General features: G+C 39.4%; 12 protein-coding genes and 1 pseudogene across 12 annotated transcripts; 3 read left to right on the top strand and 10 right to left on the bottom strand.

Annotated features, from left to right (window-relative positions):
• Window positions 1-2845: 2845 nt before the first annotated feature.
• On the bottom strand, window positions 2846-3775 carry LOC121172266 (olfactory receptor 5W2-like). The gene has a single exon (XM_041004119.1). It carries the CDS (start codon window positions 3773-3775, stop codon window positions 2846-2848), a length of 930 nt encoding a protein of 309 aa, XP_040860053.1.
• Window positions 3776-11450: 7675 nt separating this feature from the next.
• On the top strand, window positions 11451-12386 carry LOC121172267 (olfactory receptor 5W2-like). The gene has a single exon (XM_041004120.1). It carries the CDS (start codon window positions 11451-11453, stop codon window positions 12384-12386), a length of 936 nt encoding a protein of 311 aa, XP_040860054.1.
• Window positions 12387-16137: 3751 nt separating this feature from the next.
• Window positions 16138-17088, bottom strand: LOC121172268 (olfactory receptor 5I1-like). Its single transcript, XM_041004121.1, has one exon. The coding sequence runs from the start codon at window positions 17068-17070 to the stop codon at window positions 16138-16140; it is 933 nt and encodes a 310-aa protein (XP_040860055.1). The 5' UTR covers window positions 17071-17088.
• A 7704-nt stretch (window positions 17089-24792) lies between these two features.
• LOC121172352 (olfactory receptor 1013-like) lies at window positions 24793-25710 on the bottom strand. The gene has a single exon (XM_041004214.1). The coding sequence runs from the start codon at window positions 25708-25710 to the stop codon at window positions 24793-24795; it is 918 nt and encodes a 305-aa protein (XP_040860148.1).
• Window positions 25711-34365: 8655 nt separating this feature from the next.
• On the bottom strand, window positions 34366-35316 carry LOC121172269 (olfactory receptor 9G4-like). Its single transcript, XM_041004122.1, has one exon. The coding sequence runs from the start codon at window positions 35296-35298 to the stop codon at window positions 34366-34368; it is 933 nt and encodes a 310-aa protein (XP_040860056.1). The 5' UTR covers window positions 35299-35316.
• Window positions 35317-45336: 10020 nt separating this feature from the next.
• On the bottom strand, window positions 45337-50854 carry LOC121172270 (olfactory receptor 1013-like). Its single transcript, XM_041004123.1, has 2 exons — window positions 50851-50854; window positions 45337-46289 (listed from the first exon to the last, which is right to left on the bottom strand). Exons 1-2 carry the CDS (start codon window positions 50852-50854, stop codon window positions 45337-45339), a joined length of 957 nt encoding a protein of 318 aa, XP_040860057.1.
• A 230-nt stretch (window positions 50855-51084) lies between these two features.
• LOC121172343 (olfactory receptor 1013-like) lies at window positions 51085-52020 on the top strand. Its single transcript, XM_041004203.1, has one exon. The coding sequence runs from the start codon at window positions 51085-51087 to the stop codon at window positions 52018-52020; it is 936 nt and encodes a 311-aa protein (XP_040860137.1).
• A 3298-nt stretch (window positions 52021-55318) lies between these two features.
• LOC121172359 (olfactory receptor 9G4) lies at window positions 55319-56251 on the bottom strand. The gene has a single exon (XM_041004221.1). It carries the CDS (start codon window positions 56249-56251, stop codon window positions 55319-55321), a length of 933 nt encoding a protein of 310 aa, XP_040860155.1.
• An 8982-nt stretch (window positions 56252-65233) lies between these two features.
• LOC121172271 (olfactory receptor 1013-like) lies at window positions 65234-66184 on the bottom strand. Its single transcript, XM_041004124.1, has one exon. The coding sequence runs from the start codon at window positions 66182-66184 to the stop codon at window positions 65234-65236; it is 951 nt and encodes a 316-aa protein (XP_040860058.1).
• Window positions 66185-73818: 7634 nt separating this feature from the next.
• On the top strand, window positions 73819-74248 carry LOC121172370 (annotated as a pseudogene).
• Window positions 74249-86324: 12076 nt separating this feature from the next.
• Window positions 86325-87273, bottom strand: LOC121172334 (olfactory receptor 1009-like). The gene is given in 2 exon segments (XM_041004193.1): window positions 86325-86813; window positions 86815-87273. Coding segments are annotated over 2 exon segments (948 nt in total).
• Window positions 87274-97891: 10618 nt separating this feature from the next.
• Window positions 97892-98848, bottom strand: LOC121172340 (olfactory receptor 1002-like). The gene has a single exon (XM_041004200.1). It carries the CDS (start codon window positions 98846-98848, stop codon window positions 97892-97894), a length of 957 nt encoding a protein of 318 aa, XP_040860134.1.
• Window positions 98849-111089: 12241 nt separating this feature from the next.
• Window positions 111090-112031, bottom strand: LOC121172272 (olfactory receptor 5G3-like). The gene has a single exon (XM_041004125.1). The coding sequence runs from the start codon at window positions 112029-112031 to the stop codon at window positions 111090-111092; it is 942 nt and encodes a 313-aa protein (XP_040860059.1).
• Between the last annotated feature and the right edge of the window lie 32148 nt (window positions 112032-144179).

The following is a 144179-nucleotide window of genomic DNA, read 5'->3' on the forward strand; positions in this document are numbered from 1 at the left end:
GCTTCTGATAGCCACTGTTACACCTGCTACTTTAGAAAATGACTTCTTCAGCTTCTACATGTAAGAACAGGCAGTATTTTTTTGTATCTCACTTACTTAACAGTCTTAAGTTACTTCTATTGCTTATGGAAACCAGAAAATAACTTTTAAAGCTGAACAATAGTCCACTGTGAATATACACCACATTGTTTTTATTCACTGACAAACCAATACTTAGCCTGTTTCTTGGATGCATTATGAATAGTGCGAAATAATAAGCACAGGAGCACAACCCTTTCTTGGATTTAATTTCCCTTGGATATATACCTCATAGTGGGATTGTAGGATTATACGGAGGTTACTTTTAACTTGATTCTGCGTTCCACAAGTGGTTGTCAAATACGCATTTTGACCAAGAATGCGTGACAGTCACTCTGGCAAATTCTGGCCAAGTATGCAAAAACATTTTCCCCATTTGATTAATGAAAATTCTGAGAGGTTTCGCATTGTGGTTTTGCTTCACGTTTTCCTGTGAGTGGTGATGCGTGTTGTATCCCATGCTGGCAGTCATCTGTATGTCCTTTTACACAGCCCCAGTCAGATGGTTTTTCAGTATGACCCCTTGATAGATGAAGAGTTGCTAATATTTACTCTCAATTCTTTGTTCTGCAGAAATTTTAGTTTGTTGGCAATCATAATTATCACCATTTTTTGTCTTATTTCCAGGTCATGTTCCAAAATCTGTTCTAAAGTGCTCCTTCGTTGATCCAATCTGTTTTCATACATGGTAAGCTTTATGGATCCGGTCTTACTCTTTTGCCTATGTATGTCCACTTTTGCCAGCACCATCAGATAGGGTTATTTCTCTAATGTACGTTCTTGATGACTCTGTAGAAGACCAGTTGGTTCTAAGTGTATAAATGTATTTTGGGGTTCTAGCTGCACTGCTTAAATGGCCTATTTCCACACTAGTACAAAGTACTTGAGCTGTTAGAGTTTTGTGCACTGTTAGGTAGTATGGTGCCTCATTTTTGCTTAAAATTTCTCTGGCTATTGCAGCTATTTTGTACCTCCAAGCAAATCTCTAATTTTTTTCTCCCAGTTGTGTGAACTTGGAGAAATGTTGTGAATGTCACTAAATATTTCAATGGAGAAAGGCTTTTTGCAACAATTTCTAGTTCATACCAAAATGAAGAGCAAGCTGCATAGACTGCATATTGCAATGGCATTTATTAGCACATGACTCCCACATTATCAGTACCCTCTCCCAGAGGAGGATTTCGTTTGTGATCCTAATTTTTTTTTTATTATGTGACACCGTTTTTTTTTTTAAGATTTATTTTTATTATTGGAAAGGCAGATATACAGAGAGGAGAGACAGAGAGGAAGATCTTCCGTCCGATGATTCACTCCCCAAGTGAGCACATCGGCCGATGCTATGCTGATCCGAAGCCAGGAGCCTCTTCCGGGTCTCCCACGCGGGTGCAGGGTCCCACAGCTTTGGGCCGTCCTCGACTGCTTTCCCAGGCCACAGGCAGGGAGCTGGAAGGGAAGCGGGGCTGCCGGGATTAGAACCGGCGCCCATATGGGATCCCGGGTGTGCAAAGCGAGGACCTTAACCACTTGTGCCACCGCGCCGGGCCCGTGACACAGTTTTATAGGTACTGGGATTAAGGGAAATTCTTAATAGAGAAAATTACACACTTAAATTTATTATCTAAGATATGATTTGTGTATACGCATTACATAACCTCCAGTCAGGATAAATAAATTTATCACCACCAAGATAATTGGTATTAATTTTAAAATCTTTATTACTAATTTAACATTTCTTTATGATGAAAAATAGCCAACATATCTTCTTCTCATTTATTTTAACAGATATTCAGTAAATTATTTTTGAATGCAATTACACTAGAGTGAAATGGAATCCAAAGCTTTCTCTTCCAGTCTAGCCATAACTAGGTAGTTATTAATCAACCCTTCCTCATATACTCCATCTTCCTGCCTCTTCATGTCACTCACGTAATGACTTTGCATATCATCCATGTTGTGGATGATGGGATTTCATTGCTTTTTTAAAATTTCATTTCTTTTAAGAAATGGCATTATATGACCATATGTACAGGCCACAATTGTTTTTATTCAACACTGGGTAACAGGTTGTTTCCACTTTTAGCTATTGTGATTAGTGCTTCATCAATCATTGGAGTCTGATATCTCTGTGAGATATTGATTTGTCTGATGACTATATGTCATATATAGTAGCATTGTTGGATCATTTTGTATTTATTTATTTATTTATTTATTTATTTATTTATTTATATTGGGAAGCCAGATTAGATTTACAGAGAGGAGAGAGATAAAGAAAGGTGTATCGTCTGCTTGGTTGACTGGCCAAATGGCAGCAAACAACTTATCTCCTTGTTTTCTTTTAAGTACTGTAAATCTCTTAGAAATAATGAATTATCTTCGTTATTCAATCTGAGCCATTCAGGGAATATATAACAATGATTAAAAATATTCAGTTTCATTCTGAGAATGTCATAAGATACAAAGCAACAAAAGTACCCCAATATGAAATTGTTGATTACTAAATTTAAGTATAATAAAAGTAATGAGAGTGAAAAAAATTTGGCATTGTTGCTCATTAGGATAGTTAGGAATATCTTCCATATTGAATGCTCCTGACACTAAAGAGTTATACTTCAGCATGATATGTTTCAGAAATGTCATATTTACTAACCATGTCTAGTAAATTTTTCAATTTATTAAATTGCTTGTTAAAACTTATTTTTTTCTCCAGCATGCAGTATAAATTCCACAAACCAATAGCTATGAATGTGCATGTATATTGATATAAGTTTTAAGAACAGATTTTATATTTTAGTTTTACTAAAGCTTCTTTCACATCCTTGTTCCGAAGGCTGTAGATCAGAGGGTTCAGCATGGGGATCACTAGGGTGTAAAACAGTGAGATCATCTTGTCTTGATCTAGAGTGTAGGAAGAACTTGGTCTGAAGTACATGAAGAGTATAGTTCCCTGGAAAATGGCAACTGCAGTTAAGTGGGAGGTGCAGGTGGAGAAAGCTTTGAGCCTTCCCTCAGCAGAGGGCATCTTTAAGACTGATAAGATGATGTAACAGTAGGAGACAAGAACTCCTGAGATAGTACTCAGTTCAATGAATCCAAACACAGTGAAGATCACCAACTCATTGACCTGAGTATCTGAGCATGATAGCAACAGCAGAGGAGGGACATCACAGAAGTGATTGATCTCATTAGAGCCACAGAAACACAAGCGAAATGCCAATGTGGTGTGTATCAATGCGTCTGTCACTCCCACCAGGTAAACCCCAGCCATGAGCAGGGAACACACCTTGTTGGACATGTTGACTGTGTAGAGCAAGGGGTTGCTGATGGCCTGGTACCTATCAAAGGCCATCACTGCCAGCAGCAGACACTCTGAGTCTGCAAAGATACAGACGATCAGGAATTGCAGAGCACAGCCATAGAAGGGAATTGACTTGTCTGTTGCAAATATGTCCACGAGCATTTTGGGTCCAACCGCAGTGGAGTAGCAGAGGTCACAGAGTGAGAGGTGACTGAGGAAAAAGTACATTGGGGTGTGCAGCCGGGGATCCAGTCTGATTAAAGTGATCATTCCGAGATTTGCCAGGAAATTTATGAGATAGACTAGCAGAAACATGGCGAAAAGTGTTATCTTTGATTCATTGTTGGTAGTGATTCCCAAAAATATGAATTTTGTCAAGGAGGAGCAGTTTCCTCTCTGCATTCTTTCTTCTTATTTCTTGTTTAACTTCTAAACAATTGATAAAACAGTGGCAGACAGATAGTTAATTTCCATGCATTTACAAAATATCAGTAAGTAAAACACCACATGTGCCTGCAATATTGATTTTAACCTACAGCAAAAATATTCTGTCGTGTCTTACTCTGTAGGTGTCAGCGTAGTTGATAATTGCAAAAAGGAAACCCAATGAGACTGCTAATTGGAATCTTTGAAATATAGATGTCATTCATTAATTGTGAGTCTATGAAAGCCTTCATTTCTCTTTGCTTTACATCTTACATCTGAAGGAGAATAACCCATATGATTAGCATCTTTCCATTTCACTAATCACCAAAAACCATGCAAGAAAAAACACAAACTATTAGTCGCAGAAAATATTTCATATGTTTGAAGCAATTAAATTAATAAGACAATTGCCATGTTATTACTTTATTCAGATTTAAATAATATTGTACTATGAAAGTTATACTGCACTCTAAATGTGTTGAGAAAAATGAGCAAGATGCAAAATAGTACAAGAAAATTATTGTATTTGTACCCAGTCAATGTTGTTTGCATTAGTACATGGCATATGAACTAAGTGCCATAATCCTCTTGCACAAATATGTAATGTATTTAACACAGTGTTTACTGCCACTTCTCAGGGATCTGGTTTCCTAGCATGAAGTCTCCTGAAAAGTCAAAGGAAGTGTTCACCCTAGACCCACCTCAATTTAATATATACTTTTCACAAAGGATATTTATTGAGAGACACAGAGACAGAAAGAGGCCAAGAAGATAAGCCAAGGAGCTGTCAGCTGGGAGTTCACTTCCTGAATGCCTGCACTAGAGCTGTGGCTGGATTGAGAATAGAGCCAGGCTCTGGCAAGTCAGTCCAGGTCTCCTGAGTAGGTGGCAGAAGACCAAGAATCCGGTTCATTGCTTAGACAATTGATTTTTTTTCTTGGCTACCACGTATCTGTATGTGTGATACATATTTGCAAGTGTCAATGACAATTTTTGGTTGATAACTGGAATGCTGGTGATGAATATTTGCTGAATTTTGAGGCCTAACTGAAGTATGGAGTGTGGGTCATGTGGATTTAAATTTTTTCACATATTCTTTGTAATATGATATTTCAATTATGTATAAATTAACACAAATGTCCCCTTTAATTCACAGCATGCTGCCTCAATAAGAAAAACAAAGGAACAAAATAATCCTCCTGAATCCAGATTAAAATAATTAAAATGTACTATTGTGGTCACTAATAATTTCAGTTAGATGTGTTTAGTTATGGCATCAAAATATTATTGGTATCCAACATCTTCAAACTATACTATAAAAGGATTCATTTATAAATTACTCATGTTTTTTAAAAAGTGGTGTATTTGAAATCCTATATTTTTATAATTGAAACTCAGGAACTTACCTGATATGAGCAGGTATTTTGTACTTGCATTCAAGTTAGAAGGCATTTTATTTTACTGAACAGCATTCAGGATTTAAATATCAGAAGCTATTTCCCTCAGGCGTTATGTTTTACAATAGTATCATTAATTATCTCTGCTTCTGTATTTTCCCTTGTAACTGTGTCAAAACTTCATTGCAAAGTTAGGACTTTAACTCTTCGTTGTGGCTATGCCATTGATCTATGTCATGGTGACTTAGCCCTAACTACTTCCAGAAGAATTTACACCATCAAATGCCCATTAGCAATGTCCATCACTGCTCTCTATTTAAATTCTGGGAAAGGATAGTGAGTGTTTTTGCACTCATGCCTTTAAAAGCACTCTTAAACATGTCAAAATGAGAACCAATAAGCTTGTTATATCTAAGCACTGAGTCTATTTATTTATTTATTTGTTTGTTTAATATCTGAAGCAAAAGAGTTCCATACATCCATTTTTTCCTTCGATTTATTTTTTTAAATTTTTATGAGCTTTTCATAAGAGAATGAGTTCCTGTATTGATTTAATTTCCTGGCATCCCTTCCTGCCTGTAACCTACACATTTTGTGGGGTCTGGGTTAAACGAAGAAAAATATTGTGCAACTTACTTGTCCAAAATAGCCTACTCTAGCAAAAATGCAGCACAGTTGCTTGGTACAAACTTCTGTTCACAAAGTCTGAATTGAAATTTGACTTGTCTCGAGTTCCCAAAGAATATGCTGCAATATCTTATATACATATAAACTTACAGCATATTGGTATCTGTTCTCAGTATGGAACTATTGGTTGAGAAGGGATTTAACTAATAAGAGATAGATAGATAGGTAGATAGATAGATAGATAGATAGATAGATAGATAGACAGACTGACCAACCGACCAACCGATGATCATGGTTTCATGCCAGCTAGTGTTTATAATTACACTCAAGACTTAAACATGTGCCCTGACATTACTGTTTCTTTCATAGTTGAAAGTTGTAGCTTGGATTTTTTGTTTGTTTATTTTAAGACATACTGAGCAAAAACAAACAAACAAACAAACATGGAAAGAGTTGTGCCTGTGTGTATTACTATCTAGATAATGGAATGCCAGCATGGAAATCAACCTTCATAGATAATGCAGTTTTTCATTAATACACACAGACCAATACATGCAACACCAAACATTTAATTTATTCATGGGCATATGTGAAAACTAAGTGGAGAAAAATAAGGCCAATATTAGAAATAATTTATGTCTGTATGTGACCTGTTTATGAGTTGTATATCGTTAGCACTTGTGAACACTATGAAAAGCCATGAGGAGAATGATTTAAGCAGCGTCTATGGGCCTAAGGGGTGTTATTAAAGCACAGTGTGGATAAAAGGATTTTCACTAAGATAGGAACTCAGCACCCTTTTGAATATGAGCAGTTCACTGTAAATAATGATAGAGCAGCAGCAGGGGCTTCAACTAGAGACTGCTGAGACTAAAGATACTGTAATGATAATTCTAGTTCCGTTTTGCAGCGTTCCCAGGATGATAGTGCATACATAGCTCACTGTCGTAAAGCCTTTGCCATAGCCATTGCCTCCCTCAGAAGATGCCTCCTGATTCCACTCTATTGGGGGTTTGGCCTGTGAGATCCAACCTATCCCAGCACCACCTGTTTGGGATCTGTAAGAAATAATTGACAGTTTCCTAATCACTTCCTAATGAGATGTTACTATATGAACTGGGGTTGGAAGCTATAGTTACAGGACTGGAGGAGCAAGTATGTGCAAAGTTAGAGTTCACATTCAATATAGAATTCAATCTAAGGAAACCTGGCTTCCCTGGGGAAAATAAGCACAGAAGGAGTCACTTAGAGAAATATATTTCATCTGCTGATTAACTCCCTCAAGTAGCTGTAACAGCCAGAACTAAGCTGATCTGAAGCCAGGGGACAGGATTTTGTTTGTTTGTGTTTGAGGTCTCCCACATGGGTGCAGGGTCTCAATGGTTTGCGCTGTTTTCTACTGCTTTCCCAGGCCAGAGGCAGGGGCTGGAAAGGTAGTGTAGTGCCTGGGTATGAATGGAAACCATATGGGATCAAGGTGAATGCAAGATGAGATTGAGCCACCAGGCTAACATCTGTGCCCATAAACTGTGTATATAGTTTTACAGGATTCTGTACGTTTGTACAGTGGAGTCATGTGATGACTGTCTGTGATACTTGCTATTAGATTAATACGGGGAAGACCCACGTGCTGATAAAATACAAATAAATGATCTCCCAGCCTTTCTGTTTGCTCATCTCTGACTGTAGCACTTAGTGGTGTCTACAGGTCACTGATTTTGTGAATTTTCAAATGTCACTTAAACATAAATATGCCACAGTATCTTAAGAGACCATTGAGAGAACTGTTTTAAAAAAACTCAATTCCACTTTATTCAGCTGTTATGCATGATTTCTGTCAAGTCCATGGTGCAAGTTTATGAGACTATAGTTCTGTTATCAATATTGTGTTTCATTATATGTTTCAAGTGATTGGGCTGTCAGGGAAAACTCAGTATATATGTTATATTTAAAATTACAACAGTTTGTGATGGCTGATTAGATAATAAATAAAATTTAATAATGTTAAAAGACCAAAACTTCCTTTATTGAAGGTAAAATCTCCTGTCCTTTCATTCTATTCTTTAGAATTTATTTTAAACAAATCTGCACATGATAAACTATGCATGCATGATTTTACACAAGATATTTTATGATAAGAAAAGAAGAAAATGATGTAGGACACACTCAATACTGAATATAAATACAAAATAATGCATTAAACCTGGACAAATATAAATATATATATATATCTTTTCAAACTTAGAATGCTTAAAAACTATAAATCTAACAAATTTGTCAACAAAATCTTTTTACATCTAAAAATGAAAGAATGGCTAATATTTAGTTGTTCTTTTTTTTATAAAACCATTGTTGTATGAATGTAGTAAAGGAAGACTAGTCGTTTAAACAAATCTGTTGAAGATAGTGAATTGGGATGCATTGTGTGTCTGTGTCTGTGCATGTGTGTGCATGTGTGTATGTGTGCACATGTGTGTGTGTGCATGTGTGTGTACGTGTGTGTGCGTGTGTGTGCCTGTGTGTGCACGTGTGTGTGTGTGTCTGTGTGTGTGCATGTGTGTGTATGTGTGTACACGTGTGTGTGCATGTGTGTGCGTATGTGTGTACGTGTGTGCATGTGTGTGTACGTGTGTGCGTGTGTGTACGTGTGTGTGTGCCTGTGTGTGCACGTGTGTGTGTGCGTGTGTCTGTGTGTGTGCATGTGTGTGTATGTGTGTACACGTGTGTGTGCATGTGTGTGCGTATGTGTGTACGTGTGTGCATGTGTGTGTACGTGTGTGTGTGTGTGTGTGTGTGTGTGTGTGTGTGTGTGTGTGTACGCACGTTTGTTTCTGGGTGGGTGTACAGAACCAAAAGAGCCAGATGCAGAAAGGAGGGAGGATAGAAAAAGTATTTTGAGGCATCTCAATCTGTGAAATATCTGGAATATGTACACTTTATACAAATTAATGAATTTTAAAAATTTGAAGCAGAGTTGATGAAAATAATGTTTATTGGCTGGAGTTATTTCTGTCTTATGTATATGTGTGATTATGTATATGTGTGATTTAGCTAATTTAAGACAAAAAACATTTTTTTTTTTATTGTTGCTTACATTGTATTATGTAGTACAGTTTTATAGGCGCTGGGGATTCCCCCCACCCCTCCCATACCCCTCCCCCCATGGTGGATTCCTCCACCTTGTTGCATAACCATAGTTCAAGTTCAGTTGAGATTCATTGCTTGCAAACACATGCCTAGCATAAAGTTCAGCGTCTTATTGTCCAGATAAGTTCAGTGGCCTCTTGGGGAGACCTTCTATGGTCTGAAGATAGGTCTAACAGAGTAAAGATCCGGTCAGTTAAAAGCCCCAACAAGGCCTCAGTATCAATATACAACATTATGGAATTAATTGACATAGTATTGGGTAAACAATATGTTAAAAATAATGCAAGTTCCATTCTTCAAAACATCTGGGTTGAGACAGTATCAATGACAGGTTCAAAAAATAACAAACAACCAAACAAAAAATTACAGGTTAAATCAAGGCAAACATGTGGTATCTAACCTTTTGGGATTCACTCATTTCCCTTAGCATTATAGATTCCAGTTGTGCCCATTTAGCCACAAAGAACTGCATTTTGTTTTTTTTAATAGCTGAGTAGTATTCCATGGAGTAGATGAACCAAAGCTTTCTTATCCAATCTTCTGCTGATGGGCATTTTGGTTGCTTCCATGTTTTTGCAATTACTGATTGTGCTGCAATGAACATAGGGATGCATGTTGGTTTGTCGTAAAACAGGTGTTTTGGATATATTCCTAGGAGTGCTATTGCTGGGTCATATGGTATGCAGATTTTGAGTTGTTTGAGTGTTCTCCATACTGCTTTCCATAAAGGCTGTACCAATTTGCAGCTCCACCAGCAATGGAGTAGGGTTCCCTTTTCCCCGCATCCTCGCCAGCAAGCGTCGTTGGTGTTCTTGTTTATGTGGGCCAATCTTGCTGGTGTTAGGTGGTACCTCATCGATGTTTTAATTTGGATTTCCCTTATTGCTAGGGAGCTGGAACATTTTTTCATATGTTTGTTTGCCATTTGGACTTGTTCCTTTGTGAAATGTTTGCCCATTTCCCGTGCCCATTTCTTGAGTGGCTTGTTCGTTTTTAAAATATTACATTTAGTCTTAATTCCCTACCTGTATGACAAATCAGATGTGAAAACAAACTACTATATCTCTTACTGACTCCTGAGGGACTGAGAGCACAGTCCCCAGGGACCTAGCCCAGAAACGGTTATAAAAGCAAGGTCAGTTCCTGGTTGTTCCTGGACCTTGAGGAGGCAGAACTGAATTCAACAAATACAGTAGTGGTTGTCTGTCAGGTAACACCATTGTTGCTGTTTTGATAATTTTCTAGGTATGCTTATTTCATCTCTTCATCCTTTTTCCATCAAAAGGGTTCTATAAACCAACAGATATTATGGAATTTCATGAAAGCGTTTCTTAATTAGTTTATTTATTATTTTAATTTTCTAGAACTTAAGAATTATTTATCTAAAAGACAGAGAAAATGTGTGTGTGTGTGTGTGTTTGTGTGTGTGTTTACACATAATACGCCAATACCAAGGCTGAGTATAGGGCCAATGCCGGAAGCTAGGAACTCTGTCTGATCTCCCACATAGGTAGCTTTCACCCAAGTACTTGCTCCATCAATTGCTGCCTTCTCAATACATCAGTAGGGAGCTGGAATGGAAGTACAAGAGATAGAACTCGAACTGGCACTCCAGAATGGGATGACAGCACCGTAAGCAGAAGCCTTTGTCATTTCAAATTCATATATGCATAGGTAGAAGCAAATAAAATAAAGTAATAACATGAGAGTTTAGATAGTCAAGCATCATTCGTCATTTCAAGCTGTTACCTGTACTATTTTAATGTGTTCTCAAAATTTTTGAAAAATCTAACTTTTAAAAAATCTGTCTGCAGAGACAGATGTCTATATAAGTTTAAGCCAAGCTTCAGAAGACTCATACAAGGATGACTACATTTTATTCAAACATCATCTTTTTTGCTTCTGTTTTCCTTGTACCTTCAACAATAGCATCTTGACAGAATCAATATATAGATTCTGATATGGCTTTGTTCCAAATCTTGAATGACGTGGGGAAAACAATAAGACGTAGTCATTACTCACGTTGCTCCATTAACTGTTGTTCTCTCACAAGGCATTACAATATTTTTACAAAAGTAGTAAATATAATCTTGACAGAATATCTAAGTCATTTGGATGGACTAATTGTAAGAACTTTTACCTTTTACCTGAGGACATAAAATTGTTGCTCTACTCAGTGGAAGCAGCAAAAACATCATAACCTCTATGCGGATTTGCACAGAAATAATTTACTAGGTTTGGAGAAAATACACTACAAATTTCCTTTGTAAGATGCACATGTAAGAAGCATCATCACTGGCAGCTACTTGATTTACATCACATCTGTAAAGTCAGTTCACTTTAAATAGTCCTGGTATTGCTTCATTCACTTTATTGTAATATCTGTAGACAAACACCCGACAGTACGTTATCATAATAAGATAATATTAATTGTCTGCTTCAATGAAATCTTTCACAGCTGAGGGTTTCTGGAGCTGAGGATGGCTCAGAACTGCAGTTTGTTTCCAGACTTTCTATTTCTAGGACTTTCTGACAAGCAAGATGTGCAGCTGGGGCTTTTTCTTCTGTTCCTCCTTGTTTATGGCACCACTGTGATCGCCAATCTAGGGATGATCTTGCTGATCAAGATGGATCCGAGACTTCACACGCCCATGTATTACTTCCTGAGCAATCTGTCTTTTTGTGATGTGTGCTACTCTTCCACTGTCTCTCCTAAGATGTTGTCTGATTTTTTATCCGAGCAAAAGAGAATTCCATATAATGTTTGTGCCATTCAAATGTATTTTTTCGGGGCCTTTGCGGACATGGAATGTCTCATGTTGGCTGTCATGGCCTATGATCGTTACGTAGCCATCTGCAATCCGCTTCTTTACACCATTGCCATGTCTGGGAGGTTGTGTACACAACTAGTAGCTGTTGTCATCACCGTAGGCTTGGTGGATTCAGCCATCCACACAAGCTGCACATTTCGACTGTCCTTCTGCAATTCAAACGTCATCAATCACTTTTTCTGTGACATTCCACCCTTGCTGGCCCTCTCTGACTCAGACACTTCTGTTAATGAGATAGTGATGTTCACGTTCATTGGCTGTGTTGTGGGGTTCAGCATCGTCACTGTCTTCCTCTCCTATAGTTACATCATCACTACCATTCTTCGGATGAAATCAGCTGAGGGCCGGCGCAAAGCCTTCTCTACCTGTGCCTCCCACTTAGCAGCAGTAGCTGTGTTTCATGGAACTCTACTGTTCATGTATTTCCGACCCAGCTCAAGTTACTCAATGGACACAGACAAAATGGCCTCTGTTTTCTACACAGTTGTCATTCCTATGTTAAACCCACTGATCTACAGCTTAAGGAATAAGGATGTGAAAGATGCTGTCAGAAAAGCAATCCAAACTATAGTGTCTTCTGGGTGAAATGGGGCTTTCCACCTGAAATCACACAGCTCTCCTGAGAGTTAAGTTCAGGTATAGTTTAGCACAGTTCCTTGTAATCTTGCCAATACAACTTTCCATGTTTCGCTTTCCAAGTATTTTCGACTGTGTATCCATAAGTTGAGTGTAGGCAGCAGAGATGTTTGATCTTCTCCCTAAACTAGTAAGAGCAGAAAGTCTCCGCGTGTAGCTTTGCACAGAAGGTGCTTTTGCTCTTCTCTCCTCGGGCTAGAAGCATGTCCCAGAGAGTTACTAAGTCAGCATACTCTTTGCTTTTTGGTTAATTCAAGCGGATTTAAATGGTGTTTTTTCTCAGGCAGAAGAAAATTAAAAATCAGCAAACTCAGTCTGTTTCAGGACTCTCCTTGTGCACCAGTACCTGCAGGCACATGCCCCGTTTTTACACTTAGAATAAGTACTAAATTAATGAACAATTGTAAACGGAAAATCTCCACCTTAGACTCAAGGTTGCGAAGAGGAAAGGTCCTTGCATGTCTTACTCACCATCATTTCTGCTCTATTTTCTAAACTGTGCGGTTCCAGCATGTCATTCTCTAAACAAATCAATATCCTCTGCAAAACTGTTGTGACAAAACCTTTGTAAATGAACCAGAAAGAAAACCTCCCTTTCCTTACATCAGACGGTAGACTTGCCTTCTTGATGTCACCTTGGTGGACTTAATGTTGCTATCGACAACTTCATAGGAATTAAACGAACAGAAGCCAAAGCACGTTAACCTGCCGATTCTGTGTAGACTTCTGTTTGTTTAAATGAGCTCATGGAGCTAGCGCTGGTTAGGGTTTAATTAAAAAGCAACTGAAATGCCCAAATGACAAATTTTAAGTTGCAAAGCAAAATGTATTAATATAAATTCAATGCAGTGGAAAAATAGTATTTGTGTTGATATTTTATAATGGTTTGTATTATCTCTTGTGTATTAGAAAAAATAAACAGGAACTCTATAAGAATGTTAATAATGACCATTTCTGAGTGGTTAGATCTTAAGTAACATTAATATTTCCCAATAATATGAAGCGTTTTCTTCACTGTGAGCACTAAGAAATTAACTCAATAATGAAATACATAGCCAAGTATCAAATTTTCAAAATCATTCATTGTGTTTTACATTGTTTTCATACAAAGAATATGGAGAGTTATGAATGGTTTTTCTTCTGAATCCACTTCTTTAATTTTACAGGCTGCTTCAAAATGTTTGCAGAAACTTTGAGAATAAAATACAAATTTGTTTCAAGTAACAATTTCAGGTCCACATTTTTATAATGCACGTTTTAGTTAATTTTTTGAAGATATACATTGGATTTCAAAAACTTTTGTACAAAACAAACATCTTCCAACTCCATTTTAAACAAACTTTTTAAGTACCTTTCAATGTATCATTTAAAGATAAGATGTATTGAGTATTAGGTAATTCATATTATCAAAGAAATGAAACAGTTTATGAAAAAAGTATTTGTCATTTATTATCAAAAATCAGAGTTTGGAACAAATACAAGTATTCTCCTCTCCTTTAAATATTGTTTTTCCATAATCTCAAATAATATATTTGCTGTTCATATAACATATCATTTATCTGGACCTCTCAATAATTGTCCAAATCCCTTTCCAACTCTGTGAAACATCCTGAATATATTCATATTTATAAAAATTAAACACATTCAATTTTATAAAATTCACTCACTGATCATCATTAGCATCCGTATGTGGAAAACTTAAAGAATATTTTTCTTTATTCATTTAAATGCAGTGATTTAATAATTTTTAAACATTATCAGGACTCTATCAAGTTGCAAATTTTTTCCCTCTTACTTTCCATTATAAAACTGATCAAAAATGGGAGAAGCTTTGCAACATAAATTTGGACTTTAACGTAAGATACACATGTATTCGGATCTTTGTGTTGATGTTAACTTGTTGAATTGTAGGGTCGTAGTCCAGTCTCAGATTTCTCATCTCTATAGGACAGGTTTAATGAGTATCCTCTCTATCCTGCTTATGTAAAGAAACATGGTCAGCAGTGTTTCTGAGATCATACCAAGTGTGATGATTCACCTCCTGGTTCTGATGAAATGATGCCTTGTTCACTGTGTCATATAAAGAAGCCCAGACTTCAGGCTCTCACTTTTGTCCTTTACAGAGAGCCTGTCACCTACTTAATGACACTTCAGTTATAAGTCCTGGCCTCAGGATGTGCTAAAGATCACCATCAAGACATCTAAAGCCTGATTCCACCTTCACTCCTACGCAGAACATTGCAGATTTCCCCACAGCTATCGGTGCTGAGCACGCCATTGCCATGTTTAAGCCAGATTGCTCTTTGCTGCCACTTTGCTCGTGGTCTAAGTCCCAGATCACACATTTCCAGAAAGTGAGTCTAAATAATTAATCTCAGGGTGCTTCATCGTATGCCATCCTTTGTGACTCTATCCCGTGGGTGACAGCTGCAACGGCACACTTAGCTGCAAAGGAACCCATACACTTTACAGAACATTTCCTAGGTTTGCTTAGGAGAATATACTTAGTAATTAACATTCTCGTCTACATCAATCATTGCACTCCCTCACCACTGACCTGTGTAGACAAATCCTGAACTGGAAAAACAAATTTCATTGTAGGGAATAAAATGATGGTCTAGATTTGTAGCACAATGGCTTTCCACTCAAGTTTTTGCTCTTATTATTTGACCTCACCTTTGATTTGGACACTCTGTAAATATCCTAACCATACATACTCTATGCATCTTGCTCCATCAACTAGATAATTAATAATCTCAGCACCCACAAACTTTAATTATTATCCTATTAGAAGAGTTTGCATCAGGAACCTTACTTATATATGTATACACAATATGAATGTTTAAAGATGTTATATATTCCTAAAGTATTTATGAGCCAGAGTTTAAGTTAATATTTAAAATTATTTTAATCATAAATATCAAACACTATTTGCTTTTGAGTACAGAATCACTCTGCAGAAGGAATTAACACTACTAGAGAAATAGGCATGCTGCCTAACTAAGGAACATTCAAAATATACTTTCTAACATTTACTTTATTTCCCAAAATCCCCCCACAAAATAAAATGGATTAGGAAGCACAATAGAGAGGCAGCAATTTATATAATGAATAAGGATCATTTAGTGACTTAGAGAATAAGAATATAGACTCACATAACTGCAAAGGTACAAAATAATGGCACACTTCTAAAAGAAAAACACAGGGTTCCCATGACATACAGAACATGAATTAGCATCTGATGTCACTGTGACATTCATGAAATGACATGTGGGTGCTGACACCTGAGGAAGACTTTCTATTGCAGGTCTCAGATAAGCTGCAACGTACATATATTTGCACTAACATTTAAATCAGTTTATAAGCTTTCTAAACAAATTGTATTTATTTTCTTTCACAGCAGGAAATTTTTGTGTATCATTGAGGTAGGCACACATTGGAGGTGATTGTGTTTTGAGTGGGAACCTGAATGAAGAAAAATATGAAATATAGCAAAATAAAATTTTTAATTAAAAAAAGTTAAGGATGTAAGTAATGTGTACAGGTCCCACTGTAATGTTAGGATCCAGTCCTCTTCTGTGGCTGCAGCCTCATTATTCACAAAGCTGGGTAATGCCTACACTAGAATTGACTTTTCCAAGAGTTAAGACGAATAGTCCAAAACTGGCATTCTTACTTGCCAGATATGTTCCGTCCTGTGTTAAGGAAGCAGTTTCCAGTTAAGCATTTTTCTAAAGCCATTTTTGACATCTCTGTTTCTTAGGCTGTAAATTAGTGGATTCAGCATAGGTATAATGAGTGTATAGAATACAGAGGTCACTTTGTCAGTATCCAGTGAATGACCCGAGCTGGGGCGCAAATAAATGCAGATCAGGGTACCATGATAGATAATGACGACGGTCAGGTGAGAAGCACAAGTGGAGAAGCCTTTTCTTCTTCCCTCAGCAGAACCTGTTTTAAGAATAGCTGCTATAATGCAGATGTAAGAAAGAAGAACTGCTAAAAGACAAATGCCTTCCACTAAGCTAGCAAAGACCACCAAAATAATGTCATGTATGTAAGTGTCAGTGCAGGATAAAGAGAAGAGGGGGGAGATATCACAAAAGAAATGGTTTATCTCTTTTGAACAGAAAGACAAATGGAAGGTGTTAGTGGTATGAATAATTGAGCTCATGGTGCCCCCTAAAAATGCTCCAAATGCCAGCTGGCAACAAACCCTCTTGGACATGACAACACTGTAATGCAGAGGGTTGCAGATCGCTATATACCGATCATAAGCCATGGCAGCCAAGAGGAAAGACTCCATGTCAACCAAAGAGCAGAAAAAATACAACTGTGCAGCACAGCCATTATAGGAAATGACCTTCTTAGCAGAACCCAAAGTCACAAGTAATTTGGGGGCAATTACAGAAGAATAGCATGCATCTACGAAGGATAAGAGGCAGAGGAAAAAGTACATTGGGGTGTGCAAATGGGACGTGATTGTGATTAATAGAATCATCCCAAGATTCCCCATCAGCGTAACAGAATAGATGCAAAAGAACACTGCAAAAAGAAGACTCTGCAGTTCAGGATGGTCACTGAATGCCAGAAGAATGAACTCTGTCTTCACTGTGCCATTCTCCAACTCCATGGTCTGTGGTGCTTCTGGCTTTCTGCAGTCATGACAAAGTGTTGATAAGAACAGTAACAGTAACCTAGACACTGACAAAGAAAGCATAAATATACATGAATAAATAGAACCAAGATATTGAATCCACATCCACACTGTGCTAGCAACTAGGAACGTCAATAGTTAATGTAGTACAATGATCAGATTGGTATGCTATTCTATAACATTCCAGATCCTAATCCAAATATCCACAGACTTACATTTTTTTTCTGCTGTAAAATTAAATGATTGTCATTCATTCTGTAGAAAAACTATGTTTTGAAGCCATTTATAAATTTTACTTGTGACTTTCCAGTGTGCAATACACTGTGCTTCACTCTGTTTTGTGCTTGGCACATCAATTCAATTAATGAGATGATTGAATCGAGTCTCAGTTTCAAATTGTGTCTGTATGTACAAAGAATATAGCTGGATCAATACTTCACTTTGTGCACAGTGATTTCCCTCCGGCGATAGCTATTGCAAATTTTCACTTTCAAATGTTCACTAGTGAATACTTGCTATCCTGCGTCCTGTCACATCCAGGAAATATATTTCACTTTGCATCCCAAAATATTATAAACCTACTATGAGTACTCTAAACTTTGTCATCAAATCATTCTGCCATCAATTAAGACACTTACACCATTATTATGTTAATACTATTTTGGAATATATTTAAGCCAACTTCGTATTTAAAAGCATAGCCATGCTCTACCTACTTCTTTCATTTTCATTCATTTCAATGTCATGTGCCCTCATGGACATCTCCTCTCATTTCAGCATTCTCACTTCATCCCAGTGACATGATTATTTCTCCCAGTTAATTCCATCATGCTTAATATTCCAAGCTATAGCCCAGATGCAAAACTCAAATACTTTTAAATCTGTGGCATTTTATTTCTCTGCATCATGTGACTGGGTTATTTGTTCTTTAAATGCCTATGTCACAGTTTAAACTAGTAAAGCTACTGTGGGAAACAAACCATAGATACCTTACCAAAAAAAAAAAAAAAGAAAGAAAAGCTAGAATAAGAACTTCCATACATAACAGAAATCACAATATTGTGTACTCATTCAAAAACATTTGGTTACTTGATTATAAAACACACCTGCACCATCACCGCACCCTCTCTCCCCTTTGTTCTCTATATTATAATAGCAGTGCAGTCCTTCAACAACAGTCACAAGTCCATCATTCTGCTATTTAATTGTGCCCTGACATTATAGGTACTGAGTCCCAGCATTCTGTTGTCAAGATGTATTTAACAGTTTCATTAGAAGTCTATCTTTTACTCAGAAGCAGAAATGCATACTGCTTTGCATCTCCACTTCATGGTATACTAGCCCCCATGACACAGTTCATCTAAATAAACACATGCATGTCTACTCATATATCTACTAAACTTGTATTTTGCAAAGAAAATTGTCTTATAGCAGAGAGAACATGTGATATTTGTCCTTTTGGGATTGGTTTATTTTACTGAGCATAACGGTCTTTCAATGAGACCATTTTGTTGCAAATGCTAGCATTTCACTTTTTAAATGACTGAGCAGTATTCCATAGAGTAGATGTACTACAGTTTCTTTATCCAGTCTTCTTTTAAATGATATCTGGGTTGTTTCCACATCTTTGCTCTTGTAGATTGTGCTGCTGCGAATACAGTGTTACAGATCACTTTCTCATGTATAGATTTCATGTCCTTCTGATGTATTCCCAGAAGTGGGATAGCCGGGTCATACAGCAGGTCAATTTTCAGTTCTCTTAGCACTCTCCATACAAACTTCCATAATGGCTGTACTAGCCTATACTCCCAGGAACAGTTAGTTCAGTAGGGTACCTTTCCCACCCCTCCCCCTTGTCCACTCCAGCAGTTGTTGTTAGTAGAGTTCTAAATGTAGGCCAGTTTCACCGCTGTTAGCTAGAACATCAATGTGGTTTTTATTTATTTTTCCCTATAAATAAATAGCTAGGGAACTTGAGCATCTTTTCAAATTGCCTCATTTGCATGAGACCTCTGCTTAACTGCACTCCAACTGAAGTTGTAATTAAATCAGAGTGGCTCTGGAATCTATTCTTTTAAATTGATTTCTGGCTTTAGAAGCTATTTAAATAGGTCTCCAAATTAAGGATTCCTAACTTTGGCAAGCAAATTTCAGTGCTAAAGAAATGACAGAATAATTGTACTGTGGGAATATTCCTTAAGTTATTCTAAAATGCATAGGAATGAAACTGAAATCCTATGATTTTACTATTATTTTGAGCCAAGCCCCTGTCTATTATCTGAAAGATTATGAGTCTTTGTACTTTTTACCTGATAAAACTTATAGTTACTGATATATTCAGCTGTTATCACAAAGTAAATTCATATCACATTACAGAAAAATTCCAAACAAAGTAAACCAAGGAAGGAAGGAAGGGAGATGGATGGAAGAAGGGAAAGGGTGAATTAAGTATGGTTACGTTGATAGAATTGTATCTGTGAAATATTTTATATTAGTAAAATTTTAGAAAAGTCTGCATCAGTTAGCAGAAGGATACAACTGAATTGAAAACATAATGTCACCTTACACCTGTTAGAATGACTATTATCAAAAGGATAAAAACAAGCTTTGAGGAAGATGTGGAGAAAAGTTGTAACACCGTTAGAAATGCAAATTAGCACAATCATTTGGAAAAGAGTGTGGAAGAATCTCAAATATTAAAAATAGATTTGCCCTATGACTCAGCAAACTTATTACTGTGAAATTAATTTATCCAAGAGATTTTTGATGTATCATCATTCATAAAAGGCGAGGTATGGAAACAGCCTAAGTGTTTGTTGATGGGTAAAAAATATGGAATGTGAACACAAGGGAACATTCCTAAACCTTAACAGAATAAGAGTCTGTCATTTGTGACAACCTGGATGATCTAAACAACATGTGCTAAACAAAATAAGGGAGACGCAGAAAGACGAATACTACAGGATCTCACTCATATGTGAAATATAACATGGTTGAAATCGTACAAGTCCAGGGTGGCACAGGGGCTATCCGCAGTTGGGTGATAAAGCACAGGGAATAAAGATGTGCTGTTGGGAGACTACATTAGGAGAGGTAAATACCAATGAACAACTGTGTAATATGATAAATTGTATCATATATTTCAAAATTGAAATTGAAATAAGATTAGATTAGGACACTAAAGTTTTAGTGAGCTACTCTATAACTTGATCAATATAGTCTAGGACTTGATCAGTACAACCAATCTTATTATATTATATATTTCAAAATGGCTCCATGAGTGGCAATATGAGGGGTAACAGCTAGTCCATTTAATGTGATCAAACCAGCAATCAAGCCTGCTGCAATTATTTTATCTTGCATCATGACAGTACATCCTACTCCATAAAAATATAACTACTTGTTAATGAAAGCAAAATTTAAAATAGAAATGAATTTAGACACTGTATTTGTCATTTCCAGTTAAAAACAGATAAGTCATCCAGAATTTATGAGTAGAAAGGAGTTAGTTGTAAGGGGGTACCTTTTATATGCACAAAGGAAGGTCTCTGCAGGACACTCCAACAAAGTATTAGAAATTGCAGAACAGAAACAGACAACTCTGGTCAGATTAAAAAGAAAACAACACATCAATCCCCCAGATAATGCTAAATAAAAGTTAGTGTCTTCTTCACATTAAAATCCATGGTTTTGGCTATTAAAATGATACTTTGTGGTGGCATTCTGTAAAGTAGGTTGCGTTTTATATCCATGCAATTTTAAGGATCTTATCATTCATGAACATCCATTAGTATTCCGTATGTGGATAAAAGACTCACTTTTATGGAGTAAACTGACTTTATGCTAGGACTTTAATTCCTATCTGCTAAATAGAACCATTTGTTTTATAAAAGCCCTCGATGGTCATCAGTGGTATTTGATCTGTTTCTAGTAGCATGCAATCATGTATTGCTTATATGATAGAAATAAGAACAGATTATTTTCTATAATATTGAAATAAATATATGGTGTAATGAACAGATGTGATGAACAACATACTAGCATATATAAAATTCGCATATATAAAATTCTTGGTTTATATTATTATGGTTCAAATGTGGACAATTAGTGAATACATTCTAACTTGAGTGAGCCAGAAAGTCATTTTCTTAGACTTCTTGCTACCCGTATTGAATGGAAGTAGAACTCCACACAGTGTATCCATCAGCAGCTCTGTTGCTCCAAATACTTTCACAGAATTGTCACTTCCAACATTATCTCACATTAGGAATCATTGCTTTGTAGCCTTGATTCATGGCATCATGCTTTGCAATATTTAACTGTCTGATCCTGACACGGTAAGCCCCAAGAAAGGTGAGTCCATATTTGTCTTCATTCATCTGTGAATATATCGCTTCCCTACCAAGACCCCTTTATAAAAACATAATTAGCATTTGTCAACCATTTCATAAATGACCTAATGAAATGAAAAATCAAGATCATTTTTAATGTTAAAAAGGACAACAAAGAACATCCTTGCCAGAGACCAGCTCCAGCCATGTTTGGAGCTTGCAAAGTGTGGATGGTGAGAAGGAACACAAAGGATACTTGCACCACAGTGATGATTCCTCGTATTGAACCATTTTTAAAAAACTGCATTCATTCTTTTTGTAAGATTTATTTTATTTTTATTGAAAAGTCACACATATAGAGGAGAAGAGACAGAAAGATCTTCCGTATGCTGATTCACTCCATAAGTGGCCATAAGGGCAGATCCTGAGTCAGGACACAGGGGCTTCTTCTGGGTCTCTCATGAAGGTGCAGGGTCCCAAGGCTTTGGGCCATCCTCCACTGCTTTCCCAGGTCTCAAGCAGGGAACTGGGTGCAAAGCAGGGCTACCTGGATTAGGACCTGCACCCAGTGAGACCACACAAGTGCAAGGAGAGGATTACCCGCTAGGCTACTGCACTGGGCCCTGCCTTCTTTAATTGTACACATATCATCACAAGCTTTGCATGAACATCCCATTTGAAATAATTTTACCTCCATGGCTAGAAGGATAATTACACAAACAATTCCAAAAAACATTATTATAATTTTACTCCGGAGAAAACCTGCACTATTAATGATGGAAAGAAAAAGGGAGATGTGGCTATGATACATCACTCAATTATTTTTTATTTTGCAATACACTTTTGTACACAGAGTATAAATTCCTCCCTCTATCCATCCTCCCTTCACATTTTCCTCTCCCACCACTCCCTTGCATATATTATTTGAGTTCAGGAACTGTTCTCATGTCTGAAAGAAATTGTTTGACTCACTCCTAAACAAGTCTCAGAGAAACTAATTTGTCAAGGACATCTTAAACGAAGAGACAAATCAGTTGAAGGCATAAAAGGAGAAACAAAACATTACACACACACCTGAACTCCCCAAGCTGGAGGGAGTTCTCCAGAGGGTGGCCCCTGGACTTCACTGTCCCATGGGATCTGTTTGGGCTCATGCTGCTCCTCTGGAAGGGAACATGGAACAATCAGAGGTCTACTGGCTGAAGGAAAACACTGTATACTTGTGTGTTTGGAGTTTCCAGCCTCCATGATTTAAACACAGCTACAGTGCACATATTCTGCAGAGGAAACAATTCCCACAGGGAGGGAAAGAGTTTACTGAGACATCTACACTGCAGCATACTCTAAAGCATGTTTGAAAAACCATCAATGCCACGTGGCTAATTACATTTTATTGTGTTGTATTATTACTGTTTTCTTCCACTAGAATTATTATTAGTTGCATTTCCTGGCATCATGATACAATTATTTAGATATGTTCTGAGGTTGAGATGAACTTTCCATATTTAAAAACATATGAACACAGACTTACAGCAAGCAAGGGTACATGATGTGTACATATATTGACTTGTATTTGTAGACTTACAGCAAGCAAGGGTACGTGATATGTACACATATTGACTTGTATTTAGCTGCGTTTCCTTATTGGGGTTCGACAGCAGTTAGAGTGTACTTCTATATCTATGAGAACAAATTTATTACTTTAGATTTCCTTTTTGTAATGGTTGCGCTCATCTAAAATAATATACTGTTTGTTTTCTTTCAGGTAACACAAAATGAAAGGCTAGCTTCAGTATATTATAACCATTGAGTCTATCAGTAATAATTAGATAAATCTTTTTATACCATGTTCTTTATTTGTGGGAAGAAGAATTCATCTTTTAAGAGAGTAGAAAATGAGTTGGCAGAGCTTCTAAGTTCAAACACTTGGAAATTATATGGTCAGTCCGGTGTCTACGGGGTTTCCCTGTGCTCACCTAGGATTCATTCAACCCTGGGGTCTCATGTTTCAGGTTATTATAATGGGACAAATATGTAGAGTACTCTTTACCTCTCTCTGTGGAGTACTACATTTTCTGAGTCTACTTGTCTTACTGAAAGCTGTGTGCATTTTCTTTCTTTTTTTTTTTTAAAGATTTATTTTTATTATTTTTTTATTGGAAAGGTGGATATACAGAGAGGAGAGACAGAGAGGAAGATCTTCCGTCCGATGATTCACTCCCCAAGTGAGCGCAAAGGGCCAATTCTATGCCGATCCGAAGCCAGGAGCCTCTTCGGGGTCTCCCACATAGGTGCAGGGTCCCAAAGCTTTGGGCCGTCCTCAACTGCTTTCCCGGGCCACAGGCAGGGAGCTGGAAGGGAAGCAGGGCAGCCGGGATAGAACCGGCGTCCATATGGGATCCCGGGCGTGCAAGGCAAGGACCTTAACCACTTGCGCCACCGCACTGGGCCCCATTTTCTTTCTTTAAAGTTTTACCCAATGTAAACTGGGACATATCTCTGCTTTATACATACAAATTATATTACCATTGCTGTACTTTGGAATTTCAATAAAATGTAAATGTCATATTCCATATTGTGTCTTTTATTATTGTTGATATTTTTACCTAAAATTTTATTTACAAAATACATAAATATTACCATAAATTTTTCCTAAGGAAAATTTTCCCAGCTGAGATTATTTTTAAATTTATTTTTTCTCTGCAGTTATTTTTTTGCTAATAAATGTTTGGTTTTAATATTAGAATACCAATATTTGGAAATAGAAGTCCAGATCAATTTAGTCGTAGAAACCGAAGGGGAGCCCAGAGAGTTATTCAATGATTGACAGAAGTCATACCTGCTTCAGAAAGAAACTCATGTTGGGTAGATTTAAATAGGAAGGAGCATGCCTGCCAAATGTCATAGTTATTACTTGCAGATCTGTAGAAATTTTTGATCACATTACTTGGCAAAAATGTTTAAACATTTAAGATAATCTTTTAATGGAATGTAAGTCCTAGGTGTTCCTATAAACCACAGGACAATATAAAAGTTAATTCAATACATTTTTCTCATTTCTACCGAATAAACAGATAGTTCTGTTCTCTGCATATCAGTTAACCAAATCTTTACCTTTTAAGCACAGTTTCTTTCTTTTTTTTTTTTTTTAGATTATTTTTTGGTTCATTGTCATCATGAAATGTAAAGAAGCATGGCATTGAATAGACATAAATTATATCCACATTTTACATTCTGAGGTCCAATAACTTGCATGTCTTATGTTAAATGAACAGTCTAATATAAAAGATTAACACATTGAACAGCTCTGCATGAAATATAAATGACTGATTATTTAGAGTCTTCTAACTAGAAGAAAAGATCAGTTTTACCTGCAGAGTTTGTTCAGAGCCTCTTTCACATCTTTGTTCCTGAAGCTGTAGATTATGGGATTCAGCATGGGGAACACCACAGTATAAAAGGCAGACACAATTTTGTCCCTAGACAAAGAGTAGCTAGACTGAGGGCGAGAGTAGATGTAGAGAATGGAACCATAGTATAAGGTGACAGAGAGGAGGTGGGAAGAGCAAGTGGAGAAGGCCTTGAGGCGGCCCTGGGTGGAGCGTATTCTCAGGATGGTGGCAATGATAAAGAGGTAGGAGGCGAGGATGAACACAACGGGGGTGAGGACATTGGAGATCAGGAGAAAGTACATCAGAGTCTGGTAACCTTCCATTCTGCCACAGGCCAGTTCCACCAGGGGAAGCAAGTCACAGAAAAAGTCATCAATGACATTGTCACCACAGAAGTCAAAGGAAAATGTTTTTTTCGTGAGGACAGAAGAATTAATAAAGCCACCAAGATATGAAGCTGTCAGTAAAAACGCACACAGTTTTATGGACATGACTTGAGCATAGAGCAGTGGCTTGGAGATGGCCATGTAGCGGTCATAAGCCATGGCAGCCAGCAGGTAACACTCAGTGTAATCCAACCCAGCTGAGAAGAAGAACTGACACAGGCAGCCAGCAAATGAGATGCTTTTGTCTTCAGACACACAGTTCACTAGGATCTTAGGAGTGTAGACAGAGGACAACCAGAGATCCAGAAAAGACAAATTTCCAATGAAAAAATACATGGGTGTGTGTAGCCGGGAGTCATGGCAGATCAACACGATGAGGATGGTGTTTCCTACCAAGGTCATGGAGTAGACTCCCAGGAACAGCACAAAGGGGACCAGCTGCATCATGGGATTTGTAGTGAAGCCCAGCAGGATGAACTCGGTCACTGAGTGATTGCCCCTCTGCATGATGTGCTGTAACTGATCTAGCAGGAGAGACAACAGGAGAATTCCAGTGAATCACTCTGCTGAATAGATTACATACTAATACATAATATGATATCCATGTTAATCCATTATATCTAGGATCAATGATCTACCGTTTCAGAGTGTAATTTTGGGTCAATATACAAAAAAAAAAACCATAAGATCAAAGTCAATGGATGTTTAGGGACTCAATGTAAAGTCCATAATTGAGCATTTATAATGCTGCTTATCTTTCTAGGTTCCAAGGAGAACAGTTCATTCTCCATACTTGAGATTAGCAGTAATAAGTTATAATAACAATATGTACTTTTATTTGTTAGGCAGATTAAGATCACACTAAAATTATTTATACTGTATCATATGTAACAGGTCCTCATGATACCTGTGTTATACTTTTCACCTATGTTATGACTGCTGAAATATTAATAGCAATGCTTTTCACAAATTTGATAGATATTTGTTAATGACACAATTGGTAAGTGGAATTTTCTTGATTATTTTCACTGAATCCCCCTCATTCTTGTTCGATACTAGGTTAGCACTTGCTACTTGAAGTCTATGGGTCCCATTCTTTTCATTCATGACAACATAACTGAAAACCAACAGTACTGGGCTGGGCATGTGATGCAGAGAGTAAGACACTCCGAGGGTTACTCAGATCACTCATCAGATTGCGTGGGTTCAAGTCCTGACGTTAGTTCCAATCCAACATCTTGCTATTGCACACACCTCGTTCGTGGTGGTGGATGAAGGCTCACCTACACGAGTCCCTGCCCTGTACTGAGATTCAGAATCTTGGCTTTAGTCTCCCCTACACTTAAGTTTAAAAAAACTTAGGTGAGTACCTCCTAAGAGGGGGTAGACACAAGTTTCGTAAGCATGGCCTAGTTGTCTGCTTGCAGATTCCTGTCTCTTACTTAGAGCCTGCCGTGATGATGATTGTAGCAGCATGCATAGTTTTAACTCAGGACTAGCATGCTTACCTTCAGCTCTCAAAGTCACAGTCAGCACATCACACTGAGGCTCAGGATGACTTATACTTGCTCAGGCTCTGCAGTGTGTCTGATTCCTCTAATCCCTCTGGACTTCCTGGTTTAGAAAGATTCTGAGAGAGCAATACACCAACAAATGTGTTGAACTCATTTGGCCTGTACAATGCAAACTGAAGGAACTTTTAATTTGAAGATGATGATGCCAATTATCCCATGCTGAATATTTACTGTTTGAAAAATCCCCAGTTGGGAATAGAAAAAAGCAATAAATGAATACTGTGAAGCAACTCCTAGAAGTATCTGTAGCAACTCCTATCACAGCCAAGAATACAGGAGGGAGATTTGTAGAAGATTTGTTTTATTTTAGGTAGAAAATAAACAAACAAACAAAAAATGATCCAGCTCTCAAGGAATTAGTCTTCATTGACTAACATAAGCAAAGTAACACTAGACGCTCAGCAAGCCCATCTGGTATTTCTGAACTCATAGGCTAACTATATTTCACAGGACACCTTGTAGTTGAGACCCTATTGTATGGCTACCTTCTACCCAGGGAGATATTAATCAGGGTGAAAGACAACATTTCTGAGAACACATTAAACATCCTCTCTTGTGAAAAATCTTGATGGCCATTAAAGGAGAGAAACAGCCTGAGTCATGGAGTCACTGGGTAATATTAGGATGAACCTTCCCAAATTTGCCTTGTGGATTAGACTACCTCTCAGTCTATCTAGTATACAGTGCTGGAAAATATTGAACGTCTATGTTTAAAAATGAACCTGTATTCTTATCTCATGTAGAAAGACAGTTGAAGTAAAATGAAAGAGATAAACAAGGGAGCTGAAGGCTATTTAGAAATACTAGGAAAATTCTTGGGAACACGCGTCTGGGCACAAAATTCTAAAGGATTCAAAAGCAGAGTGATCAAAAGCAGAAACAGGTAAAAAGAATTGTAGAAAACTGAGTAGCATTTTAACAGGAAATGCAGTAATCAACACCATGGAAAAAGCAGCCCTGTAGAATGGGAGAAAATACATACAAACTTCACATTTATTTCAGAGTTAATACTCATAAGTATTAGAAACCCAAGTAATTTGATAGCGAAATTCCAAATAATATAATTGAAAGCTCAACATGACATCTTCACACAGATTTCTAGAAGAGGTCATACTAATGACAACAGATCCATGAAAAAAATCATAGCTGTTAGTAACAATGCAAGAAGTATCAGCCAGAACCCCAATGAGATATAATGTTACCCCATTTAGAAAACTAATTTTATGAAGTCCTGTTTATTTTAAAGCACAGTCACAGAGAGGAGCGGTAAAAGGGAACGGAAAGGGAGAAAGAGAGAGAGAGAGAGAGAATTAAAAAAAACATTAAAAACAAAAATAATTAGTACTGGTAAGAAAATGGAAAAAAGAGAGGTCTTGCATTGGTGGGAATGTCAGTTAGGATAGCCATCATGGAAAGCAGTAAAACAATAAAGTTTGCTTAAAAATTAAAGACATAATCATTATTTGATCAAACAGTCCCACTGCGGAGGATATATCCAAGGAAAATTAAATCAATGTACCGCAGATATATCTGCACATTCCTATTAGAATTTGTTACATAATACCCAAAAAGAAATGACAAGCAATATGCTGTGTATAGACACAGTGGAGTAGTAGTCATGGTTAATTGGATGCAAGCACTTATAACCACAGGAATGAGCCGGGATGTCGCTGTTATATGGAATGGGTTATGTTCCACAAAAAAATAGAGCACATCTCATCTGAAATCCTCAACATTTGATCTTGGAAGTGGATGTCATGGCATAGCTAATTAATCCTCTCCCTGCAAGCATTGGTATCCCATATGGAATCAATTTAAGTTCAGGCTGTTCCACTTGTGTATAGAACCCTACCTATGGCCTTAGAGGGCAGAGGAGGATGTTCCAAAGCCTTTGGACCGTGAAGCCAGGTGGTGGGCAAGCCAGAAGCTCCTGGCTTCTAACTTCAGATTGGCTCAGCTCCAGCTTTTATCGTCATTTGTAATGTCAATCTAGAGAAGGAAAATCTGTGTCTCCCTTCCTGTAACTCTGAATTTCAAGGAAAATTTTAAGAAAGGTGACTTCACACAGGTTAAGAGTAGATTCGTGGCTAGGAGAAGATAGAATTAAGTCGAGGAGTATAGTGCTGATGTTTTGTTGAACAATAAAGAAACTAAAGTCAGAAATGATGCATGGTGTACTTTGCAAAAACACTTGTTTGGTGGAGCTAGGGCAAAGAGTTCCTCCTGAAGTCTGCAAAGCTGTAGTGGCATTCAAACTGTGGGCACTGGGACTGTGTCAGCTACTCAGCCCTATCAGTGTTTCCCTGGAAGGTATGGGCAGCAGAAAAAGTCACCGTGAAACATCTCGTGCTGCTGCCACCTCCAGAGCTGGAGCCAGAAAGCAGAAAGTGCATGACCTGACTAGCAATTCCCTTGAGACAGCTCCAGGACACAGAAATCACAGCATGAGGCCTCGAGGGGAATTCAGCCCCTCATTCTTCAGGTGGAAGATGTATGAAATGACAGTTTCTATAGGAAGTATGGCTCCACTGGAGTCCCCTGAGAAGGGAGCCTAGGCCAGGAGTCCTCAAATTCAGGTTTATTGTCCCTTTGGGCCAGGCACGTATTTGTTAGCATGAACTGCCCTATGCATTGTAGCATGGTGAGCAGCATGCCTGCCTGCCATTCAATAAATGCTAGTGGCAAACACAGATATTGGATCCCTGCATTTTGAGAACAAATGGTCTACAGTCCTGTGAGATAGATGTGTGTGTGATTATTTCAATGCACTTCTTTCAATCTTGTCCATATCTATCGTCAGGCCTTCTAAGCTCATAGGCAGCTACATGCCAAACACATCTTATTTATTCTTGTCCTCAAGTTTCACATTTGGTCTAATCACAATTCATTACATGATGAGTCATACACTCGATAGGGGCATGTACTGTATGTACTGTATGCTATCTTGCAGTATCAACCAACGGAAAACATTTCATGCAAGTGTCCATTTTTGTTTGTTCGACACATTACAAAATAGCAATTAGAATGCAACCAACACAGAAAGCTTTTAGCCAGTATTCCTGAATTCAGTGGGGTTCGATTTTTTATTGTCTCTACACCCTGGAATTCTACAACGCCACAGTCCACAGTGTAGCACCTTTGCATCCCAGCGTTAACTCTATTCAGGTCTTTCAATTTCGTCAAGTGAACACACTTCTCTACATCAAGCAAATCTTGTATTTTTGTTTCTGTCCTAATGATCAGGACTGAATCTGTGCCTTGGATAAAAATGATTAGATAGGGCTTGGCACAATGTGTCAATGAGCTACTGTGAATGCATGCAAAGCAGGCTCTGCTGTTCTCTGCATCATGTCACAGATTCTGCCACTGGGGACTCAGGTTGCAATAGCCAATCATCCCGGAGGTTCAACTGCGGGAGCGACTGCCTGGCATGTCTCCAAGGTCAGAAGTCAAGGACTAAATGAATTCATTTTAGGATTTTGATGAATGCCTTTCCATTAGAAGGTACAAAATGAAGAGTAATTGATGTCTTGACAGTCTTTTTTTGATGCTGTAAGCCATTTTAAAATGGTAGTTTTATACCTCAAGATGCATAACACTTACACACTTTGATTTGTATGTCACAATATTAAACACCTACTTTGCCTAACAGTCAATTTAGAAAATTTTCTCTTTTGAAGATTTACTTGTTTTTATTGGAAACTCATATATATAGAGCAGGAGAGACACACAGAAAGAATTTCCATCAACTGATTCACCCCCCAAATGGCCTAGAAGACTGAAGCTGAGCTGATCCCATGCCAGGAGTCAGGAGCTTTTCTGGGGTCTCCCATGCAGACACAGGGTCTCGGTCCCAAAGCCCTGGGCCATGCTTGACTGCATTCCCAGACCACAAACAGGAAACTTGATAGGACGTTAGCCTGCCGGGATATGAACTGTCGATCGCATGAGATTCTTTGTCACTCAAGGTGAGGATTGTAGCAACTAGGCTACTGCACCAGGTCCCAAGTTAGAACATTTTCAAGGAGCGTCTTAGATTACTCCATATGATTGTTGCAATGAATTATGGAATGATGCCATTGATTTCATAACGAAATAGTCCTGTTTTGAAAACACTCATGCATTTAAAAGTGAGCCCACACTCAGTGCTCCCTCCTCCAGCCCAGAGCTTGGCACCTGGGCCTGTAGCGGTTTGCCTGCGCCAATACACACGCGTCCTGTGGAACTCTGGCCCCCGACGGCCACCGTCCAGCCCACAATCCCCGGATGTTCTGCAGCCCTGGCCCCATGACGCCGCGCCTCCTCAGTGGCTCAGTTCCCTAGGTGATGGTCCAGCGCCGGCCAGGGTGTCTCCCAGAAGGCGCCTTCTCGGCCACGCTGCCTGCTCCCGTCTGTGGCCATGGTGGCCTAACAGGTGCCGAAGGACACGGAGACCCTGGACGCTGTTGGGGCCTGGAGAAGGCGCTGCTGCGGGACTGGCGGTGCTGCTGCGGGCCTACCTGGCCAGGCACGTGCTCAGCCACACGCGCTGCTGCTGGCCGTTCACAGGCCCAGGGAGTGGACCAGAGCCATGTCGGCTGCTCCCCAGACGCTCTGGGCGAGGACTGTGGCGGCTGTGGCCTGGTGCGGCAGTGTGAGGCAAGGTGCCACTTTCTCCATGCATGCCCCGTGCTCCAGGGCACGGCCACCCGTGCTGAGGCACCCTGTCATAGGCTGTGGGGGAGAAGGCGCTTCTGCTGATGCTGGACTGGGTGGAGCAGCTGCCGTGGCCGCACCAGCTGCAAGGCCTCCTGCATCCACAGTGTTCCAGCCGCTTCCACAACTCCTTCTGCATACTCCTGCGGCCTGAGGAAGAGCTGCAGCAGCTTTGTGCACACCTCGCCTACCAGCTTGCCCTGGAGCAGGCTGCAGCCTTGGCTCTCTTCATTTGAATAGACAAGCAGAACGTGGTCGGAGGTGTCCACGAAGAGATGGCTGAAGATGGCTTCTTCCCCGAGCATCCGGCGCCCAGCACCTGGTGGTGCAGCTCAGGTACCACTGTGTGGCTGGTGGGGGGTTTGCTGTTCGAGGCCCTTAGCAGGTGGTTCCCAAGGTGAACGTCCTGGACCCCACGGAATGGCTATGGGGCCGCTTCCCATGAGCAGGCTTTGGCCCGCTGTGGCCCTTGGGAGCCGTGAGCAGGACTCGTGCCATTCCCCTGGTGAGTCCCAAGGGCATGAGCCCTGCCCCAGAAGGCCATGGAGGCCTTGGGGAGCAGGGAGCTGCATTAGTGCAGTCATATTCACTGACTGACTGCAATTGTATCCATAAATATATGTCAAAACTTTTATACATGCTAGTATGTTGTTCATCACATCTGTTCATTACACCAGGTATATATATATATTAATATTATAGAAAACAATCTGTTCTTGTTTCTATTTGCAAAATATTATTGCATGCCATAAAAACAGATCGAACTCCACTGAAGAATATAGAGGCTTTCATAGAAAAAAGGCATTAAAGCCTTGTAATATTTAGCAGATAGGAATTAAAGTCCTAGCACCAAAGTCAGTTTACTCCATAAAAGTGAGTCTTTTATCCACATACGGAATACTAATGGGTGTTCATGAATGATAAGATCCTTAAAATTGCATGGATATAAAACCCAACCTACTTTACAGAATGCCACCACAAAGTATCATTTTAATAGCCAAAACCATGGATTTTAATACAAAGTAGACACTAATTTTTATTTTGCGTTATCTGGGGGATTGATGTGTTGTTTTCTTTTTAATCTGACCGGAGTTGTCTGTTTCTGTTTCTGCAATTTCTAATACTTTGTTGGAGTGTCCTGCAGAGACCTTCCTTTGTGCATATAAAAGATACCCTCTTGCAAGAAACTTCCTTCTTCTCATAAACTCTTGCTGAATTTACTATGATAGGTTCAGGAAAAAAAGTCCAGCCCCGTGCACAAGGTAGACAAGATGTGTGCTGCAGCAAGCGCATGCCTCCTGGGAGCTGCAGACAGAAGGCCCCATTGGTGTCATTTGAGGCTCTTAGGCTTTCTCCATTGCATCTAATGATAAACTGATATAAGTTGCTCACATCAGTATTATGGTGAATGTTATCAGAATTCTTCAGAAAAAGCTAAACAGCCAGGTTACTTTTTCTGAAAATTATTTTTCCAATTAAAAGAAATTCAAAAGAAAGCGTATGTTATTTTACACTAATTGATTAATTTTGTTTTAGTGATCAGTCTATAACCTAAACTCTATAATAGTTTCTGTGAGCTGGTTTAAGAAACGGGGTCAGAAGAAGACCACAAAAGGCTAAATTTTTCATCATTCCTAAAGTGGCTCAATGTCTGGTATCTGTTAAGTGATGTGTTTTACAAGAATGTGAATTACGTGCTATATTGTGATTATAGAAATTAGAGAAACCACCTAAAATGCTTCTTATGAAGTAATAACAAGACTTTTGTTAAAGCAGACTTTAAAAAATTACGAAAAGGCCATGACAAAATGAAGTGGAAATGGATTAGAAGATAAATGTAAGTATAAAGAAATATCAGAAATAATGCAAATACAAACCATGTATGCTATTGCTTTTCCTAAGGAACTTCATTCAATTGAATTTTGCAATATGTAGCTCAAGAATAATGATAATTTTAATAGCAGATCTCTAACTTCCAATATGTAAGTTTCTCACTGGTATAATTTATAATATTAAACCGCAATATCATGAAACCTTCTTGAACATTGACTCCATGAACATTTACACAAATTCATAGTCAAGATGATTGTACATAGGCCACATATTATACACATGAAAAGTATTAAACAAAATAACTAAACAAAAGTCATGTCTTCAATCTTGATCTGTAAATCTCTTCATTCTTCACAAATAAAGTATTTCTTGACTATAGCATAGAAGAGGTGTTTTGTTTTGTCACTTTGTTAAACTTGACTTTGTTGTGTTCCCCTCACGAGAAAAGTACATGTTGTGTAAAGTAGAAAATTGTCATCCTCTAAAAAGAACTCTCCTACATTAATATAAAATACAAGAAAACACAGCATGTGTCCTAACCGTGAAAATATAATCGCTAAGTATGCAAAACTCGCAAGCAGGCGACCTTTTGGTATATGATTGTTTTGCTAATATAAAAGCTGCATGTGTACACTAATATTTTTAATATTTAATATTTTACACTAATTGTGTGTAATTAATTGGTGCTTTAGAAAGAACTCCGGAACAGATGCCCTACTAAAAACAAACATTTAGAATAACTTGAACAATATTCCTACCATATGATTCTTCTTTCATTTCCTTAGCAGTAGAATTTGCTAGCTAAAGTTAGAAATCAAACTACATGCTTCCTTTTCTCTTTCCAACACCTGCCAAAGAGCACAAGGTGGATGGAGATGAAATATATTTCACAACTTCAGACAATTACTACAAACTTGAAATCTTCACATCATACCAAACAGTATTTTGCCGTACTTCTGTTCATGAATATATTTTAAATTTTTGATTAAACTACAGAAGGCATAAAAGCAAGTCTACAGATCTAAAATTTGGAAAATGACTTGAAGCATCACTTTCACATTTACGAACATATGCTCTGCGTGGCTTTCCTGAAGGCCTCTTTGACATCCTTGTTTCTCAGGCTGTAGATGAGGGGGTTGAGCAGAGGGTTGACGATGGTGTAGAACAAGGCAGTCACCTTGTCTCTCTCCAGGGAGTAGGAGGAGCTGGGTCTTGAATATATGAAGAGCACGGATCCATAGAACAGCATGACAGAGATGAGGTGGGAGGCACAGGTGGAAAACGCCTTGCGCCTTCCTGAGGCTGAGCGAATCCTCAGGATAGCCAGGAGGATGGTGAAGTAGGAGAGAAAGATGACGAGGAGGCAGGAGAAGACAGTGAAGCCAACCATACATGTAAGGATTTTCACGTACTCCTGGGTATCCGTACAGGACATTTTAACCAGGGGTAGTACATCACAGAAAAAGTGGTCAATGATGTTTTGACCACAGAAACGCAGGCGGAATGTGTTGGCAGTGTGCGCGATGGCATTCAGGAATCCTCCTATGTAGCAGCCAGCCACCAGCCCAGTACACAGAGCAGTAGACATAACACTTGAATACAGTAGTGGCTTACAAATTGCTGCATGACGGTCATAGGCCATAGCTGCTAGGAGATAGCCCTCGGTGTAGGCTACAACACAGGAGAAGAAAAACTGAGCCCCACATCCAGCCAGGGAGATGCGCTTATCCTCTGAAACACAAATAGCCAAGATTTTGGGGATATACACGGAGGTGTACCAGAAATCCAGAAAGGAAAGGCTACCTATGAAAAAGTACATAGGTGTATGCAGGCGTGAATCAATCCAGATTAGGATAACGAGGCTCATGTTGCCTGACAAGGTTAACAGATAGAGTAACAGAAATAGTCCAAATAGAATCAGCTGCCACCGGGGATCTGCTGAGAAGCCCACCAGGATGAATTCAGTAAGGAAGGTGCGATTTTCCACTTCCATGCCCCCAGCGTGGAAAGCCTGAGTAACCATGTAAGGAGCAAAAAGATAATTCATTGACTTTTTAAGTAAAGTAAGTAAACAAAGGCATCAGTGATGTCAGCAATTAGAAGATAACCTGTAGGTTTTTCTTCCAAAGAACTTTAAATTGTGTAACCTGAGTCAGTCTGTGAGTTCAGATGATTGTTGGAATTGGATTCATAACTGATTTTAAAGATCATATTTTTCATTTTTAAATAAAACTCATCATAATTTAAACTGAATAAAAAGTAGCTTTTCTGACAAAGAGACAAAGTAGAGAGGCAGAGAGAATGAGGGAGAAATTTTCTTGCTTGAAACAATTATTTTGTGTCCTAGATGTTGAGTATTAGGAAGAACACAACACTAAGTCATTGAGAGACCATGAACTCTTCAGATTAAAATCCTGATACTTAAAAAAAACTGAGGAAAGCTAAGAGAAGATATTTAGCTACGAACACTACTTGATATTCAAGAAAAAATATATATATATGTAAGATTTTTAATAAGTATGTGAAGCAAATAACCTCTGTAGACTATCAATCCAGGGGCAAATAAACTCTTCCAGTCACTCCCCTAAAGGTTCCTAAAGTAAAAGGAAAAAGTTAAAATGGTGAGCAGGAAGTGACACAGTGTCTTGCAGCAGTAGCAGCCCATATGCATGGCAGTTCATGACCCAGCTGTTTCACTCTCTGACCCAGCTCACTATTTGTAGACTGGGAAATCAATGGAGGATGGTTCAAGTCCTTGGGTGTCTGGATCCAAGTGAGAGACGCAGAAGCAGCTTCTGACTCCTGACTTCAGATGGGCTTAGTTTCAGTCATTCTGACCATTAGGGAATAAAACAGTGACTAGATGTGTCTCTCTCTCTCTCTCTCTCTCTCTCTCTCTCTCTCTCTCCCCCCTCTCTCTCCCTCTCTCTCTCTCTCTGTCTCTTTGTATGTGTGTGTCTCCCTCCCTATGTAAATCTGCCTTTCAAATAAAAGTGCATAAGTAAATCTTTTTTTAAAGGTAGGTAAAACCAGAGTGGTTATTGTTATTTATTTCTGTGTTGCAAACATTTATTCTGAGTTAAGCCAAAGTGTTTTAACTGGAACATTAGCTCAGCGTGTCTACCTCTGTATTGGCTGTTGTGGTTTGTTAAGAAGTGAGATGCACAGATGTAGCTGGTGATGATCAGAGATGATGTGATTTGACTAATAACATCATACTCAAAATAGCTGGAGTCCTGAAATTTCTTTCATTCCTGTACAATTGCATCAGGGATTTCCTTTAATGAACAAACTATAGATGGTTCTGCACTGAACCTGGTGTTATGTTATGCTTATAATCCTTTTTCATCAATTTTCTCCATCTAATGGGACTTCAAACACCCTAGATGATTCATGTAATTGATTTTCTCACAATAGTCTCACATTCCAGGAATCTCACAGTAGACACACACTGCTGTACTATCATAAATTAACATACTACTCTTTTTTTTCTAAATACACATAACCATGAGTAGCATTATTCTACCAGAAGCTTAAGATTGATAAATAAATAATGTATAAAATCTTAAGTTGCAGTCAATCCATCTGTGAACTTCCTCTTTTATGTTAGCATATGTCTGTAAAATGAAACACTTCTGAGATGTGTCAGGCTTATTATCATGGCACAAGTTTGGGAAAATACAACTTTATGGAAAGAGCAAAAGTGGCATTCTATTTTTTGTTTTAGCTCAGAAAAGGCAAATAACTGATAAATTAACCCGTCTACTAAATGGCTCAAAGGAACCAGAGGAAAAAATATTTACACAACCTCTCGTCTAACAATTTATTTTCATCATGTGTCAATTAATCCAAATACAACATCTTATATATATATTATATATTATAATATTATATATTATATTTAATAATTTACATATGGCACGTTATATATATTAGTGTAAATTGTGCCATGTTTCTTTTTATATGACACACTACAAAATCTAGAAAGTATAAGTAAATGAACATGATAGAAGTTTGAAAACTCTACATGTAAAGATATAACATACACATGATCATTCTGATTTCGACCTGTGACATGTAATTGTATCACATTTTACTTTGATACCAAAATGTTTAGTGTTAAAATAGAAAGAACAAGTTCACCAAAAAAGTAATGAACCACAAGGTATGCCGGGGGAAAGGAGGCCACAGTCCATCCCTTGCTGCGACAGTGTGGGTTTTTTCCCACCCCTTGTGTGACTGTTCCTCTTGTGATTTGGTTTCACAAATTAGTTTTGGACCCAGGTGGATTCCACGCGCAGCCTCGAAAGATTTTTGGGGGATTCTCATCTCACTTTTGGAATCTTGCCACCAACAGATAATAAGCCTGGGTTACTGTGCAATGCAATGTGACAAATGGTCGTATTCTGTCACTGCTGCTACTGGTCCCAAAACATGTGATTAGGACCATTGTATTTGATCTAGTTCCAAAAAGCAAGAACTAACCAGACAGCTGTGCTAGCCCAGCTAGAGACAGGAGGGTTTAAAGTAGTCAGAAAAGGAACTTAACAAAATACAAAATTTTTCCAACCTATTAGTTGCACTTCTCAAAACAAGATATTATCTATATAATGCTGATAAAATGTGCAACCCAGTGTCTGGAAAGAAAATGTATCTCACAAATGGTAGCTATTTTTTCTGAGCAGGAAAATAATATCCAACAGCTTTTAAAACGCCATGCTGTCATTCACAATTTTGCTGCAATCCAAAAACTTTGTTTGTCACCTACCCTGACTTAATTTAAAGACACACATTTTGGGGCCTGGTGTGGTAGCCTAGTGGTTAAATCCTTACTTTGCACACAGCAGGATCCCTTATGGGTGCCAGTTCATATCCTGGCTGCTCCAGTTCCCATCAAGCTCTTTGCTTGTGGCATGGGAAAATAGTGGAGGATAGCCCAAGGCCTTGAGACCCTGCAAGACCTAGAAGAAGCTCCGTGCTCTCGGCTTCAGATCGACTCAGCTCTGGCCTTTGCAGCCTCTTGGGGAGCGAAGCAGCGTACTGAAGCTGTTCCTCTCTGTATCTCCTTCCTCTGGATATCTGCCTTTCCATTACAAATATAACACATCCTTTTCTAACAAAGCCATTTCTATCATCTTTGTTTGGCAGTGAAAACATTTAAAATGTGTTCTGCAAACACGTTTCACGTGTCCTGTACAGAGTTACCATGCCTGCACATTAGGTCCCAGGACTTAGTTATTTTTAACTGAGCGTCTTAGTACTTACATCATGTTTTCACACTCCCCAACCTCTCATCAACCACCCTGCTTTTCTCTGGCTCTCCAGCTAGGAAAAATCCCACCTGTCTGTTTCAGTCTGATATATTTAGAGATCCCACATATAAGCAACATCACTACCATGCACTGTTGGATTTTTTGATCTCACCTACCTCTGCTAGAAGACCTTCTCAGTTTTACATGTTTTCCACTGGTATTTTTAACAATAGAACAAAACATCCAAAATTTTGTTTGGAATCACACAAAGCATCCTGAATAGCTAAAGCTTAGTTCCTGGAAAAATCAGAAGCTCCCATTGTATCACAGACAGAGAAGCCACTGCCTGCTCTGCTGGTGTTGCTTGTGGGAGCAAGAGTTCAAGCCCCTGATGCTTCGGGACTGATTTCAGCTTCTAACGGACGTGCCTGGGAAAGCAACGGAATTTGACCCAAATATTTGGGCCCTGCCTCCCACATGGAAGACTTGGGTAGACTTCCAGACTCCTGATTCTGACTGCATATTTCAGTCTGACCCAGTCCCAGCCTTTGCAGCTGTTGGAGGGATCAGTTGGAAGACGGAATGTCTCTTCTAGCGTTATCATGCTGCCTTTCATATAAAATAGATCCATAGGGCCCGGCGCAGTGGCGCAAGTGGTTAAGGTCCTCGCCTTGCACGCCCGGGATCCCATATGGACACCGGTTCTAATCCCGGCAGCCCCGCTTCCCTTCCAGCTCCCTGCCTGTGGCCCGGGAAAGCAGTCGAGGATGGCCCAAAGCTTTGGGACCCTGCACCCACGTGGGAGACCCGGAAGAGGCTCCTGGCTTCTGATTGCCATAGTATCAGCCGTTGCGCTCACTTGGGGAGTGAATCTTCGGACAGAAGATCTTCCTCTCTGTCTCTCCTCTCTGTATATCTGCCTTTCCAATAAAAAAATAATAAAAATAAATCTTTTAAAAAAATAGATCCAAAAAAATCTTAAAGAAGTTACTGACTTCACATTTTCTTATTTCAAACTATATCAGAAGACATGTCATCAGATTACTGTACTGCCTGCAATACATCAAAGGGACACAGACCTCAAGGAAACAGAATCAAGGGTCCAGAAAAAGATGACACAACTAATTTTTGACAAGGACTCCAAGAACTCAGGACAGAGAAATCAAAGTCTCTTCCATCAGTCATGCTGGGAAAATTGGATAGCCCATTGCAAACAATGAGGCTCGTTCTATATTTGCCACCTCCTATAAAAATTTTCCCCCTTGTACTTTAAATACAGAAGTGTACCTGAAACTATAAATCTCTGGATAAAACAATAGAAAAAGTACTTGATATCAATTTAAGCAGTGATGCTTTGGAGATGGCAATCGAAGTAGATGGAAGCCTTTGGTTGAGGATGCTTCTCATTGCAATGCACCCCTGAAAATCATCACCTGTGTCAAAGGAGAATATACTTCCTTCAGAGGATGAAATTTACATATTTATAAAATATTCTGGTGCATTTTTAAATTCCACACTAGTATGATTCTAACTCGTTAGAATATATATAAAAACCCTCACAAGAAAATAGATAACCTTATATGTTTCAATATGGTGTGAAGGCCTGATTGACATTCCTAATGTATACATATATCTGGGATTTGCCGTGAGCACAATCTTTGTTGAAGTCAGAGAAAATGCCAAAGAATGCATTTTTTTAACCTCAAGATTCACATTCTCTTCAAGTTTTTCTAAACACATCAATCAATCAATGTGAACTTGTAAACATTCCCTAATGCCCTAATTTTTTAATGTCTTCATCAGCATATAAATAGGGGTTTGATTTTTTTGTTGTTGGTTCATATACTTAGTGTACATGAGAAAAGCATTAATCATTCTTGCTACAGTGTACAAAAGCATGCACACAAACACACACACACACACACACACACACACACACACACACACACACACGCGTGCGTGTAGAAGGCTTACAAACTCCCATAAATGTATGCTTCTATTTCCTCATCATAACCCTCAGGATATAAATTCTAACAAAAGTGTCAGATTCTTCCACTACTAACATTCTGTAAGAAGAGAAAACTAACCCACCATATTTATAGGTAAATTTCCTGTCTTCTGAAAAAAGATGTGATCTGTTCATTCCCACCATCAAGTCAAAAATTTGGACTCAACCTGTTCTTACCCTGTTATCTATGCATGAATTTGTGAAGATATGTGATCCTTTAGCACCTGAAATGAATACCAAGAAGTGAAAAATGTCCTATTCTAGAAATCTGGAAGTGCAGCAAAGGCCATTAAAGTCAAATCAGGGCACAATTTTTTCCTCTTGATTCTGCCACTGGATATGAAATTATGCAATGACCTATAATAGCTATCAGGCTGAATTTCAAACTGTAGAAGATGCCAAATATCCAATTGGATAGATTCTTATTGAAAAGAGAATTTTGAAGGCTGGCATGTCTGCCCTTACTTGTTTACATCTGTCTGTGAGTGAGTGTAAGAATATATACTCATCTGTGTCTGCATGTGTGAGCAGCAAAGCGTTGGTTCTTCCAGAGCCAGGATGCATGGAGATGTAATTGCAGCTGTGGTCACCCAGAGACAATCTAAGTGCTTAGTTGCATCTGACACCACATGCTTACCCTGGATTTAAAAGGCCAGTTCTTGGAAGTGACGATCTTTCTCCTGTCTCTCGGGTTTTGACATGAATTTGTTGGACTCAATATATACTTTTTCCTGATAACCCCTAGAGATTGCTCTGACAGTGCAACTAAGAAAGAGATATTCCAGTCTCCAAAGACTCAATTAGAGTTCAGCCGAAATCTAAGAGTGATATTTTAAATTAGGATATGATGAGCTAATCCATGTTTTATTCAAATTCATTCAACATATCTAAGTAACAATATAATCATCAAATGTGTCTATGGCAAGGAAAAATACATCTAATAATAGATCATGCGGCCCTTGAATTCTTACTTTGGAATGTGCTGCTTTCTCTCTTCAGACCACCTTTCCTCATCTCAGTCATGTATAAGTACATCCTACTAATCCTTGGCTGAAATATACCACCCCAAAAGATAAATCAACGTTCAAAATTCCAATATCTGAGAATGTGGTTGTGCTTGTGGTAAGTAAGCTAAATGCTCACACACGTGAGCACACACAGTCACGGATACAAGAAACAGGTTCATCACAGTCAGTGTTGGCCACACGAAGGCCTCTGTCTCCTTGGAATCTGCACCACAAGGCTAGAGAAAGCAACCGAGAAAGGATGGAGTCTGCTCTGCCTGTATCTCTCGTACCACAGGTAATAAACCTTACAAGCATCCAGTCCTGGGTTTTCTAGCTCAGGTCCCACATGACATGGCAGCTAAACAACTAAAGGATACTCTGCATCAAGAAGGACTTGAAAAAACACTGGGTCATTCTTCATAACCCATCCTTATCTCAGGAAGCTACCATACAGCACGAGAATGTGAGAGAATGGGAAAACTGAGATGGCCACCATGATGAATATGTGCGATGTTACATCACCTTTTAAAAAGATACACTATGATTTTCATTGGCATTTCCCTGATAGCTAGGGAACCTGAGCAGTTTTTCATATGTCTATTAGCCATTTGAATGTGTTCTTTGGAAATATGTCTGTTTACTTCCTTCACCCATTTCTTCACAATGTTGTTTATTTTGCTGTGATTGAGTTTCTGAAACTCTTTGTAAATCCTGGATATTAGTCCCGTTGGGTATGTAGTAGACAAAGATTTTCTCCCATTCTGTTGGATGCCTCAGTACTTTGTTGATCATTTCCTTTGCTGTACAGAAGCTTCTTAGTTTGATGCAGTATCATTTGTTTATCCTGGTTTTGACTGCCTGTGCTTTCGGTGACCTTTCTAAGAATTCTTTCCCAATTCATATATCTTGTAGAGTGTTTCCTATGTTTTCCTCTAATAGTTTTATGGCTAAGGGCATAGATCTTTAATCCATTTAGAGCTGATTTTTGTAGATAGTGAAATATGGGGTCTTGATTCTTACCTCAACAGGTTGCTATCCAATTGTTACAACAGCATTTGTGGAAGAAATTAACCATAACCATTCCTCCTGTATAATTTTCAAGTATCTTGTAGATTAGTTGGCAGTACATGTGTGGGCTCCCTTCTAGGTTTTCTATTCTGTTCTGTTGATTTCTGTACCAGTACCAGACTGCTTTGATGACCACTGCCTTGAAATATGTCTTGAGGTATGGAATTGTGATTCCTCCAGCTTTATTTTTTTTTAATTTTGAATTTTATGGAACAATTTTATATGGTCTGGGATTTCCCTATCCACTCCCCAAATTCCTACCCCCGACTGATTTTCCCCATATTATTACAATAGCATACTCCTTCATACGCAGTCATAAGTTATTCCACAGCATAGTTTTTGCTATCCATGGCCTCTAGTATTTCCAGATGAACTTTAATCTCCACCTATCTACAGTGAGAACAAGCTAAGTTCAAAACTCTACTAACAACACCTCCTGGAGTGGATGTGGAAAGAAAGATACCCTCCTTCACTGTTAGTGCAAGTGTATGCTAGTACGACCACTATGACAGTTAGTATGGAGAGTGCTATGAGATCTGAAAATTGACCTTCTGTATCATCTATATACCACTCCTGGGAATATTTCCAAAGGAAATGAAAAGCAAATATGAGACAGTGGTAAACACACACACAAATCCAGCACTAATTAACACAGAAATCCAGGTCAAAACTCTGCAGATACTGTATCACACATGATAAAGGGGTTATTGTCAAAAAGATGAATAGTAACAGGTGCTGACAAAGATGTGGACCAAAGGGAATCATTGCACATTGTTGGAGGAGATGTAATTTGTCATGCTCCTTATATTAAAACAAAGATTTGACATAGACTCTTTAAAATAAATGAAACTATTATTAACACATGGAGTGATAATTCCACTTCTGGGTAATAAACAATGAAAATAAAATAAGTATTTCATTCCTGCATTCATTGCCATATTACTTGCAAGAGTCATGATATGGAATCACCCCCGGTCTCTCCTGATGGATGAATTGATAAAGACAGCACCCATAAGTGTCCTCCCCAGGCCTTGAGTACAAACTCTACTGTAAGAAAATAACATTAAGGGCCCGGCGCAGGAATCTAATGAATGACTTAAGTCCTTGCCTTGCATGCGCCAGGATTCCCTGTAGGCTCCAATTTGTGTCTTGGGTGCTCCACTTCCCTTGCAGCTCCCTGCTTGTAGCCTGGGAAGACAGCAGAAAATCGTCCAAGGACTTGGATCCTTGTACCCATATGGGAGACCCAGAAAAAACTCCTGGACCCTGGCCTCAAATTGGCTCAGCTCTGACAGTTGTGGCCCCTTAGCGAATGAACCAGAATATGGGAGATCTTTCTCTTTATCTCTACTCTCTGTAAATCTGACTTCCCAATAAAACAAAAATCTTTAAGAAGAAAAGAAAAGGACATTAAGTGTATCAGATTTAAACAAGCAAAAATCTCAGTATCATATAGATATTTTCTGTGCATCACAAGATTCCCATGAAGAAATTTCTGGTTCAATAAGTGTCACATGGATTAGGGCCATCCTCCACTACTTTCCCAGGCCACAAGCGAGGAGCTGAATGGGAAGTGGAGCAGCCAGACCATGAACAAAAGGTGCCCATATAGGATCCTGGCATTTGCAATGACTAGGAATATCCATCTGAGCCATCATTCCAGACCTTCAAAAATTCCTTATATGTTTCCCTTATATTCTTACAATATCCATTTCTGCTGTTATATTTCATTTAATTCAAAAAAAAAGCTTTTTTATTATTTATTTTTTTACAATCTTTACATAATTAAGGTAAAAAGGTTCAAGCACCATAGGAAAATAGGTAAGGCAATTAGTTCTGTATTGTTTCCTTAATATATCTGATGTAAAAGGGTATTTTAAGGGAGAAGCCCCACTAAGTCTCCCACCCGCCCCAGGTCCCAGATGTGGGGCATACTCCGAGGGTCTTGCTCAAGTGCTTTTGATAGTTCATCAGTTCTGAATTGCTGCCAATTTCGCCATTCCAAGCACGATGTGGTCGTGGAAGAATCCACTGATTGACATAGTATATCTTAGAGTCTCCATTTGCCCAGTTTTTCACTGCCAACATTTAGCTGAGGTGGTTAATTGACCTGTTCTGTCCTCTGACTTTTCATGGTTAGGGCTCTGAGTCCGGAAGCTCAATTGCGGGGGTGGGGGGAGCGGATCCCCAAAGAAACTTTGTCTGAGGTGTTCCCAGACCAGATTCTTGTATGTATTAGTGAGCACAGGGCCCGACACAGTCCATCGCCCCGATCAACTGGTGGTTGCAATTGCTGGGTGGGTTCTGTTTTCAGCCCCGACTTCCACTGGAACCAATGGGTGCCACAGTCCAGCCTGTGGGCCAGTGTAGGCTGCAGCCTTGTTGGAGCAACCCAAAATAACCCCCACCAGCCCCCTGCCCTGGTTTGACAGTATGTGTATCAGACTAGTCCAGTCAGTCCTACATCCCCTTCTGCTCTCATACATGTCAATGAGTTTTGAAGCCTTGTTCCATCTAACCAGCTCAACTATCCAGCCCTTACAGATGTTGTTGAGTGTCTATCTAGTCACCCCAGTCCTTATCCTAGTTTTCGTGCCCTTCCATGGGGGGGGAAATATTTTTAAATCCAGTTCCCCAACCTTCCCCAGAAGCAGTTTGATATCACTTAGCTCTGATTTGGAAGCATGAGTGTCAGCTTAGACTTCAGGCTGTGCTAACTTGAAGAGTTTCCTCAGAGCCTCTTTCACATCCTTATTCCTCAGACTGTAGATCATGGGGTTCAACATGGGAAACAACACCGTATAAAAGGTAGAAACCATTTTGTCCCTCTCAAGGGAATAGCTGGAACTTGGACGGGAGTAGATGTAGAGAATGGAGCCATAGTACAAGGTCACAGAGATGAGGTGCGAGGAGCAGGTGGAGAAGGCCTTGAGGCGGCCCTGGGTGGATCGAATCCTTAGGATAGCAGCGATGATGAAAATGTAGGAGGCCAGGATGAACAGGCTGGGAGTAATGACATTGGAAGCCAAGAGGAAGTACAGCACAGTTTGATAGCTCTTTCTCACATTACATGCTAACTTTATTAGTGGTGGGACATCACAGAAAAAGTCATCAATGACATTGTCGCCACAGAAGTCCAATGTGAACATGTTGCTGGTTAATATTATTGCATTGACAAACCCTCCAGTGTAGGAATAGAAAACCAATGCAATGCACAATCTCTTTGTCATGGCCTGAGCATAAAGCAAGGCGTTGGAGATGGCCATGTAGCGGTCATAAGCCATGGCAGCCAGCAGGTAACACTCACTGTAGGCCAATCCAGCCGAGAAGAAGAACTGACACAGGCAGCCAGCAAATGAGATGCTTTTGTCTTCAGACACACAGTTCACTAGGATCTTAGGAGTGTAGACAGAGGAATACCAGAGATCCAAGAAAGACAAATTTCCAATGAAAAAATACATGGGTGTGTATAGCCGGGAGTCATGGCAGGTCAACACGATGAGGGTGGTGTTTCCTACCAAGGTCATGGAGTAGACTCCCAGGAACAGCACAAAGAGGACCAGCTGCATCATGGGATTTGTAGTGAAGCCCAGTAGGATGAACTCAGTCACTGAGTGATTGGCCTTTGCATGGCTTCCAGACACACCACCTATAAACAAAGTACAGAAGAATTGAACTCTCTCATCCTTATCTCTCTCTCATCCTTTTCTCTCTCTCCCACCCGAGATGCCACTTACAATAGGAAGAATCATGCTTGCTTTGAACAGGTGTTAGGCATCATCTGTGCTATAACCATTTAATTAAATATAACCATTTTAATTAAATATATCTAACAACACTATAATCAGAGAGTTCTAGTGGTAATTATTCAGGTTTTTTTTTTCCAGTATGTATTTTTTTTTCTCCTAGGGTACTGTTTCAGGCAAAAAGATAGTAAGGTTGCCTTGTATCAGATAGAACATATGAAAATTTGTCCTGTTGGAAATTGCTTATTTCCTGTTGTTGAACACCATGGCCTTACCTGTTGGGCAGGAAACCCCTGAGATAGAAACAGAGAAGCAGATTAATTGAAAAGAATGAAAACCTGAGAAGGGAGCTCACACATGTATTGCTAACTGATCTTAGACAAGAGACCTGAAAATTATACAGGGGTAAATGTTAATCTCTTCAACAAATGTTGTTGGGACAATTGGATAGCAAACTGCAGAGGTAAGAATAAAGACCCCTATGTTTCACTTTATACAAAAGTCAAGTCTAAATATATCAGGGACCTATATATGCACCAGAAGTCATCAAACTATTAGAGGAAAACATAGGAAGCACTGTAGAAGATACAGCCCTTAGTCTCCTGACCTAAACACATATTGTATAATCCTCTTAAATAGACAGAAGGCAGAGTCATGCTGATATAGTTAACATGGTTAAGTGGGGTATGTGTGTGTGTGTACTGTGAAAAGTTCATTGAAAATAAAAGTTTGTTTGATAGAAACAGAAAGTTCAAAATGCATGCCTAGCTTCTTGGAAATGCCTGTTTCCCTTGAACTTTTTAAAGACCCTTCACATTTACAGCACACATAACACACATGCATACAAATTACAATTAAGCTGCACAACTCAGCAAGGCCAAGGATAAAACTTACAACACATTAAATTTACATCAGGGAGCCACATTATCCCAAATGTTTTTTTCTGTCCTATTAAACAACTCCTTATTTAGAAATACACAACTTTGTTAAATTGGTTTGCTATTCCCCAAGCTATGGACCCCTGAGGGGTTGTAGGAAGTTATATTTCTGGGAATCAATAAAATTGCATAAAAGATTGTGAGGCAGGAAATTTCAAAATCAGTAGAGCTGATGGTGTTGCGAAGTGTTGCGTATCTAGAGGTAAGTTCCTTAATTCAGATGTTGAAAATAGGTGGCTGAAGGTGATTACACACTGAAATAAAGTAAGTGCTAAAGAAAGAGCCTCTCGAAGCATCTTCCTGTTGTAGTTACAAACCTGTTAAAAGTTCAGAAGAGAGAAGCATTTCTCATGATTAGACACAAAAGTTAAACAATGAAGCTTGCAAGAAAGGAAGAGGATAAATGGATAACAAACATTGGCAAGCATCAAAAATTTCTTGTTACTATCTCGACATGGAGGAAGAGGAAGGAAGTAACAGAGATGTTGAATCTAAGGACAGAAAATAAATTCAAAACATTTTATTTCAGTTTCATATTCTTTGAGAAAGTGTGGTGTATTAGTTCCCTTACAAAGAAAACACATTTATAAACACAAAAAGTTTGTGCTTCGATAGTTGAAAGTTACCTTCAGCTTGCAAGGAAAAGCATAATCTTTGTTAGGGAAGTGAGCATGTCCTGTGATTGGCACACTGCTGAGGATCACAATTTTCTTGTTCTGCTTAATAAACAAAGAACTAAGTTCTTAAACCAGTCTTTGCCTGGATGGACATAAATGAGTATCAAGAGAAAGAGGAGATGTAGGTCCCTGCTCAGGGTAAATTATGAGCAAAACCAATTATCCTAAGTAATGAATTTCTTGACAGAAAATATGAATGCAGGGAAGGAGAGCAGCAAAGGGAAAGCATTACACTGGGCTTCCTACGGGATGCTTAAATCATTGAGATGTGTAAACACTGGCAGTGGCAATGCAGGGAAGAAAATGCTAATAGGGATCAGTAGCTTTATATCGAATGCCAATGTAAGCCAATGCAGTGTTTTGTATAAAAAAGTAACACCACTGCTTGATACCTTTGCAACTTGTTGCTTACATTCTGTTGTTATTTCACTTGATAGACACTATACTAAGATTTCTTCTTTGAATTGTTTGTTGTTCTTTCATTCATTCTTTCACTCATTTGAAATGTAAAGTTAGAGAGTTTCCATCCAGATAATCACAACAGTTCAGAGTTGGGCCCAACTGAGCCCAGTGTGGTATCCTAATGGCTAAAGTCCTCACCTTGCACGCACTGGGATCTGATAAGGCAGCCAGTTCTAATCCCAGCAGCCCACTTCCCACCCAGTTCATTGTCCGTGCCCTGGGAAAGCAGTTGAGGATGCCCAAGACCTTGGGACACTGCACCCACCTGAGAGACCTGGAAGAGGTTCTTGGCTTCTGGCTTCAAACCAGTGCAGCTCCAGCCTTTGTGGCCACTAGGGGAGTGAATCATCAAATGGAATATATTCTTCTGTGTTTCTCCTCCTCTCTGTATATCTGACTTTCAAATAAAAGTAAAATAAATCTTAAAAGAATTATTTTTTTAAAAATTGGGCACAACCAAAATCATGAGCAAGGAGCTTCTTCCATGTCTCCCACTTGAGTGCAAGATTCTTACACACTCGGATGGGTCAATGGTTAAATCCTCACCATGCAAACACCAAGATCCTATGTGGGCACTTGTTCGTGTCCCTGCTGCTGCACTTCCCTCCTAGCACACTGCTTGTGGCCTGGAAAAACAGTGGAGGATGGCCCCAAAGCTCAAAGCCTTCAGACCCTAAACACCAAAATAGGCTCTTGGCTACAGCTTAGTTCAGCTCCCACTATTGTGACCACTCGGGGAGTGAACAGATAGAAGACTTTTCTTTCTGTCTCTGTTTCTCCCTGTAGATCTGCCTTTGCAGTAAAAATTTGAAATCATTTTTAAAAGATAACTGTAATGATCTCCATCAATGGATAAGAAACTGTTCGGCAGTCTTAGGGAGAACTTACATCAGTCACGCTCATGCAGAACATCATTTATTTGGAATTGTTTCTCTGAGTCGAGGCTAACCACTCATTCATTCAGTAAATATTTTCTGTGTCTGGTACATAGCAGGTATTATTTTAGATGTTGTATATGTATATTTTAGATGCTGGGAATACGTAATGAATGAAACAAAATCTTTACTATGATGCAGTTTATGATCAGGTAGACTCTTACCAGTGATTGAGGCCAATGACTCAATGAGAAAAGGAGGTGTAAGATCATCACGTTTAAAATCTTGTTTGTATTTCAGTTAGTTTCTTCAAAAAAAAAATCCTAGGAGAATCCATGAACAGTCACAAAGTGAAACACAAATACCTCTAACAAAATTTCTTGAAGTCCTTTAAGGACCTATTTTTGCTTGTGGCTGTGAGTGGGATTTTTCATTGTCACAAAAATCTAGACCCTACTGGCTGTTTGACCATTGATGATAAAGAATGAAAGTGTCAGACATCGACAGCAAGATTTTTTGCAAAGAGAAAAGAGTTCCACCTCCTGAAGCTTGGCTCTTGGTGGACATTTTTAATTGAAAAATATATTTTAATTCCTACTAATATCCATTCTGCTCTAGCAAATGGAAAAGGTACAATTTACAAAGTTTACTATATTCAGATATTTCCTAGGGTCTTAAAATTGAGAAAAGCTTGACATTTGTTTTGTGTGAAAGCTTATCCATGTGCACATGGCAGAAAACTCATAACACAAGTGAAAATGTTACTCTTGATATTTCAGTCACAAATACATTCGTTCATGATGATTAGACATGTATTATCTATTTCACTAAGTTAAATCAATTTAAATATTATAATACACATGATTTCACTTGTCAAGCATTATGCTAATCATAACAAGGCATTATAAACTACTTTAGACTTTGGATAGTTATTTGTTGTGTGTGTGTTGCATGCACATATAGCCAAGTTGCATTAACTATAAATTTCATTTCAGGCCTACGAAGAAAACATTAAAAACATTTTAATATGCAAAAATTTAGAACAGCTGCTTCTAAAAGTATCAACTTGGGACAGCTGTCTTTAGAGCTTATATTCACAGTTCTATAGTCTGGGAAATCATATGAATCCTAGATCCACAAAGGCTTCACTGGATTGTGCCAACATAAACAAAAAAATCATTGATTCCCACCAAAATTTTACCCCAACGCTCAATATGATTCCTTCCTTGGGGTTTAGAATAAGTGTGTAAGAGTGATCTGCAGAGTAGGAGAGGGGAGAACGGGGAAAAGCATTGCCACCACGTCATAAACCACAGAATTTCACTTCTTTATGACTTCTAGGGGACACAAAACGATTTTCACTTTTCTGTAACTAAATTCGTTTGGCTCATTTCCTAGGGATATTTATTCTATCATTATATTTTATTTCCTTAATAGCTTCAAACATTAATTGTAAATCCAACTATACTTATTTTTTCCATAGATCTTCTCTCCTACATAAAAGCAACATACCCATGCCAATTTCTGGAAAAATGAATGAACACACCACACAAACAGAATTAGACATTTTATGCTATTAAATGAATGTTATCAAAGTTCAGAAACCTCCCCTCACCTACGCTAGCCATGGAAGATTCCTCTTTAGTGCTAACCAAATCTCAGAAGTGAAGCACAGAAGAATGTCCTCCTAGATAGGAAGAGGAATTTTAATTCTCTGCTTCATTTTAGATAGTACATGTTTAAACCATGCAGAGGGCCAATCACTCAGTGACCGAGTTCATCCTGCTGGGCTTCACTACAAATCCCATGATGCAGCTGGTCCTCTTTGTGCTGTTCCTGGGAGTCTACTCCATGACCTTGGTAGGAAACACTACCCTCATCGTGTTGACCTGCCATGACTCCCGGCTACACACACCCATGTATTTTTTCATTGGAAATTTGTCTTTCTTGGATCTCTGGTATTCCTCTGTCTACACTCCTAAGATCCTAGTGACCTGCATTTCTGAAGACAAAAGCATCTCATTTGCTGGCTGCCTGTGTCAGTTCTTCTTCTCGGCTGGGTTGGCCTACAGTGAGTGTTACCTGCTGGCTGCCATGGCTTATGACCGCTACATGGCCATCTCCAACGCCTTGCTTTATGCTCAGGCCATGACAAAGAGATTGTGCATTGCATTGGTTTTGTATTCCTACACTGGAGGGTTTGTCAATGCAATAATATTAACCAGCAACACGTTCACATTGGACTTCTGCGGTGACAATGTCATTGATGACTTTTTCTGTGATGTCCCACCACTAATAAAGCTAGCATGTAATGTGAGAAAGAGCTATCAAACTGTGCTGTACTTCCTCTTGGCTTCCAATGTCATTACTCCCAGCCTGTTCATCCTGGCCTCCTACATTTTCATCATCGCTGCTATCCTAAGGATTCGATCCACCCAGGGCCGCCTCAAGGCCTTCTCCACCTGCTCCTCGCACCTCATCTCTGTGACCTTGTACTATGGCTCCATTCTCTACATCTACTCTCGTCCAAGTTCCAGCTATTCCCTTGAGAGGGACAAAATGGTTTCTACCTTTTATACGGTGTTGTTTCCCATGTTGAACCCCATGATCTACAGTCTGAGGAATAAGGATGTGAAAGAGGCTCTGAGGAAACTCTTCAAGTTAGCACAGCCTGAAGTCTAAGCTGACACTCATGCTTCCAAATCAGAGCTAAGTGATATCAAACTGCTTCTGGGGAAGTCATGAAATGAGGTTTTTAATGTTTGCTTTAATTAAAAGCTAGCAACAAAAGTCACATTTCTTTTTATTATTTCTTTTAGATTTAGTGATTTCATAAGAATGTGTAGTAGGAAACGTAGGTTCAATGTAATATTAGGGTAGTTCTTGAACATCAGTGTCCAAAATCACCCGAAAATGGAAGAGTATCTAATATCCCTAGGTATTCACTTTGTTCTCTCCTCTAATATTAACTCCATTATTTTTTCTTCATAATGATCGTTTTGGAGATTTGAAGAAAATATGGTATAGATCACCAACATTTGGGAAAGATTCAAATACCAGTGAAGTAAGAATAAGGGAATGTTGAAAGAAGAATAAGGAATCTTGGTTTTTCATGAAAAGAAAAAGCACAGTGATATCTAACAAAATAAATGCTGCTGGAAAAAAAATTAGAAACATCAAAACTAAGGCACATTGTATTTACAACTACTTGGTCCATGTTTTTAAGTTTCAATAACACTTTTAAAGTGCAAATACAACAATTACTCTCATCACTTAGAAATTCTAACCTCTGATCTTAAAGCTTCTCATTCGTAAAACCTAACTTATACTTCTTAACTTGTAGCCTTGTAAAATAAATTGAGTAAAATTTCAACTGAGTCCTACAAGCAATATTGAATTATTATAACTCATTTTTCAGAATTGAACTATTCTCATGGAAATACATAGTATTATGTCCAGAATGATCCTCCATCCAGATGAACCTGTGGCTTTAGTTTCCCAAAGTGATGTCAAGGAAAGTGAGCCAGAGTTGGAGCCTGTTGAAATTCCAAGAAAGAAGTGCTTGCGCACATGTTGTGCTGCTGGGGGTGGAGCCCCCTTCTGCCATACATACATCTCATAAAGGCTCCACTTCCAATCTAGCTTTATGCTAATGATCTTGAGTTATGGTGTTTAGATGAGTGCTCAGAGAATACAACTTCAACTCAAGGGTTAGTGTCTATATGTTTCAGCCTTGTTTTGTTGGTTCCTACAAATACCTATGGAATTGTAATTTTCTATTTGCCAACAGTGTCATGACCCAAGTAAAGAACAAGACCCAAGTTGGAACCATTTCTCTTTCATCTCTAATTTTAAGCGGTTGTGATGTTCACTGCTAATATGACCAATGGGTTGTTTTCTTCAACTGGTTATGGAATGACTCTTTCTTGTTTCAATTTGCAGGATTTTGGTGTCAAATCTAATTATTTTTGCTGTGATTTTTACCTTTTCACACTTCCTAGTCATTTGTATCCTTTTCAATAAGTTCTGGTGATTCATTAATTAATCATCAATAAGAGACTTTTTGATTGCTTGTATGCACCTGAGATTGTCCTTTCCAACACTATTTTTGCCTCATGCTAATGATGTTCTTGTTTTTATTGTCATTTCTTCAATGCCACATGGGTTATCCGATAGCATCAATTTTAGAAGAAGTTTTTTTGATTTTCTGTTTCATCACTTTAGTGCCACATTGGTCATTCTATCGCATGCTGTTTAACTTCATGTTGATGAAAAGTTTCAGTTTTTCTCCCTCTTGTGGACTGTGTTTTCTGGATCTATACTTAAGGGGGTGTGTAATAGAAGTGTAGCAGAGACTGACATGTCCAGATGTGGAGACAGAGTGCAGTTTGTCTCTCTGCATCCAGACCAAAGATGAACTCTAGTGAAACAGGGGCAAATGTCCTCATAGTAGGATGCTGGAGTCTCTGACATTGTCCATGCCTACAATGTCAGGAATGCCTCCACTAGCAGAATGATGGACTTATGACTGTCCAGAAAGGGCCACCCATTATAATCATTGAGGAGAAACCAATGAGGAGGGGAGGGAAACTGGGGAGAGGAATGGGAAACCCCAGAGCCTATGGAACTGTGTCATGACACAATAATAAATAATATATTTTTTAAAATACCTGTAGGAGAAACATGCATCAGACCTAACCACAAAGCCATCAAAACACTGTTTCCAGTGGCATCATCTTACCCAAGAGAATTTTGTGTTTCCTTTTTGTCATCCATGCATTGATTACTCAGTGGTGCATTTTTCCATGGTGCTATAATTTTGTTGTTGTGCTAATTCCTACCTGTTGTGACCTTATTTCATGGCTTCTCATTTATGGGAATTCAGAGTGATGGAGTAATAGAGACTATCATATCCAGATGTGGGGGATACAATGCAATATGCATTCGTGCTTCCAAGTCAAACATGGACTCGCAGTGAAACTGTTGGAAATGGGTAGGCAATGGGATGCTGGGCTGTCTGCCATTGTCTGTACCAGCAATTTTGGGGCACACTTAAATAAGAGAGTGATGGAATCATGACTCCAAATGAATGACTATACTATTGTAGCAACATGGGGAAAATCTGTCTGGGAGTTGGAGAGGGTGGAATTCCCAGTCTCTATGAAATTGTACCATAAAATTCAAAAATTCAAAATAAAGTCGAACAAAAAAAAATGATAAATAAAAACTGTGTTTGTCATTTAGGTCAAAGGAAAAAGTAGAAGAAACTTGGGGATCCTACCAAAGGATTTTTCTATTTTTCTTACTAGTATTAATTATTTACTACATTTGTTTGATGCTGTTTTCTGCTAGTGACTGCATGGGGCTGGGTGACCTGTAGGAGAGTAATAAACACCTTTTTAGGTTGAAATACAATCCTAAAAACATGCATTCCTTCAATGGATTTAGAAATTACTTTATTGTATGGTTGTGGATTTTTTTTGTAATCAAAACAACTCACAACTGTTTTGCCTAATATTATACAGATGTAGGAAGATGTGACATTTACAGAGATGTTATCTATACGCACGATTAGCTTTTGAGGAAATTGATAGGAAGCTTCTCACCCAACATAAACACCTGCAAAATCTTGAGCAAATCACTAGCTATCACTCCATGTAAAATTTCTTCACCCAGTGAAGATTGTTCACCAAACTTCAACGTTGAACTATATCCATGAAACTACTCAAGTTTTCCGCAAAAGATAACCAAAAGAATGAATTTTATGCAACATTCAGCATGCAAAAAGATAAACTATATTGCAGAGTGTCAGATTTCCCAATACTATAGACTTAAAGTAACTTCATACAATGGTTCAGTTTCAATATTCCATTGTATAAAGATATGTCATTGGATTTAATTGAAATAAAAAATGCACAAACATATCTACAGCCAAATTATTTGGGAAATGAAATAATGGCATTTAGCACAGGATTTAACTTCATGATTGTGGCCATATGCTCTGCGTGGCTTTCCTGAAGGCTTCTTTGACATCCTTGTTTCTCAGGCTGTAGATGAGGGGGTTAAGCAGTGGATTGACCACTGTGTAGAATAGGGCAGCCACTTTGTCTTTCTCCAGGGAGTAGGTGGAGCTGGGTCTTGAATACATGAAGAGCAAGGATCCATAGAAGAACATGACAGAGATGAGGTGGGAGGCACAGGTGGAGAACGCCTTGCGCCTTCCTGAGGCTGAGCGAATCCTCAGGATAGCCAGGAGGATGGTGAAATAGGAAATGAGGATGGCAAGAATGCTGGAGAGAACTGTGAAGCCAACCACACCAAGAAGAACTTTCTCATAGACCCTAGTGTCTGTACAGGACATTTTAACCAGAGGTGGTGCATCACAGAAAAAGTGGTCAATGATGTTTTGACCACAGAAACGCAGGCGGAATGTGTTGGCAGTGTGCGCAATGGCATTCAGGAATCCTCCTATGTAGCAGCCAGCCACCAGCCCAGTACACAGAGCAGTAGACATAACACTTGAATACAGTAGTGGCTTACAAATTGCTGCATGACGGTCATAGGCCATAGCTGCTAGGAGATAGCACTCAGTATAGGCTACAACACAGGAAAAAAACAGCTGAGCCCCACATCCAGCCAAGGAGATGCGCTTATCCTCTGAAACACAAATAGCCAAGATTTTGGGGGTATACACGGAGGTGTACCAGAAATCCAGAAAGGAAAGGCTACCTATGAAAAAGTACATAGGTGTATGCAGGCGTGAATCAATCCAGATTAGGATAACAAGGGTCATGTTGCCTGACAAGGTTAACAAATAAAGTATCAGAAATAGTCCAAATAGAATCAGTTGCCATCGGGGGTTTGTTGAGAAGCCCACCAGGATGAATTCAGTAAGGAAGGTACGATTTTCCATTTCCTTTCCTGGAAGAGAAAATGTGGTTACCATTAGATGGGGGGAGGAAGAAAGGACATGTTGATTTTTCTATTGAAGCATAGGCACAAGCCCATTGATTAAATTAACGGTTGCTAAGAAGTTTGAGGACTTACACTCCTTACTAAATTATTGAGCTACAATCCGTATCTTGGAAAGATCTTTGGAATTAGAATAGAAACTTTGTTTTTTAGTTTAGAACTATGTTGTGAGTTTAGGACATTTGGTACAGATCAATATTTAGAAATGCTTTCACTTGTGAACTTTAATACAAAAACAATTCCTTATTCACATAAAACAAATAGGGGAAATGAAAATCAGTAAGAAAACTAAGAACTCTCTGACAGAGTATATGATTACGTAAAGAAGATCTACATGAAAACACCCAGGTCAATATCTGATCCACAGCGGCCACGCAAAGAGCTTCAGTATTCCATCTGACACTGCAAATTTTGTATATCAGTGTCATATACTATCCCTGTTACTTCTGACACAATGGAAAATGTACGTGGCATAGTATATATACGATCAAATATGTGCCAGTTATTATTCCGAGTCCTGGAATTAAGCCTATTAGTTGTCATCACATTATGTTATAGATTCTATCTTTATCCTACAATGTTATAGTTGTTAAAATTGATGTACAGAATTCAAGTAATCAAAGATTCAGTGGTCATCCACAGCAGAGCTTGTATTTGAACCCCGAATCTTCTGAGCCAAGGTTATATGCACTCAACAGAAATCATTTACCTCTTTCATAGATAAAAGCGTTTCTCCCCTTCTATTAATCAAGGTACACCCGAAAATCTCCTACAATTCCCTCATTAAAAAGTTAATTTTAAATTTCTTACAAATGTTTGCTCTCCATTTTCCTCCAGAATATTTATAAATATTCTTCAGACATTTCATGATACAATGAATGCTGAATATTAGGACTCCATCTTTTGGGTCACATGGATTAAGAGAGTCTGAGTTTTCCATTTCATATCCTAAAGCTCTAACATCCTCAGGAAGACATCCTAAGAATTATAGAATCAAAGTCAATGCCTTAGTAATCATCAGACATTCCTTCGAATCTTTTTAAGATTTATTTGCTTAGACACATTTACAGAGAGAAGGAGAGACAGAGAGAAAGGGCCCTCTCCTCAAGTGGCCCCAGTGGCTACAATGGACCAATCCAAATCAGAATCCAGGAGCTTCTTCTATGTCTCCCATGTGTGTGCAGGGTCTCAAGGGTTTGGGCCATCCTCCACTATTTCCCCAGGCTACAAGCAAGGAGCTGGATGGGAAGTGGAACAGTTGGTATATGAACTGGCACCCACATGGGATCCGGCAGGTACAGCACAAGGATTCAGCCACTGAACCCATCACACCGGGCTCTCCTTCCACTCATTGAACCAATAGGTTAAAGTTGAAACTCTAAGAGCATGTTGGTACAGATCAATATTTAGAACACTTATGCTCAATAAGTGTTCTTATTGTCAAAATTTAAACTCAAGCCCTCTAACTTTTGTTTTTTCTTGGTTCTTTCTTTTAGGAAGTAAGTTAAAGATGTGCTGTTATTTCAAATGCAGAAAATGAAGTTCCACTGCATGTAATTTGGCTGTTGGCATCTACTTCTCTATTAACACGTTATGCCTCTTTCATGTGCATATAGAGCACCAATACCTTGATGCTTTGCTGAAGCTTGCTTGATATGGCTTTAACTATCCTTTATAACACTTTCCTTTATCATTTCTCGCCACCTGTTAGAACTCCAACCAAACCAGCTTTCTTCTATGTTTGCTGCTTTCAAAACAACCTCATACAGTCTGGGAGTTTCACAGTTATTTACCTTGATGATTTTCATTTGCACACTATTGCTGTTGTTCTGAATATGTTTCAACTTAGGTAGTTATTTTCTGGGAAGGAATTGATGCTTGTTATCTATATAAGATGTTGACTTACAAAGATTTTTTTTTTACTATAGTAGCATCCATATATCTGCCTCTGTTTTATTATAATATTATTTGGGAAAATAAGTTTATCTGGACAGATCCCTTCAATGTATTTACTATACCTCTAAGACAAATAAATGATAGTATGAATTTTCAGATCAAATACTCAAAGTCTTCCCAGGAAATGAGCTTTATAAAGAAGACTTGAAAATAAGCCAAATAATCTCTCACCGGGGAGAGGAATGGAGGGAGAGCAATCCCTCCAGAGCTTTCACGTGGGAAAGAGCCCAGTGAGGCAAAGACTGGGAGAGGCTCAGTGAAGATTTGTAGAAAGAGGCTCCTTGACTAAGCCACACAAGTTAACATAGCACAAAAATTCTCAAAAGGCATAGAAATCATTCGTCTCTAACCCAAACATAAATGGAAACAGCAGATGTTAGAAGGGGCCCCAGCCCATTTAAAGAAAAAGAAAAGCTAGAAGGGAGGAGTGATTATCTTCTCAGACTTGTATCCATGAAATACACGAAATTTGTTCTCTGTATATTAACACACATTACAAAAGATAAAAATTCACTCTGGCTGCAGGTCTAAACACAGATATAAGGGACTACTTGCTCTCTCTGCATTAAAAACTCTGAAATCCCCATTCCACTGCTTTCTATTGAGAACAGTGTGCAGAAGCACAAGGTCGCAAGAATTCCAGATGGAATTTCTGGGATTGTATAAACTCAGATGTCACCCCAGTGAACAGAATGCACAGATCATCAGTTTTAATCACTCAACTAATGAGAATCTCTGTTTACAGAATAATTTCTCCTGCAGATGCTGCTTAAGACAACATGCTTTGAGAATATGTGCTATTATCGAAGATTTCTCTTTTTTACTACAATAAACTGTAAAATTCTGAAATACTGAAAGGAGTAAATAAATTTGTTCATAGCTTTAGAACACCCCATGAAAAAAAAGCAATGCTAAAATCGTCATTTAAATTTACCACATTATATTTTATACCAAAGTTTGTATACTTAAAATAGAAAGAGGTGAATGAAATTAAACCACAAACCAATGAACAACATGCCCCAATTTTACACTCATCTTGAGTGGATTTTGCTCTTCTTACCTCTCGAGATTTGTTTTGACCAATTGGTTGTAGCACAAACAGCTTCATGTGGATGTCAAGCTTGGGTTTTCAAAAAGTTCTTTCTGTTTCCATTCTCACTTTCAGAATCCTGTTGCAACAGTGAAGCATGGGTTATTTTGCTGGAAAATGAGACATGTGGCTACGTTCTCTTTGTCAGCCTCCCTGTAAACAAATAGACTCTAAGACATAAATTAGGCAAATTCTGTATTATCCATCCCCTAAACAAGCTGAGACCTAGTCATAGATGTGTAAGCAGGCCCAACTGAAAGCATACACTTCTGGACTAGGGGTAACTGGATAGTTGAAATGGTACCTAAGTTCAAAATCTAATCGCATTACGTTGTGATTGTGTGACCCCCAAAAAATCTAAAGAATTTTCTTCTGTGAATCACTTATTTTCATGTCCAAAAGGTAAAAAAGAAGAAAAAAGGGAAGAAAGAGGAGGAGGGAAAAATAAAAAGGATGAGGCAGAGATGGAGGAGGAGGAGAAAGGAGAAAGAGAGGCAGGAGGAGGAGTAGGGAAAAAGGAAGGGGAAGAAGAGGAGGAGGAGAGAAGGAAAAAGGACAACTTGAATGTTGTGTAATTAAATTGACCTTACCCTGTCTGGATAGATAACACAGCTACAAAAATTCTAAGTGAGTGGAAAATACCTGACATATTAGAAATTCTAACTTTATGAGAGAAAATTCAATGAAGTCAAGTTTCTACAAACTGACAAACAGAACAGTGGCAACATTCACAATCTTGCTAAAATCAAGCAGCTCAATGATTTAGTAACTTACTGTCATGAAACTTTACAAAGAAGTTACAGACTTAAAATTGCAAATTTCTTGGTTTGGGATTGAAGAGTGCTGTAATTGATGCAATTAATCACCTTCCTAAATTAGGTGTGAAAACTCTCAGGAATACATTTCTTCCCTGGCATCATCCTACAATCCCAGTTTCTTAAAAATCTCTTACTGAAACCAGCATAGGTTATCTCATTACAGTGTGCAAAGCACATTAACAACACTTGCAAACACAGGTGTCTTGACAGGGGGCATTAACACCGTCATAGTTGGAACCGGAAATGAAAAGTAGCAAAAACAACTACAGTCTTCTCACATCAGGTTTTTCACTCTCTCGTAGTTACCCTAAACCATCAATTCTGTCAGCTCCTAGAATTCTGGGATCGCTATGATTATTGACTTTTGAACTTTTGGATCTGTGGACCCCTTTGAACACATGATAAAAAAACAATGATGATTCTCTCCACACTTAGGTATTCATATGTGTAAATGTAAAAAGCATTGAGAGGACACACAAATTCCCAGAAACATATCCATTGTTTTCCTGGATGGAGTTAGCAGGTTTAAAGTTCTACCACTAGGAGATACCTAAGATTCTGTCCGGTGATAATATCTTTCAATGTGAGATTAGCAATCATGATACCAAACTTGGCATGCTTCAAGGTGAATTCCTAATCTTCACTTTCAAAAGCTGATGTATCCATCTATTCTGTTCAGTACACATACTAACTTAGAAAATTGTATGCCTGTGGTTTCTGAAGCCAAAAATTGAAATTAACCCAGCCGCTCTCTTAACTGTTTCACTTTCAGAAATCCTATTGTCCTTTCATTCAACATCTGTCCTGAATCTGAACATCTCCTCCATCTCCCCTTCCAGCACCCTGGTCCCAACCAAGGGTGTTCTAAGAGTGATCAAATAGGTCCAGACCTTTTCCCCTTGTGGTATATTCAGCACAGCATGAACTATCGACCAATAAGTAAAGCAATGCCACTTCCGTGTTTAAAACCTTGCGTGTGTTTGATTTATTCCAAGTATGAACCAATTTTGGCCTACAGGCCCTCCACAGTCTGGCACTCCTTCATCAATAGAACTTCATCTCCATCTCACCAGGCAAGCCTTTCTGCATGCTGCTACAGCAGTCCCCACCCCAACAGTGAAGCTTTTTTCAGTAGTCTGCCCACTCTGCCTAAAACACAATTCTCCAGATATTTGTATATCTCATGCATTCTTCTTCTCAAGTCCCTTGTCCCTTTCAAATGCCGGTTTTTTTTTTTTGACCAAGACTTATCTTAATGTGATCATTATATTCTACCTATAATCCCTTCCTATATTCCCCTGTCAATTTTAACTCCCTTTTATCATATTTGTTTTTTCTCCACCAGAATTTTACATTTGCACTGCACAATAACTTCCTAATAATTTACCTGTATGTTCAAGTAGAAAAAACAGTTTTCTCTATGCCCTGAAGCTGTTTTTCCCAAAATGCTGTCTACCCCTAACCAACCTCAAAATATTTAGAACAAACTTCAGGTGGTGGAATTTCTTAGCCTACTGATTATGTTATGATGAGAAGGAAAAGTAAATTTAATGGAGAATTCACTCCCATGGCCTCAAATCATCTTTCAGTTGGAATAAATTTGAAGTCATATGGGAACCTGAAATTTAAAACAAATACAAAATATCAGACAATTGTAGAAGTGCTCCATACGGATCAAAATGCACCTTCCCCTACAACAGCTCTGTTTTTTGCTTCAGAGAACAAGTTCTGTAGGACAAACATTTCTCTCTGGCACCTGAAAGTGCCAGTCAGTGGAAAGGATCAGATGTAAGCAGTTCAGACAACCACGGAGCAAGACATTTCTCTCATCCTGACAATTTTTTCTTTGGTTGTGTAATTGAATAATTACATAACTATACCAGAGTGCAGTTCAAATTCGAAATGGAATCAAATGCATCATTGTCTGGAATCTGATTTAGGAGGGAGTATGTGGATATAAAGTGTGTGTGTGTGTGTGTGTGTGTGTGTGTGTGCGCATTCAAATTCACATATGATGTCCTTACCTGCCCACATGTATGTAGCAATGATCCTTATAGAACCGGGGCAGACTCTCCAACACCTTTAAATGCATTCAAGGTCACAGACAGGCTAAGTTTCTTGGCTTCCCTGACTCAATGTGCTTACCTGCGGTCAGGAAGACCAGTTGTCAGATGTTAGATCCTTTTCCCTTTCCTCTGGTGCCTTGTTCTTCATTCACTGGACTCAATATATGTATTTACATAATAGCCCTGTGCAGTTCCTTCAACACAGCAGCCCAAGAATAAGCACCTTTGTCTCCAAAGGCTCAATTAAAGTTCACTTGAGTTCAAGAATAATAATTGGGATCAATACGAGTAGCAGTTGATTAAAAGCTCTTTATGTAAGAAAATTAATAAGTGCAGTAAGAAAATTGACAAGATTTCTTCAACAAAATTAAAAGTATTTAATAATAGAAATTTTCTATATAATAGTCTCATACAGCTCTAGAATGTTCCATCCAATCCACAATGTTTCCTGGCACATGTACATTTCTTTCTGGACACACAGCCATTCCTTATTTCACATTTGGAAAAATGCTGTTCATACCCAGTGGTACATATTGAATTGTGTCCCCAGAAATTACCATGGTGAAGCCTTGATTCCTGGCAAATACATGAATATTGGATGCTTAGAGAAATTATTAAATACACAGGGTAGTTAGTGTAAGCCATAATTCACAATGAATGGTGTTCTTCATAAAAAGGAAATTTGGACAGCAAAGAGAGCATGTGGGTGCCCAGTAAGGGGGTGACCATTACCAAACCGAGAACAGAGACCTCAAAAGAAAGCAACTTGCCAAACCTTGATCTTGAACATCTAGCCTCCAAAATTATTAGAAAATAAACTTCTGTTTTTTCACAGCTTATTGAATCATGTTCTGTTACTATGGCAACATTAGGCAAAATAATAAATCAGTAGTGGGGCTTTTGATATTGGAACAACATTCTGTTTCAATCTAGAAAGTTATGAAAGTTAAGAATATGATACATCACAATTAAATGTGTTTGGGGGCTGGCATGGTGCCATGCTTCACTACCTGCAAGTGCCAGTGTCACATATGGGTGCCAATTCGTATTCTGGCTGCTCCACCTCCCATCCAGCTCCCAACTTACAACCTGGGAGAACAGTGGAGGGTGGCCCAAAGGCTTGGCATCTTGCAGCTATGTGGGAGACCCAAAGGATGCTCAGCTTTGTCTGTTGCAGCCATTTGGAGAGTGAACCAGCAGATGGAAAATCTTTCTGTCTCTCCTCTCTGCTAATATGCCTTTTTGAATAAAAAAAAATAATAATTTTAAATGTTCTGCTGTTGTGAAATAATTTGTATAAAAATTAGAAAAGGAGACGCAAACTTGCATAGAACCTTAGTTGTTGTCAACCCATGCTTTATCCGTATTGATTAGCTCTATGACTCCTCCCTTGTGTGTGAGGGCTTTGAAATTCTCTCTCTCTCTCTCTCTCTCTCTCTCTCTCTCTCTGGTGTGTGTGTGTGCATCTCTATTTCTATTTTCTTTGCTGTACCTTCTTCTCTACCGATCTAATACAGGTGCTGACATTTTTCCTTAATTCTTTAATTCCTGCAGAAAATATTTTGAATGAGGGTACCAGTGATTCTGAGGAATGTTCTTTATTAACTGCATTACCTCCTTCCTCTGTCGGAGAAATCTACTCTACTTTACAAATGGGTAAATCAGGAAAAGAAAGCAAGAAAACAACTAAATTTGTTTCTATGGGTATTTACTGGGCATTTACACAGATATTTTTAGCCTGATTTGTGAACTAAGGTGGCAAATGCTTATGGAGTTCTAGGCTTACATCCTGTTATCTCACCTGTAATCACTTGATTTGAAGTCATTTAGTGCATCTATAACCAACTATATTTTTCCAAGCATCTTATGAAGTATTTAACATCAAGTGATTATTTTAGGCTATTTCTTTCAAACTTCTCAGATATCCAATAATTTTATAGTTTGTGTTCTAAGCTACTTAGCATGCCAAGCAGTTTTTTCAAAAGCCCCAATATCATTTTTAAACACTCATATACATTAGCAATCTTTAAAAACAAATACAAAATCACAAACATTTCTAAATGAGACACTTCCATCCAAATAGTGGAAAAGAAATTTAAGTGCTCTGGAATAAACCTAACTAAAAATATAAAAGACCACTACAATAAAAACTAAAACACATTAAAGAAAGAAATAGAAGACACTAAAGAATGGAGAGATTTTCCATATTCCTGGGTTGGTAGAATCAACATCATCAAAATTTCCATATTACCGAAAATAATATACAGATTCAATGAGAAGCCAATCAAAGTTTCAACAACACTTTTCTCAGAGTTCAAAAGATGATGCAAAAATTCATATGGAAGTACAAGAAACTCCAAATGGTCAAAGTAATCCCGAAGAATAAAAATCAAACAGGAGGAATCGCCATTCCAGACCTTAAGACATACTTAAGGAAAGTGGTCTTCAAAACAGTCTGGTACTAGTACAAAAACAGAAGAATACTGATGGCAGAATAGAAACACCAGAAGTGAGCCCACACATGTATACCAACTAATGATGAAAAAAGCTGCCTTCTTTATTTATACAGAAATCATCACAAGCTTTTGCACAACGTCCAATTGTTTCATTTTTACTTCGTGGTTAAAAGAATAGTTACAAAAACACTTGTAAAGAATCATCATTATTATTTTACTTCAAAGAAAATGTTTTCAGCAAACCATTACTCTTTCAAGCCTGCAGTCACCAGGCTCAAGCCAGGAACTCCACGGTTGGCAGCCCATCGGTTACACGCACATGTTTTAGTTATATCCAAAATCAATTTTCACTAAACCTAAACTAATATATTAAGAGTACAGAGTTTAAAAGGAAGTTCGTAAATGAAAGAAATTTATAAAGGCATATATCATAGATTCTTTGTTACATCTTATAATCAGTCATATACTAATTACCATCACCTTCACCTAGTACTGATTCAATTACTTTTGCTCTTTTGTTAAGGGCATTGAAAAGGATCAGGGCAATTCAGCATTTCTAAGAAAATTTGCTCTTTCTAACATTTTTCTAAAGGCATCTTTGACATCTTTGTTTCTTAAGCTATAGATCATAGGATTCAACATGGGAATCACCACAGTATAGAAAACTGACACTACTTTATCACGTTCCAGAGCATAGCTAGTGCTTGGCCGAGAGTAAATAAACAGAATTGAACCGTAATACAAGGTGACAGCTGTCAGGTGAGAGCCACAGGTGGAAAAAGCCTTGAGGCGGCCCTGGATGGAGCGGATCCTCAGGATGGCTGCGACGATAAAGAGGTAAGAGGCAAAAATAAGGGTGGTGGGAGTGATGACGTTGGAGGCCAGGATAAAGTACAGCACAGCCTGGTAGCTTTCCTTGACCTCACAAGCCAACTTCACCAGTGGGGGCAGGTCGCAGAAGAAGTCATCAATGATGCTGCCACAGAACTCCAGTGTAAACGTCTCCGTGGTTATTAAGGTTGAGTTCACAAACCCGCCAAGGTATGAAATTGCAACAAGACTGGCACATAACCTCGGGGACATGGCCTGGGAATAAAGCAGAGGGTTGGAGATTGCTACATAGCGGTCGTAAGCCATGGCTGCCAGCAGGTAACACTCACTGTAGGCCAGCCCAGCGGAAAAGAAGAACTGTGCCAGGCAGCCAGCCAAAGAGATGCTTTTGTCATCAGAGATGCAAGTTACCAGGATTTTGGGGGCATAGACAGAGGAATACCAGAGATCCAGGAATGACAAGTTTCCGATGTAGAAATACATGGGGGTATGGAGCCGAGTGTCAACACAAATCAATGAAATCAGGGTGATATTTCCTACGAGACTAATGCCATAAATGATGAGGAAGATGAAAAAAAGTACTCGCTGCAACCTCAAGTCCGTGGTGAAGCCTAAAAGGATGAATTCTCTCACTTTGGTGAAATTTTTCTCTTCCATTATCTTGGATTCCTGTGGTCTTACTCTGTTAAAAAAAAAAAAGATAAAGATAAAATACAAGTTATAACTTAAGATATCACTATTTGTCCCATCACCTGTTACTCTAGATAATGGAAAAATCCAACTGATTTATATAGGATTTTTTAAACTTTTAGTTTTTAATATGTCTATTATGATTTGTAGATACAATGGTAAGAATGTATTGATATCACCTCCCTCCCTCCAAACCTCCTTCCTTCTTTTATTTCTAGTTTGTTTTTGAGATAATGCAGTTAAAATTTTTATTATAATAAAAACGCTTAATACTTCACCAAATAAGAAATTCAAGAAGTAGAAATGGTGACCTGAGTAGTGTACCATCCCTTTTGGATAGGCCAAAAATTAGTTCTGTGCTGGCTTGACAAGTCAGTTACTATTCAAGCTGTGTGATAATTGTCACCTTAGATTTTCACTCCAATATTTCTCTTTTAACAGAAAGAAGGTGATTTGCGTATCTTCCCATTTGGGTACTCTTGAGATACACTGGGGATCCTGTAAAATAATTAAAAAGGAATTTGATAATGCTATGATCCATCTTCAGATCTTTATAATCTTTTATATTTCCCTGAGAGAAATGCACAGAAAAAAGCATGTCTTGGGGATATCATTGGAATTATATAATCCTGAAATTTCCTTAATGGAAATAATTATAGCTTATTGAAATTTTTATCCACAGAAACTAAGACACAGTCTTTTATGATTTAGAAAATGTGTAACTTGAATAAAGACATATTCATGTGAGTAATAGGAATATGGAATCACAGTCACTGTATGATCCTCAAGTATATCCTAAAATGAAGTGAAATCTTCAATTATTAGAAGATCATGTTCATAACATGGGCTGGATTTTCTAGGGAATTAAAAAGTTTATAAAACAAAGTTGCCCAAGATTAAAAGTTTTGAAAGTGCAAGTATACTTCAAAAAATTCATGATTGGGGTAGGTAATCCAAACTTCAAATCACCTCTTGAGGTGTCCACATCTTGTATCATAGTACCTGCGATGGAGTCCCATCTTTGCTTCTGATCCAGCTCCCCTAGGAAGAGACAGGTGTTGGCTCAACTACTTGGCTCACTGCCACCCACATTCCTGGCTCCTGGGTTTACCCCAGCCAATTCCAATAGGGTGACCATGTCTAGAATTCCATGTATTCGTATTCTATATTCTTGCCTAATTCTGTATTCTAATTTCAATCGAAAATTGGAGTCACCAATTTGAGAGAGCACTTTGCAAACAAACATTAAAAATACATACATGCCATCTAAATTGAGTGCTTTCTTGGTCTCAGTTATCTGCTCCTCAGATATAACTGCTTATCTTCGATTTCAACCAGTGCTCTGACTGCAAAGATCTTGTGTGTTCTTTTACAGAAAAGATTGCCTTTAACAGGCAGCTATTGCACAAGCTGAGGAATGGCTGGATGTGTTCTTATCATTCCTACTGAACATAAAATTTTCAGGACATGATTCTTATGTAACCTCCATGGTTCTCATATAGAGGTATAGAGCAGATAGCAAAGTGAAGCATGAAATGTGAATAAGTACATCGTTGGATTTCCAACTAAAAACAGTTCAATGTGACTAAGTGTGGCACCTAAGACATGCTAAACCCTTTCCATATTGCACAGGAAAGCTAAGACAGTGTGAAAGTGGTGGGGGTGGGAGGGACATGAAGTAGAAGCAGGAATAAAAGCTAATCCACACAAGTAAGTCCTAAGCACAGCTCTGTGTAGACCACAAGACTGAAGTGACATTTTCTGGTAGCTCCTGTGCAAAATCAATTGTACCCAAATCAAGTAAACAAATGAAACGTTTCTGATATTAATATTGATGCAATTCATTAAAACTGATGTTGCTTATAAAGCAAATGAGTGGAATATAACAGATAATATATTGTATAGATGGGTAATATAGATATACAGGACCTCAAAGCAGAAAAAGGTATTAAAATAAGTTGTATCAGAAATATTTGAAATCTCTCTATATTTTCATAAGCTATGTTTTTCGTAAACATTTCAAAGAACCTTCATGTGCAAAATATTTTAAAATTTGTACATATACTGGGGGATGGATTGAGCTACTTGCCTTTTACATATATAAATGGATTTAAGACTATATTACATGCTCAGTTGAATTTGAAAAATGTTCAGAAAACTTGTCTTTATTATTCACCCCCCCGCCTCACCTCTCGAACGGCTCCTTCATTGGAAGATTGTTTAAGTCTCATACATTGCAGACTTAATGCACCTGCTGTCTATGTCATTTAGTTTGGTATCTTATCATATACTTCTTGAGCTATACATGAAATACAAATGGACAGCATGATCAGAACTGTTGTAGAGACATGCACAAAAATACGTATAACTATAAACTGCACTTATCTTAAGGTACTGCCGCATGCACTGTATAGTATGGAAAAGGAAAAACTGCAAACTCATGAAAACATTGACACTTTGTCATTTTTCATCACGTTGACTGACTCTTGGAACTTAACTGGCCTCTGTATGATAACAGGAGAGGGACAAAATGAGACACAGCTTCACAAGGCTTTACACGTCCAAGTGTCCGTCAAGCACAGCTACTGCTATCTGTTTCGAAGATCAAGCCCAAGTAACATCCTGTGTGACATGAGGTGTCCTTTCTTCATCAGCGAGAGCATTAGGAAACAAAAGCTTACTCTATTTCATAAAGTAAAATCTTTGCAGTTTGGCCATGTTTTGATCCCATTAAAATTGTTTTCATTTATTTTGCTCATACTTTGATCTGAAAATCTTCTCCCTTTCCTTTATCAGACGCAATGCTTACTTTCATGAACATCTGTAGTCACTCTGATATTTAGCTGATGGTCATAGTTTCTTAAATTATCTTACAATGAACACCTTCCGCTCTCTCTGTAGGAATCCTCTTTCCCACTATAACATACAGAAACTAAATAAGTCTGAACAGACCCTTGGGATTTGGTGCTAGACAAAAAAAAATCAGTAGTGCTGCCAAGTGACCAATTATAATGCTGAGTCTTCTTCCTGAAAGAGGTGGGGGAGGGGGGGAATCATTCATCATGAATACTATACATCCAATTAGCCTCTTTTAAAAAATCCTTTTTATAAGTGACTTTTATTAATTGATTTGAGATGAAAACAAGTAGCAAAGATTAATCTACAAGACAGCCTGAAAACAGGTGTTCAATAATTATTACAGAGCCTGGTGCAATAGCCTAGTGGCTAAAGCCCTTGTCTTGCATGCACCGGGATCCCATAATGGACGCTGGATCATATCCCGGCAGCCCCGCTTCCCATCCAGCTCCCTGCCTGTAACCTGAGAAAGTAGTCTGGACGGCCCAAAGCCTTAGGACCCTGCACCTGCGTGGGAGACCTCCTCCTGGCTCCTGGCTTCCAATCAGATGAGCTCTGACTGTTGCAGCCACTTGGGGAATGACTCAATGGATTGAAGATCTTCCCCTTTGTCTCTCCTCCTCTCTGTATATCTGACTTTCTAATAAAAATAAAACAAATCCTTCAAATAAATAAATACAATTATTGCAGTCTTTAATAAAGAGAATAAAAGTAACTTAAAATGTTTAACCTTAAAATATATTAACTTTTTAAGTAGGCCACTTGCAAATAATGGGAGGAAAGACAGGCGTGAGACAAGATATGTCTCAGGTGAGTTTAGTGATGGCTAGATGCAAACTGAGACTAGATACAGAATAAATATGAATTATGAGTTATTCCCAGTTGTGCAATCAGCAGCAGTGTAGTTAAACTACCACATCCAGTTTCTTATTCATAAAATGAAAATAACTTGTCTTCCTCATAGGGTTTTTGTAAAGATACGACAGTACCACACACACACACAAAAAAAGATAGAGCAGGTATGCTTAGAAAGTTCATAACCTAATAGAGAATAAATAATCATAGAATTATGATTATGGCTAGTATTGGGTTGTGACGCATAAGGTGCCATAGGTTGCACTGCAGGGCATACGATGTACAGGTTAGGAATGCTGACTTTATAGAGACAGTGTGGGACTTGATGACTGAAGAATACTAGCATCGCAAGGGAAAGGAAAGTGGAGATACACACTGCAGGGGGCAGTGTGGGTGAGAGCATGAGAAGGAACTGCAGAGTGGCTGAGCTTTCAAACGTAACACAGCAATGCCAAAGGGGCAGGAGAGGTCATGAGGTCAAGCTACATGGGACCTGGGTAACCTCACGTTCAGGATTTAGCGAGTCTGTTCTAAAGTCAATGGGAGCTGTTAAAAGGCTTTACTCAGATTCACAGCATGGTCAACCTAAGGGGGAAAAAAGAACTATCTTTCCATTGTGCAAAAATGTAAATGCAAAAGCAGAGACCCTGCTTCAAATTGATGTTACAAAAGCTGGACAAAGAGGAGCCAAGGAGACAACACGGGATAAGGTAGTGTAGTAGATGATGAAGAAGATTTTGAACATCTGAGTATCTGATGTTCACGGAATGTGAAAACAGAAGCATCCCTAAGCCTGCTAGCCTGCAGCTCCAAGGGTTAGAGCCTCCCCTAACCCACATGAATATGGGACTACAGTAGGAGGAATGGGAAGACATTTGAGGAGAAGCAGAATCTTGCTCGTTGCCATAGCAATGCCAGAAGAGGATGCTGAAGATGGATACTAAGGGTGTTGAACAAAAGTGAACACACAATGGTTAATTACAACAGAAATTCCAATCTATGCAGCTTATTATCTTGTGCAAAAAGTAAGAGAAGGAATATGAAACCTTAGGAAGAACATCAGAGTAGGAGACCAATATCATGGCATAGTCAGTAAAACTGTAACCTGTGATGTGACTATCCCACATGGAAGCCAGTTTGAGTCCCAGCTACTCCACATCTGATCCAGCTCCCTGCTATGCACCTGGGAAAACAGCAAAAGCTGATCTAAGTGCTTGAGACCCAGCACCATACGGGAGCTTAATGCCCCTGGCCCAGCACCGAGAGTTGTGGACATTCAGGAAGTGCATCATCAGATGGAAAGGCTCTCTCTCTCTCTCTCTCTCTCTCTCTCTCTCTCTCTCTCTCTCTGCTTTCTAAATAAATGAAATAAATCTTTTTTAAAAAGTCAGAGTAGATTGGGCCTGGCACGATAGTGTAATGGTTAAGGTCCTCGCCTTGAACGCACCATATGGGTACCAATTCTAATCCCAGCAGCCCTGTTTCCCATCCAGCTCCCTGCTTGTGGCCTGGGAAAACTGTCAGTTGAGGACGGCCCAAAGTCTTGGGCCCTGCACCTGCATGGGAGACCCAGAAAAGGCTCCATGCTCCTGTCTTCAGATGGGCTCAGCTCTAGCCATTGCAGTTGCTTGGGAAGTAAATCAGCAGATGCAAAATCTTTCTCTCTCTCTTCCTCTCTGTATATCTAACTTTACAATAAAAAAAAAATCTTTAAAAAAATTAAGAAAATATAACCTGAAGCAGCTAAAAAGGAATTAATCCTATTGATAGCATTCTTTGATTATGTATCAACACAAGTAATATTTTTTAAAGTTTTATTGTAGTGCAGACTAGCATGACATTAACAATATATTATTGTGAAAATGTTGGGTTTTTATAGACTTCTTGAAAATATCTCAAAAATCAAACTTCCCTGGACTACACTGTGAACTGTTGGTGACACCACACCCTTGAGAGAGCCCAGACAACACTATGTTGGCCAAACATACACAGTTGATAAAAAGATCATTGAAAATGTTGGTGTGACTGTCCCCAGCACATAGAGGTGTTGGTAAGCAATGCTGCTAGAAAATCTATGTTTGTTATTTCAAAAAAGACTAAATAGAGTCTCAAAGAGTTGTGACTAAGAGTAGGCATAAAAAAATCACAGACAAGTTATTACTATAATAAACCACAACATTTTAATCTATTTTTTAAAAAGATTTATTTATTCATTGGAAAGTCAGATATACAGAGAGGAGGAGAGACAGAGAGGAAGATCTTTCATCCGATGATTCACTCCCCAAGTGAGCGCAATGCCTGATGCTATGCCGATCCAAAGCCAGGATCCAGGAACTTCTTCCGGGTATCCCACATGGGTGCAGGGTCCCAAAGCTTTGGGCTGTCCTCGACTGCTTTCCCAGGCCACAAGCAGGGAGCTATTTGGGAAGTGGAGCTGCCGGGATTAGATCTGGTGCCCAAATGGGATCCTGGCGCGTTCAAGGTGAGGACTTTAGCCACCAGGCCACGCCGCCGGGCCCAACACAACATTTTTAAAAATTGAGATAAATGTGGATGGCAGTCATTCCAATAAATTTTGCTGTCACTCGGCTAGTGTGTTTTTCAGAAAGGCAGCATTCAAATTTGGATCTTTTCAAATCCAAAGCCGTTCATTGAACAGCTGTACTGAGCACATGTGACTTATGTTAAACATTCAGACCAAGTGATAGGTCAGGGGACTTGCCCTCATAAAAGAATGAAATAGGAAAATCAATTACGCATGAAAAGTTATTAAACTTCCACTAATTGGAGCATGCGCCAGTTATTCAGCTGTTGCCTCTTAGCTGCAAACCCACTTTTGTACTCTGTTGAGGGTTACTTGGTTGGAATCCTGCAGCCCAGCTTCCTCTTTTGCCAGTCAACTTTCTGTTAGATACCAACCTCAAAGGGTGCAGGGACAAAAAGAGCCAGACTTGTTCTTTTCTGTTTCGCTTCCTGTCCCCTACGCTTCAGTGCCATCTGAAAAGGGCTTCTTCATTCAGACTGCAACAGTTCCAAGTAGAGGCAATTAAATCCGGTTTATTTTTATTGGAAAGTCAAATATACAGAGAGAAGGAGAGACAGAGAGACAGATCTTCCATCCATTGGTTCATTCACCAAATGGCTGCAACAGCCAGAGCTGAGCTGTTCTGAAGCCAGGAGCCAGGAGCTTCTTCCAAGATCTCCCACACAGGTCCAGGATCCCAAGGCTTTGGGCCGTCCTCCACTGCTTTCTCAAGCATGCAGTCAAGGAGCTGGATGGGACGTGGAGCAGGACATCAACCGGTGCCCCTCTGGGGTCCTGGCACTTGGACGTGGAGGATTAGCCAATTGAACCATTATGTCAGGTTGTATGAGTCAAAATGTAACATCAATTGACATTTCATCTTTTAAACACACCCCCCAAGAAGGGAAATCTAGGTAAAATGGGATAAATACATTCCCAAAAGGAGAAGGAAGAACATATTTATATAGAATTACACACATCATGAGAAAAAAATATAAGTGCTAACTATAGAATCGTTGGTTTTCACAGGGAAGAATTTCAAATCAGTACAATGTTTGTGTGAATAACACTAACAGTGTACGTAACTATTTCTGGGACAATTATTTGCCTTTTCATGCTTTTTTTAAAGCAAATTAAATCAAATTGATACTGTGATTATTAAAAGTGAAAAAGAAGTGCAGCAGCTACCTGCTACAGGTAAAATAATTATATAGTGCTGCAAAATGTCATTTCAAGTAACATATCAGAATAAAATCTAGCTTACAAGATAGTTTAAAGGGAGATTGTCCACTAAGAGTGGCCCTGTACTTAATTTGGCTATGAATTTAAAACTCTTAAAAGTAAAGCCACCAGCCCCGCCTCCGGGGGCACGGCAAGGAGAGACATGAAGCTGAGCTGGGTGCTGGCAGTTCTGTCCATCTGCCTGGTGCCCTGGTCACGGCCGCAGCGGCCGAGGACAAACGCCAGCTGCAGACTGGGATCAGGAAGCGAGTGAACCACTGTCCCATTAAGTCACAGAAAGGGGACGTGTTGCACGCGGGGAAGCTGGACAATGGGAAGGAGTTTGACAGCACCCTGCTCCAGGGCCAGCCCTTTGTCTTCACTCTGGGCACCAGCCAGTCATCCACGGTTGGGACCAGGGCGTGCTGGGGATGTGTGAGGCGGGAAAGTGGAAGTTGGTGATCCCCTTGGAGCTGGGGTACTGGGAGCTGGGAGCACTTCCCAAGATCCCAGGGGCCACGAACCTGGTGTTCCACGTGGAACTGTTCAAGATCCATCGGAGGGCACAACTGTAGCTGGACCTACAAGGCAGATGAAGACAAAGGCTATTTTCAAAAAGGGAAAGGAGCTTCCCCATGTAAAGAAAGCTGACTGTGGGTTCGGCGCAGTAGCCTAGCGGCTAAAAGACCTCAACTTGAACGCTCCAGCATCCCATATGGGCTCCGGCTCTAATCCCGGCAGCTCCACTTCCCATTCAGCTCCCTGCCTGTGGCCTGGGAAAGCAGTGGAGGATGGCCCAAAGCTTTGGGACCCTGCACCTGCGTGGGAGACCTGAAGAAGTTCCTGAATCTTGGCTTTGGATCAGCACAGCTCTGGCCATTGTGGTCACTTAGGGAGTGAATCGTTGGATGAAAGATCTTCTTCTCTGTCTCCTCTATATATATATCTGACTTTCCAATAAAAATAAATAAATCTTAAAAAAAAAAAAAAGGAAGGAAAGAACGCTGACTGTAATGGGGACTGGTTATGAAGTCACAGGTTACAGAGGGCACGCATGTCCTCCACACATTCTATAGACATTTGAAGTATTAGGAACCTTCATTATAAACATTAAAAGCCAGTGTCTTTTTACACAATTATGCTTCCTTTGACAGAGCTTCCGTTTAGCAGGGAAACCGCTTTCTTGGAGAAGTCGCGCCATCTTGTGGCGAATAGAAGCAGTGCTCCGTGTTTAACATCCACCGCGAGCTAGACACGGATTGGTATTGTCAGCCAGCCAAGCTTTGCATCCTCAAACACAACCGTGGCTAAACGGTCTACCTAGCACAACTTACATGTAAAAGTTACATGTGTTCCAATACATTTATTTACACATAAAATGTACATGTATTACATGCTAGTTGTTAAGTTTCCCATTCTTGTCCCCAAACTGCAAGCAGCTAAACGGCTATCTGTGTACCTCTCCAATCTGTTCAATAACGCATACATCCCTGCTCTGCTATCGGCCCTGCATAGCACCTAATGAAGTAGCAGTTGATAAGTACTTGTACTAGGTGATTCATGATTTGAAATTCAGATCCACAATTACCAAGATATTCTTTAAAATAAATTTTAAAAATGTGCAAAGTCACATGTTCATTGTCTTTCTACTGTGGTCTGCATATTTAAAAAGTGCTCTTGTTTATCCTTAAAAACAGAATTTTTTAGAATCTAGAAGCTCTCAGGAGTTCTGCTTTGCGAGAAGCTAGAGGTCTGGATGGCAACCGTTGCTAGTTCTTACTGCGTACTCCTGTGCGGACCTTACTGCACATGAGCAAATATCATCTTTTAATATGAAACTACCAAACAGCAGAGAGCATCAGCATTGCCAAAGGGTAGTTTTATGATTTCTAAGAATGGGAACAAAATTCCGTATCTTTTTGTTTCTATCTTCACAATTCAAATATATCTAAATTTATAGAAAATGTTTTACCTTGTACAAATCACGTTTGTGGATTTGAGGAATTCATGTTGTTAAAATGTTCACAGTTCACAATCTAATCTACAGACTCCATGTGCTTCCCAATAAAATACCAGGGACAAGTGCTTATTTCAGCATCACTCCAGGTCCTCCCCCCAGAATAGTATATTTTTGCTCCTTGATACATTTGAAATCTATGCATAGTTTCCTTTTCAAAGTATGTGTGTTTTACGATTTACTTTATTGTTATGTCTTTCGGTGCTTTGCCAGGCCGTAAGCAGGGAGCTTGACCGGAAATGGAGCATATGGAATGCTAACTGGCACCCATATGGGATGCCAGCACCACAGGCAGAGGCTCACGTGTTAAGCCACAGCGCCAGCCACAATATACGTTTTTACACTAACATTTGTTTAAATCCTTAGTATGTACAGATTTCAAACATTTTTAACAAAGTAACACTGTTTATTCCATTTTCAGTGTACTTTGGTTATTTTACTTAAATTTTTTTTTAATTGCATGCAGGTACTGTGTCATGCTGTGGCACATGTTTACAGGGCATAATACTCAGTATGGGTAAATAGATTTATCTCTCCAAATGTTTAATATTTCTTTATAGTAAAACATCTAAAAATCCTATGTTCTTGTTTGTTTTCAAAATGAAATACACAATGCATTAACGCCTTCCATGCAATAACACCCCAGAATTCCTTCTTCCTATGTAGCTGTGTAATCTAGTTCCCATTAATTAACCTTTCCCTAACCATTTTCCCTTCTCGGCCTCTGACAACCATCACCATATATATATGTATTTAATTTTGCAGGATTCTCTTGTTTTTAGAGTTCACATAATGCACGAGGGTATGTGTTGCTTTTCTTTCTGTTCTTGACACGTTTCACTTAGCAGAACGACCTCCAGTTCAAAGCACGCTGGATTCCTTACGAACTTTTTGAAGTGGCTTCACGCATGTACATCTGGATATACAGCAATGTGTCTTATACGTTTATAAATTTTAAAATGACAGGCAGTTGTGTACAGACACATTGAATATGCTTGCATGCCTATTCAGCTTACATCAATATTTCTCAGAGAAAGCATTTAGGTTTTTTTTTTAATAACTACCAAGGAGAACAAAATAGGAAACAGGAAAACAAGTGACATGGCCATGGCCGAAATGATCTCCTTGTCCTGCTGAGCTCATCAGAACCACCGGAGAGCACGACGTCTATTTGCCCAAGATCTCTGTATCTCCCTAGCTCATATTCTTCTCAAATTCCACAAGAACAGAATTCGCAAATGTAATTCGAGTGATTGACCATTTTGAATGTCAAACTGTTAACATTCACTTTCCAATGTGAGAACTATTTGCACTTGCTGTTTCCTTCATCCCTTCACTTCTATCTTCCTTTTCTATTTTTCCTGTATTCTTTCTTTCCTCCCTTCCTTTCTCTAGGAGCAGATGTCAGTGGATCCTAAAGGCAGTCATTTTCCTGCGTATTCCAAGCAGATCAGACGTCGTTTCTGACTCGACGCCCTTCAAGAGCTCTGTTCCCCATCCCCATACTGCTCCCTCAGTTGACAGTGAAAGGACGGCACTCGGACTGCCCTAAACAGTGTTGAATTCTATCACGTTTATCCCTCCATAGGAAAAAAGCTGCCTATGGATTGGCAGTTGAGCAAACAGTGCTGTAAGCCTCAGGACAGCCCCAAAGCAGAAGGCTAACTTCAGGGTCCTCATCAGGCTGAGGCTCTAAGGGCCCACAGTTGTTACAGCTCCTTGTTAACAAGATGCCGTGGGCACCAGTAAGACTGATTGGGCACTCGGAGACAGGTAATTACCAAACTTGAAAGAATTATTTGCCTCACTCCTAAACAAATTTCAGGGGAATTAATTAATCAAGACAACTTCAACTAAGCAAAGTTCCTAGGTGATCACTGCTGTTGAGTGCAACATGTTATCCCCAGGGACCTGGCAGATCAAGCAATGAGAGGGACTGGCTCTGGGGACAGGCAGTGTCTCCGTAAACTGAACTGATGTGAGGTACAAAGTGCCATATGCCAGCTGCCCTGAGCTGTCAGTTACAATCCTGTAACTCCTTGCCCTGTTACAAAACGAAATAAACCAAAAGGAAAATGCGTTCCAGTTCAGCTAAATCTAACAAGCCCAGGAGATTAAGTTAACCTATGAAAACTGGAAGCTTTGAACAAGGTTGCCGTTCAAACCCTTATCACGTTAATGAGCATGGGTCATTCAGGACATTTCTAGGCTGGAACGTCAAGACAAGATCTTGAGCAAGTTGCCTAAAACTCTGGAGTTTCAGGTCATTTAGTAAGAGCACCTACATTTAAGAATGAAATAGGATAGTGTGTTTAATGAACCAGGGACAAAGAAAGAGCTGCGTTGCTTTTACTGTGTATGGCCACCACTATTGCTCCCACCAGTCTATCACACTGACTCCCATCAGGACCACTCACCTCCAGCCGTTCTGCTTTTCAAACTGTCCTTTACAAAGCCACTCTCTAATCAAGTAGCCCTCCACATTTAAATATCTATTCCTAGCTCTTTCTTCCAGGAAAAAAAAAAATATATAGAATAAAGCTCCCAACTCAAACTAATGAAGCCATGAACTTATTGCACCCACTTGCCCACTCATTCCCCACCCTTCACTGCTCAAACCCTATATCCCATCTATATCAGGTCCCTGCTTTGTCACAGCATCATGCCATTACACATAGGCCATACTGTTCACTCTGCCTCTTAGCCTTTCCACTGTTGTTAGATGTACAAATTCTAGCTTGACTCTCAGTCTCAAGGCAGAATACAGCTTGTAGGAAAACAGAAACCAGCATTAGCTAATGTGAACCAATCTCTGTGCTTTCTAACCCCATTGCCTTGCTTCCTTCTGTCCTTGCTCTAAGTCGCACAAGACAGGGAGGGCTGCTGGAAGACCTCACGTCGCTCTGCTCTTCCTCATTTTCAATTACCGTCCTAAACACAAGATATGAAAAATAAATATTATCACAGATTTCCAAAGAAACCAGTTCTATTTGGATGCTTGCACAAAATATGTGAACAGTTATCCCTGTCCCAGAATGGACCCAGAGGTAATTATCATGCCTGTGGCTGGTTGTTACTGGGACATAATGGGACAGTATGTTCCAAGGAACATAGTGAGGGATGTGCATGTGCAAGCCACGTGTGCAATCCAAGCACAATACAGTGCGTACCAGTGTCCCAAAGCTTTGTGCCTTTATAGAAAGCTACATCAATGCACAAATACAAGGTGGTTTTGTCTTAGGGGCTCATGACATTGATGTGACTTCCCAGCACTCTGAATTTAGCTGGAAGGATAAACAGTTCAGATACATAAATAAACTCTTCTGCATATTTCAGATTGTTTTCCTAATTTGTACTTGGGGGTGCTACTTTGAAAATCTCTTGCAAAATACAGGAAGAAAGGAAAACATGTCTTAAAAAATGAAAAAAATACCAATATCCTGATAAAAAAAAAACCAGAAATTAAAAATGTATTTAGGACAAATCAGAACAGAGCAGATGATTAAGCTTATGAAATGTTCTCTGGGAAAATCAAGGGATTTGAGTTTAAAATGTTCACAATTGAGGTTGCTGTTTTCATTTTTCCAAGAATCATTTTGTCTAATGTTTTCTCATCCATGGCATAAAGAGGAAGGAGCAGGTGTCCCTGCGCTGTGGTTACGCTGGCCCTTGGGGAGGTTAACAGGCTGAGTAGTCCTTGCTACTCAACTTCCAATCCAACTTCCTGCTCATGTACCTGGGACCCCTCCAGTGATGGCCCTGGTTGTTGAACCTGAAGGAAGTCTAATCGATGGAGTTCCTGGGCCCTGGCTTTAGTGAGAAGATCAAATTTAGATAAATCCTAGATGAGATTTAAAAGATTAATGGACATATAAAAGTTGCATGCTTTGTAGGGTATAATGTGATCTTTTTAAAAAAAGATTTATTTTATTTTTGTTGAAAAGTCAGATATACAGAGAGAAGGACAGACCCAGAGGAAGATCTTCTGTCCGTTGATTCACTCCCCAAATGACCACAATGGCCGGTGCTGCGCCAATCCGAAGCCAGGAGCCAGGAGCTTCTTCCAGGACTCCCAAAGAGGTACAGGGTCCCAAGGCTTTGTGGCCGTCCTTGACCAACTTCCCAGACCACAAGCAGGGATCTGGATGGGAAGCGGGGCTGCCGGGATTAGAACCTGTGCCCTTTTGGGATCCCGGCGCGTTCAAGTTGAGGACTTAGAGCTGCTAGGCCACCATGCAGGGCCCAAATGTGATAGTTTGATACATGTATATATTATGTTATGTTCAAATCATGACAAGCACATAGACAATTGTAAAGCTATGACATTTAAGGCCAAAATATCCATTCTTCAGGTACAAAGGCAGTCAAATCTGCTACCTCTAAAGGGAAATCAAACCATTTTCGGTCTTTTTAATAATCTTAAACACGCTGGAATGAACTTTATTAGTAAATATTTGGCCTTCTCAGTGTCAGTTCTGTGCCGAGAGCCTCCCACGTGGATTTCTATCCTGTTGTTGCACTGTCATTTTCTTGTAATTGTCAAACCACTTTCATTTCTCCAGGTTTTAATATGATTTATTCTAATCTGTGTCATTTATCTCTTCAGCTTGGAAACAACCATATCTCAATTCTCCCAGAATCCACCCAACCCTATTTACCATCTTCCTAATGATTTTTAGAAGCTCCTTCCATTGAAAACCGCTCTAGTGCCTGTTCTGTGAACATGGTTGTATCTTCTAATAATTTTGGAATTTTATTTACTTATCTAGATAACATACAATGTTCATACCTCCTGTGTTGCTTTTCAAATACATTTTTAATTTCTCTATATGCATCTTAAATATTTCATAAAATATATATTTCTCAAAGTTGATTTTGAAGCTCATTGTCTGAAACCATGAAAAGATAGCTGCTTTTTTATTGATTTTTTAAATTTTTTGATTGGAAAGTCGGATTTACAAAGAGAAGGAGAGACAGAGAGAAAGCTCTTCCATAAAGCCAGGAACCTCTTCTGGTCTCCCACACAGAAGCAGGGTCCCAAGGTTTTGGGCCATCCTCTGCTGGTTTCTCAGACTTCAAACAGGGAGCTGGAAGGCAAGTGGAGCAGCTGGGTTATGAATCAGTGCCCACATGAGATCCCAGCACATGCAAGGCAAGGACGTTAGCTACTAGGCTACTGTACCGGACCAGATAGCTATTTTCTTTGACAAAAATTGGAATGCCAAGATTACAAAGCAAATCCATTTATCAAATAAAATGGATATCAGCATTTCCTAGGTACTTATTTCATGAATTTTGCAGTCTTTATTTCTGCATCTAATGCCAAAATAAGATAATAATAACAAATTAGTATATTGTAGGTAGTGTATATAATATTACTCTTTAATCATATTTTCTTTATTATATTTATTCTGTCAGGCAGCATTAGACTCTGCCACCTACTTCCCTAAAACAGGCCTGTGAAATAGATGTCATTATCATTGCCATTATAAATATTCAGAGGGTGAGACATGCTAAGAAATACAACCAGTGCTGGCACCGAGACATGCTAAGAAGTACAACCAGTGCTGGCACCGAGACTTCAGCCCAGACAGTCTGGAAGCTCAAGAGTTCAAGTTCATTCTCTTCAAGCTTATGTTCAGGATAAACATTCCATCAAACCTATTCCACTCGGAAAGCCACCCAGTCGGACCCCACTGTGGTGACAGTATTCAATTCTCTACTGATGTTTCATCAATAATTGTCACTCATTGAAAAGGACAAAGCGAACAAGAGGAAAATGAAGTTGTGGAGAGCTTGCACTTAAAAGAAAGTTTGCTCTTGAAGGAAACTAGTGCCTAACGTGGGGTGTAACCACGAGAAATAACTCCTGAATACACTGTTATTAATTTAAAAAAAAATAGCCTACACAGACCACAGGTACAAGGAAAAAAAGATGTAAAAATTATTTGGACAAATACAAACTGCAACAAAAAGGATGAATTGGAAGATTTAATAGAGGATGAATAGTCAAGAGTATCAGAACTCTCAACAAGCCGTTACATATCGCAAAAAGACTAATTTCTTCCTTTCTGATTTAGCTTCACAGTCCAAAAGATATGGATGTTAAAATAGATCAGTGATTTCAAACGTCTGTGGAATGAACTTCGGAAAATCTGACTAAAATTCTGGGTTTTTTCCCTGTGCAATAAATACACAGAGGCACACACAGAAGTTTCATATGATCCCACAATCATTTGAAATCTGTTCTTAGACTTTTAGAGCTTTTTCTAATCTTTCAGTTTGAAAATGTTGCTGACAATTTTGTGATTAATAAGTTAATGGTGCCATCTAGTGGTCCTTCAGTCCAAATATTCCTGCAGCTACCAGGGCTGGACCAAATCAACGCCCGTGATAAGATGCTCAGTAACTCTGTGACTCCTTTGAAGCCTCCATGTGGATGGTTGGAAGTCAAGTGCTTGAGCCATCATCTGTTGCTTCCCAGGGAACTGTATCAGAAGTAGAGTGGTGAAAGCTTTGATGTGAGGTGCAGGTGTGGTAAGCAGCAGCTTCGCCACTGACACACAGTGCCCACTTTTTAACTGAACAATGTTTCACAAACAGGTGAGTTTTGTACATGGTAGAAACTAGAAGTATCTGCTATAAAACCAAAGTCTTCATGTTCCAAAAATAACATTTTACTTAAGCTGCTTTTTCTCAAATTCAGGGTATAAGGTTATTTTCAGGAAATTTTTATTAACAGAAAAAAAAAATGAAGAAAAACTAATCTCTTGTGAGAGCTGGTCCTTTGTCAAATTCCTTTCACAAGCCCGATGTGTTCAGTTGAGTGTCACGATCCTCTGTGGACTTTGGCCACAGGGAAGCCAGGTTCACTGGGGATCAAGATTGAGGACGGTTCCTCTACGTCTTGGCGTTTGAACTTTTGTGAACTTTACGTCTGCAGCAAATGATGTCTTTCTAACATTCATAAACATGACCATATGGAGTGACTGAAGCATATCAGTAAGGACGGTAAATATCTATAACCAGTTTCTGAACACTGACCTTACTTCATTTGGTAATAACATCTTGCCCTAGAAGATGGTACCACCATTTCATAGATAGTTCCTATTAGGGAAATTCCAGAAGTTAGTGAAAAATGGAACTAAAGTTTGGTTTATTTTTCCTGCAAAAATTGCTTTGAAATCTATGTGCAAGTTATTTTCTTTCGTGTCATGCACACTTTCTATGAACTTTTAGGAAGTATCTCAAAGTAAGAACGTTTCTGTGTAAATCTTAGGTACTGGCTCGTATTTATTTTGGTAGCAGGTAAACCCATTCCCATAGCCTGAACTACCTGGATGCAACTGTACTATTCTTATTGAAGTTCTCTTGCATGGGCACACCTGAATCTAAGACGTCAAAAGTGAGTAAGTGCAAATTTCTTCTCAAGACGAAAAAACATAGGAAAGTATGAAAACAATGCATCTCTTTCACCATCTTTACCCAAAATGTCTTCTTTAATTTTTTTTTTTCCCTCAAAGTCCAATCCAAATGAGTTGATTTCACCAAGCCCTTTCCTCTTGCTTCAGCAGCACAGGGTTCCAGTGCTGGTAACCCATCCTTGCCTCGCCTGGAGAAGCTGTGGACCCTGGAGTCTCTGCCTTTGCTGAACCACTCACATGAGCACACCTGAGTCAGGAGACGAGGATGCTTGGAGAGTCCCTCCAGTTCCTGGAGCTCACTGCTGACCAAGTGGAAGTCACAGCACACACACCTGTGAACTCCGTAAGTTATAGTGGTCATTAAAATCCTTGTTTAATGCAAAACATGTTCTTTAAGACCTCTAAGATTTCTGATTTAGTTTCAAATGGGCTAAATACATATTACATATACATATATGTAATATGACACTTTATAAAATATGTGAAAACATAAGAGAATAAGTATCTTTAATATGGTATATTTCTGGATCAGATAGATAGATAGATAGATAGATAGATAGACTATACATGTAGATATAATCAGGAAAATACTTAATTTTTTGTATAATCAGTTTTAAAAATAGTTGAATCTCTGATCAGAGGTTATTTGGGGACCCTCTAAGAGAACAAAGGGTTTTTTTTAAAGATTTATATAATTTTTATTGGAAAGGCAGATTACAGAGCGAAGAAGAGACAGAAAGATCTCCCATCCACTGGTTCACTCCCTAAGTGGCCACAACAGCAAAAATCAGCTAATCCAAAGCCAGGAGTCAGGAGCCAAGAGCTTCTTCCGGGCCTCCCACGTAAGTGCAGGGTCTCAAGGCTTTGGGCCATCCTCGACGGCCTTTTCATGCCACAAGCATGGAGCTGGATGGAAGCAGAGCAGGTGGGAATTGAACCAGTGCCTATATGGGATCCCAGCAGTTGCAAGGTGAGAATTTAGCCATGGAGCCATCGTACCAGACCTGAACAAATGCTTTCTACCACACACAGTGGCAAGGCCACAGCCAGGTCTGCTCTCTGCCCTAAATCTTACTTTCATCCCTATTAAAGTTAGATAAAGTTAAAAGCAGGAGCCTGTGACTTTAGCAGCAGAACAGATTCTCACAGCAACTGAATATTAGTGAATCAAAATAGCCACAGTGTTAGGCCACTGAGGTTTGTATAACTCCAGATAAAATTCACAATCACATAGTAACCATCGGGATTATGGGAATATGTGGATGAATTATGCCATTGTATTACTTCACATATTTGAAAGTCTAATAATAAAATAACTTTCAGGGAAAAAATGCGTTGCATGAGTTGTAAGAACATTCAGTGGTGAACACAAGAAACGTTGCAGTAATTACAGTGGAGAATGACTGCAAATCATGGGTTTTCATGTGATATTTTGTTGTTTATGAATTGAACGCCATAAAACCTAGCCGTCAGTCTGACACAGCATCTGCAGAGCATGGCAGCTGCACACAGCTCCGAGTCCCCGAGGGTGTGCAGAGCGTGGAGACAGAGAAATCGCTGTTCAATGCTCTCTGGGGAGCATAATCTAAATCTTCATCATTTGCCCTTCATAACAAGGGGGTAGAGGAGTCATCTTTTTCTTCACCATTAACACCAAGCACATTTACTTCTAAGATAGCATCTTGCATCTGTGTCAAAACTGAATGATGTAAGTAAAAGAACAATTCTTCTCTTGGGCCCGGCGCGGTGGCGCAAGTGGTTAAGGTCCTCGCCTTGCACGCCCAGGATCCCATATGGACGCCGGTTCTATCCCGGCAGCCCTGCTTCCCTTCCAGCTCCCTGCCTGTGGCCCAGGAAAGCAGTCGAGGACGGCCCAAAGCTTTGGGACCCTGCACCCGCGTGGGAGACCCAGAAGAGGCTGGGAGACCTGGCTTCGGATCGGCATAGCATCGGCTGTTGCGCTCACTTGGGGAGTGAATCATCGGATGGAAATCTTCCTCTCTGTCTCTCCTCTCTGTATATCCGCCTTTTTAATAAAAACATTTAAAAAATCTAAAAAAAAAAGAACAATTCTTCTCAATAACATCCTGTCAGCATCGTTGATGTCTCCCTATATTCTCTCTCTCTCTCTCTCTCGGACAAGTGCAGCACCAAAACCATGATTGCTCCTGTTCCATAGCTCTGTGTCACTGTATCTCCTCCAGTTCCCTGCACAATCTGTCCACTTTTAGACACCCTGTAAAGTGCTACCTTTTGAATAAGTTCAATAATTGACTTTGCAAGACTCTCACCAGAAAATCCATCTGGGCAGATGTTTTGACTAAAGCCACACCCTCGTCTTTCCCTGGAGCGTTACTCAGATGAGTCTGACCATGCTTTGTGCCTGTCAGCTTCATCTCTGTATCCTTTGTAATATGGACAGTGCAAGAAAGACTATTTCCTATCTATGTTTTTTTCTGTATTTTCATTTACCTTTGACCCCTCAGTATCCACGACTTCAGAACTACTAAAATTTTTTCCATTTCCATCCATCTTTTTTATACTTTATTTCTAATTTCTATAGTGAGCCATCTCTAGTCATAGTTATTTAAAAGAACCAAAAAGAAAACAAAATGCCAAATAATAAAGCAATAGTTACAACTCACAAAAGTTGGATATAATTAGAAGAGAAAATAATGAGGTGTTTCATTTCGTTTTTCTTCCTCTTTTGCTTACCTAAATGTTCCCTTTTCTGCAACAGTTATGACATTTATTTTTAAAATAGAAAAATAAACATGGTAGACACAAGGAAAAAAGAACATGATATAAAAAATTCTTTCAGTTTAGAAGTTGTAAGTTAAGCCAGCTGTTTGATATTATCAATTCTGGGGTAAAAAACAAAGACATGCTAAGCATGCATCCACCACTGCATTAAATCACACAGGATGAGGTATTTCTGCTCTTCCAAGGATTGTCAGAGTATTCGCCTCCAGGAGGTTCTAGCAATGACTAGACTTATTCATGTTCCTAGATGCTTAAGTGACTAGGAAATTTCACAATACGTAAGAATATGGTGAAGTGGAAATTTTAAAATAGATAAAAAAAATCACATGAAAGAATGAAAAGATGTTAACCTTCAACTTCTGCAAATAATTTAATAACAGTCTGATGACCTAGGTTTATCCATACAAGGAAGTTTTCCTTTTATTTGCTCATTTTCTTGATGAGAATCTAATTTTTGATGAAAAATTTGCTCCTGGTGATTGTCCTGCCCATGGCAGCCTTCACTTCCTTATTTCTTAAGCTGTAGATAAGAGGATTCAACATGGGAATCACCGCTGTGTAGAACACCGACACCACTTTGTTGAGGTCCAGAGAAGAAATTGCACTTGGTCGCACATAGATAAAGAAAAGAGTCCCATACAGGATGGAAACCGCTGTCAGGTGTGACGAGCAGGTGGAAAAAGCTTTACGTCTTCCTGCAGCAGAGCGGATCCTCAGGATGGCAACGAGGATGTAGAAGTAGGAGATTATGATGGTTAGGCTACTGACAATGAGCACAGCTCCAGCCACAATGAAAACCAGTAATTTGTTGATCCGGATGTCGGCACATACAAGAGAAAGTAAGGGAGACATGTCACAAAAGAAGTGATTGATGATATTGGAGCGGCAAAAAGGAAGTCGGAAAGCAGCTGTTGTGTGAGTCATAGTGTTGAGGAAGCAAGCCAGCAGCATAGGGTCCAGCCACCAGCTGAACACAGAGTCTGTGGCTCATAGCCACCGAGTACAGCAATGGGTTCCAGATGGCGACATAGCGGTCATAGGCCATGGACGCTAGGAGAAGGCACTCGATGGCCACAAAGAACCCAAAGAACCACTGCTGTAAGGCACACCCCAGGAAGGAGATGGCTTTTCTTTCGGCAAAGAAGTCAGTGAGCATTTTGGGCCCCACAACCGAGGAGAAGCAGATGTCCACGAAGGACAGGTGGCTGAGGAAAAAGTACATGGGTGTGTGGAGGTGGGCATCGATCCGGATGAGGAGGATCATGCCCAAGTTTCCTGTCATTGTAATGAGGTAGAAGAGGAGGAAGAGCAGGAAAAGGAAGACCTGGAGCTGAGGGTGGCACTTTAAACCGATGAAGATGAACTCTGTGATCCTTGTAGAGTTCTTTTCCGCCATGGGTCATTTGGATCTCTACAATCCAGAAAACAGAAAATTGCTAACACGTTGAATTGTAAGTTCTTTTTTTTTTCAATTTATTTTTATTGGAATGGCAGACATACAGAGAGAAGGAAAGACAGAGAGGAAGATCTTCCATCCTGTGATTCACACCCCAAGCAGTCTCAACAGCTAGAGCTGAGCCAATCCGAAGCCAGGAGCCAGGAGCCTCTTCCAGGACACCCAAGCAGGTGCAGGGACCCAAGGCCTTGGGCTGTCCTTGACTGCTTTCCCAGGCCACAAGCAGGGAGCTGGATGGGAAGTGAGGCCACCGGGATTAAAACCAATGCTCATATGGAATCCTTGCATGTGCAAGGAGAGAACTTTAGCCACTAGGCTACCACTCCAGGCCCCAGTTGTAAATTCTTAAACTCGTAACAAAATGAACAAGAAAAAAATCATGGAATTTATTTATAGATACTATTTTTGAAGTCTAATAAAGTGCTAGCAGGTCAGATATATAATTGTTCTAAAGAGTAATGTGATATGTTTGAAAATCTGAGCTTAAGAAATAATTTGACAATAGACAATTTACAAAAGTTTTCACTACCTTTACAAATTAAAAGGAAAAACACATTAAAAAGAAAAACCATGGCTTAATGGGTAACAGCACTGCCAGCATCCCATATGGAAGCAGGTTAGTATCCCAGCTCTTCCACTTCCAACCCAGATGGGAAAGTATTAAAAGATAGCCTAAGTCCTTGGTCCCTACACTCATGCAAGACTTGAAAGAAGCTCTAGGCTCTTAGCTTCAGACTGGTTCAGCTCTGGCCAGCACAGCCATTTGGGAAGTGAGCAGCAAAGGGCAGATCGAACTCTCTTTTGATAGATAGATAGATAGATAGATAGATAGATAGATAGATAGATAGATAGATAATCTGTGGTTCTGCCTTCCAATTCAATAAATAATAGATCTACCTTATCTTTTTAAAAAGGAAAAACATTATTATTATTATTATTATTTCTGTATATTACCTATACAGAACGTGAAACATTTTTTGATAAGATACAGCTCTCTCAAAAACTATTTAAAACTGAAAATAAAAACTACTTAATAAGTAATCAGAAAATCAGTGTGCCATGGCAAGTCATTAAAAACATTCACATGATAATCAGAACTCAAGTAATAGTATTTTCTCCACATTGGCAAACATGATTATTTTCTCACGATATATTAAACAGCAGAAACTTACAGAATGATACACATAATATAATGTATAACACTACAGTTTAAAAAAAAATTTTTAAGTCTCAATATTATCTTCAAGCATAAAGGCTTTTGTATAGACATAAAGGAGTGTGGAATACTGACCAAATGAGCAGTCAGTCCTTCTGAGAACAAAAGGTCGTGAACTTGGTATGCAATCAAAGCACACTCCAGATTTACCCACATTTTTAAGATTTTACTGAAGAGAAATTGTACGTGTGCTACCTTTGTACTCAGAGTAATAGAAACCCTAACTAAACGAAGAAAATCTAAATTCCTTAATCTTTTCAGCAATTACTAAAAAAGCATCAATAAGCCTGAAACAGGAGCAAGAAGAGGCCAGAAATGTACAAGACCTAGGAGATAGAAGATGAGCAACTATGGAAACCTGTGTGTAGAGCTCTTCATTTCTAAGATTCTGATTCGAGAAGAGAACTCTAGACCCGCCATCATCTTTCCTGAGCAAGAGAACTGACGTTGCTGCAAGCCACATAAAAGGGCAAGGAAATGGTGGTAACTACAAGTACAGCACATTCCACACACAGTGCTGGAAGCTGGATTGGATTGACTTCAAGAAACTAACGTTAGAGACCACAGTGAGTGTGGAGGAGTGAACAAGAATTGGGTAGTACTGAAGACTGACAAAACTCCAAGTCCTTTAAAACATCAGCATGTCTGATTTCACTCCAGTCTGAGTAAGGAACATTCAGTCACTTCTATTGCATAACCTTTAAGTTTGAAAAATGGAATAGAACACAGTGCAGATTTCTAGTGAGAGTGCTGTGACGCGAAGACATTGCACAGCCCAAATTCAGGTCCCAGTTTTTCAATGAGATTTTCATTTATGATTTATTCATTGTCCTCCATAGCTTATGTCTTTAACGTCATAATCATAATACAGCACAATATTCCATACGGATGGCCCATCATCTAGAATGGGCTGCTCAACCTTCCTGTTTGAGACACTGTCACTGTATAATTGTGGCCTAAGGAAGATGAATGTCTCTAGACTTGGAAATGGATTAGTTGGCCATGACCTCTTTGTGTACCTTTGGCATTCACATTACTTCTGGATAGGTTGTAACAAGTTATGATCTAACAATGACTATTTCTCTATGCCACATTTTAAAAATGAGGCTGTTTTAACTTTTCTTTAAATTCAATTCATTCATGTTGGATTTCTCAAGAAATAAGCAGAGGGACAAAAATACATTCTTTAAATGACCTAAACTTACACTCTGTTGAGTTCCTCTTATCCTTGGAGATGACAAAAAGAATTACAATTAAAATGAAGTACACGTTTTTCTCCTTTCCAACAGGCATTCCATCTCCAACCCTCACCTGTGCTTCTGCACAGGGAGGAGTTCAAGCTTTCTGGAAATAAGTTGGCTTTTTTATCTTCTTCCCAAAGAGCTTCCACTTGAAAACAAATGAAGTGTCCCCCTGCTCTTGCATTAAGCTTTCCGGAAGCAGTTACATCATGTTTCCCCACAGGAGCATGTGTGTGCCTACAGCATGCCCTATCTTGGGAATTTTGTTCTTCAGAGAAAAATAAATTAACACGTTATTGCTATCTTAATTTTGTGGCAAATCCATGGGGATATACCTGCTTCTTTTCTCTATCTGATTGGATACTCTCTTTTTCTTCCTGGCCAAGAAAATATTAAAAGTAAACTTTTGTGCAGTACCACAGAATTTTTGAAGCTAATCCAGGTGCTGTAGTGGGGCATTGGCCATAAGGATGCTTTAGTCTGCCGTGCTCCAAGCAGTCTGCCTCTTATACTCTGAAATCAGATGAAATATGGACAACTGCACAGGTGGAGATTGCCTAGGAATGCTGTGAAAGAAACCAAAACAAGGATTATGATTCCATCCTTTAAGTTCAAAGACCTTCATCAACTCATTCATGACGGCTTAATCACCTCACCTTTTCACAAACATCAGTGTCATTGGGAATGTGTCCTGCCTAACTTCATCACCTTCATACAATGCCGCGTATTTCTGGGACTTCCTCCATCCTTGCCTCCTCTTCAGTGTCCACAGAGGAAACCCACATTGGCACTCGGCATGCATATGCACACAAAACATTCTACATTCAATAACTTGAACTTTAGTTTTTCTTCCAAACTCACTATCCTTTGCTTTCTCTATGAAAACCAATTTCATAATCAAATGTATTCTGCTTTCTGCTTCTTTATCTTTGAATGGGGAATAGATTAACCCACAGGGTGTTCAATTATTATAATTCTACAGAGAGTTCATGGAATCTTACGCCTCTTAAATCATCACAGTTTAAAGCTCTGCCCTTCTGGATACAGGCAGCATTGTTTCTCAGGGTTTAATATACCTTCATATAACATGTTTTCCTGAATAAAAACATCAATTACACAGTAATTCTCTATTCCAAGAAATTTCCAGATGATGACAACGAGTGTCTCCAAACCTTCACTGGAGTTGCAAGGCTAGACAAGATGCTAAGAACCAAGGGCCTCCAAATGTAAATGTTCTTGACACAGTTTTTCAATATGTGCTCTGTCCGTGGAAGCTTTTCTACATGGAATAATATGTGTGCAATCACCATCACGCTTATCAAAGTGCAGTCTCACCACCTCAACTTGGGCAGCACAAGAGTGAGTGTGATTTCAATCTTCAGAAACATAAGCAACTCATGAGATCTCTTCTGTCTAACATTACGTGACAGGTACTTTGTGACAGGGAGTTTGGTTTCAGCCACTCACATATGCAGCTACTTTTTTTTACCATTGTGACTGTTCATCTCATTTTTTTTTTTTTGAAATCTGATAAAAGAAGGGCTGAATTGGAATGGGTACAATTTTCATTATATACAAACACATATTTTCTGAGTACTTTCTAACAACAAAGATTGAACCAAGAATTACCAAACTGATGTTACACTTTGGTTTCCATTAACCTTCAAAACTTGAATAGAAAACTTCACGCATCTCATGTGCAACCAGCCATTACTTTGGACAAGCAAACCACCCACATCAGGAAACAGCCTCATTATCATGTTATTTTTATTGTGAAAGCAAACATAATTACATGCATAGTTCTCATATACTGACTGTTGTTTTTCTATTTGGGGTATTTGAAACTATTTTGTTGCTGAATATTTTCATTGTTTTCAGTTTTTTAACTTTGATTAATTTTTCCCCTATGTGTCAGTAATAACTACAGAAATTGTTCATGCATTGACTTAAAGATATATTTATTTTTACTGGGAAGTATGACTTATAGAAAGGAGAGACAGAGAAATATCTTCCATATGCTGGTTCATTCCCCAGTTGGCTGCAACAGCCAGAATTGAACCTATCTGAAGCCAGGAAGCCAAGAGAATCTTCCAGGTCTTCCACGTGGGTGCAGGGTCCCAAGGCTTTGGGCCATCCTCTACTACTTTCCCATTGCTGTTTCTGCTTTTTTTTTTTTTTCAGCTGAATTGACATAAATTTTAAGAAAAAACAGAAAACACGGGAAAATCTGGGAAGACACTTAAATATTGCAAAGATACTCAACCTCACTAGAAACTGGAGAAATGGCAAATAACTATACAATGATATTTCACTATATGTTCATTAAAATGGCTCAAATTATTGATTATAGGCTCTGCTACATTACTTTTGGAAAGGTAATGCTATCACTTTAGAAAAGGTGCATGTTTCCTTAAAGACCTTAAAGTTCTCCTCATCTTGTAAAGGTTAATTTTCTTCACTAGTGTGTATTGTGAAATAGAATTTCACTTGTACTCAAAAAGGCATTCAATGGGGCCCAGCGCCGTGGCCTAACGCCAAAGTCCTTGCCTTGACTGCGCCGGGATCCCATATGGGCATCAGTTCTAATCCCAGCAGCTGCACTTCCATCCAGCTCCCTGCTTGTGCCCTGGAAAAGCAGTCGAGGACGGCCCAAAGCCTTGGGACCCTGCACCCGTGTGGGAGACCCAGAAGAGGCTCCTGGCTCCTGGCTTTGGATCAGTGCAGCTCTGACATTTGCAGTCACTTGCGAGTGAATCATCAGATGGAAGATCTTCTCTCTGTCTCTCCTCCTCTCTGCATATCTGACTTTGTAAGGAAAATAAAATAAATCCTTTTTAAGAAGGCATTCAGTGTACCTGGCAGCAAATTTTAAAAAATTGTGTGCTATACAGAATGTATTCTTTTGGAAGACCTATTCTTTAATTAGAAAGCTATCTGTTGTGACAGGCTTTGTGCAATAGCAGGTTAAGTCTCCTTCTTTGATGCCAGCATCCTGCATGGGCCCCCAGTTTGTGTATTGGATGCTCCACATCTTATTCAGAAGCCAGCTAATGACCTGGGAAATGTAGTGGCAGTATGTAGGGCTTTCTCACTGTGTGGGAGACCCAAATGAGGCTCCTGGCTCCTGTTTTCTGGCCTGATTCATCATTGGCCATTGTGGTTATGTTGAGAATTAACCAGTAAATGGAATCTGTCTTTCTATATACTTCCCTCACTTCTTGAAATGCCTTCAAACAGATAAATTCAACAGTATTTTTTAAAGGCTGTTATCATACATTAACTGATGCATCAGTACTCGATATCTTGGTTTTTTTTTTATTCTGTATTATTTACTGCAGATTTGTAATACATTATCCTGTGTAAAAAGTCTTCCTGTCTTTATTTCTTTTTATTTTTTTAATTTATTTTATTGGAAAGTCAGATCATATTTATGGAGAGAAGGAGATACAAAGATCTTCCATCTGTTGGCTCACTCTCTAATTGGTTGCAATGGCCATAGATGAACCAATATGAAACCAGGAGTCAGGAGCATCTTCTGGGTTTCCTACTGGGTGCAGGGTCCCAAGCCTTTGGGCCATCTTCTACCTTTCCCAGGCCGATAAGTAGGGAGCTGGGTGAGAAATAGATTAGCCAGGACACAAGCCGGTGCCCATATGGGATCCCAGGTAAGGATTTAAACACTGAGCCATCTCGTTGGGATCTTTGTTTTCTTTTTCAAGATTAACTCAGCTACTTGGTGCATTCATTTTCATGTAAACTTCAGCCTCACGACAGGGTCTGAACAAGATTCAACACTGTACTCACATCCAGGTGCTGCTGAAGCCCTGAAGGCATACTATGAATTCCCTCTCCTACTATAGGAACATCTTGTTTCATTCTAGCTGATAATTTGCCATTCCTACCCAGATCCTGTGCGTCTCTTCTTCATTCCACCCTTCTTGACTTTCCTCTCTGTTTTTGAACTACCTGAAGTCAAAATTCTCTCTGTAATGTGCGATCTTTCTTAGTTACAACCTAATTCACGTGCCCTCTTTGTTGCCATGCAAACCATCCTTCATTTGGATGTCTACAGTTCCCTTTTGCTCTCTCTGTTGAAATGTCACCACGTGGTATTAATCCCTGTTTTGGCTTTGCTTCCTTTGATGGGCTACCCTAGAATAGTGTTAGCTGCATATATTAGCTGTTGCAATGGGCCTCGTCAAAGGCTTTGTTATACACAAGCCTCTGTTCTCTCAACTGCTGAGCAAATGAGGATGATAATTATCTTGTGATCAAAGAAATCAACTCAAAGTATTCATGCATCTCCGAACTTAATTTTACTAAGATGATCAGAAAATGTTTTTCAGAACCAAATTGCAAAAAAAATGTCTATAAAGTGTGCTGTGTGATTCAGCAGATATGATCCTTCGGTGATTTTACACAGTAATTTCTTTTGAGTGCATGGTTTCACAACATCTTATCAGAACAGTAGGTGCTAATAATTCTGAAACAATTTTCTCCTGGAGTTTTTCTTAAGAAATACACACTTGAAAATCCAAAGAATTTCTCACAGGGTAGAGAGGAAAGTACCAATGAAGTCATGTCATGTCTTTACTGAAGACTTTCCAGCTGTTACAATGGAAAAGAAAAAAAAAGAAACCTAGATTTGGAAGACTCAAGAGTTGAGTCAAATGCTATTTCTTCCGTTTAATGGTTATCTATGGTTATCTAGCCCAAGGCAGGTGGCTCAAGCCCTTTGCAGCCAAATCTCTGCAGCTATAAGCTAGAATTAACAGTGCAGCACAGTATTAAACTAGATGTTAATGTAACATGCAGCAAGGAAAGAATGTACTAGATGCTCAGGAAGAATACCGTAGCAGTATCACCACAGTAAACAATAAAGTGGGCTGACACTGTGGCAAAGCAGTTAAAGGCACTACCTGAACTGGAATCCCAGATTGAGAACGGAGGGGTAGTTCGAGTACCAGTTAGTTGATTCACTTCTGATCCAGCTCACTGCTAATGGCCTGGGAAAAACAGCCAAAGATGGCCTAAATGTTTAGGCCCCTATAACTCAAGTGGGAGACCTAACTAAAGCCCTTGGTTCCTGGTTCTGGCCTAGCCAACCCTGGCCATTGTAACTACTGGGGAAGAGAACCAGTAGATGGAAGGTTTCTCCTCTCCTCTCCTCTCCTCTCCTCTCCTCTCCTCTCCTCTCCTCTCCTCTCCTCTCCTCTCCTCTCCTCTCCTCTCCTCTCCTCTCCTCTCCTCTCCTCACTTTCCTTATTTCCTCACTCTCTCTATAACTCTTTCAAATACATCTTTAGATAAAAAATCATAATGCGCTAATAAATACTTTAAAATGATAATATTGGCACAGAAAAATACCAAGTTTGCGGGTTCTGAATAGAAAATATACACAAGTTTATATGTCATACATTAATCGATGTGTGCTAGTTATTTTCACTGTTTCATCATCTTTAGGTTAGTTTTTTTACTCCGTTAGTATCTATTTTATTTGAGAGAGTTACAGAGAGAGGGAGAAACAGAGACTAAGATCTTCTATTCACGGGGTCTAACCCCAAAGGGCCACAATGGCCGGTGCTGGGTCAGGCATATCCAAAAGACAGAAACTTCTTCTTGGTTTCCAAACAGGTGCAAGGGCACAGTCCCTAGGGAGAAGGATATGGCAAACTTGAGAGCGGCTCCTGCACAGCTGACAGCCAGAAAGCTCCAGGCAACTCGGCACCAAAGCCTCAAGTTGCTGAATTCTGACAATCACCACCACGTGAATTTTAGAATGGATCCTCAACTAGTGTTTAATCAGAAATAAATTATATTTTAATCTATTCTCACCTGAGAAATGCTTAGAAATAAGCCAAGTTTATGTTAGACTGAGAAAACATTTTAAAAGGAATATTGATTACTTTGACAAAACAACAAAAAATAAATGTTAGAGTTCTTCTGTTACAACCAAAAATACAAAATACATGAGAAATGTTCTGCATGTCTCATAGCATCAACTGGAAAGGAAGGTAAAAGAAACAGTTAAGACAAGACAAACATCAGGATGGCCATGGGTCCTCATGGCGGAGACAGCCTAATAAAGGAACCTCCACTGAAAGAATACAACAATCACTTGTCTGCTATGTTACTCTGCTTACAACTCACATCCAGGGAGAAATACCCCAAGCCTACGTAACGTGCCTGAACCATGACGAAGGGAGACGGGGACTTCAGCATTAGCTTATCCAAGATTTGCATTCTTCAAAAGGGTATCAGGACACTATGGTAAGCATAAGTAAGGTAAATAGATGCCTATAAACCTGGCACAAGTACATGCTACAGAAAAATGTATAAAATAGGATGTCTTATCAAAAACCAAATGTAAATCATGTAAATCAAATAGGATGTCTTATCAAAAACCAAATGTAAATCATATTACCAAATGTAAATCATAAAATCACAAAGGAAAAGATTCATTCCTGAAAGTTGTAATTTTTTATTATTTCATGCATTCCACACTCACAAATATACATAACACACATGGCATTATTTTAGTGTGTATGTCATGTAAGTATTCAGTCTGATGCATTGTCTCTGTTTTTGGGACATAAAGCATTCATCATCCACAGAAACTCAGCCATGGTTCCTATTTGGACCAATGTCTGTCAAACTTTAGTGGCCCTGTTATCCATATTTCAGTATTTATCATCTAGTAATTTTCCCGTTAATAAACACATTGTGAGCTCTGGCATATGTACGACTGTGGAGTCTGGAGATAAACCACTAAGCCTAAAATAGCCTTACTCTCGTGAAAGGTACCTTTTACCAAAATGAAACAGAAAAGAAGTTAACAAGCAAATAAAAAATGATTGAGTGTTTTAAGTACCTCAGAGGTAGTTTCCATAAGAAGAGTATATGTTTGAGATGACCGGGGCAGTAGCTGCTTCAAGTGAAAAGAGTCAGTGCTGCCCTAAGAACAAGACACCCGATCCAACATGTGGACGGAGCAAGGGGTGAGTGGGAAGGCTGCTCCTGGCAGAGACAAAGAGCCGAAAGGGCAAAGAAAACCTCAAGTCTGACTCAAGGCATCTCTCAGTAAGTTTCCTGGTAGTGTGCACACCATTTTAGGGCTATATGTCCTCAAAAAGATGAGAGAAAGGGAAAAAAGGAAATAGAACAGGTTTGAGGGAGAGAGGGCAGATTAAAGCAGGCTATTGAAAAGCATTTATTTACTTACACATCTGAAAGCAGAGAGAATAGTCACTACCCAAATGGCCACAGCAGCCAAGTCGGAGCAGGCCAGAAACTTTTATTAAATATCTACTCTGAACATATAATTTGGAAAATATGGTGGTTATGTTCTATCAGGATAATATCATCCGTAACAGTTTAGGTTTGAAAAGACTCAAGACCAAATTTGCAGAAAATTGAGGAGACTCTATCGCACAAATAAAAAGTGAGGTGCTGTTAACTTTGATGCTTATAGTTTTAACCACATTATTTGGAATGTAACAAAGAATCTGACATTTTCTATTTACAAGCCTTCCTAATTAAGAGTTTTGAACAATCTACTCATCTCAGTTTAAAATCTCTCACCTACTAAGTGAAAAATAATAAAAATTGTTGTGTACGGACATTGTATGACTCATAAAATAAGAAGAGAATGTGAATTCAAAAGTAGAACTCCCATCAGCCAATCTGGGGTCCTTGTGGTTTTTAACGAACTACATCTCTCTTTTTTTTTTAAGTTAGAATGTGATATTTTTATTTTTTCATTTTTATTTTTCATGACCAGAAACCAATATGTTCAGTGAAATAAATCAATCCTAAAGGGACAGATGTCATATGTTCTCTCTGACATAAGACAACCTTCATGCAAAATGCAAGATCAAAAGATAAATAGATAAACATAGATATACATTATATTTATCCAGAGAAACTGTGAAATGAAGGCAAGTATCCTGTGAAGTGACGCTACGTCGCAGTACACGTGTCTACTTCTGCATGTAGATGGACTCCCAATGAAACGTCCATACCGCCTGACAATAGAATGCTGACCTTTCCACCATTGTCTGTACTTAACATGTCATTATACACTTCTTCAACTGCAGTACAACTATATCCTACTTTGCCAACTTACTAGAAATTTCTTCCTTTCCAAAGTCCTTCTGAATGCATCTTTGACCTCCTTGTTTCTCAGACTATAGATTAGTGGGTTCAACATGGGAATCACTGAAGTGTAGAACACTGATACTACTTTATTGATATCCAAGGAAAAACTAGAGCTTGGACGTACATAGATGAAGAAAAGTGTCCCATAAAGAATGGACACGGCTGTCAGGTGTGACGAGCAGGTGGAGAAGGCTTTGTGACGCCCATCAGCAGAGCGAATTCTCAGGATGGTGATGACAATGTAAATGTAGGAAACCAAGATAATCACTCCACTGAGTACTCCAAGGGCTCCAGCCAAGATAAAAAGTAAAAACTTATTCATCTGGGCATCTGCACAAGCCAGGGAGAGAACAGGAAGAAGATCACAAAAGAAGTGATTGATGACATTTGGGCCACAGTAAGGAAGGAGAAAGGTGAGAGTTGAATGAGTGACTGTGCTCATAAGGCCCATGGCATAAGGCCCCGCCACCAAATGCATACAGAGTCGCTGAGACATAATGAGTGTATACAGTAAGGGCTTACAGATGGCCACATACCGATCATATGCCATGGCAGCCAAAAGGAAACATTCGGTCACTACAAACTGACCAAAGAACCATACCTGGGCAGCACAACCCAAGAAAGAAATTACTTTTTTCTCCACAAATATGTCAGTCAACATCTTAGGACCAATCACAGAAGCAGAGCAGACATCCACAAAAGACAAGTGGCTGAGAAAAAAATACATAGGGGTGTGCAGTCGTGAGTCCATCCAAATGACAGTGATCATCCCCAGATTTCCCAGAAGAGTGACAAGATAAAAGGCAAGAAACATCAGGAAGAGAACAACCTGGTGCTGGAAGTGATTGGTCAATCCCATGAAAAAAAACTCAATCACAGAAGTTTGATTTTCAGAATCCATTTTTCTGATATAATCTGGAGGAAAAAATATATATATTTGTACAATTAATTCACAAGTGAAAGTTTTTTTTAATTCTTTATCTGAACTGAACTTCTTTCAAAGTTCCATAGCACAGATGGACAGCCAACAGTCTTTAGTTCTTCCCTCGCTTTCATTCTAAAATTTCTGCTAATAACCTAGGTGACACTGCACCTCAATGACACCTTGGTTTCCTCCCTAATTTTAAGAAATTTTATTTTCACAGAGTCAGAATACTGTATCCAGGCACCTTTCTTAAAATACTTGCTTCAAAGTTAAGGAATTTTAAGAAATATTTCATGAAAAAGTCATTATGTGAATTTAATGCATATATAGATACCTACTGTGACTCCTAGTGGTGAATTAATAGCTGCTAGAAATTTAAGTTTCTCACCACTTTTCACATAATCTACATAAATAAAGAGCCAAATGGTACAAAAGACAATTTCAGAAGTGTGATAAAAATAGAGAAAGGTTGAAAGAAGACGGAAACAAGAGAATTTGGCTTTGGAAAAAAGAATCAAAGGATGCATCATCATATTCTGTTTAAGATACCCTGTCAGTTCCAACTGCTTTCTTTCATCATTGGTGTCTACGTTCATTAACACAGTGACTGTTGAATTTTGAGGTCCCTAAAAGGGTAACTTATTATTAAATGTTGAACAAGTCTCGTGATCCAATCATTGTCATTAAGTAGTTAGAGAAAACAAATAGTTTAAAAAGAAAAAAGGTACTCCAGGACATATATTTTAGAAAACGTACCCTAAATTTGTATAGATATCGAAATCTCTACAAAATAGTTCACATAAATTTTACTAATAAAAGTCAAACTTGAAACACTCAAAATGTCCTGCAAAGAGCAGATGGTTAAGCAAACCATGGTACAACCATACCATGATTACTCCTGCATGACAAGGATGAGCAAACTTGCACAGATACTAACTTACAAGGATTTCAATAGCATTAAACAGAGTTACAGAGTCAACTTCAGGCCCCTGTGCAGTGGCCTAGCATCTGAAGTCCTTGCCTTGAACATGTCAGGATCCCATATGGGTGCTGGTTCTAATCCCAGCAGCCCTGCTTCCCATCTAGCTCCCTGCTTGTGCCCTGGAAAAGCAGTCGAGGATGGCCCAAAGCCTTGGGACCCTGTATCCACATGGGAGACCCAGAAGAGCTCCTTGCTCCTGGCTTCAGATCAGTGCAGTTCCGGTATTTGTGGTCACTTGAGGAGTGAATCATCAGATGAAGGTCTTCCTCTCTGTCTCTTCTCCTCTCTATACGTATTTGCGTTTCCAATAAAAATAAATAAATGTTTTAAAAAGTCAACTTCTAAAGGACACACACTCTACAATCTCAACCACATACTATCAAAGATGAAATTTAAATATGAAGATCAACATGGTTATTGCTGGAGATTAAGGATAGAGGAATTAAAGGTTGTGGTGTGCTTGTAAAGTGGTAGTACAGTTGGACATCATTTTGGTAGCAGGATGGTATGTCCTGATCATGGTTGCATTTAGGACCAAAATAAAGAAGAAAAGAGAGAAAGAGAGAAAGAGAGGGAAGAGATGGAGGGAGGAAGGATGGGAGCAAAAGAAAGAGAGGAGATGATAAAAGAAAAACAATGCAAAAGGCAGAAGGTAAACATTTTGTGCTATAAAGCTTTTTTGATTATTTCAATAGCAAGATATGCAAAAATATTTATTAAAAATACAACAGAAGTATTGAGAAAGGTCTAATGACTCCCTCCTTAATTTAAAAAAAAATCTGTATGAATATTTTGGTCAACTAGAAATTAAGGAATGTAAAAACTACCAAACTCTTGTGTTCTTGTGTTTTTAGATTTATGTCTTGGACAAAAAAATTAAACGATTGAGTCTAGAATATACATTCCATAATATTTGTTTCAACTTCATATTCAACCTGAAATCTTGTGTGAAACCATACTTACTAGTGTGGGATGGTCTTTTAAGCTATACTTGATGTCACCTTATGTAATGGAAAGAGTCTGATCAAATAAAAGCTAAAAGCCATGAGGATACACATTTGTTTCAGCAGTTTAAAACCAATTAGGAAGTCCATGTACCGCTGCATGATACCTGAGTTCCGTATCTGGCTCTGCCAAGACTTCGGCTTTCTGCTAACGTGGACCTGGGCAGCATCAGTGAAGGCTGAAGTAACTGGATCTCAGGCATCCTGGTGGAAGACATGGCTTGGACTCCCAGATCTGAACTTCCGCTTCAGTTGTGCACCAGGCAGGTCATTGTTCTTGCCATTCCAGAGTTACGCAGGTTCACACATCAAATATCGTTATCATCTTGGTTGTTGGTAAGTCTGGAATTATTAGGTTTTCTTTCTCCTGAAGGTTTCTCTTTGCATTACTTTGGAAGTTGTGTCTTGTGAAATCCAAAATATTTGTAAGATCTTTCTTATCTTTGTTCACAAATTTGTGAATAATGCATTCACAATGCATATTAATTTTCCAGTGAATAATGACTAATATTATTTTTAGCCTATTCCTATCCTTAATAGAAGTGGATCATTTGGAAACCAACCAATCTTGTTTATTAAAGTCACTGCTGAAATTGTTATAGGCACCCAGTACCTTTGGTTGAGACACACTGGATGCGCTGTTTCCTCAGCTGCTGAACTTTGTCAGGTGTTTCCAGAGTAATATACTTTGTTCCAACAATGCCATTCATTATCTAAACTTTACATTGAGAATTCCACTATTTGTATTAATGCTCTCACTTGTTTTTTAATCAATGTTGTCTGTTCCAGAAGACCTTTGTTTAGTTTGTTTCTCCTGATGATTCCTGTAGCTCTGAATCCACTAGATCAAAGATGCACCCAACAGTCATAAACGCTGAATAGAATTTTTTTTAAAAAAGTGTTATTGTGGGTTGTCTATCACTTTGAGAGTTCATGAAACTAACTTTGAAATACACAGATCACAACCATTCCACAAGTGACCATGACATGTTACAGTTTATCAGACACCAGTGCTGTACATTACATTTAACTATGCAGTGTATATTGTCCCAGTGTATCATTTAGGCAACTGTTTTAGAAAATTGATGATTTCAAACATAGAACACTCTTTGAAACGGCAACCTGGTTCTAGATATATTTTATGAGTTCATGTATTAAATATGCTCAGTATGCAGTCCTTTGTTCAACTAAAGTACTAAAGTACTTTGTTTACTAAAGTACCTTTTGTAGTACAGTTTGTCATTTCCCAATAAATTTAAAAATACTTTAAATGTCCTAATTATTCCCGTTATACTGTCCTCAAAAGAATAGGACTCTATAATCATAATATTCACTTCAAGTTATCACAAATGTGAAATTTAGTATTACATTATGTGTATTGTATTACACACACACACACACAACATAATAGGGTAAGACAGACATCCAGGCCTTGTGTGAGCCCATAAACCTAATGGGACATTTCATTATCTCTGTTTCAAACACAAAATTCAACCAAAACATACATTTAATTTAGGTGATTGAGACCAAAAGACACAGACTTAATTATTCTATTTGTATCAATAGGAAGCTACAAAGAAAAAATGCTCCCCTAGTTTCTATATTCATTTTTGCTTACGTAACCTCCTATGTACCATTGTGAAATCAAGGAACTTGCCCTAAGCATTTTTGTCTACTAGCATTAAAGAAGATTACAAAACAAACACAAAGCAAAAACAAAAATAGATTACCTTAAAAAATGTACGTGTGAGTGCTGGAGCTGTGATGTAGTACGTTAAGCCACCAGCTGCAGTGCCAACATCCCATATGAGTGCTGGTTTGAGTCCCAGCTGCTCTGCTTCCCATCCAGCTGCTGTTATGGCCTGGGAGACAGCAGAAGATGGCTCAAGCCTTTGAGTCCCTGCAAACACTTGGGAGAATCCCCAAAACAATGCTCCTGGCTCCTGGCTTCAGATCATCTGAGCTCTGGTCAGTGGGACCACTTTGGAAGAGAGCCAGTGCCTGGAAAAATATATCTGAGGGTAATGCTTCCTTGAAACTGAGTCTTCTGAGAATATTTTAACCAGCAGCTCAGTATCAGGAGAGGTTTTACGAACAGAGTTGAGCAAATTGCAGTCAACTCCCTCAAGGAAACAGAAGCTCAGGAGACCAAGCCCAGAGGGAAGATACAATTTTTTTTTGTTTTGGTTGTTTTTAAGAAAGCAATTAAGGTCATTTTGAGTCAACTGCATTTGCAGAAAAAATAAACTCTTTCCTTTTGCGACTACGCCTGTCTTAGACATTCTAATTCTGACTGTGACAGTCACATGAGCAACACTAGCCGTTAGTCTAAGCAGATGTGAGAATTCTAAAAAGGACCTACTTGGGAAAGATGACAGTCATGTGTGGAGTGTCTTTGCCCTGCAGCACTAAGGATTCTGCAGTTGGTATAGCAGTTACTAGGTAGGTAAGGGTCCATGAAATACCTTAACAAGTAGCCAGAGGGCTTGTAAATATGAGACTGCTCCAAGCATTCGTGGAAATGGCAGAAAAACATAACTTTCTCTTGCTACCAAAACAAGTGAATTTCATGTATATTACAGTTTCTCATCATGCTCATGGAAATGTGTATTTTGAAAATCATGTGCAGATTTCAGCTTTTTGTATTAAAAGAACTTCATTGCTTAATCCCATTTTTCTATGAACTTTCTGAGGTACACACTTCTAGTCTTTTGGAACTGAAATTGCCAAAGGAATCAAGATTTAAGTGCATAAAAATAAAATATACTTGAAGATTTCTCTATAGCAAAGAACAGATACAACAATGTCTAAATTTTTAAGTATTCAGTTATATTTAAGAGTTAGAAAGAGAGATTGGGCTAGGCTGAAACCAGCAGCCTGGAGCTCCATCCAGGTCTTCCTTTTGAGTGACAGGAACCCACTTACTTGAGCCATCTCTCCTGCCTCCCAGGGTCTCTTGAAGTGACAATAGATCGAGGACACAAACTCAGGCACTCCAATACTTGATGCAGTGTACCAAGGGACAACTCAACTACTATACCAAATGCCTGCCCCAGAGCAAAACCTTTGGTTTGTTTCAAACACAATGACTCTTTTTTATTTTGAATTTTTGGTACAGTTATGGAGGGTCTTGGAAATGCCGCCCTCCCCAAATTCCCACCTCCCGATTTATTTTCTCCATGTTGTTAAAATTATATAGTCCTTCATGACAAGTCATAAATCCATCAGTCTATTATTTAAGTGTGTCCCGACATTGCTGGTACAGACAACCCAGATATGAAGATACAAGACAATATGCATCTCTACTTCCAAATCAAAGACGGATTCCCAATGAAACTGTCGAACATATCTAGACAATGGAATGCTGGACTGTCTGACAGAACAACACCTTTGAAAGACACGTTGTCTGTGTGAAGATTTCAAAATTTTAAGCTTAAAAACATCTGTTTGGCCCTTCAAGTTTGTACTCTAGGCAGAAGAGTTTGGATTTTTCTGAAAATTGTGAAGGATCTTTTAAGGTCTTTCAGAAGAGAGATGACATTTATTCAGTTGACATGAATAATGACTGTCACCAATAGTGTTAACTATATACAGGGTATATTAAGTGATTTGAGAAAATTGGCATCCTCAAACTGTTTGAGAACCCAGCAAAGTAGACAGACAAACAAAAAAGACCCATGTAGTCTACCACCTCCTCCCACCAAGTGGATACTGTTCTTGGAAAACACAGCACAAGACTACCATAGGATCTTGACGTTCTTTCCCAGCCAATAGCTCTTACAAGAATTTAAATGTGAAACCTAAACCTGAAACTGACAGATGAGAATCTCCATGACATTGCTCTGGATAATACGATATCTATATGTTGTCAATGATGGAAATCTGCATCAATGGGAAATGAAAAATCCCCATGAGTTTGGTCTGGGCGATGACTTCCGGTGCGGCATTCAACTCACCATTTAGGAAGACTACATCCCCTACCACAGGAGCCAGGTTTGATTTCTGGCTTCTCCACTTCTGATCCAGCTTCCTGGGAGAAAGTGGGCTTCCTGGGAGAAAGAACTTGGGATCCTGCCACCTGCACAGGATATCTGAGTGGAACTCTGTGTTCTGTTCCAGCCATGGCTCTTGTGGGCATTTGAGAACTAAATTAGCAGATAGAAGAATTATTATCCAAAGACAAAAACGATACATGTTGACTATGGGATAGGGGAAAAGAGAAATTGTGCACGTATTAGCACAAATGTAAAACAGTGCAGCATTTATGGAAACCAAAATAAACATTTCTGGATAAAAAAATAAAATTATAATTAACATATAATTAACATATATGGCTTGACAATCTCAGATCTGGTTATACAGCTGAAGAAATTGGAATCAATATGTCAAAAAGAGATCTATACCCCCATGTTCATGGTGCCCTATTCGTAATAGCCAAAAAACAAAGGGTACCACCATCCTCATCAAGGGTTGAATAAAGAGAACACGAAGGAGCCGGCGTTGTAGCCTAGCAGGGTAGAACCATTGCCTGTGATGTTGGCATTGCACACCGATGCTAGTTCAGGATGCAGCCACTCCACTTCCAATCCAGCTTCCTGCTGACTGACCTAAGAAAGCAGCAGAAGATGAGCACACATGGACGAAATGCAGAGGAAGCTCTGGCTCTTGGCTTCTAGCTTTGGCCTGACTCAGTAGGAGCCATTGAAACCATGCGGGGAGTGTCCAGCAGATGAAAGATCTCTTCATTTTTTTTTAATTTTAAAGATTTATTTATGTATGTATTTATTTATTTGAAAAGCAGAACCGTAGAAAAGGAAAAGAGAGATACAGATCCTCCATCCACTGATTCACTCCACAAATGGACAAATGACTAGGGCTGGGGCAGCTGCAAGCAAGTGAATCAGCTGGATCCCAAACCAACACCCATGAGGGGCGCCAGCACCACAGGTGGCTTTACCCACAACACCACAGTGTCATCCTCAAGATTCTCTCTCTCTCCCTCTATCCATGTGACTCTGCCTCTCAAATAAATAAATAAATAAATCTCTTTTTAAAATAAGTGAATATTTTTCATGCATTTTGTGATCTGCACCCTCATGAGTGAATCTGGACAATAACCATTATCATTGAAATAAGTCCAGCACAAAAAGAGAAATAGCATAGAATTTCACTGGCATACAGAATCTGCAACAATTATAGAAACAGAATAAAACAGTGAGTTCCAGAAACTGGAAAGCAATGAGAGACAGGTGTTAGTCAAAGGATAAAATTTCTTAGAAACTCAGAAGATAACACAATGAATACCTTTGTAGAGAGAACCAAAGCCAGATGAATTATGAAAGTTATAGAATGAAAAAATAAAGACCACAGCAGTGATGACATGAAAATGATAATATCAAAAGAGGGAACCATAAGAAGAGTTGGGTAGGCAGACTGCATACTCTCATTTTTGTCATGTCATAATACAGTTTTTCAGAGACTATTAAATGTTGACAGCATTATGTGTAGGAATATATGTATATTGAATAGAAAAACTAGCCTTAAAATTAGCAATAATAAAAATCTCACCTAATGACAGAATGAGGTAAGGCTGATACAGGGCCTTCAAAATACTCAAAGAACACATATTACTACGAAATTACATTTGATTTCAGAAGTTGAGTTCCAAAATAAACATCTTTTAATTCTACTTTTTCTGAACTTCCTGGAGTACTCTCATGTACACATGTGATTGTAAAACTTTTCTTATCTAACTGATAAGAGTTTTAAAACAATAATTCAAGATGTTTATTATTAATCTAAAGGATGACCATGAACAGATGAAAACATAATAAAATTCCCTTATTGTTTAAGGAAAAACACCTTTTGCATGCTCCACAAATAGAGGAATTGAATGCAGAATGGCTATCTAAAATTATTTTATGTATGAAAAGAGGAACTGAAGCTATTGACTATACTATGGCTATGTATGATGATATGGCCACAAAATACCTAAGTAAATATTTAGTGACAAAGAGCCATCATGAATGTAACTTACACTCAGATGCTTCAGAAAAAAAATCATCTGTGTAGGAAAAGATACGTACATGCTTGAGTATGCGTATCTTGAGAAAGAAATAATAAATACAAAAGCACAGAGAATAAGAAAATATTAACAGGTGAATATGAGTAAAAGGTATATAGTAGTATTATCTATGTTCTTTCTAAAGTTAAAAATATTGCCATAAAAATGTTTTAAGAACAAAATTACTTAAAAAGCAATGATCACTTTGATGAAATCAGAAAACCAAGATTAAAAAACATTTCTAACGTTTATTGCCGAATTCATTTTTCTTAGTACAAAGAATTGGAAAATAAGTAGTTTTCAACAAGAGGAAGGTGAGACAGTTAAAAAGAACAAGCTGGAGCAATGTGCGTTGCTATGAGACAATAGTCAATAAAATGCTTAAATGAAGGAGGCAAGGAGTGATGCAATGTGCTGGAAGCTGGTGTGTGTGTGTGTGTGTGTGTGTGTGTGTGTGTGTGTTGTAAGGCTTATCCACACATGTCGTATTTTTGGGGGGAAAAAAAATGTTCTTCAGAAGTGCAACATAACTTCTATTTGGAATGAATGTGAAGTTTATTCTTTATATTTGCTAATATACTTTGTGCCCAACCAGCCAAAAGCGACAGAAAATTAACAAGTCCAGGAATAGCTCTCAACCAACAGCTGGTTCACACAAGCACATTCCCAGCTTTCTGACTCATGTAGTTTGCACACTTGATAACCCCAGTATGTCCAGCAGGATCAGGGCTCAGTTCATCACTGCCGTGGTCTTCTGCTAATACCAAAGCTAATAATCCAGGAAATGGGTGTTACCCACATGGAACCCTCAGAGTAGCCAGTAGAAAAGACAAAAATACATCCACTGGCAAAATAAAAAATAAAAGATCAGACATAATCATTTAATTCACTCTGCCTTGCCAACTCCATTATCAGAGCTCCCTTTGTCACCCACATGAATTGTCTGCAGCTCAGTCCTTGTCCTGGGGTTGATTTTTGAAGGAAAAAAATAAAAAACAAAAACACTGCGGTGCCAGGTGTGGTCCTTGGGATTGTCAGGATGAAGTTCTGTGGTGCGATTACTCTGCACAGAGGAAACAGTGACTCGTCGCTGATGGAGTAGGATCAGCACAGCCACTGGTAACCCCATTAGCACTATTATTCACCTGCGGGAGTTGGAATGGAGTACAGTGAAAGGAATGTGCTGTCTTGGGTAATTATCTCTTGCACATAGGAGAGGTGGGGAGCAATGATAACTATTGGGCTGATGAATTGATAGAGTTCCATGTCACGAAAGGAATTCAGAATTCAGATCAGTTCTAACATAGGACATTCTGTACAAGAGATGTAACAATGAAAACACACTCACACACATACATTCAAATAGAAACGAGAAGGTATGAAAACTCAACCCAAGAACTGGATGGTGAGACATAATAACCAGGAAGTTGAATTCACAGCTATGCAAGTCAGGACTTGGACAGGAAGTGTTGGACCTCAGGAATCGGGAGCAGGGCAGCTGTGTGAATGTGCTGCAAAGAGTCCCCGGATCCTGAAGTTTCTGAACCTGCAAAAGTTTGCCTTTTCCCTTCGTCTTAAGAACACATGTGTGAGGGTTTTCCCAAGATCTATGCCTGCGTCCTCTCCTGAAGTTTAAACATAATAATGAAGGGTTGGGCTCGGAATGCTATGTTCCAAGGGCTGGAGAGAACTGGTCTGCTTTGGGGGAAAAAAATAATTATTCATAATTACGCAACACCTACCACATGCCAGCCAGCACTAGGAAAATGTGGCAAGATATATATACACACACATGGATTTAAAAATGCCTTGTACCAAAAAAAGATTTTCTTCTAATTGATTTTCCATGAGCATTTGAGGCTTCCACATATATCTTGGGTATAATACTGTTATAATAAGATAATATAGTAGGTAGAATGTAAAAACATTAATTCTAGAGATTTTAGCTTCATAAGCAGCTCAGTAGTGTGGAAAGCTGACAAGGCTTCAGGCTTTTCAAAGTTCTGCCACCACTGAACACACAAAGAATGCAGAAGAAGGAGTCACTCTTCTTTTTCTACTTAATTCAGCATTTTCAATCCCATAGAACTCCTAGAGAATGACTACTGATTTCCCTACTTCAAGTAAGTAGTCATCTTAATGACAGTGCTACCACTTACATAAGATCATTTAAAAGTTTTCTGTAGCAAGCTCAATAGTGATTTGTGGAAATGTATGTTTTTGTAATCTATCTAGAAAAAAGATCAAAATTACTCTTCATTTATGTGAGATGAACAACTACATTCACTTGAAATGTTGTCCTAAGGCTGTGTTAAATCTGCCATTTTTCATAATCTGAAGGTGTGTGACCATCTAAGCAGCTTTTGGAACATTATGCTAATCCATTATTTTGGTAATATCATCATGACAAAGCACATTACACTAACAGATTCTAGAATTTTAGATATTTTGGTAAAATGCATGTGTAACAAACCATCCTGAGATCCAGGAGCCTAATCCTTGAGTTTAAGTCCAGTGCCACTGCCACACTAGATTATCTCTCCAAAGTGAAAATAATGAAGAGAAAGGCCAATGTCTCGGTAAACCTATTTGAGTTTTGGAAGTAACACATTCCAAAGCTAGGATTATTTCTCAGGTCTACACAGTGAATGCTACAGCACGCTGCCAGTGTCGAGTGGGTTACACAGCAGGAGAGCCGTCTGAGGCAGTTTCCACTCATAGCACACACAATCCTGATATGTGGGCCACCTGACACAGCAGACTTCCTGGTAGTCACAGGTAGGAAAAGGTGCAGAGCTGGTTAAACCCTCGGGAGGAAATGAGCTTAGACACTGAAGTTCAAGAGCTAGTCCATGTCATCTACCGAAAACAACTTTAAAGCTCTGGAGAAAACACTCCGAGTCTGTTCCTGGGTTATGACAAACAAGAAATGTGCAGTGGAATGTGGCCATGCTTGCAGGCCTGCTGGTCCCGTCAGATCTGCCCAAAAATGAGGTTAGACAAGTATAGCAGCAGTCTGTCATTAAGTGAAAATAGCACACCTGGACTGAACCCAAATAGAGCTGAGAGCCTAAACAAACACGGATAAAAGCTCTCCTTACCTAGTTGCAGTATCATTTCCCTACACTTAGCAAGTCAACAGATTGATATACAGCCTTCATTTTATACACGATAGAGGCTTTTTGCCTTTTACAAAATGTGATCAGTGCTGTACAGTAATCTACAAGTTGATTTTCTATCTCTGATTTTATACCACAGAGCTTGCCCTGCTAGTCCATAAACATCTTATTGTTTGTTGCTGTGTATTTCATAAAAAAAAGTATACTTTCCCTTTTTTCTGATGAATAATATGTCTCCCCTGAGTTTTCTTTGTCTCCTATGGAATGTTGCAACATAGGTGACCCTTAAGCTTTGGAAAACGTATTCCTGTGCCCTTAATTTACTTAAAAAGCGATTTCTGAGTCAAAACCATTTAAACGTATAATATTCAGTGGAAACTACAACATTACATTGTGAAGACAGAATCACGCCATCTGCATGAAGTGACAGAGACAAAAGCCAAATTCTCACCAGCAAAAGCTGTTAGTGTTTCATCCACACAGAGCACTGCATTGGCATTTTAAGATTACATTTACCTCATCAATCATTATGTTGCAAAGTTTTCCATGTATTTCTGATCATTTGAATTCCCTTTCTTGTGAATGACTGTTCATTCGTGGATCCTTTATCTGTTGTGTTTCTTGTCATTATAAATTTAAAACTGTTTTTCAAATATCAAGAATATGATTTCATTGTTGACACGGATACACAGATATCTTCTCTCAGTTTATTTTTTCCTGTTTGATACTACTTGCAGCGCTTTCATATTTTCTTCTTACTTCATGTCTGGATTAAAAAAGTGCTTGCGCACAAATGTTCCACTCAGCTTTCTTCTAGTATAGTTGTACAGTTGTATTGTCAATTCATCACTGTATTATTTTTGAAACCCCCATCAAGCCAGAGAAGAACATTGAAGCACAATAATAGTCACAAATATCTCCATCTTTTCAGATTATCTGTGAATTGGGAGATGCGGGATTTGTGCATTGTCTCTCATTCTCATTCCAGTATATTTTTCATGGTCTATCTTGTGCAGCATGTACAGCACAACACAAATGAAATTCTATCTTACTTACTTGTTAGCAAATGTCCCCTCTCCAATGTTCTCCGGAAGGCATCTTTCACCTCCTTGTTTCTCAAGCTGTAGATGATGGGGTTCAACATGGGAATCACTATGGTGTAAAACACAGAAATCACTTTATTGATATCCAGGGAAGAGCTTGAGCTAGGTCTGACATAGATAAAGAAAAGAGTTCCATAGAGGATGGAGACAGCTGTGAGGTGGGAAGAGCACGCTGAGAAGGCCTTTCTCCTCCCACCGGCAGTCTGGATCCTGACGATGCACAGCAGGATGCAAACATAGGAGACCATGATGATCAGACCGCTGAGGACCCCTATAGCTCCCGCCAAGGTGAAAAGCACCAAGTTATTAGTCCAGGTATCTGCACATGCTAAGGAAAGCAGTGGGGAAATATCACAGAAAAAGTCGTTGATGATATTGGGACCACAGAAGGGTAAGCAAAAAGTCAATGTCGTATGGGTCATGGTGCTTATAAGAGCCATGGCATACGGTCCTATAATCAACTGTACACAAACCCCCTGAGACATAATGAGTGTATACAACAAGGGTTTGCAGATGGCTATGTACCGATCATACGCCATGGCAGCCAAGAGGAAGCACTCCGTGGCCACAAAGAGACCAAAGAACCACATCTGTGCAGCACAACCCACAAAGGAAATGACCTTTTGCTCCGCAAAGGTATCACCCAGCATTTTAGGAGCGATGGAAGAAGAACACATATCAACAAGGGACAAGTGGCTAAGAAAAAAGTACATAGGGGTGTGAAGTTTGGGATCAAGCCATATGAGAGTGATCATCCCCATGTTACCCCCAAGGGTGACAAGGTAAATAAAAAGAAGCGTGACAAATAGGACTATCTTCTGGTGGAGTAGATCTGTGAGGCCCAAGAAGAGAAATTCAGTCACTGTCGTCTGATTCTTATCTTCCATGAGTCCCTGCGATCTGTCAAAGAAAAAGAATTAATTTTATGACCAGGTTGTTTTAAATGATCCATAGCAAGCATTGTGAAATATCATTCAAATGGAGACAAGATTGTTTAGCTACCAGGTCTCAGAAGTTGTGCAAGGAGACTGAAAAATTATGTAACTTACAACTGATATCTGAATTCTGTTCCCATTCCCATAAGAAGAATCCAGCTACATAATCTGGGCCTCTCTCAGATCTCAACAACTATTTTTCAAAATTGGAATTCGCTTAGTAATACCATTACTGGAAAGCTTGTAAAAACAAAAGTTCAGATGCTAATATTTGATATTATGGAAACGTCATGCAGGAGCCCCTGTTATAACAGATGCTCTGTGAATCCAATGGTATTAAGACAGAGTTTGTGTGTGTGTTTATCAGTTTACTCCTTTCCCCCTTTGTAAAAAGATGTGCAGAGGACAGAACACACACCTGACAAAGAGACTGAAGAATAATAGAAACAAATGATAGTTGCTCAAACTCAAAAAGTTGCACTCTTAAAAAGGGAGACCACATTTATTGCATGTGCCAGATGTGAAGTCAAAGAAACCACCAAGAGGTAAGGATACAAAATAATAGGCTGAGAGGAAAGGGTAGGGAGTAGCTAGCTAGCTAGTCATTACACTCCTGGAAGCCAATCCAAAGAAAATGAACTTGGCTTATGAAGGAGTCACTGTACCACCACGTTTATAGCAGCTCCAATCACCATAGCTAAAGCAAGGAAACAACCCAGAGTCTCATTAATTGATGACCAGATGAAGAAATTGCAGGATAAAGATACACAACAGGGCCCGGCGCGGTGGTGCAGTGGTTAAGGTCCTCGCCTTGCACGCCCGGGATCCCATATGAGCTGCGGTTCTAATCCCGGCAGCCCTGCTTCCCTTCCAGCTCTCTGCCTGTGGCCTGGGAAAGCAGTCCAGGACGGCCCAAAGTTTTGGGACCCTGCACCCACGTGGGAGACCCGAAAGAAGCTCCTGGCTTCGGATTGACTCAGCTCCAGCCGTTGCGGCCGCCTGGGGAGTGAATCATCGGACAGAAGATTTTCCTCTCCGTCTCTCCTCTCTGTATATCCGCTTAGCAAAATAAGCCAATACCAAAAAGGCAAACATCATGTGTTTTGGCTTGATACACAGTAGTTAATACAGAGTACCAAAAAATAAGTGAATGAATAAAACTGACATATTCTGATTTTATTCTTGTGGTTAGCCCTTGTGTGTACTTCTGTGGATCGGTGCTCTCTGTGCCTGTTATTGCTGAGTGTTCTGCTTAGTGGTGCAATCAGCCTGTGCTTATAAAGTAAATTCAGATTATGTTATTGCAAAAATTAAAAGGAAGATAGGAGGAAGAATTTGGGGTAGGGATGGAAAGGAGCAAAATATGATTTTCTTCTTAGAACTATATCTACTGCATACATGAAAGATGCTCTCTTTATATTAATAAAATATTTCTAAATAAAAATTTTTAAAGAGGGAAAAAAAGAGACTCTCCCAACTGTATACTCACCAAAAGAATATGATACTCTAGAAGGATGTGACAGATCCTGCCTTTGCAAGCAAGGGATCTGGCTAATGTTAGACAGACGCTTTCATCATAATTGTCTAGAAAATTAAGCACCTGCTGAGTTAAATAACAGAGTTTTGCAGCAATATCCTGTATTTTACATATTCTTTTAAGGTATACATCTTGAGAAACATCAGGAAACATCAACCATAATAAATGTCACAATAATAAATGTCAAATGTGTAATGCCTTATGCAGGAAAGGCACCAAGAGAACAGTATTGATTGTGTCTTTTATTAGTTGAAGAATAAGTAAAGCTGTTTTAAACTTCCTGAAGCAGCTCATTATGTAGGATAATTTATACAAGATAGTCTAGTTTGCGCATCATAATCACTTCAATCTATGTCCTCTGCAAATAGATGAAAAGCAGTAAGCCCCTTGCGTTATCTAGCATAATGTAGGGCTTTAATAAATAAGATTTCAAATAGTTGATATGGCCTGTGTCCACCCCCTTTGCTTTCTCCTTATCATGAGTATTCACCTAGTGCTGTATGGAATCCGTCTTCAGCTGTCACCAAGGCAATTCTAGACTTGAAAAAGGAGAGGAAAGTTTCTAACACTCTAAAATAGGTTTAAGGACGTAAATGGTAGTACAGGCTGATTCTAGTCTTAATCCATTCAGGATCTTCTTGTTTATTTGAACATAAGTCATCTTGTTTCTTCTAGAAAGTGAGGAAGATAATCTTTGTTCTCTTTTCATCGCTAATATTCTGTGATCTTAAAATTTCTCGTGGACATTACATTATCTTTATTTACATTTAATAAACTTTATAAAATAGTTTTTATTTAAGAAAAGTTACATATTTTTTTCATGTACAACATGATGTTTTGAAATATGTACCTATTGAGAAATGTCTGCCTTGAGCTAGCTAATGTACTTGATTTTTTCTTAGCAATATTCTGCAATACAATTCACAATTATTAACAATGCTTCTATATTATTTTTAAAATCCAGTTCGGAATGTACTCACTTCTTTAAGGATATAGTTTATGTGTCTCCTTTAATTCATTAAAGGAACATGATTTTCTGGGCGTCAGGATGGAACGTTCAACTGCATCGTTGGTGGGAACCTTTCCAGAAGGACATGACTCCTCAGCTCATGGAAAAGGCAAATGCCTGACTTGAGGAGCTCAGATATAAAGAGCTACACCTTAACCTGCATGTGGATTCACACACTTTACGACGGAAAAGGCATTTTCTTGGGAGCCTTCACTAAGTCGGTCCCCGAAGAAGCTGAGTCTCAAGAGCTTATTCCTAAAGGGCCAAAATTAGTGTGATCTCAGTGGCATTAGGGTCAAGCATTACTTCTGTGTCTTCCCTCTCTCTCTCTCTCTATCTCTCTCTCTCTCTCTCTCTCTGTGTGTGTGTGTGTGTGTGTGTGTGTGTTTTAGGTTTTCTCCCCTGGGATCCTCTTCACCTCTGTTCATCAATGGAGGCACCAGCTGAAATGAAATACTTCCCTCTCTGGATTCTGGAAGCAGGTCCCCTGGAGACCAATGCCAATTCCTCAGCCTACTGTATTTCTATTCATCCTTATTTTAATTTATAAAATAAGGAAAATAATAGTTTATAGGTCACAAAGATATTGAAGGAACAAGAGATATACATATGTGTATGCACCTGTATGTGGAAACACTACAAGCACCATGAAGAGTAAGATCTTTGCATTTGCCGCATGAAGAAGGAGGTCATGAGGTGAAGTGAGATGACAAGCACAGAAAACCAAGTGTCAGGTGATGCTCCTTATACATGGAACCTAAAGCTAGCGATCTCAGGACATTGGAGCAAAGAACAGTGTGTGCAAAAGGCACGGATTGTGGACATGGAGAGATAGGGAAATGTTTTGCCCCCAAATATCTAATTTAGATAGGAAGAATGAATAACTTTCAAGAGACCAAGTATACATCACAGTGACTACTGATGCCATGATTCAATCACCATCTAGATGATATTCTTGAACAATGCAGAGAATGACTGTCAGGTACTCTTATCACCAGGTCATCATGTGACGCAGCCCATGCAATGGACTAGAGTTATCCCTTTCCTAGTGTACGTAGGGTATCCTCTGAAATGCCATGGAAAAAGCACATTATGAAAAAAAATAAAAACAGGCACAGTGCCATGGCTTAGTGGCTAAATCCTCGCCCTGCAAGTGCCAGGATCCCAGATGGGAGCCGATTGGTGTCCTGGCTGCTCCACTTCCCATCCAGCTCCCTGCTTGTGACCTGGGAAAGCAGTCGAGGACGGCCCAAAGCCTTGGGACCCTGCACCCGTGTGGGAGACCAGGAAGAAACTGCTGTCTCTGTCGCTCCTGCTCTCTGTAAAACTGCCTTTCCAATAAAAAAAAGAATTTAAAAAAACAGAAAGGAAAGAAGGAAAGGAGAGAAGAGGGAGGAGGGGGGAAGGAGAAAGAAGCAGGGAAGAGAGGGGAAAGGAGGGAAGGGAGGAAAGGAAACTCATGCGTGGATTAAAAAATAAAATGCACCAACCAAACTAAGCTTATTTTTAACTTCATTTTCCCATGAACTTCTTGAAGTACTGCCATATCACATTGAAATATCATGATGCACATGATAGAAGAATTTCATATGACCCGTCAGTGAAAGGTGTGAGAAGCAAAAACTGATCAACCTCTACAGAGAAATAAGTCAACGCATACTTAGAATTAGAAATTTCAACATCGTTCTCTCAATATCAGAGGAAGAAGACAAAATATCTCTAAGGAGACAGAAGACTTCAACAATGCTGTGAACATAAAAATTAAGATGTATAAAACATTACAACCAGGAAGAGTAGAGCATGCATTGTTTTTAAGTTCACTTGTAATAGCTGTCAAAAATCTATCTTGCTTATGTCTGTAAAAAGTTTCAATAACTTTAAAGGAGTTCAAGATAAGGCAAGAATACTCCCCAGCCCAGTGCAGTTACATTACAATCCAATAACATGAAGCTCTCTGGAAGAGCCCCCAAATAGTTCAGAAACAATGCATTTCTAAATAATCTAAGAATAAAACAAAAAAAAATAGAAATAGACCATATACTCACAATGAAAATGAAAGCATGACATACCAGAGTCAGTGGAAAAAATAAAACAAGCCTCAGAGGGAAATTTTAACACTAGCTTCTAAATTTTAAAAAATATCAAAGATAAAGGGCCAAAGTCGTGGTATTCCAGGCCATACCGATGCTCCAGTGCCAGAATCCTGTATGTTCATGGGTTTGCTTCTGGGCTTTCTAAGCCATTGGTGAATATGTCTATGATAATACAGTGATTTTATTAGCAGAGAGTTGTAATGTATTACAAATCAGGAAGTGCAACCCCTCCAACTTCATTCTCTTTGCTCAAGATTGTCTATTTTAAGTCTTCAGTAGTTTCATACAAAATTCAATATTTTTTTCCCATTTTTCTAAAAAATACAGGAAACTTCGATGCATTGGACATGTAGATTGTTTTGGGTGGTGTGGACAGTTTAACAATACTAATTCTTCTAGTGCATAAACATAGATTACGTTCTAATGTATTTGTATCTTTTCCAATTTCTTGAATGAATGTAGCAATTATCATGTATATCTGAAGGTTTTATTCATTTTATTTATATATGTAACTATGATGATTCTGTTAAATCCTTCTATGGAATCCTCTCTCATCGTGCAGAAGCCACGACTAATGCTGTAAACGCTGGTTTTGTATGTCTTGCAGCTGTGCTGCCTTGGGACTTCACCAGCAAGACCACCACACCAGAGCTGACCCACTCAAGCTCCTAACCTGTGAGCCTGGATAAACCGCCATCCTCCCTAAGCAGCTTGGTTCAAATACGTTACTGCAGTTATCGCAAAGCCAATAGAGGGGTATTTGTCTACAAGCTTTCTTTTCCCGTGGTTTCTTTTACAGCTCATTTTCAGGGTAACACTGGCCTCAAAGAAGAAGTTTGGAAATTCCCTTCTTTTTCAGTTTATTCTCAGCCTTTGTCAGGTTTAGGATAAGAAGTAGTTCACTCTCCCCTGAAGGAAATTGCAGTTACACTAGCAGCCTTTTTTTTTTTTTTTTATTGTTGCTTACATTGTATTATGTAGTACAGTTTTATAGGCGCTGGGGATTCCCCCCACCCCTCCCATACCCCTCCCCCCATGGTGGATTCTTTCCACCTTGTGGCATTTCCATAGTGCAAGTTCAGTTGAGATTCTTGCTTGCTAACAAAGGCCTAGCATTTAGTTCCGTGGGCCTATTGTCCATGTTATGTGCTGTGCCTCGGGGGGTGGATCCGTATATGGTCTGATGATAGGTCTAACAGAGATAAAATCGCGTCAGTTAGAAAGCCCCAATTCAAGGCCCAGTATCAATATACAACTTTTTGGAATGTTTTGACATAGTACTGGGGTAGACAATATGTTAAAAATAATGCAAGTTCCACTTCGAAACTCTGGGTTGAGGACAGGTATCAATGACGTTCATAATAACCAACAACCAAACAAAAAATTACAGGATAAATCAAAGACAAACCTGTGGTATCTATCTTTTGGGATTCACTCATTTTCCCTTTGCTTAGTTTCCAGTTGTGGCCAAGTTTCGCAACAAGAATGCATTTTGTTTTTTTTTATTGCCTGAGTAGTATTCCACCCCGTGAGTAGATGAACCAAGGCTTTCTTATCCCATTCTTCTGCTGATGGGCAATTCGGTTGCTTCATGTTTTTGCAATTACTGATTGTGCTGCAATGAACATAGCGGATGCATGTTGGTTGTCGTAAACAGGTGTTTTGGATTATATCCTAGGAGTGCTATGCTGGGTTATATGGTATGCGATTTTGCGTTGTTTGAGTGTTCTCCAGGATGGATCCATAAAGGCTGTACCATTTCAGCTCACCAGCAGTGAGAGTAGGGTTCCCTTTTCCCCGCATCCTCGCCAACAAGTGTCGTTGGTGTTCTGTTTATCGTGGGGCCAATTCTTACTGGTGTTAGGTGGTACCTCATCGATGTTTTAATTTGGATTTCCCTTATTGCTAGGGTGCTGCGAACATTTTTTTCAGATCGTTTGTTTGCCATTTGGACTTGTTCCTTTGTGAAAAATGTTTGCCCATTTCCAGTTGCCCATTTCTTGAGTGGTTTGTTTGTTTTGGTTTTTTTGGTTGTTTTGAAAGTTCTTTGTATATCCTGAAAATTAGCCCCCTATCGCCTATATCGAGTGCAAAGATCTTCTTCCCACTCTGTGGGTTGCTTTTTTACTTTGTTGATTGTTTCCCTTGCTGTACAGAAACTGTCTTAGTTTGTGAGGTCCCATTTGTTTTATTTCTGTTCTCAACTGCTATTTGCTTTGGTGTCCTTCTTAGAAAAGTCGCGAACCTACTCCTAGGTCTTGCAGGGTATTTCTACATTTGCCTGCGAGAGTTTAAAGGTTTCTGAGTTGTAGTTATACGTATTTTATCCATGTAGATTGGTTCTTAGTTATGGTGATTGATGTGGAGTCTATCTTTTTGTTTCTACTGGCTATCAGCCAGAATAACATCGATCTCACTGGATAGGCAAATCAATATCATTAAAATGTCTATACTACGACAAGCAATATACATTTCAACGCAATTCCATCAAATTGCCAAAACATTTGCCGGAACTGGATACAATGATTCAAGAGTTCATCTGGAAATCATAAAAACCACGAATAGCTAGAACCATCCTGAAAATAAGAAGTAGGCAGGGGGATCACTAAGCCCGGACCTCTGGACATACATAGGAGCAGTGGTTATCTAAACAGCCTGGTACGGCACAATTAGACAGAAGGAAGATCAATGGAATAGAATAGAAGCACCAAAAGGGAACCCACACAAATACAGCCAATTAATCTTTGACAAAAAGACCAATGACAACTCAAGCAAGTGGGAAGGCCTCTTTAGTAAATGTTGTTAGCAGCCTTTTCTTAAAGACTGCTTTTTTGACTCTCACACTTTCAGATAGAATGGACTAAGAGGTTAACTATATTGGCTGATAATTCTATGGGAAAGTGTTAAGCTAATGGGCGAGGAAGAAGTGGTCTGAGAAAAAAAAAAAAAAAGTGTTGCAACTTCTGACATGCTACAAATGGCTTTTCCGGTTGATCAGGTACCTGGAAGAAGCAAGACTGGAAGATGTGAGATGATGACATCTTGGTGAGAAGCATGTCCCTGGAACTGTGGGTGTGTGCTGAGATTTCTCCCTCGTTTTGATGCCAACAAATACCACCCCTGCAGAGACGGAATGATTTAACCACCCCCTCCTCAGGCACCTCAGTGTTAGGGCGGCAGACCCAGACACCACGAAGCCATAGTGGAAGGAACGAGGCGGTACCTCACCTCCGCAGGGTGGGTTGCACCTCCCCAAGGTGATGAAAGGCAGGTGCTGACACTGCTGATGCTGCGGGCTTCTGTTAGCCACGGAAGCGCCGGATGCTTCGCCCTGGACACAGGCCATCCTGTCCTGGAGGACACGCCAGCCATGCGCTGTTGCGTCAGTGGCAATACACCCCTTTCACCTTGGAGGCAAGGCAGTAGTGTGCGTTCGTGAGGAAACCATCAATATCAGCTCTGGGTTTTCCTTCCCAGCCTATAATAGTTTTACTACTCTAAAACTGCTGCAGGCTAGTGTCAGTTCGTCATCATGGGATTTCACCTAACATCATCTCTAAGCAAGGGGCGTGGTTGACAGTGAGCAAAGAGCACTTGTCCAGGGAACTCAGAAGCCCTCCTTTCATCCTGATGTCACTGGCCAACAGCACGTTGCAAAGTCTTCAGGAGTGCTGTTAGTGGAATGGCTGTGTTGGAATGCTGCACCATTGTAAGCTCAGAGTGGAAAAATTTCCCAAAGAAGCAGGGACTCTTGTCTTTAAAGAGGGACTGCCCATGCTTGTACTAAAAAGACAACCTGGGTCTGAAACAGCAGATAGAATCTAGATTTCGCCCTAAATGTCCATGTAATGTGAACAAAAGAAATAGAGGCTAAAGGTTTTCAAACTAAACATCATGTTTAAAGGCATTTGTAATGGAGAAACCTCAAGTGGGTGATTTTGTGACACTTACGTCCTAAATTAGACGATGTATGGGAGCGTAGCTGTTACTCGAGTATCAGACACTCAAGGTTCGGGTCACTGTCACCTGTGCCTTGAAGCTCCATCGCTGCCCAGGCTAGGGTCGTCTCTGCACACACTTAGGAGTTTAGCTGCATTTCTCTCAAGGCAGCCGTCACAGGTACACGCAATGAGCTATGTGGGTGGACATGGGTACGAGTTTTCTTCTTAGGGGTAGGAGCTATTGTGATAAGTTTACGTATCCATCCCTAAAATGCCTGATGTGATATTTGACACAAAAAGGACTCAATGTATACATATATTTCTTTCAAGTGCCACTCTTAAATGTCTTGTGATATATTAGTGTCATTTGCACTAAGAAAATAAACTAAGCATGGGCACGGCAAAATAAACAAAGGGGTCACCAATAAATTCATCTAAGTCTTCATTTCCTGGCCTGTGAAATGGAAATCATGATTTTTTTTTTTGCTTATTAAGTTTTCTAACAAAGATTAAATAAGACAACTTCTGCAAAAAAGATAGTTTTTCTCTTCATATAGTTTACTGCGGACTATAAAGAGAAAGATGAGATGATAATTAATTAAAAATAAAGACGAAGGATTACACACCCAGGCATCACATCAGATACAGCAGAAGAGAGGACGGAAGGGGGAGTGATGTACACTGGGAAATAAATGTTAAAATGAAAAGGAAATAAACCCCAAACATCAACATGACACAAACCAGGTACTTGGCTCAAGAGGAATTACTTTCCTTTTGAAAACAGTTAGCATGATCTGATTGAATTGAGGTGTGTGTCCAACTGCCACTGCGACGATACTTTATCATCAAAATAAACACCGCAAATGTGGAAAATCAAAGTTAGAATATTGCATTCGTTTGACACTCATGACTGTGAAGTAGTGAGCTGTCTGTAACTGTTGGCTGTCCTTTAACTTACTCACACACAGAATGTAATTATGTGAATTTTGGCTGACATGTATAAATTTCTTAATAAACATGATTATAATAAAGGTTAGGTCCTTGTGAGCCATTTTTGGCCCTAGTTTACAAATGAAAACCATCATGCGACATAGTTAATGTGTTCTTTAAGGCCAGAGAGCAGTTAGTAGTATAGCTGGGACTAGGACTATACCTCCTAATTCCTGTTGTTCTACACAAAAAAAAAGACGAAAAGCTTTCTAACATCCAAATAGCCGTTCTTCCAGACAGTAACAGGGCTCTGGTAGCGGTTTTCAAAACCTGGTCAATGATAAGAAACGACCACCAGGTGGCAGCACAGCCACATACAAAGGAGCCGTATTGCTTCCCTCTTCCTTTAACTTGTTTCTACCAGGGAACCTGACCTGACCCATCTACAGTATCTTTTTCTTGTGTAAACTTTGAATTTTCTAATTATGAATTTTACCTCCCCTCTCAGAGCCTTTTTCCCCTTAAAAATCCTTTTTTAGTCTCTTGACTGGCCTGCAGAAACAAAAAAAGCTATAATACAGAAGAATGGGTCAGCATAGTGGGTTAGCAGATTAAGCTTGTTACTATCCCACAGGAGCACGAGTTAGGGTCCCAGCTGTTCTGCATCCCATCCATCTCCCCAGCAACGTGCCTGGGAAGCCAGCGCGGAATGGCAAAAGTGCTTGGGCCTCTGTACCTGCATGGAGGGCCAGGGAAAAGTTCCTGGCATTAACCTGGCCCAGCCCTGGCCGTTGTGATCACTCGGGAATGAAGCGGCAGATGGAAGACCTGTCTGTCTGTCTCTCCCTCTTTCTTTTTGTAACTTTGCCTTTCAAATAAATCATTTTTTAAAGGACTGTCATTGCATGTAATATTTATCTATTAAACTATTCTAGCGTTTTCCACTTCATATTTTATATTGAATCCATGGAGGTGACATTAAAATTTCTCACCTTCAATTCTACAAGTTCCTCCACCTCCACTTCCCATTCAAATTCTCTGAAATAAAGGGAAAGTAAGATTGCCCATCCTGAGAGTGAAACTGCAAGTGATTGAAACGTAATTAATAACAAAGATATGCTCCATCACTTTTGAACGATCTATACCATTACGCTGAGCAGATGCAGGGTTCAACTATTCCTTTATCCAAAGACAGAGCGCATCCGGTAGAAGAGGACTGAATTAGAACCATTTTTTAAATTCCAGTAACAGAGATGTAAAGAGAATACGGGGTAAGGAATTCTGCAGTGTTATCCTTGAGAAAACAGATGCCACAAAACATTCAAATCACGGTGATCAACTCTCTACCCGTTTCTGTCTCCATCAGCATATGGCACTCTGCCCCACACAGATTTCCCTCCAAGATTCATGCAAGTTTCCCTGCCTGTGCAGACAAGCTACATAAGGGCATCCAGCACTAGGCTTCAATGAGCTTGGCGGGTCTTTAAGTCTCATTAATTTGTAATAAATGTTGTATCAGCTCAGAACCCATGAATTATACTACTTCTGGCTCGAATATTCTATGCTTGAAAACATAAATAGGTCTTGGAAAAGAATTCTCCGAAATAAACGTTTTTGCAAAGTCTTTGTCAAACTGAACTTCCTCCCAGGAACCTGAAAGTCCATCAGACTTACCTTTCAAGTATCAACATTCCTGTGTGGAGGGAACACTTATGTTTGTGTGTGTGTGTGTGTGTGTGTGTGTATGTCTGTGTGTGTCCTCAGAGATGGAAATAGAGTCACTTACCTATTTCATGGGCTAAAGGAAGACTTGCAAATTTAACATGTCGCCTCTTACAGCCATAAAGACTATTAGACAGAAAGAATCCCAACATCAAACGGTAAAGTACATTCCAAGGAGAAGTCAATTGCATGCACTATTGCTTTAGGCTGAACTAAAAATTTGACACACTTGTTTCTTCTTTTCCATTGCACAGTTCCTTTCTTGCATGTGCAAAGACAGTGAAAGGCGACCAAGCTAACTAGCTTCACTCAAACCCTCACCTTTATGGTCAGGTAAATAGAAATAACTAACTTACTGATAGTCATGTAAAAGTGGCTGACTGCCACTTCAAAGATTACAAAATCTGGTCTTTCATTTTACACAAGTCTGAAAGGTTGACATAAACAACCAAACCCATGGTCATGCAATTAATTGGTAGAAAATTCCAGGCTGACCATTGTGGACACAGGTCCCCTACTAGAAATGACCTCAATAAAACAATAATAACATTTCAAAGGGAGGAGAATGGACCCCCCCCCCCTAGCTTAGTCCAAGTGAGTGTTCCCTGACCTGTCTGGATGTTAAAGTGGATTTATAGTCACAGTACATCAACATGGCTTAACCAGCAGGCTCTCATAAGGTCCCAGGTGCTCCCACTTGAAACTGAAGTCTCACACCGATCCACTCGGCTCACGCACAGTTGGGCAATGTCTGACCTACCTTAATTAAAAAGCATTACTTTTAGCTTAGGTTTTTATCCACCTGTTACATTTGAAATGCAAACACAACTGTGAGGTCCATTACGAATCAGAACTTGAATAACTCTCTTCAAAGTGAAAGAATGTGCTTTCTCTCAATAACGCTGTTTGTGGACTCACCAATCCTTTGGATGATGTCTTTAATGAATGCTTGCTCTTATCACAGATCTACCTAACAGGTGGAAATGACTAAGTCAGGGCTGTTGTCTTCACAGGTTTCAAGGAGTATCAAACCAGAGAAGGATTTAATAGGCCGTAATATTTAGTGTCAGTTTTATAGAAACATGCTTTTGTTGCTGGAGAAGACTAGAAACTATCGCCTTAATAAAAGAGTGGGCTAGAATTAGAAAGATCTCTTGGAGCAATCTACTAAAGGTATTCATAGAAGATACAGCAGAAAAATTATGGGGGCACTCTAGACCAGTAGAGATGGAGGGAAAGGAGTGAGAAAGGAAGATGAGAATAGAGAATGAGGTATTTTTGATTGCGCAAAATCTAGCTATATTTAACCTAGTCCAGTGAAACCAACGGTGCTTGAGATATGAGCTGAAAAGAATGCATTGACCTTTTGCAGTATTGTGTTCTAGGGTGAATACAGAGTTAACTCCAGGGGCCTGCTCTCGGGAGCTGGGTGACTGGAGAGACTGCTGAGGATCCTAGGGTATGTCATGAGTACTGAGGCACTCCACATGCTTCACAAAGTGCTGGACACAATAAAGAATCAAAAGGAAAGCTTGAGCACGTGTCTACAGAGGGCCAGGACTCCCAGGTGAGACGCCAGGCTCCTTTCCCAGGCGATGAGAAATTGTTCCTATCTGAATCACGAACCACCAAGAGACACGCAGGATTCCTTGTACTCAGCCCTGTCTAAGAAGTGAGTTTATGCTTCTCTGATCACACAGCTAAGATTAGGCCACATGAAAAAGAATCATTGAAAAAAGCCGGGAGAATATAGCTGAAACCAGGAGCAAAGCATCACATTTTCTCTTTTTTTGAAGTTGAAAAACGAGTACCGTTAGCTCCTAGGCCATCACATGGAAATATACAACACAAGTTCATTTCCTTCGAGTTTAGCAAAGGATGATTCTCATAAACATAGGCTTGCAATAGGCCGGCTGAGACCAATCTAGTATTTACACATAGAATCAGCGCTCGCTCAAGTCAGAAGGCAACAGGGCAGACATTTCACACAGTGCTGAGACACCGAATCCCTGACCACAGTGCCGAGTTTGAGTGCTGGCTCCAGCATGGATTCTAATTTCCTCACAGTGTAAACCCTAAAAGGCAGCAGGTGAAGGTCCGAGTCCCCGAGGTCCCTCTGTGTCACCCACTTCGGAGATCTGGATTGAATTCTAGTGCTCCACTTCAACCTGACTCAGCTCCAGTGTGTGGCAGGATTTGGGAAACAAACCAGTAGATAAAAGATTCTCTCTCTCTCTCTCTCTCTTTCTCTCCCATCACCTACTTCCATCTTTGTCTCTGCCCTTTCTCTCCTCACCTTCCAAATAAAATAAAAATCAATCTTTTAAAGCACATTAATTCAATACTAAGTATTTAAAGCAATGATTTTATAAAACATCTTTTTCACTCCACTGTCATCCTTCTTTTAAGATTTTTTTAAATTTTTATTAATAAGGCACATTTACAGACAGAAGGAGAGACAGAAAGAAATATTTTCCATTCACTGATTCATTCCCCAAGTGGCCACAATGGAGCTGAGCTGATCTGAAGCCAGGAGCCAGGAGCTTCTTCTGGGTCCCCTCAAGAGGTGCAGGGTCCCAAGGCTTTGAGCCGTCCTCCACTGCCTTCCCAGGCCACAAGCAGGGAGCTGGATGGGAGGTGGAGTAGCCGGGCAACCAACAGCACCCATTTGGGAAAGAACACGAGCCACTAGGCTACCATGCTGGGCTTCTCCAAATCCCTTCCTCCAAATTATTCCCCCCATATTATTACAATAGTAAAGTACTTCATAAGCAGTCATAAGTCCATCATTCTCTTATTTAAGTTTGCCCTGACAATGCTGGTGCAGACAATGGCAGACAGTTCAGCATCCTATTATCGAGATATATCTAACAGTTTCTTTGGGAGTCCATCCTTGATTTGGAAGTAGAGATGCGTACTGCACTGTGTCTTCACATCTGGATATGACAGTCTCTATTACACAGTTACTATACATTCCCTTAAATGAGAAACCATGAAGCAAAATCAACAACAGGAATAAAGATAAAACAAAAGGTTTACAGCACCATGGAGTTAAGTAACATGAGACTGAATAACCAGTGTGTCGATGAGGAAATGACACAGAAAACAGGGAAGCTTCTAGGAGGAAGTGATGCTACTGTATGATAAAAGAATCAATGGAGAGTTTGGTAAGAGAAACTATTTTGAAGAAAAGAAAATAAGAAACAATATCAAAACCCATAGGTTGCAGCAAAACCGTTTTGAAATGGTTACATCAAACTGAACAGCAAAGAAAACAATTTGAAAACCAAAGAAGCAACTAACTGAATGGGAGAAAATCTTTGTGAACTACACAACTGATAGGGGATGAATATCCAGAATTTACAAAGAGCTTCAGAAACCCAAGGACAATTAAAAAAAAAAACATGAAGAAATGGGTGAAAGAAATGAACACACATTTTTCAAAGGAACAAATTCAAATGGCTAACAGGCTCCCTAGCCGTCAGGGAGATTCAAATGAAAACCACACTGAGGTTCCACCTAACTCCAGTGAGACTGGCCTACATTCAGGACTCTACTAACACCTGCTGGTGTGGATGTGGGGAGAAAGGTACCCTCCTTCGCTGCTGGTGGGATTATAGGCTAGTGCAATCACTATGAAATCAGTATGGAGAGCACATAGCGAACTCCAAATAAACCTGCCATATGACACAGCTACCCCACGAGTGAGAATGTATCCAAAGGAAATGAGAAAGGGACCTGTAGGGACCTGTACTTTTATATTTACAGCAGCACAATGTATAATAGCAAAGACATGGAAACAACCCAAATGCCCATCCAAAGAGGAGTGGCTAAAGAAACTGTGGTACATCTATCCTATGGAATATTATCCAGCCATTAAAAAGAATGAAATTATTCAATTTGCAACCAACTGGTCCCAACTAGAGACCATTATGCTCAGTAAAATATATAGATTACAAAAGGACAGATAGCATAGTTCTCTCTGATATAAGGCAACCTTAATGCAAAACATGAGATCAATAACCCTTTTAACATTCTTTTTGCTGCAACTCATCCTTCATAGTTATCTTGCCACCATTCAACCATTTACTTCCCTTTTAGCTCTGAAACATCAGCGACTGTCCCAGGTCACTTCAACCAGTGGCTACCAGTGAGACTGATGCCTGCCCTTGCACCTGCAGTTCACCTTCACTGCGACAATCACCTCATTGCACTGCTTTCCACTCACACTAACCACCTCACCTCCGGCTAATGCAACAATGTCCTCTCCAGCCTCCCAGCACTTCTCTCCTTTGCCACATGTGAAATCTGCTTTTCAGCAATGGTTGAGGCTGGAGGTTCAGGGTCTTGGCTGCTATTCTGGGTCTGGGCACATATCAAGCTTGGAACATATATTTACCCAAATTTAGATGATTCTTACAGCGAACTAGCTAGGGTGATGCATGGAAAAGGCTTCATGCCAAGATGACGGCAGAGCAGACAGGACAAATGTGCACAGCTTCCCGGAAGTCCGGCCTGTGAGTATTTGTTAGACTTCTCGCTAGGATTCTGGATGGACTTGAAACCACTAAAATCACTGTGTCTCCCCCAGAACGACTCACTGCCCCGTGAACGTTTATCAGCTAGACTAGAACCAGGATTCAGAAGACAAGTTAACAGTTCAGGTCTTGAAAAACCACCATGGCAACCCGTTCTCCAACTACAGAAAGGGTAATGCTTAAAAACACATGATCAAGTGAGCTGAGATTTTTTGATTAAGTAATATACAGTCAAGACTTAGGAAAATAATGTTGGGAATTATCCCTACACCAAAGAGACTCTGTTAGTTGGATCTGCACATGACTTGAAGACACCCGAAGCAGATCTCATATGCAGCAGGACACAGCACTGGGGAACGAAACTCAAGGAGAGCCTGGGAAAATACACACAGAGCAGTTGTCATCCGCACCCCTCTGCCAGCCTGGGGACATGTGAGAGGCTGCACGTAGGCAGCTCCCGCCCAGAGTAACACCGCAAATCATAAAGAAAAGAGTCAAGCAGAAACTCACAGTCTCCCTGTGACTAACTGGAAAGCCCTGCGGGCATGAACTCAATCCCAGAACGGTGAGGTTGGAGTTCCCTTTCCTTCTCTAAGCAGTCTGGAAGGGAGATGCATGGCTGCTTCTGGTGGATTTGCTCCTGAACTCCAGCGAAGAACGCATTCAGGCAGCCTCCATCCACCACCGAATCCAGAATCCTTCGTGATGAATTCACATTTCAGTAAAAGGTTGCAGAAACGAACTAGGTATGGCCACCAACAGTACACAAGGATGAGTCACGGTGAGAATGTGACAGACAACAAACATCCATCTAAATGTACAGCCTTCTTTCTTCAGCTCCCAGCCCAGCCAAAGTGTTTAACTGTGACCTATTAATTGTTGTGTCCCTTTCTTCTTACTGCAAAGAGCAAAATGTTGAGGTTGATGCAAACAGATCCCGGGAAGTAAAACAGAGTGCAGGTTGGATGGTCCCCTCCAGGGAGAATGTCATGAAGAAGCCATAAAAAGGAGAAAGAAGTGCAGGGAGAAAAAGAAATAAAGAATGGGATCATGAGAATGAGAATTCTTCTAAAGCAGTAGACAGTGTTTTCTGCGAGTGTAAGGCACAGGCAGAGGCAGAGAGATGAATTCAGATCGGAAAGAGCTTGATTTAATGTTAAAAAAAAAAAAAGGACTCCTTCCTTTGACAAGCAGAATTTTTAAAAAGTATTTGAAACACACCGAGCTTGCTGAACACACCTTCGAGTGGGTGGCACAAGCAGTGCCCACCCATTTCCTAACTGATTAAGAGAACACCAATGGGGAACATCTTACCTGTAGGTTCCCACCCAACAAGGAGGGGTCAGAGAAGGCTTAAAGTCCCAAGACCCTTTCTCAAATTTTTGATCTCTCTCTCCTCTCTCTTTCTCTCTCTCTCTCCTCTCAAGAGGCACCCCACCTCCCAGCTTTCTCTCGGGAGCTGTGTTTCCCTTCCCTCTTTTTTCCCATCTCACCTGGCCACTTAGTAAATGAACTTCTCTGTGTGCAACCAGTTGCTGGCTTTTTATTTCTATATTAAGTTGAAGAAAGAACATATCAAGCTTTACTAGTAACAGTATTCACTTAATATATATGAAGGCCTGGGCCTGGTGCAGTGGCTTAGCAGCTAAAGTTCTCACCTTGCACAAACCAGGGTCCCATATGGGCACTGGTACTAATCCTGGCAACCCCGCTTCCCATCCAGCTCCCTGCTTGTGGCCTGGGAAAGCAGTTGAGGACGGCCCAAAGCTTTGGGACCCTGCACCTGTGTGAGAGACCCAGAAGAAGCTCCTGGCTCCTGGCTTCAGATCAGCTCAGCTCTAGCCATTGCAATGTGTGAGGAGTGAATCATTGAATCTCTCTGTCTCATCTTCCTCTCTGTCTCTCCTCCTTTCCACATATATCTGACTTTGCAATAAAAATAAAATAAATCTTTAAAAGATATATGAGTGCTAACTGACCTAAATATATGTTAAATATGTTGGAACCAGCATTGCATCACAGAGGATTAAGCCACCACTTGCAACACCAGCATCATATACCAAGGTGCAGGTTTAAATCCTGGCTGCTCTGCTTCCTAACCAACTTCCTGCTACTGTGCCTGGCAAAATGGAGGAAGCTATACGTGGGTCCCTGCCACCCATTTGGGAGACAAGAGTGGAGTTCCAGAGTTCTGACTAGATTCCTGGACTAGTGCCAACCACTGCAGTCATTTGAAGAGTGAATCAATAGATAGAAACTTCTCTTTCTTTTTGTCTCTTTCCCTTCCTCCCCAATCCCTCTCCTCTGTCTCTCTCTGTCATACTACCTTTCAAATAAATAATTTTTTTAAAAAAAGTTGGCCAAACAGAAGTCATCATGCTTGATCTGACGAAAGAGCAAATGGCTGTAGGAAACTCGTCCAGGAGCCACCGTGCTGCCTGTGGTGCTCAACTCCAGCCCTAAGATAGTTTATGGCATTAAAGGACACTCCTCCCCAAGACCAACACAGTTCACAGGCACTCTTCTTAATCTTTCTCAATTTTTTTGATGAATTTGTCTCTCCCCTGCAGAAGGGGCCAGTGGAGGAGTTTAGCCATTCGTCCCTAACGGAGCTTTGTTTCCCATTCATTACCAAAGTCACAACTCACATACAAAGGATGAGCTCCTTTTTTGGAATGGATGTGACTTTAAAAAAAAAAAAAAGTGACCCGTAAAAAGAGTCACCTGCTAATGTGCAGATGGAGATGAGAAGAACTTAATGGTGCTCATATGGAAAACAACAGATTTGTCTGCATGTAAAATTGAAAAAATAGATGTAGTAGTAGCTTTACCGAGGGAATGAGTCCAAATACTTTCCACATGGAAACAGAAAAATTTAACAGATCTGCTCCAGGATAGTATTCCTGCCAGTGGAAAAAAAAAAAAAAAGACTCACCAAGTGAGATACAATACAAGTAAAAATCCAAGAAGGTAGTTTACTCTCCCTTTGAGAGAAAACACAGCAAACAAATACTTCGTGGTGGAAATGTGCTTCAGGACAAAATCGGAGTGAAGCAAGTACACATTCTCAAACTACAGACGATAAAGACTCTGATGAGTCTGCCCAGCCCAAACTGGCCTACTGCATGGAAGTTCACCAATTAATAGGAAAATCTCAAGAAGAGATTTCCTTGTCTCATGTAAATTTAATCAGAGGAAGCATATCGACTGACTTCCAGCTCGGTCATGTTTGTTTCAAGCTTTGGTTCCTAAAGTTAAAAGCTAAGCAACTTTCTTGCAGAGGGGATGGTATGGGCCAGGACAAGTGATCAACACAGAAAAATATATGTGTCTATGTCAGATGAAAATACTTTTGCACACAGAGCTGCTTACAAACAATTAGCATCTTGGGATCAAAGCTTGGAGGCAATGCATCAGTCTGTAATATTAAACTGGATTTATTCACAATTGAGAATGCCCCTCTACATTAAAAGATCACAATAAAACAATTTTTAACAACGTATGGCAGGAATGTTGCAGTGCAAATCCTGAAGTTTCATGAAAGTCTACAGACTGATTCTTCCTCAATATCAACACTCTGTATGACTTGAGAGTCATAGGAGTGAACTCTGGATTCAAAAGACCAAGAGTCACCATCAACTTTACCACTTGCTAGTTGTGTGTCACCTGGGAAACTTATGCAGATTTCAAGCTTCACTGTTCTTGGCTTCATTGGAAGAAAATTAGTAGTATCCACTCAAATGCTGCTGCAAGGCTTAAATTAATGGCTAGAAACGGCTTAGCTAAACACTAAAAAAAAAAAAGGGCCCCAAAACACTGCCCAGTGTGTTAACTGAATTGAGGCTTGACACTGTGGTTACTTGCAAGTTTTGAAAGAGGTCTTACCTTGCGTTTTTGGACTTGGAAGTGGAGCTCTCCAGCAGAAGCTGGGTTTAAAGGTCAGGATCCTCAGGAACAGGCTTTACTTGTCATTAAGTTGTTGTTCTGTACTCACTCCTTTGTGATCGCATCTAGTTTCACACCTTCCAAAACCATCTATATGCGGATGACTAACCAATGTATATTTCCAACTCAGATCTCTCCCCCTGAACTCAGACGCTAAGTCTATTCAACAAATATTATCAAATGTTTCAGAGGCATCTCAAAATTAATATCCCCAAAACAAACTCCTGATCTCCACCACCACCACACCTGATCCTATTAAAGCTTTCTCCTTGTTAATTAATGATAACCCTCCTACTTTAGCTTACAAAGCAAAAAATTCTAATGTCGTCCTTGGTTTCTCCTTCCTTCCTCCCCACCTCTAATCCATTCGCTGATACAATTGACTCTACCACGAAATATATTCATAACAAGACACGGTTCTGTGACTGGAATTCTTGCAACAGTTTCCTAACTGGTTTATCTGCAACCACCTTTCCCTGAAGGAGGTGGATTCTCAGCACAGTAACATGATCCTGCATGAGATCAGAGTCCCAGTAGCTGCACCCATCTCCAGTGCACTGCAACCCAAAGCTCCATCCATTATCATGGGCCTCCCCTTTGAGTCTTCTTATCCTCTGTACAAGTTTTCACCTCCAAAAGCATCATCACTCAGTCTCACAGACTGCTTCCAGCTCCCCCAGTTTCCACCAGAAGCAGCCCCACCTTCTGCCTGAAATTCTCTTCTTCTACATCCTTGCCTGGCTAACTCTATCACCTCTTTCAAGATTTGCTCAGCGAGATATTTCCTAACCAAGTCCACCTTAAATTGCATCCTCCCCCGATAGTCCCTCTATTTCCCTTTTCTCTCTTTGCTACATGTCATTATATGTTTTGGGGTTATTTAACTTATTATCTGACACGTCTTTTTGAAGAGGAGCTCCATGAAGCTGGACATTGCATCCTCCACCCCCCTTCTTTCTACTGTTTGCTCATCCTCTCTGCCCCCTTGCTGGGTTTCCTGGGGATTAGAATAGTCTCGCACATGAAGCAGATACTTAGCAAATATTCATTTTTACTTTTTATTGATGTTAGTTGCTCTTAGTGAGTGCACTTTACCTCTGATGATTATACTCTACATTTCACTAAGATAAGAGATTTTGAGACTCAGAACCCTGAGTCAAAACTAGATATTCCTTGGCAACCAGAGGGCCTAAGTGTTTAACTCAGACAGATCAACCTACCAATACAGACCACATCCCCTGAGGTTGGTTGATGGATGATACTAGATTTATAATGATCATCATCATCACCATTTTAGAAGTCTGAATCCCTTTGTCCTTGAGATTTCCTTAGCATGCTAATCAAATCCTCCTTCTAGGTGAACTCTTGACCACTGATCCTAAATCCTAAAGTAATCCGAAAAAAATGCCAGCATGTCTCCCCTTCAACTCAACACTGGACCTAAGTGAACTACAGAGAAATGATAGAAGATAGCTGGTAGACCATGCTCAGTTAGGCCTACCAGTGAAAAATAGCATGAGGTTGTGTTTACAGTAAGACTTTCAGGGTACTGATCCTCTCTGCATGCTGAACTGAAGGACAGCTGAGCTTTCCAATACTCTCGGCACCTGTTCTTGCAACAGATGCTGTCATCCCAGCAAGACAAGGGTAGGGCATTTGGAACAGGGAAGGCTGCAGTGTCACACCTGAGCTATAAGAGAAGAGATCAAGAGATCACCTGTGTCAGCCGTCACAACCACTAACTTCTGCCTGCACTGACTTCAGGCCGATCTTTAATGTCTCTGTCTCCTTTTCTGTAAAACCGGGATAGTAGGATTAGCTTTAAATTATTAGCATTTTTATTAAATAAAATAATACTGATAAGAAATCTTGGAGCATTTCAAGATGTTTTGCAAACTTATTGCACTGTTACTATAAGTAATAAGATGTACTACCAAACAATGACCACTATTCCACTGGAAAGAGTAAATTTAAACAGGTGAACTTGCCAGACTTGAGTCTTTATAAAAACTGCAATCATGCCTCAGAATCACCTGGTTTACCCTCTGAATCTTACTCTGTTTATCAGAAATCAGTTTATATCATGCTGAGAAAAAGACATTTGAACTGAGGAAAAACACAGGATTAGCTCCAGTATCTTATCCTGAAATGAATCACCGGAACATCAATTCCCCAAGCCATGAGCTCAGCACCTGCCAGGGAGCTCTTTCCTCATCCACCAGGCAGTCAAGAAATAGAGCAGAGATGAGCACACACACACACACACACGCTCAGGGATGCCTGGAACAGAGTGCCTGGCACTCTCGGCTTGCATCCCTGAGAATTCTGCAATGCTCTCAAGTGCAAGGCAGACTCTTTAACGATTCCTTTGCATGATGCTTCCAATACTGTACAGAACTATCTCAGCTTGTTTTCCTCATTAATTCAGCCTGTATTTTTCTGGCAGGAAATTGAAGCAATAAACCAGATAACGAATGTTGAAACATTTGCTGTTTAAGGGCCTGGAATTGCCTAGATAAGCTGTTGACATTAGGCAAAAAAAAAAAAAAAAATCTTCCTGCTTTCTGTTGCCAAAATTAGACATGCATGCATATATTTATGTATCCATAATTTTGCATTATTATAATATGATATTATTAAGTTATTATTATTAAGCATAAGAAAGTCCCCACCACACCTGGGTGTTGAGGCAGACAGTTAAAAGGAAGTAATATGTGAACATGGCTTAATGTAACTTATATCATTGCCTATGTGTTTTATCTGAGGATCTAACTTGTTTATGTCATTCTAAATATTTATATAAAAATCTGAAACAAAGTTTTAAAAACTCTTTGCACAACCAAATCTATGTGTATGTGTTTATTCTCTTTCCCGTCTACTTTCATCCCCAAGGTGAAAACAAGTTCAAAGTTTTTACTTTTGCTAAGGAGAAACGAAATGACGAGGGAAGCTCTCGCCAGGGATTTTGCAGAGGGAGGAGATAATTAGGCTTCTGATAAGCCATGCCAATGATTAGGAGCACTTATCTGATTCAGAGGCATAGCAGCTGTCAGGATGCTTGAGCCCACATCTTAGAGAGAGCCTAGTTCTGAGATCTCTGATTCAACTCTGATAGAACAAAGCCAGAGTGAAGATAGGAAGATCGATTCAAGGAACAAGAAGGTGAGCTTTTCTTTTTGGGAATCTTTTCAGTTTCTTCCTTCGGACCCCATAAGCTGTCCATCTTTTACCACTAAGGTTAAGCAAAGAGATACAGTTTTACAAAGGAAGTAGGGAAATAATGTCTCGTATGGCTTGGTCACTGATGTATAATCAATGGTAGAAATAGCTGAAATTCATGGAACCTCTCTGGGCATCTTGTACTGGATATTGACATTCTTCCAATCAGGATGTGAGGTTCTGGATTCTTGGGATTCAACCATGACAGAAGCTTATAATACCCCCTCCTCTTGTAGTATTTATGAGGAGGAAGATAGGAACATCAAAGCAATTTTAAAGTGAGAGAAAGGAGAAACTCTATTAAAGGTAAGTTACCGAGAAAGCAAAATAGAGAGCTAGGCCAGAGGCTAGTGATTGGAGCAGGGACTATGTTGTATAGGCGACCAGGCAGGGCCAAAAAAGAGCCTTGGAGGAGTGGGACCTCAGCTCAAATGCAAGACATCTTTACAGTCTCAAGGACAGCACATTCCACAGGAAGGCCGAAAGTGCAAATGACATGAGTCAAGGATGAGATGGATTTGCATGAACAAGTAACAGAAAGTCTTCAATAGATGTTATTTTCTGCATACATGGGTAAGCTGAGGCATAGCAATTCTAAACATGTTACTCCGAGTTACTTTACATGTAACTTGTGTGAGACACAGTTCTGCAATTCTGATACCAATAGCTGCACCACATTAATTACATTTGTCTTGCCCCATCAGGTACTTGGAGTAAAGATGTTCTATCTCTTTGCCTGTCATTCAGTAAGGTTGATAACACCTAAAAGTCTGTGTATCACTTACTTGAGAAGTCTTCTATCAGTAAGCAAAATAAATTACCGTAAATATATTAAAAAACAATCTGTGCCATTGCTGAAAACCATTATATTTTATTTTTATTTTTGGATAGGTAAATTATTCACATAAAGGCACATTATAAAGGCATTAATTGGCATGCCTCCTCACTCCCCTCTTTCCCCTCCTGCAGAATTCCATTCCTCATTCTTACTGCTTGGAGCAAACAACACATGGTATAGTCTGGGTTTCTTGGATCTCATTCAGATGCTCATGAAAATATAAGCAAATACAATTTTACATCAGACCCTCTCTTTCTTATTCAAATACAATGCCACATACACTATGTATACTGCATCTTAATTTGTTTCATCTAAAAATACACCCTTGATGAGCTTCTCCTATCAGTACCCAGAATTCCTCATTTGCCAATCGCTGCTCCCCAGTAGAGGTGAAAAATTATTTATGCAATCAATATCCTCTCGGAAATCTAGTCTGTTTCCTGCTCTTTGCCAACGCAAATAGGCACAACCTTGTCCTATTGCATTTTGCATAGATGAGATCACTGGGTTAAAGCGATTGAAAACAAACAAAAAAAAAACCAGCCTTATAAACATTCGTTGGATAAAATTTTCATTCCCATTACTCCCTTATTGTTTCCGCTAAAAACTCATCAGAAATGTTCTTCATAAGCTTTTGGATTTTTGCCCATCTTGTGGGTGAGAAATGGTATCTCTATGTTTTTCTTAATCAACTTTCTTACATTAGGAGAATTCATCTTTGTCCAAGGTTCCAGTTGTAATCTCTTCCCTCAGCTTAGCACTTGTCATCGGATTTTATTTATGCCATTTGTGAGTCTTCTGGATTCTGTTTATCTGTGTTTTTCCTGCCACATAGAAAACTTTATTTCATCTTTTACTATGTCGTTGTTGTTTAAGGTGGCCAAGTTTATTATTTCTTCTTTTATGGTTTCTGAATATTTGTTTCATAGTTGCAAACATATTCTCCAACTCAAAATTATATTAAAGAAAAACTCACCTGGGCATTGTTCAAGCAATATTTGGCTTGCATTTTTACACAGATATCGTTCTACCACCAGGGATCTGCTTTTGTGTGTGGTAACCAGGGATGTACATAACTTCCCAGAAGTGGAAAGTGAATTTAGATCAGCTTATTCTCTAATATCCCCTAAAATCAGATAGTAGCTTCAAAAAGAAATCCACCCATATTTTAAAACACATATTCATCTCATTAAAATTCAGATTGGTGTCGCTAGCTGCCATGGGGGTCTTTAGTTTTGGGGACAGGTTGATTTATGCTACCCTTATTTTTCTCCAGTCTATCCTAGTAGGAACCAAGAAGTTGATAAAGAAAGAACTGAGCGATGCTCTAAGTGGACGTCCATAAAACATAGATTTGCAACAGTGTGCCTTGCAGACACTCCACCTTCCAACAGAAGACTTGGGCCTTCATCCTCCCTTACATCCCTCCTGTCTGTGACCTCTGACCAACCAATTTTACCTCCTGACCTTAGGTACATAAACTCTACAGAGACCAGATTAGACCATTCCTGCTCCAAGATTACAAGTATTAGCAGATCACTTGTCATCCCATGGTCAGAAACGTGTAAGGCTATTGTTTCGTCAATGCCTGTGTATGATAATAGCAATCAAACACTAAGTATTTATTGTCTACTAGATACTGTTCCAAATATGTTTCATGTATAAGCACATCAAATGCATGGATAAGAAAATTAAGGTAAAAAAAGAAAATTAAGACACTGTTGTTTTGTTATTTAGGTTCATGAAAAATATGAGAATCAAAATTTCAAAAACCACCCAAGAAAAATAAGAGAGGAAAAAGATAGTAACATTCAGGCCCGGCACCATGGCCCAGTGGCTAAAGTCCTCGCCTTGAATGTGCCAGGATCCCATACGGGCACTGGTTCTAATCCCGGCCACCCCATGTCCCATCCAGCTCCCTGCTTATGGCCTGGAAAAGAAGTCGAGGATGGCCTAGAGCCTTGGGACCCTGCACCAGCATGGGAGACCCAGAAGAGTTCCTGGCTCCTGGCTTCAGATCGGCTCAGCACTGGCCGTTGCAGTCACTTGGGGAGTGAATCATTGGATGGAAGATATTTCTCTGTCTCTCCTCCTCCTCCTCCTCTCTCTCTCTCTCTCTCTCTCTCTCTCTCTCTCTCTCTATATATATATATATATATAATATGTATATAATATATATATCTGACTTTGCAATAAAAATAAATATATCTTTAAAAAAAGAAAGAGAGAGAGCAACAATGATTATCTGCAGTTAACTGTTTGCAAATTTTACAAAAACATACAGTCCTGGAAGTAAATTGCTAAGATCCCTTGTAAGGTCTTAAATGAAGCCCATTCTAGCATGGAGTTTCCCGGCAAGTCTGCTTCTGAAGGAAAGATCCTGAAAACATTTGGAGATTTAAATAATGAGAAAATAATTAGTCAAGAAAAATAATGTGAAGTAAACGTGGTTTTGGAAGCATGAATGACTAGTAAAAAGGTATGAATTGGAAACGAGTTTGACACATCAAATGCATTGAAAGAAAGCTATTGTGTAACTTAGAGGTCCTTATTTCTAACAAAGTCAGGGCCACAGAATTTTGTGGAAGTCTCTAACTTCTGCATGGTGCATTGCATATAACTAACATGGCCTTAAAATGAACATCTGGGGTCATCTGACGATTCTCAATACTCATTGAATTTCTGACAGCATCTCATAGAGCCCCAAGTACTGGAAGTCGGGAAATTTTAGAGACTGAATGAACAAAATCCAAATTCCTCATCCCAGCTTATTGTCACGTTATCCAGGTATCTAGTATCGTGTAACTCCTTGTAGAGATATATTGGTAAAAAGGAAAAACCCTTAACTCCAGACACAACATTAGATCTGGGAAGACATTAACACTTAGAAAAGTTAAATGTTATGGCCAAAGCCAGAGCTTGGTGGGGATAGAGCTATTGCAGAAGCCCTAACTTCCTGAGTTCTAGTCCAGGGCTCTTTGCAATATGCTATGCCATTTCTAGCAGTAATCTGCAGTACATTCTCTCATATATTTGACATTCTTTGAAGAAGCGGGTGTTTGGAAGGTGATTTTCCATTCATTCCTATTCTCTATTTTTATTACAAAGAGGGCTATCACACTTGCTCAGATACTCTCCATTTGACTCAATGGAATCTGGGAAGGCAAACAAATTATTTTTTTGTACCTCAACTAGCAGGAGCTTCCACTCAACGCATTACTTCTTGACATATGAATAAAAGAGTTAATGCAGGATGCTTGTGGTTGGAATAAAAAGGCTGGGAGATGCCAGCAATCTCTGTCTTTCCTTCCCACTTTTACAAGTGCTTGCTACCTCTCACCTCAAACAACTGCACATGCCTCTGACTTCCCTATCTCGACAGTCTTGCCCAATTCACCTTCTTTTAAAAAAAAATGTTTATTTGTTTTTATTGGAGAGGCAGATTGACAGAGAGAAGGAGAGACAGAACTCTGACCTGCTGCTTCACTCTCCAAGTGGCTGCAACAGCTACAGCAGAGCCAAAACCAGTTCTGCCACACAGAGATCTTAAGGAATAGAGCCATCCTCTGCTGCTTTCACAGATCATAAGCAGAGAACTGGATCAGAAGTGCATCACCCAAAACAATGATAACAATAATAATAAATAATAGATCATCCAAGATGTGAACCAGTCCCCATACGGGATGCTGGCACTTGCAGGTGGAGGCTTAGCCAGTTGAGCCATCACATTGCCGCCCCCCCCCCCGCCCCATCGCCAGATTCATCTTACAAGTAAAGCTTACAAAAGCACTCCCTCACACAGTTTGAGGTTTTTCTTCCAATAAAATTTGTAGTAAGCATGCATCTCTTAAGAATGCTGAGATCCAGTTACCTAAACTTGCCATCTAAACCCTTCTGTAATCCAATAGCACCATTTTACTTTTCAATTTATCTGCAAAGCTCTGATTTAGCTCATGATATCATCCAAAAATTTCATGCATTAATCTCTACCCCACATTCTGTATTTTCTCACATGTAGCTCTTTATTCATGCTGCTAAATCTGCCCACATAGTCTGCCTTACTGTTGCCGCAGGAAATCTCTGTCTTTCATGGTTCAATTCAATGCCAACTCCTTTACGAAGCCTTCCTTAATCACGTCAAGAAAATGAAAATTATTTCAACTTCCACTTCCAACTGTCCACTGAAATAATCAGAGTCTATCTATACAATCAAAGTTAAGTTTTATCCTGTGAGTCACCCTAAGGGTGTCAGCCTGGAGAGGAGCAGGCAGTTGCCTGAGTTGGCAGTTCCACAAGCCTGAGTTTCATTAAAGTTTTCATACTTCTCTTTAGGTTATAGAATCCAGTCAAAACACAACAGATTTCTATGTGGTTATCAGTCATAAGAAAAACTGAATAAAATCCAGTGATAGATAATGTTTATTATTGATTAAGAAGTAGATAATTACATCCTTGCATACAATGATTTGTACTCTGGGAAAATCAAACTTTGGGGCCCTTAATCACTCTTCCTCAATGGCCTTAAGATACAAAACTCTCTCCTGCTCGATAGCAGTTTGAGTTTGTTGAAAAATTATGTTAACCATCATCTGTCCATTCGTACTGTGGGCTGTACACTGGCTTAGTCCCCTCAAGACACTGTTTATTAAATCCACACTATATTGAATTATTTGTATATTTTTCTGACAGTTTTAAGATGATATCATATATTACCATTATTTGTGCAATTATATTGTCCTTTATAGATTATGTACTAAGGGGCCTAATACAACTCCTGGGACACAATCAATGTTCAGTACCATGTTTGATAACCAGACATGATTGAGAGATGTATGCTATAGTTTCAACTCCTACAGTTAAAACTGGTCCACAAATAATAGGTCAGAAACCCAAGAGATACCCAGAGGCAAACAGAATGGCAAAGCAGGCTCATGGGAATGTAGCTTGACAACAAACACTCAACAAGAACGGTTTTATCTGAGTGACACTGAGCCAAAGCAGAAAAAGCCTCAGCAATGTAACTGGCCATAACTATGTCAAAATTTCAGTTACTTTCCCACAGCCTCTTATCTGTTCTGAATCTCACCTGTAGAATAAGCCTGAGGGTTACCAGTTGAGACTGCTTTATTGCAGTTAATACTCAGAACACGGCCGTTATGCAGTAACAAAATAAAAAGAATCAGCAAAGTCAGCCACAGAGATGAATGTGTTACTAAAAATCAGCTTCAAATCACTGAGCTGTCACTTGCAGTAAACACCTCTTTGAAAATGGAGGCTTGGGTCTTTATCTTGTCACAGAAGGAGTCCTTAGGCCTTCAGAAAGCACCTTTCCCTTTGGTGAGAATTTGCTCTTCGGGTTCTGCAATCTTCAGACCTAAAAATGATGATGCAGGTGACATGAGAGGGTAAACAGCACATCCCAAAAAAAAAAATGTGTGCACCTGGAATGAAAATTTAAGGAGATTTCTAATTGGCGATGGATAACACGATCAGAGATGATGCTACACAGAGTCATGAGGCCTGGCACTTCTAAAATAAGAAGGAAGGTGAGGGCTTATTTTAGATGAGATTGTGCCCAGACTTATTCATTCCAGAGAATAGAAGACAGAATAGAATGTGAGCTACTTTCTATATTAACCATTGTTTCATTCATTTATTTTTATTTATTTTAAAGGCAGAGTTACAAAGGGACACACACACAGAGGGATGGGAGTGACACAGAGAGAGAGAGAGAGGGGCTAGGCCAGGCTGAACTTGTAAGTCAGGGACATCATCTGTGTTTCCCATGTGGATGACAGGGATTCAATTATTTGAGCCATCTTCTGCTGTCTTCTCAGATACATGAACTGGGAACTAGATAGGAAATTGAGCATCCAGTCACAAATAGCACCTCTGCAGGACCCCAGGATCATAGACAGCCCCCTTTCACTCCTTAATCAAGCACTAAATTCTTGTTAGTGCCAGACTTGAGAAATACAATAGCAATAGAGACTTGAGCTCCATCCTCAAACTGATCACAGTCTCCTGGAAGAAAGATACAAAAACAACAAAAGATTAACAACTTATGACAAGAGTGTCAAACCATGTCCCAAGGACAGCAAAACACAAAAGAGCTGCAGTTTTATCCAGAATGTCCTTTAAGATAAAAGTTGTGCTTAAATGGAATTTTGCAGAATGCACAAAGGATCTCCCAAAAAAGCCGGATGCTGTCAGAGCCACACAAGCAAAGCCGCCGTGACCGTCTTGTGACGCCACACCCAAACTAGTTCCGATAAATCAGGGCAATGAAGACAATTGCAAAAGGGCTGGAGATGGCCAACCAATGATGGACATAGGTTTCACCATCCCTGTTCCTTTTGTGCCGTCCAGGAATTCCTGTGAGATTGTTTGGTACATATCATGTTCTCAGGAGATGAATGTTTCTTATTAAATCCCATATTATCTGTGCCTGGCAGGCCAAAATCAGAAATGTATTGTCTGTGATCAGGAGAAGAAAGCTTGCTTCCTACAGAAGACTTTGTTGTGGGAGGGCCTTCTAGTATTACTGTATTATCTAATGTCCTAATTCTAAACTTGGCATTCCCAGCTACCCTACAGAAAGCCTTATGTTCACTCATCTTGAAAAAATTATATATATACATATACACAAAATAAGATTATCTTATTGTCAAAATCTGTCACACCATGTTGATATTCAATTTTTGTGTCTGTGATTTCCAACGTCCTAACTCCAGATGACTAGCTGAAGTGATGATGGCTTTTGACTTTTAATATCGTATTCTTTGAGGTTTCCCTGAGTCTTCACGTGGGAAACCACTTTACCTGGTACCATCTTCCAGTAGAAGAGGAAAATATGGTGACCCAGAAAAGAAGGAAACAATGTGGCAACGCATCCAGCTAGTTAGTCATGGGGTCCAGAACTCCAGGTGCTTGGGGCAGGGCCAGCTGGCTGGCAGTGCAGCCATCCACTCTGAAGAGGCAGCCCTAAAAACCATGAAGTTCAGAGTCTCCAGAAACAGATCCAAGTTTCAACTCATCTCACAATTCACTATGCGCAGTTTACTTTTATGGCCAGAGTTTCAGTCTGTTTTTATCTTGCACTCTATCTGTGCCTCGCCCCTCTGAGAAGCTGGCGGAACTGGTCAGCATGACTCCATCACAATGTAACAAAAACAGTTGTTTTATAAGCCACATGATTGAATGTCACCCCTCCCCATAGAGCAATGTGTGACTTTATATGGATGGAGGGGTTTTTAACATTATAAGGGGATGGTATCATGATATTTCTGACTTAAAGAAAACTGCTTGTATTTTCAATTGAAGCAAGTTGCAATTGTTCTTCAACTAGGGAATTGTAGAAACAAATCAAATAACCAGTTTGTGACATGCTTTCCATCTATTTGATAATAAGAGTTGTGACTGCACAAATGACAAAATTTATGCTGCCTAAATACCCACCAAGTGCCATAAATAATTTAGAACTAGAAGATGACTGAGCCACAGGGTGTGGGGACTGAAAGAATTCTATAAACCTAGCTGTACAGAAGAATATCCTAAGGAACTCTGAAAAATACAGACTCTGGAATCCCTCTGGTAACTACTTGGAACAGTTTCCAGTCTCTGGTACCTAGAGGAGGTGATTTACAAAAGTTTCCAGGCAACTGGGCTGGGTAGCAAGGGGCAGATCATGTAACCTGAAGGAAATGGATCACCTCACAGGGATGGGGTTCCTCCAATGGAAGTCTATCTTTGGAGAAAAGTTGGAACAATAGTATTACATAGAGATGATGGACAGGCAGCAATGTTATGCCCCTCATCCAGGGCTTCTGAGGGTTTTATTCTGCTAACTGTGTGAACTTTGGCACTATTCATACAATCAAGTTACTCCATTCAGTCTTTCATTATTCACTTACACACCACTTAATTAAACATTGATTTGGACCAGGTCTTAAAGATACGAAGAAGAAAGAAGCATAATGCTGTTCCTCTTAAAATATATGGATTAGGAAGCGACACAATAGATAATAAAAACTTCATGTAATGGAGGCATGTACCAGCTACCAAGGGAACACAAGGCAAGTTTAGGGAAGTTCACAGATTTCTCTAAATAGATTACAATAATTATAAAAAGGCATGTTCTAGGTTGAGTTGAATGAGACGTCTCCCTAACAAAGCATATGATGAGAAACAAAATTAGGAGATGAATAACAAAAGAACGTACTGAAGTATTAGCTGTGGATGGAAGTTTAGGGGAAGAAAAATCCCTATGTAAGTGAATGATACCTATTCCTAACAGTTAAAAGCTGTATAAACATAGACAAGTGACAA

Source organism: Ochotona curzoniae, unplaced genomic scaffold (assembly GCF_017591425.1).
Source record: "Ochotona curzoniae isolate NIBS_2020 unplaced genomic scaffold, NIBS_Ocur_1.0 scaffold_3171, whole genome shotgun sequence".
NCBI classification, from domain to species: Eukaryota; Metazoa; Chordata; class Mammalia; order Lagomorpha; family Ochotonidae; genus Ochotona; species Ochotona curzoniae.

Excerpts from the sequence above, each read along its gene's own strand:
- LOC121172266 (XM_041004119.1), bottom strand. The coding sequence starts at position 3,775 with ATGCAGAGAGGAAACTGCTCCTCCTTGACAAAATTCATATTTTTGGGA.
- LOC121172267 (XM_041004120.1), top strand. The coding sequence starts at position 11,451 with ATGGCTCAGAACTGCAGTTTGTTTCCAGACTTTCTATTTCTAGGACTT.
- LOC121172268 (XM_041004121.1), bottom strand. The coding sequence starts at position 17,070 with ATGGAGTTGGAGAATGGCACAGTGAAGACAGAGTTCATTCTTCTGGCA.
- LOC121172352 (XM_041004214.1), bottom strand. The coding sequence starts at position 25,710 with ATGCAGAGGGGCAATCACTCAGTGACCGAGTTCATCCTGCTGGGCTTC.
- LOC121172269 (XM_041004122.1), bottom strand. The coding sequence starts at position 35,298 with ATGGAAGTGGAAAATCGCACCTTCCTTACTGAATTCATCCTGGTGGGC.
- LOC121172343 (XM_041004203.1), top strand. The coding sequence starts at position 51,085 with ATGCAGAGGGCCAATCACTCAGTGACCGAGTTCATCCTGCTGGGCTTC.
- LOC121172359 (XM_041004221.1), bottom strand. The coding sequence starts at position 56,251 with ATGGAAAATCGTACCTTCCTTACTGAATTCATCCTGGTGGGCTTCTCA.
- LOC121172271 (XM_041004124.1), bottom strand. The coding sequence starts at position 66,184 with ATGGAAGAGAAAAATTTCACCAAAGTGAGAGAATTCATCCTTTTAGGC.
- LOC121172340 (XM_041004200.1), bottom strand. The coding sequence starts at position 98,848 with ATGGATTCTGAAAATCAAACTTCTGTGATTGAGTTTTTTTTCATGGGA.
- LOC121172272 (XM_041004125.1), bottom strand. The coding sequence starts at position 112,031 with ATGGAAGATAAGAATCAGACGACAGTGACTGAATTTCTCTTCTTGGGC.